The 123,661-nt window shown below is 43.5% G+C and overlaps 1 protein-coding gene across 1 annotated transcript; it reads left to right on the forward strand.

The window, feature by feature from the left end:
- The first annotated feature begins 25,107 nt into the window (after nt 1–25,107).
- LOC147418864 (Transducin/WD40 repeat-like superfamily protein) lies at nt 25,108–101,088 on the forward strand. Its single transcript, XM_086506361.1, has 3 exons — nt 25,108–25,653; nt 63,188–63,751; nt 97,848–101,088. Exons 1-3 carry the CDS (start codon nt 25,225–25,227, stop codon nt 101,022–101,024), a joined length of 4,170 nt encoding a protein of 1,389 aa, XP_086362487.1. The 5' UTR covers nt 25,108–25,224; the 3' UTR covers nt 101,025–101,088.
- The last annotated feature ends 22,573 nt before the right edge of the window (nt 101,089–123,661 follow it).

Genomic DNA, 123,661 nt, shown 5'->3' on the forward strand with positions numbered 1-123,661 from the left:
ATCTTGAAAAAGGTCCTCTTTCCAGAGGTTAATGGAAAAAGTTGATTTTGCTCTTTTATTTTTCTTGGACTTCTTTACCCATGTGCTCTATGTTTGATCTTTTCTATATTTGATGGTTCCTTCCCTCTCTTAAAAAACTTGTCAGGGTCCACAATGTCAATCTATGTAAAGAAATAAAAATTAGTTAAACAAACGTTCATTGGACTAAACATTGTGCTTGCAAAATATTTGTCTTACCTTAGGGTTTTCATCATCTTCAAAACATTCCTCTTTCTAGAGGTTAATGGAAAAGGTTTATTTTTTTTCTCTTTTCTTTCTCTTGAACTTCTTTGCCCATGTGCTCTATTCTTTATCTTTTCTATGTTTGATGGAACTCTTCCTCTATGGGAAGCCCTTTCTCTTCATAGCTTTGGACAACATCTAGTACATGATTTATAACAATAGATTGATCAATGAACTTATGAAATCTTATATCAAGTATTGACAATGGACATGGTGTACTGTAGTCCAAGAAGCCTTTATCATTCTCTATCCACTTTGCTAGAATAACAAGGTAGAAGTCCTCTCTTAGATCAAAGAGAGTTTGTATATCATGGAGCAACACGTACTCCTTAATTTTGATCTTGTAGGTGAGCAAGTTTTCTGTGCATAACAAGGCATCAAGCTCTTTCTTTGGGATATGAATGAACTCCTCTACCTTTGTGACATTCCTTGCCTTGAAATCTGCCACATCCAAAATCTCTTTGCTTTGAATCTTCATTGGAATCCTCACCTATCTTCAATATCTATGTCATTTACATTTGCTATTGTTTGCAAGGGCTTGTACCCTTCCTCCTTTACTAGAATAAGACTTGAAATAGCAAGGTTACAATGTCTTCAAGCACAAGTCTATAACCTATCTTTCCATGTCACTCACAAGGGTTATGAACCTTCTTCCGGAGTAATGCCAATTTGTTGGCCCTTGTGCTCTTTGAGAAGGTCCTTGCTTTAAATATATCATAAAAGTGTACATGGTTGACAACCTTATGCTCCACTATAAGGTCAACGATCACCTTGTAAAGGTCTAAGGTCTCATTTTTGAACCCTTCAAGGAAGCTCTCCAGTTAGAAGAGAACATTGGAGATTTCCCTAACATAGGCAAACTTTGAAAACTACTTGAATTGGTAAAATATGTTCATCAATCTTTCATCAGTTATCTCTTCAACCTCCTTAATTTTTGTGCCTTACAAAATCCTCCTACTAAAAGTCTTTCCTGGAAAAGAGAAAACATAAAAAAATTCACCAATACATCCACCCCCAACCAACATAGACATCACACCACCTTCTATAACTTACACCTTTATGTAGTTCTAGTATAAGTGGTAGTTAGTGTAAGTGAAGGACTATCCGATATAGTTAAAATTGCATAGGAGGACGATCTTGAAGTTGGAGGTGTTCAATTCAAAGCGTCACAAATTTATGCTTGCATATAGCAAGTGTGTCCTCCTTACGCAAAAATAGCTTGCATGGAGGGACATTCCTTTACATTACTTTCATGTAAGGAGAACACACTTTATATTAAGGAAAATTCAATCAAATTCTCATACTTGAGGAAAAGTGTCGTCTGTATGCAAGTTTATTATTCTTGGATGGGCCTTTGGAAACACTAAAATTGCATATGGAAAAAGCATTTGAAATGAGAGAGGATGCAACATGTATTTTATGAAATTGAGTAGGAGTGTCTTCCATATGCAAATTTAGTGTGCTCAAATGGGTGTCCATGATTTTTAGATTCCCTTAAGGAAAACACCAACTAAAAAATTAGAATAGAAAACGCAACTTTATGTCCTCTGAGCAATACTTATAGATGGTAAAGCTCCAAATTTTGGAGAAAATTAGATGGATTAGGTAAAATGATGCTTAAAAGAATTTTGGACTATATGTAGCCTCTCAATCATGAGTCTCAAATTTCATGATAAGCGGTCGAATCCATCCAAAATAGTTATTTTCAGCCTCAAAATTTGTGCATAATCAAATCATGCTTAGTGTTGACCCACAGTCAACAACACGACATAACTCAACAAAGACCTTTTTTTGTAAAGTTATGAAATGCTATGGATTATGGTTAAAACATCATTTGTAATGAGTAGCTAGTCTAGTTGGAGAGCCGAGGTGCAATGGCACTTCCAGATTGTACATACAAAGCCATTTTACCCCTTGAACTCTATTTTAGGTTTAACCTATGGTAGACTTAGTATATAAGGTACTTAGGTCATTTTGTAAGAAGAACTTTTATCATAATTAAGTTTTAAGCTGCCGCCGCGACTGTGTGTGAAAGAGAAAGAGAGAGAGCATGAGCTTCATCCTGGTGCTACTCCCCGCTAGTTCATCACATTGGAGAATCGACAATGCCATTGTGCTAGGCTCGGTGAGAGCTATGCGACAATGCCAAGCATTCCATGCGAGACGAAGGACATGCATTGACACATCTACAAGCCATTTGTGGTCGTAAGTGTATCAAACGATGTCTATTTTCTGCTTGCAAGTAGTCATTAGAATCGTGGCGACATAAGCTACGCATTGGTACTCATAGATTTCAATTTTGGGCACTTTAGAAATTCGGCTATGTCTTCATACGCGTTTTCTACAGATGGGTCTAGAGTGAGGGTTTTGAGTGTAGAGGCTTTGGGACACGCGTATCCTAGTGAGAGGATAGTGTTCCTTAAGTTACGTATGATTCTGGCATGGTTTAGTGAGTTTCCTTCCATTTGTGTGTATGTGGGTTGGGTGGTGTAGTTGAGAGTAGTGAGATTCTAGATTGTGGTTTAATTGACCTTCCAGAGTAATGTATGCGTGGGATGATCTCAGTCTGACAAGCTAAAGAGATTGCCTCCGTGCACCTATCATGTCATCTGTGTCCTCGATTGAGTTGATCTAGGTTGTGTTGCATGCACTTTATAGGTGGTGTGATTCGTTCCCGCAACACTTAGGTATTTATGCACACCTATATAAAGGGGAGGGCACCCTTAAACAATTATTTTCATTCATTTTGCTTAATTTTTACTTGGGCAAGCACTTCTTTCTCTCCCACTCATGTCTCCTATGTTTTTGAACGCTTGTCATCCTCCTCACTAATCCAATCTCCATTATAGGTTGATATGGAACTAGGTTTTTAATAGTTGTGTCTATAATCTCTTTATTATCATATCAAGAGCATTCATTAGTACTATTGTCACTATATTGTTCCGTAAACATGTTTTTTTTCTATGTGTGTCTCCCACGTGAAAAATAAAGTGCTTGGATAAGCCTCCACATACACTATTTTTTAGTAGGGAGGACACTATTATCATTTGAGAGTTTTTTCAAGTGTGCTCCCCCTATGCAAATTTAGTGTAGTTGGATAGACCTTTGTATATGCTAATTTTGCATAAGGAGCACACTCATTACCATTTGGAAGTTTTTTCCATGTGTCTCCCATATGCAAATTTAGTGTAATCAAACAAGCACCTCCGCATAAACTATTTTTGCGTAAGGATGACACTCATTACTATTTGGGTGTAATTTTTCAAATGTGTCTCCCTACGTGAATTTAGTGTAATTGAACAAGCCTTTGCAAACTCTACTTTCACATAAGGAGGACACTTATTACCATTTGAGAGTTTTTATGAAATGAAACAAATTTAGTGTAATTGGATAAGCCTTTGTATACTCTGATTTTGTGTAAGGAGGGCACTCATTAAGACTTAGTGCTTTTTCCTTATATTTTGATTGATAATGCAAGATTGACATTTAGTGATGGTGAGACCAAAACAAAACTGCAAGGAATCTCCCTAGAGAAGATGTCAAGAAGGGAGGACCGCTTGATGAGCAAGAAGAGGGCTCAAATCAAGGAGAGAGATCAAAGGAAGAGAACACTAAAAAATAGTCACCCACAAATGGAGTTGATATCAAGTCCCCCACTTGCAGCAAAGAAGAGGAGATTTTCTCAAATACTGAAATATTTGAGGGAGATTAGGAGAGCATAGAAGGCTCTTACAATTGCAATTCCTAGGCTACCACCCTTCCAAAAGCTTTACAGATACATAGCAAAGTAGTTTAAGAAAGATAAGAGGTGGACAAGAAGTACCTTGGACTAGGTGCAAGAGGCTATTGAAGACTTTATAATTGGGCTATTCCAAGATGCATACATTTGTGCAGCCTACTCCCACAAGGTTATACTAATGGACAAGATATGATTATCTTGAGAAGGTTAAGTGGTAGATTCAATAGAATTCTTGAACCAATACCCCAACATGATGAGAAAAAATTAGACATCCTTAACATTCCTCCATTAAAAAAAACTTAACGTGAAGTGGTAATTGAGGAGACCATGGAGGAGGAGGAGGAGGAGGAGGAGGATGTGACAGAAGGGGAGAGACAGATATTGATAGACAGGAGCTAGAAATAAAGAAAGTTGGGGATATTGAAGTTGAAATCCCATCATTGTTGAGAAGTTTCAACCCCAAATACTTTAGGGTGGTTGTCTTTTTAAATGATGACCTTTTACAAGGGAAAGACTATGTAGTCCTATATGCTAAGAGTGTTGACATTCTTAAAGACTCACAAAAAGACATCAATGATTTTGTTGTCCTAGAATCTTAGAGGTTTTCACTTTCACCCAAATGCTTGCATTGATGAAGCTTCTTTATAGTTAAGAACTAGTCTTTGTATCTAGATGCATGATTATAAGTTATATGTCCATCAAAAAGTAGAGGTGGTTGATCTAACCATTTGCCACTATTTAAAAAGTGACACATGAGTTAGTGAGATAAAGAATTGGATATTCAATATAGATTTTGAGACTTGTGATCTTCTCTTCCTGCTCCTATCAAGAGATGTATGTTTTTTTTGTAAAGCCTAATTAAATTTGAGGGTTTAATCTGTGAGGCTTTTCACAAAGTCCTTTGCTCTTTTCCTATCTCACACTGGAGCCTTATAGAAATTGACATCACTAATAAAACATGCTTAATATTGAACTCTCTTGAGGGACACCATGGAATGACTAGGCTATAAGTGTATCTTTATCCTATAGTTGATCCAATGTTACATATGTTTTGGATCTTCGTAAATAGGGCTACCTCAAGTCTTCTAGGTACAATTGATTAATGGTCTCCCATCACAAACATCATAATCTTCCAAGTTCCTTTCCTGCAAACCAAATTCCTACCTTAAGTAAATATATGTAGAAATCCTTAAATGATTGCAAAATCAATTGAGTGCACTTATAATTCTACACTCCTCAACATGAATGCACTCTAATAGAAGCTTTGCATTTGTAAGAACTCTCCATCCACAAGAATTCTTGTCGTCTTGTTTGGGCACCTTGCAACTAAGAATCAACATGTCTTCCCAATTATTGTCTTGGGTCATTGCTTTTCAAGCAGTTGAATAGACCTGCAGGACGTAGAAGATGGTGATGACATGTTGCATATGATTTGCAGAATCGATCATTAGAAAACTATCTTTGGATATTCGCATGAAACTTGTGCGTAGAGTTTGCAAGGTAGCAATGCTTGTGCTTGATGTTCAACCCAACAAGGCTCCAATGTGAACTATTTGCAAATAATTAGGCATTGTGTTGCTATTCATAGTAGACAAAATATTGAAACAATGATAAAATAGACAAAACTTACTCTTCATTGTAAGCCAGAAATATAGACCATAATTGTGCCCATGTTGATTGATTGAAATCAATCAACAACATCGATTAAGGAAGCATCCTCCAAGGTCAACACCACTGAAAGTTGTGCATCTAACACATCTATCTCGGATTGGTTTCCACGGACATTAGAGAGAAGCATGCTACAAATTGATAAAAATTAATGAGTACCCCAAACATGTTAGAATCACAAAAGAAGCTCTGTATAATAAAATTCACGTATGCCATTTTGAGGACTAAAAATGATGTTTCAAATTTTCCAACCCTTTGATTTTCTAATAAATTGAAATATTAGAACATTGTCCCATATCAATATGTTTGTTTCAATCCTAGAGGTTTGTCTCTCCACAATGCGATAATGTTTTTAACAATCCGGATGCAATGGTTGTAAGGTCTCTGCCACCCTTGGAGAGGGGATTCCCATGTAAAGGAATACATATCAGACCATTCTATTCATAGGAGAGACAAACCTCTAAGGCTCAGATTTGGGGTGATCTTAAGGCCTATGTTGATGTTTTTTGACGTTCCGGATGCAAGGGTGGGGTCATTTTCCTCGTTTGAGCCCTTCTACTATGAGTTTGGAGACTTGTAAAGGTGAAAACCCAAAATTTACAAGTCTCCAAACTCATAGTAGAAAGCCTCAAATGAGGAAAATGATACACCATTGTGAGGTCCCCTCCCCTTTACCATATCCATTTGGAAATAGGAGGGTACGTGACAGGTCTCTAGGCCCTAATTAATTGAGAAAACCATAGTCAAGATAGGCAATATTTCTAATGGATAGACTCTCGTCACGAAGTAATTGGAGTCCGAGCCATTGAAAAGGTTTCCTAGCCCTGTCTCGCAGGGAAAGCATGAACTAACACAATAATCTAACGTTCCTAATTCTCACCTTCCAAAAGAAAGAAAACTCAAATGCCTCTTTTCCCAGAGGCACATACAATTGGGACTTCTCGACTCTTGACACAATGAGTCTCTAGTTTTGTTTCATCTATCAATGAGGAGCAAGAGCTCACCCATCCTTGACTGGAAGCCTGAGCCAGTCCCCACTTTCCACCCCCACACTCACACTTTGTTTTGCTTGTTTTCTAATTACTACAACATGATTGTTCATACACAAAGTTCCTTTTTATGGTTTCCATCACAAGTTCGTTAAGACAGCCAAATCGGCACCAAGACGATCTTTCCTAGAAGAAAAACAACATACGACTCTTCTGCATTGAAATATCCAAACCCCAAGAATTCACTCCTCTTGGTGAGAGTTTATTGCTCTCGGTGTCTTTAGTTGCCCATACAACTAAATTGTCCTACAACCTGGGTACAAACCCACAATGACTTGTAACCTGGGTACAAACCCGCAGTGACTTGCACCCTGGGCACCAATCCGCAAGTATTATCTCGCATTTTGGGCATATCCCCCGCAAGATGTATGCAACCATATGCACTGCTTTAGCCTTCACTCCGCTAAGCTCTCCTCCTTGGATATCAAAGGGAGTTTTGACTATATCAGTATAGGATTTTTGAATGAAGAAGATTCAAGAGTTCTTCTACTAGGCAAAAATTTATTTCCTATGAAAAAAATGACTACTTTCAAGACAATCTTTCCCTATTATTACAACTTAAGAAAATCAACAAGTTCAATTGATGTGGTTTTGAATTGGGTATGATCCAATGTTTAGGTAATTTTCCCCTTCCATTATGAAAGGAACAAAAAAGAAATTTCCTACATGTTCTTGAGCAATAACACCACTTTGTGTGATACGTGGCATATCCTCATTCATCGAGGCCTTTCCTGTTCCTTTACATCATTGGTTCTGGATTTGTGATCGTGTGATCCATCATAGCGAGTTCTCTTGGGTGTCATTCCCACTACTAGATACTTAACTTAACTTGAGAAGTTGTAAGCTAAAGTATAAGAATCCAATGGAAGTAGGGTAAATGATTATAGTTGTTTTAATTCCAAAACATATATGGTTATTCCACACATCAAACCAAAAATATATGCTTGCTTAATCATGTCTAATCTTATGATAAACATGCATTATAACCCATACACTAATCACATGAGTAATCACTTATATCTCTTTGCAAGAACAATTGATCATTTTAGTCGGACAAAATTCTTGAATATGATTAGCTAATTCATCCAACCATCTAGGTTACATTGATGAAGAATTGTGCATGCAGTCAACACAATTGATTATGTAATCGAACATTGAGACCTTCACTACTTTGTAATGTATAGAAATTACCATAAAATAGGTATAATGATTGTTGATTTCCAATTGAGGATAGGTAAATAAGAGTATATCATTCGATAATAGAGTAGAAATGGAAAGGATTCCAATTGAATAATAATATGGTAGTAATTGGAAAGGATTCCAATTAAATTACAATATGGCAGCAATTGGAAAGGATTCCAATTGAGAGAAGAGATTGATAATAACTTGAATAAATAATAGATTGAAATTACCCAAATGTGCTTTGGAGTTATTGATCTCTCAAAGCTTTGATGCGGTAGTCACCAAGTTGTTTTCCACAACAGCAGAGCTCCCTTCTCCCAAGTGTGTTCAAGTGTGTGTAAAACTGAGTGGGAATGCCCTTTATATAGAGTTTGGAGGTTCCTTGTTGCCCAAATCAGCCCCATACCTCCCCTACTCCCCCCCTCTTGCTAAAAGCATGTGTAGAGGTGTCACAAGCTCCCACTTAGTCATTAGAAGGATCCCTCTTTACCCTTTTGGGTGATACACCTCATGTAGTGTCCCCATGCTCATAGTCAAGAATTCTATAAGAGATTGTTCCATGGCTATGGGTCATATATGGGCATCCATGGACATACATACACATGCACATACATGCCCATGCATACACATACATATCTTAGGCTTAAAAATCAATTTATTAACACTAAGATGAAAATTAATTGTATAGAGTGAGTTTGGCCTGTCAGAATTTAATTTTGAAAGTTGATATTAAAAGACAAGCTTGAGGATGACAAGTTAAGGTGTCAGATGCACACACCTGCTATACTTAGCAATTTTTGGAGCAGGCATCTATTTTTATGGAATTTCAGGACGGGGGTAGATTTTGACGAGACGGCCGCATCTAGGTGGGTGTAAGCACCTCAAAACTTTCTAGCTTTGGACGAAAATGACAAAAAAAGTAAAAATTTCTTTTTAAAAAAAAATCTTACAACAATATATTTATCATTAGCTTATCAGAGGTGAAAAAATTGTCAAAAATAGTAACTTGAGCACTCCACCTCGTCCCCTTCCCCCCTTTTTTGCGTTGCGACGTGACAACCACTTTACGACACTTTTTGCCGTCATAACTTGAGCTCTAGGTTTTGGTTTGGGGTGATGTAAAGCCCTATGTTAATGTTTTTTGACGTTTCGGACACAACAGTGGGGTCATTTTCCTCATTTGAGCACTTATACTATGACTTTTAAGACTTGTAAATTTGGAGGTCCAAGCACTTTCTAGTGTTCCAACTAATCATGTCTTTTTTCTCAAACACATAAAAGTGGCACCACATGATCTTCAATTTCACTAAGAACCCATCCTTCGAAAAAGTTTCACTTGCATACATACTTATATGAAACTTGATTGGTAGCTTTACTAGCTTATTCACACCAATATATTTATATGTATAGATAAAGATCCTTTGTGTCCTAGTTGTCATGTTGTCATCAGCTTAAGTGCAAGTTGGTTAAATCATTTCATGGGCCAAAGTAGGTCCGAAGGGCATGGTATCAAAGGATTGTTAAAAAATTTGAAACACAAAGTATTGGAAATATTCATATGCTAATTATTTTAATCTTAAAAAGGATGGAAAGTGTGTAGTGATTCTCGTATATATAGCACATTTAGTCATTGTTTGCTGGTGATTCATGAGGCTATCAAGAAAAGAAAATCCAAGCTCTAGAAATGGTTGGAACTATGATAACTTTCTTATTGTGAGAAATCTTGCAAATCCATAATAAACAAAGTTTCAAGTGAGCAATGAGGTGAGGTACGTAAAATTGGGCATCTTGCTACATGTGGTTCCATTAAAATTCCATTTTATGTAATATATAAAAGACAGTATAATTTAAGGAAATAAAAAAGAAATATCTTTGAGAACAAAACTCAGCATTATCTCAAAAGTAGCATAATCCCCTTTTCTATCACTTTGATCGATGAAACAACACACAATGAGGCAAAGAAAGATTTTCTAAAGCCCACTTTCCTAAAGCTATCCCCTCTTTCCCCTCGCCTTGGCATATCTTCCTCAAAGACAACATAAATTTTGGCAATTATATGACCAACCATAATAGCTCTATAATTTTTGAGATGGAGCACAACTCTGAGTTTTTTTATAAGCACAATAGGATGCATTCTTTTTAAATCCCTTTTTCTATTGGCTTATTTTCAAAGTGTGCAAGAGCAAGAAACAGAGTATCTTTGTGTAAATAAGAAAGTTGTGCAATCTACTTGAGCATGAGTTGCAACACAAATCTTTAGATTGGGGTGTTGTCTTTACCAACACAAAGGTAGAAAAAAGATGCTACAACCCTTTAGTCTATATTGCATTGTCAAGATTTTTGTTTCACTCACAATCTAGCTTCCATTTGTTTACTCCCAATTTTCATTGAGAAATACCCCCTCTCAGCTTGGCATGTTGGAGGTTCCCCTTGAAGTGGAGTCATTATGGCTCCCTATGGTCTGACCCTCAGTGATTGCTAATTTGGGAGCACTCGATTTCTTGACTGGCATGATTGTTGTCATAGGGGCCTTTGCTTTCATGGCTCCACATTGTTCTATTATACATAGGCTCTCAATTTCCCTTTCCCTAGCTGCTTGCATATATTGTTCGACCTCTTGTACTTTAGCAAGGTTCCTTCCATTGGGTAGTCGAACTTCAAACGGTGATGGCTTTGTATGGTCTCTAGTAAATGCAGGGGGTAGGATATTGCGACAGGACACTCTTGGGGAGTATAGGTGTCTACATGAGAAGTAAAAGGTGAATCTACCTCCCTGGGCGTGTAGGCATAAGAGGGAAAGTCTAAAGGAAGCTAGTGGAGGGAAAAGGGGAAGCCTAGATCCCACATGCTTCCTTTTCCCCTTGAGAGGTGGGGTATATATATAACATGAGACACACTATTCCTTCACTTGAAAGGAAGTTATGGAGGACCTTACTTCCTATATATAAAAATCAAGATCGAGGCCGAGGCCATTTCTTTTTCTTGCCTCGTTTTTTTTGTCAATTCAAAAATCACAACCACTTAGAGGGCGTTTTTGTTTTTTGTTTTTCTTTTTTCTTTCTCTTTTTTGTTGGCCTTTTTCGGCTTTGACCTCAACAAAACTTACATTTACAAAAAAACAAAAATTACCGTACCTTAACACTGCTAGATTTGCAGAAAGAATAACCTATCATTGACATGCAAAAAAAAGTGAATAGAGATGAAGCACATCCTATACTGACAATAAACGAGTAGATTTCCTAACATCTCTGCATCCAAATTTTCATACACAGACAGCACACACACATACTTCCTGACCTTTCCAACATGCAAAAAAAACTCAGCACAGAATGCAGGCTGCGGTGGGAGCTTGGCGAAGAGTGGTTCCCCGGCAACGACACCAAAAGTGTAAACTGCAAAGAACTTTCTCAACACTGTGTACGAGCCACAAGGGCTGCAAGCACACAATCAGTGCACTTACCTCCTACGTTGTTGTTGATGAGGGAATCCTTGTGCTCATCAAGAGGAAGAAGTTGCCGCTGCTGACCATCCTCCTCATTTTTTTCGTGCTCATCACTGCTCAATCACCTATGCTCGCTCTCTCTCTCTCTCTCTCTCTCTCTCTCTCTCTCTCTCTCTCTCTCTCTCTCTCTCTCTCTCTCTCTCTCTCTCTCTCTCTCCCCCCCCCCCCCCCCCCCCCCCCCACTCACAGACAGACATTTAAGAGGATAAGGCAAGAGAAAGCTTCGTACGTTTAAAATGAGCAAAAGACTAGCTTTACAATCCTTATCTATGGGTATGTCCCTTTCACATATGGGAACCCACATTCGGCCAATTAGCACTACACAAGTTTGGTGCATAGTCTAGTGCACCTCTCATTGGCGATCACCAGCCCTAGACCATAAACCTACGGGATCAACAAGCTCGGCTAGCTTTACAATCCTTATCTATGGGTCCATCCCTTTCACATACTGGTGCCCATATTTGGCCAATCAGCACTACACAAGTTTGGTGCGTAGTCTAGTGCGCCTCTCATCGGCGATCACCAGCCCTAGACCATAAACCTACGGGACTGAAAGGCCCGGCCCATAACCCAAAACAAAAAATAATAAGGATGATGCTCAAAGGTAACAACCTAGTAATAACATTTGGGTTATTTACTACTCCAACAACCTTTTAGAGATGTATGATGTGGATCTTCAGTGAGCTCTAAGTTTTTGGCTATTTTTATGGATGACTTCACAATCTTCTCAACTAAAGATATGCATCAGTTGTTTTTGGAAATGGTTTTTGAAAGGTGCAAAGAGAAGAGAATCTGTTTGAACCCATTTAAGTCAATGTTCATGGTATGGAAAGGCCAGCTTCTAGGACACGTTGTCTCTAGAAATGGTATTGAGATGGCATATGATAAGATTGAATGTGTTCAAAGGCGAGAGCACCAATGATTGTATTATAACTGAGCTCATTTTTGGGGCATGTCAATTTCTATCGATAATTCATTCACATGTTTGCAACAAAGGCAATTCCTCTATATGAATTGACTCAGAAGGGGAAGAAATTCATTTGGACCCTAGAATGTGAAGCAAGTTTCCTCTATCTGAACTGAGCTCATTTTTGGGGCATGTCAATTTCTATCGACAATTCAGTCACATGTTTGCAACAAAGCATTTCTCTATATGAATTGACTAAGAAGGGCAAGAAGTTCATTTGGACCCTAGAATGCGAAGAAGGAGGTGATCAATAGGAAGCCGATCCTTCTTCAACAAGACTAGGACATTACTTTCCATGTGCATGTGGATGTATCTGGAATGGCAATGGGAACGATATTGGCCCAGTCTCATGGAAAGACAGACTACACAATCTACTTCACCAATCATCGGTTCAGTATAGTTGAACAAGGATATTCCACAATCGATAAGGAGGCACTGGGAATGGATTTTAGTGCAACAAAGTTCAGACATTATCTATTGAAAAAAATATTTCACTTTATGTAGATCATCATGCTCTTCTGTTTCTGATCAACAAATGATTATTCAAGGGAGATTGATAAGATGGATGATGTTCCTAATGGAGTTTTAGTTTAGAATCTTCTATAAGGTAGGTAAAACTCATTGTGGTGCCGACTTTTTATCAAGGAATACAAAATAATTCTTAGAGATATCAATGTGAGATGAACAAGTAGACGCCGAATTGTTTCAGAATTCAATATAGTGGATGGACCATATCCAAAATGGCAAGATGTGTATGATTTCCTTCAGTATGGAGGATACTGGTCCTAGAAAAATAAGAAGGCATTGATTTCGAAGAGTCTAAAGACATCGGAGGAGCTTTGTACAGATTTAGAATTGATGGGGTTCTTTGACGGTGTGTGCCTATGCAAGGGAGAATGCAAGTGATTACAAAAGCTCATAGTGGAAACTTTGGATAAATTTTTCCACTAATATCACTTATAAGAAGATTATAAGGCAAGACTATGGTGGCAGACTATGATGGATGATGTTAAGGCGTTGTGATATTTGTCCAAGAAAGGGAAGACCAACAATAGTGGAAGACCAACAATAGTAGACATGACTCTTTTGACACCCATGTAGCCATTAGAAGTTGAGACCAATGGTAAAAAATTGGCGATTGTGCAGTGCCACACCAACGAGATGAAGTAGGATGCTTTCCCTGCCCCTGATCATCGAGACGGTTAGCGATCGCCATGAAACTTTGCAAGGGTAGGGAGTAGGGTACTTTCTTCACTCTTGCAAAGATTTTTTAGCAATCCTTTGTCGTCTTGTCGGTGTGGCATTACACAATCACCATTTTTTTACTATTGGGCTTGCCAAGGACCTAATGGCAAAAAATTGGCGTTCCAGCCGCCTCTGACTATCCAGACGATCAACGATAGCCATGAAACTTTCCAGGGATATCAAGTAGGGGGCTTTCCCTACTCTTGCAATTTTTCATGGCCATACCTTGCTATCTCATTGGTCTAGCATTGCACAATCGCCATTTTGTAAAAGTTATGTGCCTATGTCCAACAAGAAACTTGTAAATTGTAACCTCTCCCGTAGGCAAAAGACAGAGACTGAGTGTCTCAATGAATTTCACAAGTGTCATACATATGCAAAATGGTGGCAATCTATGGATGACGAGATTGTTGATCTCAATGCAAAAGGAGCATGGGAGTTGGTGCCACTAACAGAGGGAAGAAGGCAATTGGATGCAAATGGGTCTACAATATGAAGCATGGTAGTGTGAGCAGGAACAAAGCAAGTCTTGTGGCCAAGGTTTATGCACAATCTTATGGGATTGAGTATGAGGAAACATTCACCCTTGTAGTAGCTAAGATGACTACCATTCATGTGTTTATAGTAGTGGCTACAACTTTAGGATGGGTGTTGAAACAAATGAATTTAAAGAATGCTTTCTTGAATGGTGACTTGGATGAGATTTTTTTAATGGAGCATCCATAGGGTGGTGCCATTGCTAGTATGGATATGGGACTCCAAAGACAAAGGTTGCATGTGCGCACTAATCTACATGAAATGATCGTTAGAATAGCCTCTATAGGAGCACATATTTGAAACAACATGAGATGTTGAGTGTGCTTTGGAATGAGGAAGTTGTGCTTAATGATTTTGGTATATAGCCTCCTGCTCCAGTTTCTCCCTTCTTTTAGTAAGCATCTTCACCTCATAAGGTGTGAGTGCATGCCAAGTCTTCGTGTTGGGGTCGTATAAAGTCTTCTTGCCTTTGGTTAGCCTTGCCCTTGCTACCTTATGTTGAGACAGATGGATGTTGTGTGGATCCATCCAACTAGATCTGGTTGATTGGCATTAGTTCTAGTTTTGAAAAGGATTTTAGCCATTTTCTTGAATTGGGGTTCATAGCTGGCTTTCTTAGCAAGTTCCTTTTCCAAAATCTTTGATGCCTCTACACGCAATTATAGAAGCTCGTTTGTATATTTGATCAAAAGGTTGATTTGTGATTTCCATTGAGTCATCATGCCTCTGAAATTGATCATATAATCCTTGAGTTCTATAACTGTACTTTTCTGTTCAGTGTCGCTAAGGACGGATTTCCAAGCCACCCATAGGGCCTTGCTCTATTCGTACCAGTCCCTTATCTGATCCACTATCTGGATATACCTCATTTGATCAACATGTTTGTTGTAAATTGGGTATATGGCTGGATAGAACTTTGGAAGCTCATCAACATTGGAAACCTTGGTGCTTTTAAGTTGGCCGACATATGCATTTTCAACGCTTGTATTTTTGTTGCCACTATAAGATCTCAAGGTATGGTATAAATTTATTGATGACGATTGGAGTGCTTATACTGCAAATTACGGCTTTTAGGATTCGAGCATGTTTTGAATACGTGCTAAAAAACTCAAACGCATTCAATTCAAAATCTTGACCATATTAACAGTTATGTTGAATTGTTTACTATGATTATATGAATGGCCCAATTTGCATGCCCACTTTCACCATGCAAATTTTGCAAAGTGAAGATTATGTAACTTAAAAGATTCTGTTGTAGATAGGGAGCCCAGCTTGTTAGTCCCTCCAAACATGGCTCTCTTTTTATAGGCACATGCACTCTACATGCTATCAATAATAGCACGAACTAGCACAACTTATATTTGTGTGTATCCTTAATATGCATTTGTATAATATGTCAAACACATCAGTAAATAATTGTACATGTCTAAGCTCATTAAGGTTCGCATTGTGAGGATGTCTCCATATAGATGGTTGTTACCATATACATGTGGTAGTGATGTGTGTGAACACACTAGGACCGCCGGGGCATTTTTTCCCTCTTTAGGAGGTTTTTCCCCCCGTGCATTGTATATACGCCCATCACTCTAGGGCTATCTATATTTCCATTGCACACTAAGTAATATACTCTCAGTTGTGTGCCTTGAGATTCCTTTGTCTTCTCCAAGCCGTGTGCATTTCTCTGCAACCCTAATTCCAACAAGTGGTATCAGAGCAGGTTGCGTCCTCCTGGGCTTAGTCGCCAGCTGCTCCAGCACACACCTGCTCACTTTCTCCGATTTCTTTGAGCTTTGGCAAGCATTTGCAGGTCGAGTAAAATTTTGGGTAAGCTTGTAGAGCTTAGCATGCTTGGATTTTTTATTCGGGCTCATTTCAGCCTTCGTTTCCAGTATAGAAAGTATTGCACATGCTATTTTGTCATTTTGTGCAGAATTTCTATCAGTGTCGTTTTTTGCATAACAGGTGCCTTACAGTCTTCTATGTTTTGTGCTATATAGCACATGTTGTTCCCGCTTTGTTCCTCCTCTTTTCGGGTAGCAGCATTTACCATGGCTGACAACAACACAGATGTGTTCAAGATGTTTGCTGCTGCTGAGGACAAATTGGATGGGGACGATTACCCTATGTGGGCTTACATGATGCAACATGTTCTTGTGTCAAAGGGCGTCTAGAATATTGTGCAGGTCATTGATGTACGTCCTGGTTCTGAGGATGCAGGCGATGTTGAGGATGCGGCAGGTCTTGCTGCAACCATTGCTGCTATTAGAGTTGTTTTGCCTATGGCAAAACAATCTCGCTGGGATGTAAAGGATGTGTAGGCTCATGCATTGATTGCGTTGTTTGTGAAGTGCACCATTGTTCCTCACATTCGTTCAGCAAAATCTGCAAAACAGGCTTGGGATATATTGGATGGTCTTTATGCAAGTCGCAATGAGGCTAAAATTGCTTTGCTATGTAAAGAGCTGGAGTCGAAGATTATGCATGAGGAAGATGATATGGACACTTTCCTTGCTGGTGTCAAGGATATCAATGAGCAACTTATTTCTGCAAGTGAAGTCATTTTAGATAGTCCCCTTGTGCAGACTGTTCTTGATGCCTTACAAGATTCTTACCAGACTTTTGCTAGTACTTGGAGACTTATGACCCAAGAATATCCTAAAATTGTCAAGTTTGATGCATTATGCATATTGCTATTGCAAGAGTCACTTTCCATAAAAAACAGGACTAGGCAGCGTGCAGTTGAACAGGCTTTTATTGCTTCTCAAAGAAAAGGTGGTAACCGCAATGCAACCACTTCTTATGGTTCTGCTGCGAGCGGAAATTTTTTTGTTCCTAATGCTACTGCTAGCAGCAATTCATCTGGAAATTCTTGTGATAAGGGAAAAAAGAAGATGCGTTGCCATTATTGTAAAGCTAATGATCAGTTGATCAAGCAATGTCCTAAGTTGAAGGCCAAAGAGGCGAAGAAGAAAGAGGGTGGTTCCACTGCAAATGTTGTGGTTCCACTACAAATGCAGCCATTGTTGAGTCTTCTGTGAAAGGAGATTGTGATGTTGATGTTGATGCAGAATGGGCTTTTAGTGTAGAGTGCACTTACAATCCTGTTGTCCATGATGCATGCATGTCAGTTGTTGCAGATTCACATGTGTGGTATTTCGACAGTGGTGCTACAAAGCACATTACCTCACATCGTGAATTGTTCACCTCTCTCGAGTCTGTCCCTCATGGACATTCAGTCACTTGTGCCAACAATGCCTCTTATCCAGTTCAGGGAGTTGGAAAGATTGTGCTTACTGCTGCAAATGGTAGTTCTTTCACACTTGTTGATGTGCTTTATGTATCTGGGACCAAGAAGAATCTTTTGTCTGTATATATTTGCACTTGCTAGACTTGGACTTGTAGTCAAATTTGTGGATGACAAATGTACAGTTCATGATCTCAATTTTGGTGATGAAATTGTTGCATCTGGTCTTTTGTGCCGTGGGCTGTATAAGCTCACTTTGTATAACAAGTGCGGACAAAATTTTGCAAATGCAATTGCGGATTCAAGGGCTATTTCAGATGCAAAACTTTGGCATGCACGTTTTGTCATCAAATATCTAATATCTAACCAACCCAAATGATTTTCTCATATCAAACTGATCATTTAATATGGGATAATAAACGGGAACAAGGGTTAGAATATAGACATGTGCTTACGGATCTATCTCAACACGGGGCCAATGGTAAAGGGGCCCAAATGAGAGATGGTCTGCCAAAGAGCAAGGTTAACTAATGAAGCTTAAAAAACCTTAGGGTTAGCTTCATTAAAGACCTCCAATGGTTAGTGTTAAAAGTCCTTTTGACCTTAAGCAAGCTAGGGTTGTGCTTGAGGTGAGAACCTTAGGCAAGCTAGGGTTGTTCTTGAGGTGGGAACCCGATCTAAACTTAGGCAAGCTAGGGCTGTGCTTGAGGTGGGAACCCGACCTAAACTTAGGCAAGCTAGGGCTGTGCTTGAGGTGGGAACTCCATGTAAGGTGCTTGTCATGCTTGATGACTAAGGTACTTGAGGTACTTGTCACATTTAATGAGGAAGTTGCTTGAGAAGCTTCCTATGCATGGGGGGTAAGAAGCTTGAGTCAAAAAGAGAACCTACTCACTTAATGAGGAAGTTGCTTGAGAAACTTGCTATGCATAAAAATCTCAAAGTTAGGGGAATTCTAAAAGAGCACATGGGACACATGTCAGACTCTCACTATTGGTTGGCTAAAGAGGGGTCCAATGAGCTTTCACTTCCACCTAACAAATATCTAGATATTTTCAAGCTCTCTCTCTCTAAGGGGTAAGGAGGACACTTGTCAAAAGACTACCCATATGCTTGACTGCATGCTGGATGTGATTGGCTAAGGGGAGAGGGGTCCAATGAGCTTGTAGCAAGTAGAATTTTCGCCCAAAGCAAGAAAGGGGGGTGCTAGGGGGATATACACCATCACACACACTCATTGGAGACACCATTCTCACTTGGTGAAAGTTGAGGAACACCACCTCCTTCTCCAAGCTTGTGAGAGTGAAAGCCTACACCAACACTCTTGGCTATGGAATGCAAATCCAACCAAGAGTCATGCTTCAATGCTTAAGCTTTCCATCTTCTCCATCTCCATTACTATGCTATTATGTATGCTAGCAAGAAGAGTAATGATAAGTGAGGAACTACTTCTTCTCCTATGGAATGTTTCTTCTTCCTCTTCCCTATCCTCATTCCCCGCTAGCTCTCTCCACCTTCAAAGGTGTTTGAGGCCTTGGGACTGAGGCTTGGGATAGTTAATGCTTTCTTCAAGTTTATGTTATGTTATGTTTGTGATGCATGAATCTTTCCATCTTCATTGCATCACCAAGGTCACAAGGAACACAAAGATTGTATTGTACCAAGTCTCTCTTGATGGGACAAACTATAATACAAATGCCTATTGGAGGGGGGACCGGCTTCATATGAATCCGGTCCTCAACTATTGTCATATTCTCTAAACTCTCTCTCTTGCAAAAGTATTGTTCATGCCAAGTTAACTAAGTACCATGTTTATGTTGCTACTATCAATTAAGTTCACCCGCTATGCTCACAAAGTAATCTCTTAAAAGTGCTTCACCTAATTTCCTAATTCCGCTACTCTCAAAGTTCATAGGCCATTTCCATTACACGTTTTGGTCATCTGAATTTTGTCAGTTTGCTGCGTTTACAGAAATCTGATATGGTTGCTTCTTTGCCGCCTCTTGAAGCACCTGTCAAACATGTTTGTGAAGGATGTATTTTGGGTAAGATGCAGCATTCAAAGTTTCCAAAGGATGGTTCAGTTAGGGCAACCTGCAGCTTGTGCATAGTGATGTTTGTGGGCCCATGCAAACTCCGTCCTTGGGCAATTACCTTTACTTTGTGACTTTCATTGATGATTACTCCAGGCATGCATGGGTATTTCCGCTTAAAGCGAAGTCCCAAGTTTTTATGTGCTTCAAACAATTTTTGGCTATGGCTGAAAATGTATCGAAATGTACTATGGGCACCCTCTATTCCGATCAAGGGGGGGAGTATATGTCTCATGACTTTAATGCATTTCTGGCTAGTCGTGGGATAAAACACCAATGTACAGTGCCTTATACGCCTCAGCAAAATGGTGTTACGGAGAGGAAAAACAGGTCACTTATGGAAATGGCACGATGTATGGTCAAAAGTCAAGCTTTGCCGCATTCTTTTTGGCTTGAGGCCATCATGTGTGCCACTTATGTACTAAACATGCGTCCCACGAAAGCTTTGCAGTCTATTACTCCATATGAAGCATGGCATGATAGAAAGCCTTCTATTGAGCACATGCGTGTTTTTGGATGTTTGGCATATGCCACAAACACATCACAGAAAATTGGATGATAAGGCTGTCAAATGTATTTTTGTTGGTTATAGTGCTGAAAGCAAAGTTTACAGGTTGTATCATCCGTAAACAAAACGTATTCTGGTTTCACGGGATGTAGTGTTTGTGGAAGATTCTGTTCATCCTTTGCTGTCATGTACTAGAGACAGTAATGTAAGCTCACAGGACATTTATGACACTTTGTTGCCTCTTTTCAGTGGTGGAAATACGAATGTAAGTTCCAATGAGGCAAATGTACAGCCTATGGGGCTTTCTGAAAATGTTACAGATCAGTCTATTACTGATGCAGATGTACATGATGTAATTGATGAGGAAAGGGCTGAAAATGAGCAGGCTAGAGGTATGCCAAAATGGTTGGTGCACACTTTGCGTGACAGTAAATTGGATGCACCTTTGTCTAGTCGTACTCGTTCAAGCTCTCGCCATGCATCTTATGCATCAGATTGTTATGCTTTGCCTGCGTCTAGCTTACATGGTGTTGAGGAGCCTCTGTCTTTTGATGAAGCACAAAATTCAGAAAATTGAATGGCTGCCATGCAATAAGAATATAATGCACTTATAGAAAATGACACATGGACTTTATGTGATTTTCCTCCTCGCAAAAAGGCCATTGGTATGAAGTGGGTTTACAAGTTGAAACGCAAGCCGGATGGTGAGATCGATCGCCATAAGGCTCGACTTGTTGCAAAGGGTTATGCACAGCAAAAAGGCTTAGATTATGAAGAGACTTTTGCTCCCACTTGTCGTATGACTACTATGCATTTTCTATGTGCATTGGCAGCTCATTTTGGTTGGGATGTACATTAATCAGACATTGCTATTGCTTTCTTGAATGGTGACATCCTCGCGGTTTTGTCAAGAAAGGACAAGAGGACAAAGTGTGCAGATGTAAGAAGGCTTTGTATGGGTTGAAGCAATCTCCTCGTGCTTGGTATGAGAAAGCTGACACTCATTTGGTCAAACAAGTCTTTCGTAAGTCCAACAGAAAGCACATTGTATGTAAAGCGTGAGGGTGATGTACTTCTCATTGTGGTTCTTTATGTCGATGATTTGCTAATCACTGGACCAAATGAGAGACATATTGCTGAATTTAAGGCTGATTTGAATGCTACTTTCAAGATGAAAGATTTGGGACTGTTGCATCATTACTTGGGTATACAATTTAAGCAGTGTGATGGTGGTATTGCCTTGTGTTAGAAAAGTTACATAGAGACATTGCTATGTAAGTTTGGACTTGAGGATTGCAAACCTATTGCCACTCCCATGGAATCACGTTTGAAGTTGAGTCTACATGATGCTGGCGATCCTGCTGATGTCACTCTTTACAAAACTGATGTTGGCTGCCTCATTTATGTATGCAACATGAGGCCGGATATTCAGTTTGCAGTCTCACACGTCAGCAGATTTATGTATAGCCCAGGGTCTAAGCATTGGCAGGCTGTCAAGAGGATTTTTCGCTACCTTAGTGGCACTTTACATCTTGGCTTGTTTTATCCCAAGGGGGGATCATTGCCGCCAGACTTACATGCTTTTTCGGACTCAGATTGGGCTGGTTGTTTTGACACGCGAGTGTCCACAAGTGGTTTTTGTTTCATGCTTGGTAGTTCATGTATATCATGGTTGAGCAAGAAGCAACCTACTGTGGACACTTCGAGTTCTGAGGCTAAGTACAGGGCAGTCTTCACAGCTACGGTTGAGTGTGTATGGCTCAGACGCCTTATGGTTGATTTGGGTGTTGGACAGGACACTGCCAACACTATCTACACTGGCAGTCATAGCGCATTGGCAGTTGCAAGGAACCCAGCTTTTCATGCTCGCACAAAGCACATTGAGGTGCATTACCACTATGTCAAGGAGAGGCTCTCAGCAGGAGAGATCAGCTTGGCTTATGTGCGAACACATGACAACGTTGCAGATTTTTTCACAAAGGCATTGTCTCGTGAGAAGCTCGAACCTTTCCGCAAAGCTTTGGGCTTACTCCCCTTTGTGGACTGATCATGTCCTTAGGGCATGGCACTTCCCTTTACTCATGTGCCAGCTCTCGTTCACCACATCACTCCGGGGGGATTTGTTACCATATACATGTGGTAGTGATGTGTGTGAACACACTAGGACCGCAAGGGCATTTTTCCCCCTCTTTAGGAGGTTTTTCCCCCCGTGCATTGTATATACGCCCATCACTCTAGGGCTATCTATCTTTCCATTGCACACTAAGTAATACACTCTCAATTGTGTGCCTTGAGCTTCCTTCGTCTTCTCCAAGCTGTGTGTGTTTCTCTGCAACCCTAATGCCAACAATGGTATTATTACAGGTTATGGTTATTTGATTTGATTTAAACAACAAATTGACCTTAGCCTAAGGTTATATGTATTTAGACTATTATTTCAGGTTGATGATATTTGGTTTTTTCTAGAATAATCTTGCTGATGAGATGGGCTCCTATCCAGCAGATTAAGGGGTCGACAAGTATGGAGAATGTCATTCCATGATTGCAAAGGGAGTGCATTTCAATGCAAAAAGAAGCAAGTTGGAAACTACTATTCCACAAAGGTGAGGACCCATCCATATGCATGCAATAAAGTTCTTCAGAGCAGCAACTCTAAGGAGGTTCTCGAGACACGTCATTTTTTAGCTTATGGGAATGTCTTCGACAAAGCTACAAAGATAAGTAGACCTTGATGCCCTCGTTCCTCCCACAAACCATGTCACTAATATGTTTACCATCAATTCATCCATGCCATCATTCTTTACAAAGAAGGAGATTGATGCATTGATATTCGCTAGGAAAGGCCCCGAGCCATAATAGGTGAGATGTTGTTCTACTTAAATCAGACATGATTACACGTATGCAACTAACTCTTTCTGGTATCTGAATATTTGCCAATTTTTTTGGTGCATTGATTGTAACTGCTTCGGTAAACATAGTAGCTAAATAATGCCATCCCGTCACATAGGGAAGACATTTTGAATTACTTTCATTGCCAAAACAAGTAAAATTTTGGTGAAAAAAACGTTACCGATTAATTATCTCACATTCCTACGTTTTTGTTTTTGATACATCACATAAATAAATTGTAGGTATTGCACCTTACATTCATCAGGAATATCTTCCTATTCCCAGTAGCCCAACGAGGTGGTCGGGCTTTGGGAGATATCCTATCGACTCTCTCTACTGATTCACTTGCTACTTTACATTTTAGCATTTGTTAACTTAGTCTTTTGCATTTTTTGCACTCAATATTGAATCATATGATAGTTGTCAGTAATGCAATTTTCTAGTGTCATATGTCTTTTAGGCTTTTTGTAGACGTACAAAAAACTTTCAGCTCTCTCTCGCTGTCTCATCAACAACTACGATTATAGCATATTTCCTTAGATACTTTTACTGACAAATTGCTAGTGTCTACTTTGTCTATCTGTCTATTAATTATGGTTCATTCTACGCTACTTCTTCAACTGTAATGGAATCTCATTACATAGACTTTTGAATTGATGTATGCTCATATATATGACATATTTGATGTGTCCATGCCTATGTGCATAAGAACATTTATTGTTACCTACACCCTCTTTTGGGGGATAATAGTTTTTGTGCTTGATGGAGCTATTGGTTATGTCATGTTGTGGGTGATTGCTACAACTTTGTAACTATGAGAATTTGAGATTTTCCAGGATTCTTGATCTAGGTGTTTGTCAGTCATTAGTGTGTGTTATGTAGTGGTATTTGAACATATTTCAACCTTTGGGTGTCTCTACAAATCGCAAGAAAGTTAAGGTAATTTTCATAGAAGTAGAGAGCATCAACATTGGTAAGGGCTCTCATACACTTGGGATTACGATTCTTCACTTTGAAGCACTTCTTTCTATCTCTTAATCGTACTGTTTCAACTTTCTCATCGGACATGTTGTTTTAACTTTGTTTGTAGTTATCTCTCATTGTCGCTAGAGAATATAACTTACTATCCTCCAAAATGGACTTCCCAGCAAGTTTCCAAAACTTTTTGCCGATCAAATACTTCTTTTGGTTGAGAATGAGTTTTTTTCAAGGGGACAATGCTATGTTTTTGTGATGATTGTAGAGTTCATTGAACAAGTTCCATAGGCATCATGCATTGCAAGAGAAGAGCTTGGAAAGTGGACTCAACACATATGATCATAATGTGATTTGTAGATTTCAAAGCTAGTTTGTGAGAATTACAGAGTGTTGATTGTCACGAGACTATGATACCTACTGCTGCCTTGGTGATGACTTGATGGGTATTTGTGCCAGGTTCGAGACGCCATATAACATATGGTATGGAGAATGTCATTCCATGATTGCAAAGGGAGTGCGTAGAAGCAAGTTGGAAACTACTACTCCACAAAGGTGAGGTTTAAAATGCCTAATCTTACACTTTCGTTTACAGCATGTCAAATGTGGTACCTTCTGACCAAAAATGGCACTTGATTCAACAAATATGAAGTTTCTCGATGAGAGCAGCCTACCATATGGAGGACATTGTCATTCAAACTGATCCTCAGAATTGTGAATATGTTATCATTAGTAGGGCACAAAAGAAAAATGAAAAGTACTTTGCAACATGGTCATTGAGCTCTGGCTTGGCAATTTCTTGACCTCTAAAAAGTACTTTGTGACACGGTCGTTGAGCTTTGGCTCTGCAGACACAAATGCAAAGCTCTAGTTGTGTGTTACAGGCGTGGCATTTTTCTACATGCATTTCCATATTTACTCAGTGTTTTGGCAATTAAGCCAATGCTAGTAAAGTATTTTGCTTTCGCGGTGTAATTTTGCAACCATTGATGATACAATTGAGATATGAACAAGCTAATGGAGGCTGACACACTTCCAAGTCATTTGGATAAAGTCTCCATCATTTTTCATGAGTCAGATGCACGTGTAAACAACTAGGTTTTATTTATCTACTAACATAATATGGCGGAAGGGGAAGCCCTTTACACGTGTCGCAATCTGCGACCTGAAGGCTAAAGTTCAAAACAAAAACAAGCACCTTTGCACGCGATAAAGAGGGAGAGAGAGGCCGCCGAAAACGGCCCGCCGTACGCCTTGTTTTTTAACCTCCCTCACAAACGCAGGTCTGTCAAACGCGTTGAGTTCAAACCCTGTGGGCTGCAGTTGTGCTTGCTATGCGGGAGCATGGAGGAGCTGATAACCAGCGAAGCAGAGGTAAGGAAAGGGCGAACAGAAGGGGTTGAGAAACACCAGAAAGGCGTTCTCTATGGAACGGCGCACTCAGAGAATGCTTCTAAGGCGAGCGTGACTGCGCAAGCAGGATACGCGGACGCATCCTTACAGCAGAATTTGAGGGCAACTCTATTTTCTGAAACAGAGTCCTTGAGTAGGAGTTGTGTTTCTTTAGCAAATTCAAATTCAGAATGCATCAGCCCCCCTCAGAGTCTACTCCAAACAAATCTGCTTCATCAGCACGCACAATTGCCGGCTCCTGATTTGAATTTCTTTGCAGTTTGCGGCCCATTGCCTCCTCCATCATCTGCAGGCAGCTCTTTGCTCAAATTCTCTAGCATATTCCCTGTGGCATTCGAGGATCGAAGCAAGCCTTCCCAGGTACAGTTCAGCATTAAACCTTTTTTTTTATTGGGCTATTTGAGATTTGCTTATAGATTTCAATGGAAACAGCACGATGTTGTTTTAAAAATGTTTCCCCTTTAAGTAACAGTCCGACTAGTCACACCAACAATTTCCATGTTGACCTACATCATCAAGGGTTTCGATTCTTTGGACCAAGACTTTGTTAGCTATTGCAATGCACCTCTGATTAATAGACCAAAAAGAGTAGGGGTTGGTTTGCTTAAATGTTAGCTGCCAAAATTTGTTTCTACCCAATGGATCTCGCTAAATTAAAAGTTCTAAAGTCAGACGTAAGTCCACTGAATATTGGGGAACTCATGTGATAAACATCAACATATAGGGATCAATTGGATCAAAGACAAGGCCACAAAAGAAAGGAAGCTAAGAAGGGGAAGGCACAAGCATAATAAGTGCGAGTGAACACTTGATGTCAAGGATTTTCAGAACTCAGTCATAAAAAGGCAAGTTTTTAAAGGATTGAGTCTCTTAATGGGGGTTGCAAGAATTTCTAAAGGTACATATCAGAAATGGGTAAAGAACATATATTGCAATAGGAGAAGATAAAAAGGTGATTCAGGTAGCGAGCTACTTGGTCGTGACAGGTTTAGAGAGGGATCTTCTAGATTGCTGGATGTGTACTAAGCGGTGAGCCTCTTTGTAGTTTGGAATGGAGGGGGATGACATGGAACATTATCCGGTGAAAAAGATTTTGTCTTTGACACGTTAGATTAGAGGAGCTTCGCTTAGTAGAGCTCAACCTAGGTATTTGATCGTTGAGTTTGGTGTGGCATAAGGAGAATTAATCCACTCTCTATAACTTACCAATAGGAATGTGAATGGAAGTCTTATAGTTGTCTTTCTAGCATAGTCATAGGGGTGTGAGATTGACCGTATTTTGCCTAAGGACTAATACGAGAAGAAAGGCTGCAACATTCAAGAGGGAACTCACTAGGGTGGTGGTGATGATTCTAATTCATCTATGACATCCGTCAGAGGTGAGTATGGCCTGGATGTGATGACTAGATAGATCCAATGTGGGTCTAATGTAGCAACTAAAGCCCAACGCGGATGAAGATGAGAATGTAAATATGAAATCCATGTGTCATTGAGTGTGGATTAAGATGTGAATGTAGTGTCAGTGTTTGATGAGTGTCATACAAAATTCAATGTGGATTAGGATATGTGCTAGTGCATGCTTTGTGAATGTTAGGCGCAACGGATGATAAACGTGACAAAGACCAGGATTCACACTAATCTAAAACACCCCTTCCTTTCCTGGTTGAGCTACAACTTAGTTCTTTGGCTCTTTGCTTAAGAGAGTTCCTTGAGAGAGAGAGAGAGAGAGAGAGAGAGAGAGAGAGAGAGAGAGAGAGAGAGAGAGAGAGAGAGAGAGAGAGAGAGAGAGAGAGAGAGGGGTGGTATTTCACATGAGGTCCCGAAATTTCTTGTAAAAATAGCTTCTCTAGAGTTGCTTGCATGTTTTGGTTGCCAAACATGTAGAGACCTATGGGTTCTATCTTTGACATACCATTCATGTGTTCAATATAGATCTAGTCATCTGTGCCATCTATAAAGGTGGCTACTCACCTTCCACTTTCTTTTTAGATATCATCACTTTTGAGTGGAAAGGGATGTTACACTCGCAGAGGATTGTAGTTACGAGCAGACCGAACCAATGCCTTAGATGTCATGAGATGGGGTATCTAGTGAGGGATTGCCCTAGTGGATGACAACAGAGACCGACTGGTCGGAGGAGTCAACCCTCACAATCACAACAATGTCAAAGGTGCAGCGGAAAAGGGTGAATCAGGTGATGATCTTGTTTGCAACCACGAGCAAACCTCCTCTCATGTCACATGACACATCCCAACCCTATGTGTCCGTGGACAAGCTACACCATAGCAGGGTTTCCGTCAAGTCCAGTCAAGTTAGATTAGAAGTGATATGGCACTTTTGTGTGTCACGATTGTGACTAGTTACACTCTTCTTGATTCATTACAGATGCAGATGCGAAGTGTGACTAACCCAGGAGGGAGGACTCCTGTTCTCGAATGGTCACACCCCTTCGCCCAAAAGACATACCTCTTCGCCAAAAGCCACACTCCTTCGACGACTGGTCACACCCCTTCACCTTACGGATGCGACTCTTCACCCAATGGTTACAGCTCTTCGCCGAAAGGATGTGTCTTTTCGCCTAAAGTCATGTCTCTTCACAAAGAGACATACCTCTTCACTGATGACTATTCAATTCCTATAAAAGGAACCCTTGTATCACACTTTCAATCAATCAAACACAGAGTCTTCTAAGTCTTGTTCTGAGTTCAGTTTCAGTTTCTTAAGTCTTAATCATGAGTTTAAGTACTTAATTAAGGATTAGCGACTAGAATCCTTACAGTGGTATCAGAGCAAATTTTTCCCAGGACCCGAAGGTTGTGAGCCGCCTCTCACCCTCACCGCTACTCTCCCCCTTCCCGGAGTTGTATGGAAGCAGAAGAAAGATGGTCAGGACCCATGTCAGCATGAGGTAACTTTCTCAAACACATACACAAAGCTAAGCAGAAGATGGCAGAAAGTGTGAGTGTTGCGGCATACCAGTTGCACTTCTGGAGTAAGAATCTCCAACAGTAGGTGACGCTTCGCGTGGTTCTCCCTTGCGCATCAGCCACGAGCCCAAGCCTCCAGGCCGACCCTTCACCCGGCAACTTGCTCACGGCATCCTACACAAGGAAGCGCTGGCTGTTTACGAACAGGCATCAGCTTACGTTTTTTAAAACCTGCAGCGCAGCGTTTCATTAAAAAAAAACCAGCGCTGAAGTTTATTAACCAAGGCCACAAGTTCACTTTATAAAATTTAGGCCGGCCGCCCAACTTAATTGTAAGTGGGCACCCTTGGGCACCCCTTTGTGGAAAAAAAACGTTTTAAAAAAATGCCAAGAGGCCAGCGGCAGCCAGCGCAAATGGCAAGACATCGCCATGGGGAGAAAAATTCAGCGCACTCTCTTCTGCTAACTTCCTGCGCCACCAATTCTGGCCATCAACAGACGTGTACGCGGGCTTGTTCAGAGTCATGGATGACGAAGCCTTCGATGTTCCCGTCAATTTTCTCTCGTACATAGACGAGGTACCCGAAGAAATATTGCCAGAAAATCCTCCTCCGGCTCCCGAAGTGATAATTATACCAGATACCCCCGAAGCAAAACCCGTACCCGAACCGGAAGTCATTCTCATTTCGGATTCCCCGTCTCCAGTTCCAGTTCCAGAGGAAAGACAGGTTCCCGACTTCATTCCGGCACCCGAGCCTGCTCCTGTACCTGCATTACAGCCAACAGTGTTGCCCCAAAATTACCTGGTTTATGTCACTCATCGGCATGCCTCGCGCTCACAGGGCTGGGTGGTGTGGCTTATCATCGTTACATGCGAGCCTCTTCATTTACCACACTACGAGCACATACTGAGCCGGTACCCCCACTTGGCTTATTCTCTGACGGAGTGTCGCGTGGATTTAGTAAATGACATCATTTCCCAGTAGCCTTTAGTTCGGGTTCACAGCGAGTTACAGCTTCTGGACTACACGCCTTTGACGCCAGACGACACACCTCCTATCGACGAGGTGGAAGATATCGAGGATTCGGATCTTGGACCAGATTTCTTAGAGGAGTGGGACACAGCATAAGCAGCAGCTTCACCTTTTTACGGCAACCACACCTCTCCAGCTTCTCCGAGATATTCCCTCTGAGCCGTCAGTATGTCAGAGACAGGCAGTGCTGCACCAGACGATCCGATAGCCATACTCAGAGAACAAATGTCCGTCCTCCAGGAGGCCCTCTCCACCGGTCTTGCATCGATGACCGCACGTTTGGATGTCCTGCAGGCCTTTTCTTCTTCGAGGACGCAGCCAGCTACCCATTCAGTTTCTTCGGTAGCAGAGTCAATTCCTGAACAAGTCGACGCTCCGGAACCAGAGGTAGACAATCCTGAATTGAAATATCTTTTTAAGATAATAAACATAGCACAAAAAAAGAAGATAGATGCAAAGTTGCCCGAGCCATACAACGGTTGCCGCGATAAGCGCGTGCTAGACCATTGGCTTTTCAAAAAGGAGGTTTACTTTTCAAATACTGATCTCATTGAAAGGAAGAAAGTTGCTTTGGCTAGTTCTCTACTGAAGGATATTGCATTCCTTTGGTGGCGTCGCCGCATCAAAGATGGAAAAATCACCGCTACTTGGGACAAATTCCGGCGCGTTCTTTGCAAGGCTTTTGAGCCTGCAAATATCGATTTCCACGCCCGGTCTTCTCTCCGCCGCCTGAGCCAAACTGGCTCCTTGGCCGCGTACATCTCAGAGTTTCAGAAATTAACTCTTGAGATAGAGACACTCAGTCCTTCCGACAAACTCCACAGTTTTGTTGACGGACTTGAGCCTTCCCTACGAGATGATATCCATAAATTTAACCCTGTCACACTGGATGCTGCAATCGCTTATGTTGAGCGTCTTGGTGACAATCGGCGCCCACTTAGAAGTTTCCTTCCTGGTGATCGAGTTTCCAAATCTGCAAGCTCTTCACAACGTAATTCCCAGGGACAAGGTGGTCAGAATCAGCGTTCTTTCTCAGGAGCTCACTCTTCGAGACAATACTCTGCTGGACAAACTCAGAACCCGTACCCGAACCGGAACCCGCATTTGAACCGGAAGTCATACTCAGAGTCTCAAGAGATACAGCGGCAGCTAGAAGATTTGTTGGATAAAGGTCATATTCGCCCAAGCAAAAGTCCCTTTGGAGCTCCTGTTCTGTTGGTCAAAAAGAAGGATGGATCTATGCGTCTTTGCATCGACTATCGTGCTTTGAATAAGTTGACAATTAAAAACAAGTTTCCCTTGCCTCGCATTGACGAGTTATTTGATCAGTTATTGGGAGCAAAAATCTACTCTAAAATTGATCTAAAATCAGGGTATCACCAAATTCGCATTCGCATTCGCATTGGTGATGAGTACAAAACAGCTTTTCGCACAAAGTATGGTCACTATGAATTTCTGGTATTACCATTCGGGTTAACCAATGCCCCGGCCTCTTTCATGACGCTGATGAACGAAATATTCGGACCATACTTGGACAAGTTCGTGATCGTGTATTTGGATGACATTTTAGTTTTCAGTCGAACGATGGTTGATCACAAGGAACATTTGAAGCTTGTCTTCCAAGTTTTGCGAACCAATGTGCTATACATCAATAAGAAGAAAAGTGATTTCTTCAAGAATCAGGTGGAATACCTTGGTCACATTATTTCTGCTAGTGGCATTGCAGTCGATCCCAAGAAAATACAGGTCATAGTGGATTGGCCTTTACCGCTCACCATCTTAGATGTGCGCTCCTTTTTGGGACTTGGCAAACTTTTATCATACCAAGGTCCACAAATTCTCCGACATTGCAGCTCCTTTGACTGAGCTTACCAAGCAGGATAAACTTCAATGGATTGAAGAAGCAGAACAGTCATTCAAAGCCCTTAAACATGCCTTGACGACAACTCCAGTTTTGGCTATTGCAGATCCTACTCAACCTTTTCAGGTCATGACCGATGCGTCAGATCGTGCTTCTGGAGGTGTTCTTATGCAGAATGAGCGTGTCATTGCTTTTGACAGCCGCAAATTTTCAGCCATACAAATGAGATACCCAGTTTATGACAAGGAATTTTTAGCCATTGTTCATGCTTACCGCACTTGGAAACATTATCTTCTTGGCGCAGATTCCGTGGTGCAGACAGATCATCAATCATTGACATACATTTTTACTCAACCGGTGATGAATCCTCGTCAAGGACGATGGGTTGAGTTCTTGGCAAATTTTCATATGATTATTCAATAGGTGCCAGGCCTCGCAAATGCAGTTGCAGATGCCTTAAGCCGTCTTCCTCGAGCCATCAACTTTGCCATTTCCGGTGTGCAGATGGAAATACCTGCTTGTTTCAAGCATGAGTATTTGACAGATCGAGATTTTGGGGATGCATTTCAAGCCCTTAAATCCTCTACTCCGACTCCTGCAGAGATGAATATGTTCGCAGCTTACACCATTGTCAATGACTTGCTGTATTACATTGATCGCATTTGTGTTCCACACAATACACCATTGCGGAAAATTTTGATCCAAGAACATCATGAAGTCCCTTTTGCTGCTCATCCAGGCATCAACAAGACATACAGATTGTTATCTGCAACATATTTTTGGCCACAAATGTAGCAAGATGTTATTAAGTTTGTCAAAGCTTGTCATTCCTGTCAAACAATGAAGGCCTCTTGACAACTTCCTCAAGGGTTACTTCATCCTTTGCCCGTACCTCAAGAAAGATGGGAAAGTGTAAGCATGGATTTTATCACTACATTGCCTCGTTCTCAAAAAGGCAATGCACAGATTCTCGTAGTGGTGGATCGGTTTTCAAAGATGGCACACTTTATTCCTTGCAAGAAAGCTGCCTCGGCACCAGACGTTGCGCAATTATTTGTGCAACACATTTTCAGATTACATGGATTACCAAAGTCTATTGTTTCAGATAGAGATCCAAAATTCACAGGACATTTTTGGACATCCCTTTTCAAATCCCTTGGTACAAATTTGTTATTCAGCTCAGCATACCATCCTCAAACTGATGGGTAGACAGAAAGAGTAAATCAAATTTTGGAAGAAATGCTTCGACATTACATACAAATTCGATTGGGATCATGGGAAGAGTATTTGCCACTTGTAGAGTTCGCATACAATAACTCTATCCATTCAGTAACTGGCATGACTCCATTCCAAGCAGCTTATGGGCATACTCCTCTTATACCGACAAACTTTGTTCTTCAACACAAAGTAGCTCTAGCAGATCAGTTGGTTCAAGAAATGCAAGATGTACTTATTCAAGTACGTGACAAGTTGGTTCATGTCCAACAAAAGTACCAGAAACAAGCCAATAAGCATCGACGACATGCAGATTTCCAAGAGGGAGATATGGTTATATGTAGCACCTCATCGCTACAAAACGGTGAAATCGGTCTTTCCAAAGTTGCGCACTCGCTTCTATGGACCTTTCAAAATAATCAAGAAGTACTCAGTTGTCAGTTACAAGTTGGAACTTCCACTCTCATGGGGAAAACTTCATCCAACTTTCCACATTTCTTGGCTCAAACAATACATACAAGGAGATTCGCCAATTCCAAACTTATCTTCTTATGTGCCAGAAATTGAAGATGAACACATAATTCTTGTTCCAGAAAAGATTCTTGATGGAAGACAAAAAGAAACAAGACGAAAGATCACAACAGAATTTCTTGTCAAGTGGATGGATCTTGATGAGTCAGACTCAACTTGGCAGACGGATGAAGATATACAGCAGTACCCAAACCTCCTTCAAGAATTCTTTGAAAAGCGGAAGACTTTCATCTGAATACGGGGTTTTAATGTAAATGGGAGGGAATGTCACGATTGTGACTAGTTACACTCTTCTTGATTCATTATAGATGCAGATGCGAAGTGTGACTAACCCAGGAGGGAGGACTCCTGTTCTCGAATGGTCACACCCCTTCGCCCAAAAGACATACCTCTTCGCCAAAAGCCACACTCCTTCGACGACTGGTCACACCCCTTCACCTTACGGATGCGACTCTTCACCCAATGGTTACAGCTCTTCGCCGAAAGGATGTGTCTTTTCGCCTAAAGTCATGTCTCTTCACAAAGAGACATACCTCTTCACTGATGACTATTCAATTCCTATAAAAGGAACCCTTGTATCACACTTTCAATCAATCAAACACAGAGTCTTCTAAGTCTTGTTCTGAGTTCAGTTTCAGTTTCTTAAGTCTTAATCACGAGTTTAAGTACTTAATTAAGGATTAGCGACTAGAATCCTTACAGTGTGAGTCTATTCGTAGACCGTGTATGCCCAGTCACTCAGTGTAGATGCATATCCTCTGGTTGCACCTTGCATAAGCATAAGCATTTCCATCAGATTCCATCAGAGTCAGTTTGGGGATTTTTGAGATGACTTTATCCCATTTTTACCTATTTTTGACATTTTTCACTTATTTATCAAGTGACTTTTGTTGGGTACTCAATAGGGCAAATTGGGTAAGTTAATTTATAAGCAAACCCAAGTTAGCACTAATTGGCAGATGAGCAGAGAGCACAACAGGCTTCCCAAAGCAGCAGGTGTTTCCTCCCTCGCTCAGCAAGAACCTCTCCTACCTTGGTGAGGCCCATTCCCTCGTATACTCAGTCCACTGGTGTCGCCCCCATCTTCTGGCATTGCCTAGCGTTTCCCTCCCTGATGCTATCGCCAAGCAACTAGAAGTATTCAGCGTTTTCTTCATCAAGCCACTAACGCCAGGGCATCCTCAGCATAACCAGCGTTTTTGCAATTCCTTGACAGCAGTAACCAGCCATTACTAACGCTAGGGATCAGTGGCAGATCTGCAGCAAATCAGCACTACGAGCGCAGGGAAAACTCTCAGCAGCAGCATCGTTTTTCACCATCAGTTTCAGCAGAAGCTCCACAGGTGGTAAGGGTGATTAGACACTTGCAAAACAGAACCCTCTGTAGCAATGTTTTCTCAGCCAAGTTTATCCCCCAAAAACAACATTCATTCCGCTGCACCTTACATTGGTATCAGAGCTTTGGAAGTGTTATGCATTACTCAAGGGAAGAACCACAAGAACCACAAGAATTTTTTTTGTTTGTTGCGGTCGCACGAACCCAAGTTTACTTGGGTGTGGCGATTCCTAATCGTGTTTTGTTGAAGAGTGATAGGAATCCCAAGAAAGAAGGGCTTGTCCAACCTCCCCTTGTGTCTCTTTTCACTCATTGAGAGCGGACCATGCACTTAGCGGCCGGCCAATCGACGTGAGGTGGGAAAAAGCAACCTTGGTGTGAGCGCAAGGCCGCCAAGGGGTGCGCCCTCAGAAAGGAGTAAAACTCGGGTGAAGAGAAGATCCTTCTCCAATGCGACCCCAAGATCATAGTGCATGGTCGTCACCCGAAGCGGCATGGATACTTTGCATTCAGGTGATGAGCATGAGAGAGGCGACGAAGGATTCTCCCCACTAGGAGGTTTTTCCAACCCTCCCCCTTCACCATCTACGCCAGACCCTATGGAGGCAATGATGAAGCAAACAATGGCCATGATGGATCGACAGGAAGACAAGCGCCTTGCTTTAGAACGCGAGCGCGGCGAAAGAAAAGAAAGAAAAGAACTAAGGAAGGAAGAAGCGGCAGCAAGAAACGCAGCATTGGAGGCCGATCGTGCTGCGCATAGATTGGCTATGGAGGCCGAGCGTGAAGCTCAAAGGGAGCTTCGCAATCAAGAATTTATTGCCCAAGTCCTAGCCTCGAAGACCAATCCACCCAAAGATCGGGGAAGTTCGTCAAGTGGCGTAAGCCACGATGCGGATTCCAACCATCCAGTTATTACAAAAAAGTTGACTTTCAGTAAGTATGACGGTAAGATGAATGCTACAGTTATTCATTCTTGGTTGCATCAATTTAATGCTTATTTTGCGACAACTAAGAAAACAGGAAATAGCAAAGTTTTGACGGTAGCTATGTACCTTGCCGGTGATGCCATAAATTGGCACCATGCATGGCAAGAGGCACAGCTAGCGGCGCACCTAGAGGCAGCCGACGATTTCACGCCCCTCTCTATTAGTTAGGCCGACTTCCAAAACAAGCTCAAGGCGCGGTTTATGCCACCTTAGTATCTTGCACGCTTGAAAGAGGATTGGCGTAATCTCAAGCAACATGGTATGCCAGTCATGTCTTTTTCTAACCGTGTTTTGCAGCTAGGCACTCAACTACGCAAGTCGGATGATGAGCGCAGAGAGGCTTTTCTCTTTGGGTTAGACGAATACATCAAGTTTGATGTTGAAGTCTTTGACCCTTCGGATCTCAACAAGGCGGTAGCAATCGCTCTCGCCCAAGAGATGAAGCATAACAAGGGAAAGCCTAAGGAGAACAAGTCTTCTTAAGGGACATCTCAGAATTCTCAGAACACATAGAATGTTAAGAATGGTAATTCTTCTAGCCCTTCTTCCTCTAACTCCTCGGAAAAGAACTCTCACAATGAATCTAAGGGTAAAGCTAAAGCACCTGCAAAACCTAAGCTAACCCCTGATGAAAAAGCTTCTCAAGGAATTATAGGAGGATACATCACGGCGGAAGAACAAGTGATTTATGCTAAAGAAGGTAGATGTTTTCAATGTCACATTAAGGGTCACATTAAGAAAAACTGTCCTAAGACAGTCCCACCTAAAGAACCAAAGGCACCCACAACTACCACAAACTCTGTCACAACACAACCAGCATCTTCTCCTGACTCTGACACACACATTGATGAATCTCTCTTGAAGTGTTATGGTCATGTAAAAGGACAACGTTTCATCATATTGTTTGATCCCGGTAGTATGCATGATGTGATTAGTCCCCCTCTTGTTGAGAGAGCTTGCCTAGAGGTTAGTCAGAAATCTCCTCTCGAGGTTTCTGGCTTCGCTCCTGGTATGGACTCTCTCATCACGAAGGAGTGCCTTGATGTGATGTTTACCATTCAGCAAGCTTCTTTTCGTAGGAAATTTCTCGTGTCTCCTCTCTCGGGATGTGATATGATTTTGGGCATAAAATGGTTTCGTGAACTCAACGCTCTCATTGATTTTGAAGCTAACACTCTCATTTTACATGCCAAATCTGATTTCCCCTTCACTATTCGTGCCGAGGAGGGCATGCATTCTTTGTCTCTCATCTTGCATGTTCAGGTAAAGTGTGAATTACGACGAGGAGCACAAGCGGCATTCATTTATGCTGCCCCAATTTCCCAGAGCATTCAGGCTCCAGGTAAGTATTCGGAGTTGTTTACGAAATTTAAGCATCTCTTTTTGCAGGATGATCTTCCACCTCATCTTCCACCGGAGCGGCCGGAGGACCATCGCATCGAGCTTATGGAGGGAGCGCAGCCCGTCAGTAAGGCTCCCTACCGTTTGAACAAGTCACAGGAGAAAGAGTTAGAGCGACAACTCACGGAGTTGGTGGCTAGAGGATTCATATGTCCTAGTGTAAGTCCTTTTGCTGCCATTATTTTGTTCGTTCGCAAGAAGGATGGTTCGTCTCGTTTGTGTGTTGATTACAGGGCATTAAACAAGATGACCGTTAAGAACAAGTTTCCGATGCCCCGCATTGAGTATATCCTGGATAGGCTCAATGGGGCAAAGGTTTTCAGCAAGGTCGATCTCAAAAGTGGATACCATCAGGTACGGGTATTCAAAGGCGACATTTTCAAGACTGCCTTTCGCACCAAGCGAGGGCAATGGGAGTATATTGTTATGCCTTTTGGATTGACAGGAGCCGTGGGTACATTCAACCGTCTCATGGTAGGTCGTTTCGGCGACACGGTAGGTGTATGTGTGTTCATCTTTTTAGATGATATTCTCATTTTTTCTGCATCGTGGGAACAACATGAACGAGATGTTGAAAGGGTACTAACTCATTTGGATGAGTGTCAGTTGTACATTGCAGCTAAGAAGTCTGAATTTTTTCTTACTGAAGTCACTTATCTGGGTTATATCATTTCTGCAGAAGGCGTCAAGCTAGACCCCGCGAAGGTGGAATAGGTTTGTAATTGGGATTTGCCCAAAACTGCATATGATGTGCGTTCTTTTCTTGGTTTATGTCAAGCATATAGTTCGCACATAGAGAATTTTGCACGCATTGCTGCACATATGACTGATGTTTTGAAAGGGGTAAAGACTCGCCGTCAACGCGTAGACTTGCCCGAGGCAGCCATTGAGGCTTTCGTAGCTCTCAAGGTTGCGGTGACAGAAGCACTGTGTCTTATCCTTGCCTCTTGGGATGATCCCTTTGAGGTATGGACGGATGCGAGCAATGTCGCCATAGGCGCTGTGCTCCAGTAGCATGGTCGCCCAGTAGCTTTCCTTAGCCGGAAGCTCAATAGTGCGGAAAAGAATTATTCAGTTTATGATAAAGAACTTTTGTCTTTCATTCACTCTCTTAAGCATTGGAAGCATTTTTTGTATGGTAGAGAGTTTACAGTGCGCACAGATCATCAAGCCCTCAAGTGGCTCCAGTCTATGCCTAGTGCACATTGGAGTGATCGCCAAGCGCGGTGGTCACAATTTTTTGAGCAATTTGGAGGTTTGATTGAGTATGTGCCTGGAAAAGCTAACCTTGTTATTGCAGATGCGTTGAGTCGCAAAGGACAGATTTTGGCTCTTGAGTCAAGAAACACATTTTCTATACAGGGTGAGTCTTTTGATAGCATGAAGAATGAGTATGCAGATTCGGAGTTTGGTAAGTATTGGTTGCAAGCTCTTGCTTCCCAAGGGCCCAACAAATATCTCATTCGTGATGGATTGTTATTTTTTCGTCAGCGTCTATGTGTGTTGCCCTCTCTCAAGCCAGCCATATTGCATGATGCACATGACTCTCTCACGGGTGGGCACAGGGGTATGAACACCACATTGGAAAAGATTGAACGATTTTTCTATTGGCCTAAAATGCGAAAAGATGTGTTTAGTTACGTCACACATTGCACTATTTGTCAAAAAGTGAAACCTCCTCGGGGTAAGCAGCAAGGCCTCTTGCTTCCGCTGCCTATTCCCGAGGGATCTTTCCAGGATATCTCAATGGATTTTGTGACTAACTTACCACCAAGTCAGCATTCAAGGAACACTCAATGTTTAACTATTGTTGATCGTTTCAGCAAATTCTGCATGTTGATTCCTTGCAAGGCCACAATTACTGCACAGGATGTTGCACGATTGTTCATAAAGCATTGGTACCCCCTCTGTGGTTTGCCAAAGTCCATTGTTTCAGATAGGGATGTTAAGTTTACGTCCAACTTTTGGCGTTCACTCTTTGAAAATTTTGACACAAAGTTGAATTTTCCATCCTCTTTTCATCCACAGTCAGATGGACAAATGGAAATTTATAATCAGCTAGCTTTTGATGTGTTGAAGTCTTATGTTCATGATCAACAGTCTCAATGGGAGCTCTATCTCCCATTGGTACAGGCTATTCTCAATGATTCCTTCTCTTCTGCTATTGGTCGAACTCCGTATGAGACAGCTTTTGGCCGCCGATTCCAGTCATTGTTGACTCGATCGGTCAGTCAAATGCCTGATGCCAATGCTGAGAGTCAGTCATTGGATGAGATTTCTGAGAGTGTGAAGCTTCGGCTAAGCAAGGCTCAAGAATCTTATTCTCGACAGGCTAACAAGCATCGTCAGGAGGTCTCGATCAAGGAAGAAGATTGGGTGTATCTACGGATTATGAAACAGCGTCTTAAGCAAGTTGGAAAGAAATGTCCTAAATTATCTTTTCGTATGTATGGTCCATTTCCAGTCATCAAAAAGATTAATGAGGTTTCAATGAAATTAAAGTTGCCTAACTCATGGTCAATGCACAACGTTTTCCATGTTTCTTGGTTAAAAGTGTTTCAGAGAACACCTCCAAAGGACGTTTCGGAAGAAGAAGAGCCGGAGATCATCGATGAAGCAGAGGTCATGGAGCCGGAGCAAGTCTTGTTGCATCGGTTTCACCATGGTTCGAAGAAACAAGTACGATTGTAACCGGCCTCTTAACTTCAAAAAGGGCGGTAGACTTTACTTCAAACCTTGATTTAGCTTTCACCCATTATTAGTCGTCTATTCTACCTGTACTTTCAAGACACAACAAAGGGGAGAGGGATACAGGCTGCTAGATTTTACCTGTATGAGTAGACCGACACCAGATTGGCCCCTAACTTAGGCGCCCCTTTCGGTATTTCTTTATTGTTTAAAAGAGGGAAATAAACGCTGTGGTTCCCTACAAGCTGCCCTGCACAAACTTGGCTGAATTTCAACTGTTCCGGCCCGATTTCGGCAGCGTAACTGTACTAGGACCCTTCACAGTCGGTATTCCCACGCATTGAATGACTTTCCCGACGCATACGAGCACTTTGCAAAACCTGGCGAGAATCTGCAGCACGCTGAATTCTCTGTTTTCAGCCCCGAAAATGCGCCAGATCACCTGTACAGCGGTCCCCTCGCGTCCCCGAACCTCCTGGGGGTATTAGGGACCGTTTAGGGCCAAAACCCTAATCTTGCAAAAATACACAGCAGGCTGTAATTTACTGTTTCGGGCTCCGTTTTGCGTGTTGGTCGCATCCGTAGCAAGTCCTTGAGCTCCCGCACCTGTAGGGCTACTTGCCCTTTGAATCGGACGAGATTTCTGGCGTGAAACCTCTCCGAATTCACCTGTACCTGCGGGGGATTAGCCGCTAGCTAATCCAGTACCTGTGCAAGAGGCTCTTGCCTCGGTAATCGCGCATGAACCCACACAACTGTACATTGGTCAATTAAAAAGCCCACTAGAGGGGCATAACATACTGCCATAGGGGAGAGAGAGGGCAGTGCGTAGCGTGCAGGGCATCACTCCTGGCACCGCACTGTACATAAGAGGGAAAGCAAGCACTCCATAGCTCTTAACCTGTGACAAAATCTGAAAATGAGCCTCTCCCAGCTTCAAATTCAGCGCCACTTTTTGTTGCATGAGGAAAGTGCACCAGAAGGTGCCACTTGGCACATTTACAAGCATTTTCCCGTTTCGGGGTTGCCGCCTAAAAATCTCCCAACCGGTTGTCCAGTTGACTTCACGGCAGAGTAAGAAAATGTTCTCTTTGTCATTCCGGAGGTAATGACGCAAACACATTTTCAGGTTCCAAAATAGCAGTTCCCTAAATTTTAGGAGATGCTACCATTGTATCTTTCTAGGTCATCTGACCCCCTTTGTACACTGCAGCCACACCCAAAACTGAAATGTAGCCTCTGTAGCAAAGGATTCCACTTTGGCTAGTCAATGACCCCACTTTGGCTAACCATAATCTTTGTCCAACCTTAGTGCTCTCTTGCCCTCAGGCCTAGACTCCCTCTGGACAGTTCCACACTAGCTATGCAATGCATGGCAGTTAGATTTCCCGAGGGGTGTTTCCAAAAAGTGAAAGTAAATAGATAATAAGAAAGAAATCAACAAAAAGGATAGATAGTAGTCACACGTTGGTGACATACCCTCCTCTTGAAATCTCAAACGTCCTCGTTTGCATCTATGTCGTACATGTTCACAGTCAACACTGATGTATTCAACACCTGTCGACACATGTGCGACACATACATGCTCATTGTCAACCCTTGTGTATTCAACACCTCGTCGACACATGTATTGCCTGCGTGTGAACCCTGTCCCAATGACATAGTGGTAGCTTCGCACTCTGCCATTGCTTTGAGTCACTAACTTTCCAATGACAAAATGATAGCCACACATTTTGCCACTGTCTTATAGTACACGTTGGGCCCAGTAACACTTTCGAGCATACCCAAACCGACAGTTTAAGAATGCAGTTACACATGTACCCTTTGATAGAAACAATTACTGTATCCTTGACAAATTGACAAGAAATACTCACTTCTATAGCACTAACCATACTTTTGGACATTCCATAAGAGCAATTGCCAAACTGACAATCTGTACAGCTCTAACATTCATGTAACAGGTATTTCATTTGAGCTCACTTTAAAATACCATGTACATCATTTCTTTCAGAAGCCATTGTCACACTGACAATCCATGTAGCTTTGAAACTCAAGGGGTCAAGGTAGGTTGCAAAGCGAAGGCTTCAAGGTAAAGTGATAACACAGTTGGTGACTCCGCAAGTTCACCTTCTTCCATCCACTTAGCATCCATTGGTGGATAGTTTCTGAACTTTACCAAGTAACGCCTAGCAACCTTGCCTTTCACTTTCCTTTCTTTGTGAGCCAAAATCTGTTCCGGGACCAAGATCTCGTCAAGTTCCTCGACTTCCGGCTGATCTTCAGCTGACATATCCTCTGGCACATCACCCACATAGGGTCCGAGAAGACTCACGTGAAACGCATTGTGAATCTTCCAACTCTCAGGCAATTTCAGCCTATATGCAACATCACTGATTATGTCGCACACTTGAAAAGACCCATAGTAACGCATGCTGAGCTTTGGAAACAGTCTTTCCTTGCCCTTCATCTTCTTTAACCTTGCCTTTTCAAAGCGCAGAAGCACCCAATCACCAAGTGAAAATACCACTTCACGACGGTGACGATCAGCTGCTTTCTTTTGCTTTGCCTTTTGCTTTTCTAAGGCCACTTTGACCTTCTTGTACATTTCATCCATGTCCTGAACATACTTATCTGCTTCAAATATCTTGTCCTTTGTATGCAGTATGGGAGGAACTTTCTTGCCACCTTCAACTATCTCAAAAGGTGCCTTGCCAGTTGATGAATGCGCTGTATTATTGTATGCATACTCCACCAATGGCAAATAATTCTCCCACTTTCCTTTATGCTCTGACACATAACACTTCAGCAGATCTAGGACAATAGAATTTGCCTCTTCTGACTGCCCATCTGTTTGAGGATGAAATGACGAAGAGAATTTGAGCGTTGTGCCCATATTCTCAAAAAAGCCTCTACAGAACAAACTTGTCATGCGTGGATCACGGTTGCTAACAATCGACTGTGGCATGCCATGATACTTGAAAATATTGCTCATAAACAAGCGTGCCATCTAATCTGGCTTTATCTTCTTCCTGACACGAATAAAATGAGGCTGTTTGCTGAATCTGCAAATGATGGTCCAAATACCACCGTTTCGTGTCTGCGTTCTCGGAAGATCAAAGATAAAATCCATAGCAATACTTTCCCATGGTTTATCTGGAATAGTTAGTGGTTGCAATAACCTTGGTGCCTTTTGCCTATCAAACTTGACTTTTGGCAAATTAGGCATTCTCGCACAAAGGCATCCACATCCCTTCTCAATGTAGGCCAATAGAAGAACGTCTCAACCGCTTTAAATGTAGCATCGATACCACGATGCCCTGCATACGGTGGGACATGACTCTCTTCTATAACGTTGCGTCGCAATGGCTTTGTGACACACAATCTGCCATGCATCATCATGAACCCATCTTTGAGAAGATAGTGTTCATGACGTTGTCCATCCATTAGCTGCTCGAAGACCCTTGCAAAATCTTTATCATTTGCATACTGTTCTCTCATATCATCAAGTTCATGATGATAAGGAATTGACAGCTGAAATTTGTGGCTTCCTTGACAAGGCATCAGCCACAACGTTCTTCTTGCCTTCCACATGCACAATCTGAAAATGGAACATGGACAAGATATTTGCCCATCGCATATGCTTCTCAGATAACTTTGTATGTGTCAAGAAGTATCTCAAGGTCTGATGGTCCGTTTGGACAACAAAGGCTGCACCTAGCAGGTAGTGTTTCCAACTTAAGAGCGCATGAATCACAGCCAATAACTCTTTCTCATAGACCTGCATGGTCATCTCTGGCCCTTGCAAGATTCTACTCTCATAGGCTACTACCCTGCCATCTTGCATTAGCACTGCACCAATGCTACTACCACAGGCGTCACACTGGACCACAAATGACTTCCTAAGATCTGGCAACACAATGACTGGATCTGAAGTCATCTTTTCCTTGAAGAGATTAAAAAGCTGAAATCTCTTTCTGTGTCTATCTAAAGGTGACTGCCTTCTCTTGAAGAGCATGTAAAGGTGAAGCAATCTCAGGGAAATTTCGGATAAACCGTCTGTAATAGGAGCATAGTCCCAAGAAACTTTGGACATCATGCACCATCTTCAAATCTGGCCATGACTTGATCGCTTCAACTTTTGCAGGATCCATTCTGACACCATCCTTTGAGACAATGTGTCCCAGAAAGTGGATCTCTTCCAGAAAAAATTCACTTTTCTTTGCATTGATGAGCAACCTATGGCTGCGTAGCTCTTCGAACACAATGGCCAAGTGATGGCTATGCTCCTCTTCATTCTTTGAGTAGACTATCATGTCATCAAAGAATGTACCAACAAACTGCTGGTGTGGACGGAAAATTCTGTCCATCATCCTATTGAACGTAGCAGGAGCATTTGTGAGACCAAAGGGCATCACTAAAAATTCTTAAAGACCAAACGTTGTTCTAAAAGCAGTCTTGTGCACATCCTCTGATCTAATGCGGATTTGATGGTACCCACTCTTTAGATCTATCCTGCTAAACATAGCAGTTGCTCCTAATTTGTCCAGAATATCATCAATTCTAGGTATAGGGAACCTATTCTTGATGGTATTCTTGTTCAGTGCACGTTAGTCGATGCACATACGCCATGAGCCATCCTTTTTCTGCACCAACAACACTGGAGAACAGAATGGAGATGAACTGGGCTGAATCAGCCCCTTTTCTAACAGCTCCTGTACTTGGCCCATTATCTCTTTCTGTTGAGCCGCACTAACCTTGTACGGAGGCTTATTTGGTGGGCAACTGCCTGGCACCAAATCTATCGCATGGTCCTCGGGTCTCTCTGGCGGTAATTGAGACGGTAATGAATCGGAAAAACAGTCACTATAGTGTTGTAAAAACATTGACCTTTCTTTATCTAGCACAGATAAATTTGATTCATCACAATCTGACACTTCACGTGCAAAAACCAAGTACGCAGAAAGATGCTTTTTCATTACAGAAGTAATAGCAGAAGCTGATACAGTGGGAATAGACTCCCCTCTAAGCTTTACATCCAGAATGTGAGTCTTTCCCCTGCTCTGTACAGTGATCTTTTTGTTGTAGGCATCCATGATTCCCTGTACACGAAACAACCAATGAATACCTAACAGCACATCACATCCGTCCAGTGGCATGATGTAAAATTCTTCAGCATCTACATAGGATTGGATATGTAGGCGCAACTTTCCAATGATGGGTGTCGCAGCCTCTGTATGGCCAAGACATGCCAAACCTGCCTCTGCTGTATACCCCATCTCTTCAGGTCTGATTCCCAACTTTGAAGCCAATTCTGGGGAAATGAAGTTGGCTTTGGCACCTGGATCAAAGAAGATAAGCACTGTTTGATCCCTGACCTTTCCCCATGCTCTGCAAAGCTCACTTGCATCTGAATTTGGCTTGTCGCCCACCATATCTGGCACTAGACTAGCCATGGGCTTCTTTCCTTTCTTGTCCTCCTTGTCTTCAAAATCAACTGGCCTTTTCTCTGTACGGAGTTGGCCTCTCCAGCGGCGTTAAGTTGTCATATGGAAGTGACTGAAACATGGGAACACTGTTAGGGTTCATTTGTGTTCCCTGACCGCAATTACGTTGACCTGGAAATGCCATATTTGGTTGCTGATTTGTAATTCCAGCCATACCAAAATTTACCTGTGGCATCCCAAATTGGCTCTGAGTGCTTTGAAACCCTGGTAGCATGCCCGTGACACCATACATGGGGTTAGGCATCATCGTTTGAGCACCCCCGAACACTGTTCCTGGCGTGTAAAACTGATTTCCAGGTGCATGACCAGCCATGCTCTGGAATACCGATCCACCTCCAAAATAGCCAGGGTGTACTGAAGGTGGTGGGAAGACTTGTTGCATAGCCTATAGGTTGCTTCCCTGCCCATTAGAACCAGCTATAGGCTGTTGAAAGGTGGCGGGCTGAACTGGTACAGCTTGAAAGACTGGCATCTCAGCCACCTGTTCTTACACCTTAGGCACAGGTTGTGGAGACTGCATGTTCTCCGTCAAGTGTACAGGTGTTTCCATTGACTGTGCAGTATGAATCACCTGTGCTTGAGCCTTAACAGGCTCTAAATACGATCTAGTGACCCAACTTGCTGAGACGGAAGAGGAGGTTGCAGAAAGGCTAAAAACCTCGGGTTCTGCATTACTTGTGTGAACATAGCCACAGCAGTAGCCAACTGGGTCCTGAATATATCATCATCCGTCTGTGGTGGTCTTGAAGACTCACCCACTTCATGTGTCTGTTGACCCTGCGAAGAGGAAACCTCTTCAGTCACATCACCTAGTCTGTCAACCATAATTGCAATTCCCTGTGTCTGGTCTATGATCCCCTGTGTCTTCAAGCCCAACCTGACAAAGGCTCACTTCTATGGGAAAAAGTGATTTAATCCCGGGGATGGAACCATGTAACCGGCCTGTTAACTTCAAAAAGGGCGGTAGACTTTAATTCAAACCTTGATTTAGCTTTCACCCATTATTAGTCGTCTATTCTACCTGTACTTTCAAGACACAACAAAGGGGAGAGGGATACGGGCTGCTAGATTGCACCTGTATGAGTAGACCGACACCAGATTGGCCCCTAACTTAGGCGCCCCTTTCGGTATTTCTTTATTGTTTAAAAGAGGGAAACAAACGTTGTGGTTCCCTAGAAGCCGCCCCGCACAAACTTGGCTGAATTTCAATTGTTCCGGCCCGATTTCGGCAGCATAACTGTACTAGGACCCTTCACAGTCAGTATTCCCACGCATTGAATGACTTTCCCGGCGCATACGGGCACTTTGCAAAACCTGGCGAGAATCTGCAGCACGCTGAATTCTCTGTTTTCAGCCCCGAAAATGTGCCAGATCACTTGTAAAGCAGTCCCCTCGCGTCCCCGAACCTCCTGGGGGTATTAGGGACCGTTTAGGGCCAAAACCCTAAACCTGCAAAAATACACAGCAGGCTGTAATTTACTGTTTCGGGCTCCGTTTCGCGTGCCGGTCGCATCCGTAGCAAGTCCTCGAGCTCCCGCACCTGTAGGGCTACTTGCCCTTTGAATCGGACGAGATTTCTGGCGTGAAACCTCTCCGAATTCACCTGTACCTGCGGGGGATTAGCCGCTAGCTAATCCAGTACCTGTGCAAGAGGCTCTTGCCTCGGCAATCGCGCATGAACCCACACAACTGTACATTGGTCAATCGAAAAGCCCACTAGAGGGGCATAACATACTGCCATAGGGGAGAGAGGGCAATGCGTAGCGTGCAGGGCATCACTCCTGGGACCGCACTGTACATAAGAGGGAAAGCAAGCACTCCATAGCTCTTAACCCGTGACAAAATTTGAAAATGAGCCTCTCCCAGCTTCAAATTCAGCGCCACTTTTTGTTGCACGAGGAAAGTGCACCAGAAGGTGCCACTTAGCACATTTACAAGCATTTTCTCGTTTCGGGGTTGCCACCTAAAAATCTCCCAACCGGTTGCTCAATTGACTTCACGGCAGAGTAAGAAAATGTTCTCCTTGTCATTCCGGAGGTAATGACGCAAACACATTTTCAGGTCCCAAAATAGCAGTTCCCTAAATTTTAGGAGTTGGTGCCATTGTATCTATCTAGGTCATCTGACCCCCTTTGTACGCTGCAGCCACACCCAAAACTGAAATGTAGCCTCTATAGCAAAGGATTCCACTTTGGCTAGTCAATGACCCCACTTTGGCTAACCATAATCTTTGTCCAACCTTAGTGCTCTCTTGTCCTCAGGCCTGGACTCCCTCTGGGCAGTTCCACACTAGCTATGCAATGCAGGGCAGTTAGATTTCCCGAGGAGTGTTTCCAAAAAGTGAAAGTAAATAGATAATAAGAAAGAAATCAACAAAAAGGATAGATAGTAGTCACACACTGGTGACAACGGCAGTATTTTTTGAAGTTCAAAGATCGAGGAACCCATGAAGCGGTGTGGGTAGACGAAGAGTTCTTCAAGGATTATCCGGAGTTCTTGGCAGACTACAAGGAAGCCATGCAGCTCGGTACCAGTATCTCACTTTAAAAAGGAGGGGATGTCACGTGACACATCCCAACCCTGTGTGTCCGTGGACAAGCTACACCATAGCAGGATTTCTGTCAAGTCCAGTCAAGTTAGATTAGAAGTGATCTGGCACTTTTGTGAGTCTATTCGTAGACCGTGCATGCCCAGTCACTTAGTGTCGATCTAAGTGACTATGCATATCCTCTGGTTACACCTTGCATAAGCATAAGCATTTCCATCAGATTCCATCAGAGTCAGTTTGGGGATTTTTGAGATGACTTTATCCCATTTTTCCCTATTTTTGACATTTTTCACTTATTTATTAAGTGACTTTTGTTGGGTACTCAGTAGGGCAAATTGGGTAAGTTAATTTATAAACAAACCCAAGTTAGCACTAATTGGTATATGAGCAGAGAGCACAACAGGCTTCCCCAAGCAGCAGGTGTTCCCTCCCTCTCTCAGCAAGAACCTCTCCTACCTTGGTGAGGCCCATTCCCCCGCATACTCAGTCCATTGGTGTCGCCCCCATCTTCTGGCATTGCCTAGCGTTTCCCTCCCTGATGCTATCTCCAAGCAACTAGAAGGATTCAACGTTTTCTTCATCAAGCCACTAACGCCAGGGCATCCATAGCATAACCAGCGTTTTTGCAATTCCTTGACAGCAGTAACCAGCCATTACTAACGCTAGGGATCAGTGGCAGATCTGCAGCAAATCAGCACTACAAACGCAGGGAAAACTCTCAGCAGCAGCATCGTTTTTCACCATCAGTTTCAGCAGAAGCTCCACAGCCGGTAAGGGTGATTAGACACTTGCAAAACAGTCAATTTTCAGCGACAAGAACCCTGCTGTAGCAGCGTTTTCTCAGCCAAGTTTATCCCCCAAAAACAACATTCATTCCGTTGCACCTTACATCTCGGGACCAAGTAGCCAACGGATCTTGGATCTATCGTGATAGATCGCGTCATGGGATGGGTGACAAAGAGCATGGCGAAGGAGATTGTAACGTAAGTTCGGTAGGAAAGGACTAGAGAGGGTATATCTGATGCGTCACATCGGAAAGGGAATATTCCATAGTCGGGAGGAAATTTTGAACTGTGTTAGATTTGTGCACAAGGATGAGCAAGCACTTGAATGAAGATGGGTTTAGAGGAAAATTTGAGGAAAAACGGATGCTTTCTGAGAAAGCGGGTTGCTTTTCGGGAAACCATCTGGGAAAGCAGATGCTTTCCCGCGAGGAAGTCTATGTCTGCATTGCATCCATGCATGTGGTTGCATCCAGGGATACCTGGGAAGTGCTGTGTATGCATTGTTTTCAGGTTATAAGGTTTTATTGAGCTTTGGGGCAAGTTCAGACATTTAAAAAAAAAAAGGCCAGCTGGGCAGCCCTCAATTAAAATAGGCCAAAAACAGAATGCAGCATTTTTTCCTTGGTAGCGCACGATCCTTCTCTCTCTCTCTCTCTCTCTCTCTCTCTCTCTCTTTTTTGGCTGAGCACGTGCGATCCCTCTCTCCCTCTCTGTGGCGCCCTTCTCCCTCCTCTATTCCTACCAGCAAGGTTGCCTCTATTCCCGTCGGCTGCCAAGAGCAATAAAAGCCAACCCCTCTCACATTCAGACATACAAATCAGCCAGCCCTAGCAAGAAGTCTCTGTTGCTCCGGAGGTTGCAGGAAAAAGCCAGTGCTAGCAAGAAAGACATGCTGCTGCGAATTTCAGCCATGAAGATGTCGCCACCGGTGATGCCTTTGGCTGCCCCGAGTGTACCAGATGTCGCCAAGGCCTAGTGCGCAAGTTCCATTGCGAAGAAGTGCCTGTCACGAGGACGTGGCAACTGCTAACCTTAGTTGTTGGTTTCTTTCCAATGATTTTTGTTTAATTTTTGAGACCCTCTTTTTGAAGTTGCAAATGATCGGACATTGTATGGCCAATGTGAACGGGGAAGTTGGTCGGCACTGGAACTCGTAAAGTAAAAGGATGTCTAGGCTCAGTGCACGATCATGGAGGTCCCCCCGTCGCACTTAGCAAGTTGGTGGATACTAGGAAGTAAACTCAATAAAGGCATAAAGTCAAGGTGGGATCACCAACAAAAAGTATTCGACAGTTGGGCCACATTGCACTTTTGGATGCGGTCCCAATGAGGATAGATGGTCAGATGACCAATGGGAGCACAACGGAAGCATCTCCTAAAAATTAGGGAACTGCTATTTTGGGCCATGAAATGTGTTCGCGTCATTATCTTTGGAATGACAAGGGAAACATTTTATTACTCTGCTGCAAAGTCAACTGATGTACCAGTTGAGAGATTTTTAAGCAGGAAGCCCAAAGCGGGGAAATTGTATGTATGAGCGCCAAGCGGCACTTTTTGGCCAATTTACCAAGTCTGGGAGAAGAGAACTCGTAACTGACTTTTTGGAGCAGTTTTGGAGGCTGATAGCTCTGATTTTCAGCCATTTCTCTCCATTTTTGAGCTTCCCATGACTTTACCTAGGTCCAAGGAGCTTATTTTCAGCATTGGAAGGCATCAGATGCGTGTTTACAGGGCTGTTTTGCTACGTTCTCAGCAATACGCAGGTTTTGGCAGCCATGGAAATCTTCCCCTTTTTACATCTATTTGTTCACAGATGCATTACAGGTCAAGGGCAGCAGAGGGGGTGCTCGATTTATACTGGGGGGATGCTTCATTGAGAACCTGTCCAGGTTAAGAGCTATGGAGTGCTTTCTTTCCCTCCCATGTACAGTGTGGTGCTAGGAGTGATGCCGTGCACGCTACACACTGCTCTCTCTCCCCCCTACGTGCAATTATGTGATGCCCCACAAGAGGGCTCTTCATTTTACTGATGTACAACTGTGTGGTTTCATGCTTTTGTGCTGAGGCAAGAGCCTCCTGGAGCTGGAACAGGGTCGCTAACCACTACTCCAAAGCATGCACCGGTGAGGGTCATAACATCACCGTACAGGTGCAAATTCAGCGCTATGTATGCGCAGAAAATTGACTGTTTTTCAGCCATACGGACGCCAGAATTCTTGGGAATCGTGCCGAAATTTGGCCAAATCAGGTAGTATCTAGTGTGATACAGGTAAAGGATTCCGAGGACCTTACTTTGTAATTTACCCTCTTAAAGAATAAAGAAATACCGAAAGGGGCGCCAATTTTGAGGCCTACAGGTTGTCGGCGTCTGCTCGGGGCATTCTAGCTTTCGAGCCATGTGTGTATTCAAGTGATAATTCCCGTCGCAGGTTCTCTTTGCAAAGTGCTCTGTGTTTGTGTCTAAAGTAAAGAATTTCGGGTGAAAGCCAACGTTTACCGCCCCACGGGCCGGTTTCAAGGTTCCATTGCCGGGATAGAATCACAGCCTCGGTTGTTTTGGGTAAAGACACAGAGTACAGGAATGTGGGATTATACTATGGCCGACAAAGGGAAGGGCATTATATTATGTCCTCTTCACAGGACAGACAGGAAATTCCGCATATTCGCCTTGCCAAAAAGTGGCAAATTAGGACTGATTTTCTGTTGCGTTTTTAGGGTTTGCAAGTATGAACCAAGATGAGATAGGGAGAGGTCTCACGAAGGTAGATTGGCCACTAGATCTCCTGCGGGAGTGATGTGGGTCTGCCAAGTGGCACGCTGCTCGCCGATTCTTTGAGGCGATTGCTTGGATTCTTTGACGCATTGGTAAATCATCTTGAAATTTATGCATACTTGGTCGTGGGTAGTATGCTACAGTGTTGTGGAATTATGCTCGTTTGCAGAGGCAAGAGCCTCTTGCACAGGCAAAAAGTTAAGGGACAGGTTGCAAAGATGCTACTTGGTGAAGTTCAAGAACTCTCCACCTATGGATGCAAAGTGGATGGAAAAGCATGAACTGTCAGAGTCACCAAATGTATTGCCTACTTATGCCCCAACCCAACGTGTGCAAAGGAGGGATAATGATAGAGCTAGCACATCAAATGTACATATGAATTCAGTGTAATAGATGGAAATGACAAAAGTGTGAAGGTCTCATTAAGTCATTTGTATCTATGTGTTACGACCTTTCTTGGGGACACTTGCGATGATAAAAGAGTGCCGACAACACAAGATCATCACTGGCATGTATTTATGGTATGCAATCGAGGACGTTCGCAATTTCAAGAGGGGGGTATGTCACGAGGACGTGGCAACTGCTAACGTTAGTCGTTGGTTTCTTTCCAATGATTTTTGTTTAATTTTTGAGACCTTCTTTTTGAAGTTGCAAATGATCGGACATTGTATGGCCAATGTGAACGGGGAAGTTGGTCGGCACTAGAACTCGTAAAGTAAAAGGATGTCTATGCTTTCTCATGACTTTACCTAGGTCCAAGGAGCTCATTTTCAGCATTGGAAGGCATCAGATGCGTGTTTACAGGGGCTGTTTTGTTGCGTTTTCAGCGATATGCAGGTTTTGGCAGCCATGGAAATCTTCCCCTTTTTGCATCTATTTGTTCACAGATGCATTACAGGTCAAGGGCAACAGAGGGGGTGCTCGATTTATGCTTGGGGGGATGCTTCATTGAGAACCCGTCACAGGTTAAGAGCTATGGAGTGCTTTCTTTCCCTCCCATGTACAGTGTGGTGCTAGGAGTGATGCCCTGCACGCTACACACTGCTCTGCAAAAGAAGAACCATAGGAGATCATTTTCACCAAGTTCAAGCGTTTTTTAATGCTTCAAGTTCATTTTAGCCATACAAGGAGGCCATACAGATCGGTATCCGTATCTCACCTTAAGCAGGAGGGGATGTCACGTGCACATGGCTCGTGTGCCATGTGGATGTGCTTCATTGACTTCCAGAGCTAGTTTTCCCCTTCTTCCTAGATAGGAGTGTCTAGAATCCTAGGATGATCAGTACCGGCAATTTTATGAGCCTGTTTGCAAGACCTGCATGTTTGAACAAGTCCATTAGATTAGGTTTTTCAATTTTGGAACCTTTGCATAAATGGTTTGTATACGCGTTTTGACAGATGTTGTTACGCTACGGTGGGTATACAGGAAGACGAGCATGCAGTTCTAGGTTAGAGGAATTCAACGAGCCATTCCCTGTGTTGATCGGATTCGCGGGTCGGCAAATGTGTGACAGTTTCACCCAAATTGCATCCCTAGTGGTGCAGGTTCCCAGTAGGTCAGCCAGCGTTTTCAGGTTTTCAACCCGTTCTATCGCCGGAACACGGCTTGGAATTGCATTCGCGTGCTTCCCGTTGCGGTCCGGTACTTCGGCAGCCCATTGAGCCTCCCCTCGGCCATTCCCTCGCCGGTATCGAGTGCTTCATTGCTGTCCATTATTGACCTTGTCGAGTTTGCATTTTCAGCGCTTCATTCCTCTCACATCGGGAGTGCAAATCAGCCCCAGATCTAGCCCTTGGTGGCCATCCGCAATCCCACATCGAGAAGGATCCAAAGGTGCATCAGATCAGCCCTGGAGGTGCCTCGTCTTGAGGAGTTACCGCGGCGACAGTCATCATTCGAGTTAGCAGAGTCTGCACTTGAGGTATTGTATGTGTGTACATTCCATTTGAATTTTATGCAATCTAACGCAGATACCACATCGTCAACGGTGCGGGGGCCGTTGAGAGGGTTGGTTGGGACCCCATCGGGTATCATTCTCCTCTTTTCTCTCTCTCTCTCTCTCTCTCTCTCTCTCTCTCTACACATCTCTACCCCTCTCTTTTTCCCTCTCTTAAGGGAAAAGTAAAAGGGACCATCTGTCACCAGCCAGTGGCAATTCCATTTTTGTTTATTTTCTCTTTCTCTGGGGAATTTCGTTTGTTTTACCTTTTGGAAACACCCCTCTGGAAATCTAACTGCCCTGCATTGCATAGCCAGTGTGGAACTGTTCAGAGAGAGTCCAGGCCTGAGGGCTAAAGAGCACTAAGGTTGGACAAGGACTATGGTTAGCCAAAGTGGGGTCATTGGCCAGCCAAAGCGGAATCCTTTGCTACATAGGCTACATTTCAGTTCTGGGTGTGGTTGCAGTGTACAAAGAGGGTCAGATGACCTAGAAGAATGTAATGGCAGAAACTCCTAAATTTTAGGGACTGCTATTTTTGGATGGCAAAATGTCTTCGCGTCATTACGTGCAGTTTGACATGGGGATCATTTTGTTACTCTGTGGCCAAGTCAACAGAAGCTGCAGGTGAGATATTTTTAGACCCGAGGGTCTAAAGCAGGAAAATGCACAAATGAGTGACACTTGGCACTCTGAGGCCAGTTTACTACTTAAAGAGAAGGCAAAAACGTGATTTTCAGTTGTGAGCTCGTGCTGTCACAGGTGGGAGAGCTTCAATGGAGTGTTGGCTTACCCTCTAGGTGCAGGATGTCATGACCTGCACACCTCTCACTGCTCTCTCTCTCTCCCCTATTCTTTATGGTTATGCCCCTCTAGTGGGCTCATCAGATTGACCAATGTACAGTTGTGTGGGTTCATGCGCGATTGCCGAGGCAAGAACCTCTTGCACAGGTATTGGATTAGCTAGCGGCTAATCCCCCGCAGTTACAGGTGATTTGGAGAGGTTTCACGTGCGAAATCTCGTCCGATTCAAAGGGCAAGTAGCCCTACAGGTGCAGGAGCTCGAGGACTTGCTACGGATGCGACCGACACGCGAAACGGAGCCCGAAACAGTGAATTACAGCCTGCTGTGTATTTTTGCAGGTTTAGGGTTTTGGCCCTAAACGGACCCTAATACCCTCAGGAGGTTCGGGGACGCGAGGGGACCGTTGTATAAGTGATCTGGCACATTTTCGGGGCAGAAAACAGAGAATTCAGCGTGCTGCAGATTCTCGCCAGGTTTTGCAAAGTGTCCGTATGCGTCGGGAAAGTCATCTAATGTGTGGGAATATTGACTGTGAAGGGTCCTAGTACAGTTATGTTGCCGAAATCGGGCCAGAACAGTTGAAATTCAGCCAAGGTTGTGCGGGGCAGCTTGTAGGGAACCACAGCTTTTATTCCCTCTGTTGAAGAATAAAGAAATATCGAAAGGGGCGCCTATTTAGGGGCCAATCTAGTGTCTGATTCGCATACAGATGGATTCTAGCATCTGTATCCCATTCCCCTCTCTTGTGTCATTATAACACAGGTAGAATAGACGACTAATAATGGGTGAAAGCTAAATCAAGGTTTGAAGTAAAGTCTACCGCCCTTTTTGCAGTTAACAGGCCGGTTACACCATCATTCAAGCTAAAAGGAATCACTAACGCAAGGAAAGAAAGGAAAGGATTTTTAGAAGTGTAAAACTAGATCTTCACCATTTCAATTCGGTTGCACCTGACTTAAGGTTAGGAATGCTTCCTTTTTCTTGAAGAGGAATGCTTAGCAGTGGTGGTCAACACTTCTATTGCAAGGCCAAGTTCTCAAAATTGCCATTTTCAGCCAAGGCAACCACACATAAAAATGAGCAACTAGCCACTTGCCCAAAACAGCCCATTAGAGGCTCGGCTAGAAGAAGAAAGTGCAGACACTTGGCACTTGGGCTATGTTCTCACACACACACACACACACACACACACACACATACCTCTATTTAAAGGGCTGGTTTAGCCAATTGTAGAAGTTGCTAGCACACTCTTTCGGTCTGCTCTCACAGAAGCAGGGTGTCATCTCTCTCTCAAAAGCATTGTACTGTAAACTTTATCTAACTAAAAGAAATACCGAAAGGGGTGCCTATTCAGGGGCTAGTATCGTTTAGGGAAGGAACTCCGCCTCTCCATTTCTCCCTATCCCATCTCTCTCTCTCTCTCTCTCTCTCTCTCTAGCGCGAGCAGGAAAATAGCGGGCTGCTGAGCGCGCAGCTCCCTTTGTCTTAGCGCGAGTAGGCCTGTGGAGGGGACGACTTGCTGCTGCTGTTGAGGATGAGTTGCGCCTTGTGGAGGTGAGGACGTGCAATGGAGAGCAGCGCGCGGGGCCTGTGGGGCAGCAAGGTGTAGGTTTTCGCATAGCAGCCAGCAGGGTTGCGCCCTTTGCTTTACAGGGTGTTCGCGTGGGCAAGTCGCGGGCCAGTCCCACAGAGGGGGCTTATCGGGGCCACGTGTATTTGTTTCCATTCAGGTGCAGGATCAGGAGCAGATCCCGCTGGGGTTGCGTCTCTTGTCTCTGGTAGGAGTATATGCGTTGCGCCCTGCGGGGTTGACTGTTTAGCTGTGAGCTTTCCCAATCCAGGGGGCTGCGGACTGTATGCTTGGAAGGCTTGACAGGTTCAGTGCAGGACAGCGGGCGCAATGCCGTTCATCTTATTTTGCTTTTTGCTCTATTTTTTAATGCCCGTAGTGGGTTGAGGTTGTGAATATACCCGCATCGGGTTGTGGATGCTCACCAGCTGCCTGGTTATTGCTGAGCGAGAGCGTTTTTTGCGGCGACCAAGCATGAGGAAACAGAACGATAAGCTCGACCCTCTAGAGGATGCAGTTAAAAGTGCAAAGAAAAAATGACAGAAACAATTAACAAGATCAACTGCAACTTATTGGGCACAAGAAAGTTCTCCTAGTCCAAAAAGACTCTATGAGGCAAGTAAATCTCTCTTCCAATATTAATTCTAAATCTATTAAGGGGGGTTCATGAGCCAATGCACTCAAGAACTTAGAGAGTGGGCAACAAGAAAAATGGGAGCAAGGGGGAAACCTCGAAAGAAAGGGCACTCATCCTTCGTTTTCTCTCCATGGAAGCGAAGAAGGATTTTTTGAAGAAGAGACCAACTCTTAAGAAAACGGGCATCTTCCTCGGGGATGACCTTACCCTCTCAGAGATAGCTCATATGCAGGAGGTAATGCCAGAGATTAGAGCGGCAAGGGCAAAAGGTAAGATTGCTTTTTACCGAGATGGAAGAGTGGTTATATTGGAGCCACACTCTACATGACGGTGAGAGACCTATGGGACTACACTCAAAGTTGCTACCTGGAATTGTAATGGATCTATGCGTCTAGATGTGGGTGCTTTTGAGGAAAGTTTTAGTGGGAGAGATATCATCTTCTACTTTGAGACACATCAGGCCCCTGGGCAGTCTATGCCTCACATTAGTGGATACAGATGGGAGACCGCATGTAGACAGGAGACACGATCATAGCATAGAGGGCGGGGCTCAGGCGGAGTGGCAATGTTATTCAGGGAGGAGTTGCAGCCATTGATACATATAGCTCGCAGGGATCAGCAAGCTAGGTATATGTGGGTGAGATTGAGAGCAGAGACAGGCAGATATCTTTAGATTGCTATTTGCTACTTTCCCCCGAGTACGTCAATGTATGCACCACCCAAAGGACAGTCCCCCTTTTCTATTTTGGATGATGACATTTGGGAGTTCTCTAGAGATGGTGATATCATCATTCTAGGGGATTTCAATGCTAGGACTGCCCATCATCAGACAGTTTTTTATGATACTTCAGAGGAGATGCTGAGAGAGTTGGATGTTGCAGAGACGGGCCTATCGAGACTATCACAGGATGGGGAGCATACTGAGTATGGACGACACTTGATAGACATGGGGACTGTACATGGATTGGTCATCTTGAATGGCCTACAGAGATTTCCCGATGCGGGGGGTTTTACATGCTTTCCACACAGACATGGAGCTAGCACAATGGATTATGTCATGGCACAACCGAGTTTCATCTCTACTATCCAGGACCTCATGGTTGGACCCAGACCTGTTGGTGTGGCAGTGGACCATGCTCTTGTGTCGTTGACCATCTCTTTCGAGTTTAGTGTAGCACACAGGCCACAGGCAGCAGCTCTTACTCGCTACACCTTCACGCGGGAGACGAACTCTGTATACATAGATGGGATCCACAGACGCTTGTGTACAGAAGAGCCAGGGCGACCTTTGGAGGAGCTTACTACTATACTAACATAGACGTTACATGGCATACCCACACACACAGCCTGAGTAGAGATGCCGTTCTGGGAGCATGCCCCAGAACAGCTGGTATGATGAGGAATGCCGCGAGACCAGAGCTAGACTTCAGAGGGAGGTGCTTTTGGGGGCCATCACTCACAGACAGTCACAGATTGACTTTCGTTGCCTAGTGCGGCGGAAGAAGAGGGCATTTTTGGCTCGCCTAGAGCAAGATCTATACCAGCTATTCTTGAGTCAGGACCCACGTGAGGCATGGCGGCTCTTTCATGAGCCCTCCCCCCCCCCCTGCCATTACCTCTACATAGGCCTGGGGCCAGTACACGTCATCCCTGTACACAGTTCCTGGACAGCCGCCCCTTCCCGACCCCCTTGATCCATGCTCCCACACATGTGCTTTTTTCACCGCTGAGATGGTGAGGAAGGCCTTTGACAGGATGAGGACTGGGAGAGCATATGATCATGATGGTTTAGTGGCTGAGCACTTCATGCATGCCAGAGATCTACTAGCCGAGCTCCTAGCAGTTATGTTTAATCGTGCCATGTGTGAGGGCTTGCCTGATACTTGGAGCCTATCTACTATTGTACCTATCTTCAAGTCAGGAGACCCTATGGAGCCTGGGAATTATCGCACTATCATGATCGGACACACATTGGCACGGTTGTACGCATCCATTCTTGAGCAGCAGCTGAGTAGATGGGCAGAGAGGGAGGGGATACGCGCAGCCGGGCAGTCAGGATTCAAGAGAGGTTTTTCTACTCTTGACCATATCTTGACACTGAGAGCCATCATTGAGGAGGACAGATCACATGGGAGATGGATCTATTGCAGCTTTGTGGACTTCCGCAAAGCATTTGACACAGTACCCAGAGCTAGATGGATGCGCAGATTACAGGAGATGGGGGTACCCTCAAAGCTCATTTGGGGGGTCATGGCACTATACAGGTCAGTAGTGGGGCATGTACGCACCTCAGAGGGCCTATCTACAACGGTTAATTCCACTATTGGGGTGAAGCAGGGTTGACCGCTCTCTCCTACTCTGTTTGGTATGTATGTGGATGAGGTTTCTGACTACATTGAGAGACATGGTGATAGAGGTGCACAACTGGCAGGAACATGCATTCCACTATTGTTATATGCTGATGATATTGTGTTGATCTCCGACTCTCCGGAGGGGATGCAATTTCACTTGGATGCTTTGCATAGGTTTGCCCATGAAAGTGGTTTGTCTGTCAACGTTGGTAAAACCAAGGTCATGGTATTTAATACCACCCCACAGTGGATCAGGAGGTCAGCGCCCGCATTCACATACGGCCAGGAGACAATGGAGTATACAGATGCTTACACCTACCTTGGAGTGGTGTTTAGTGGACCAACATTTTCATTGAGAAGAGCAGCAGAGACTAGATTGACCAGAGCCCATTCAGCATTGGGTAGATTGGAGAGGATGTGTTCACATGTTCAGTTTCGAGAGCCTTGGACGAAGCTCTGGCTCTTTGACACACTGGTGGCTTCTGCATTGCTCTATGTAGCTGAGATTTGGGGACCTTCATTGGACCATCATGGGAGGACAGGTTGCACTGATGGATGGGGGGACATGGAGGAGCCACTAGTCTCTATGATCTCACAGCTCATTAGAGCCAAGGCCTCAGTACCACGTGCCATTATCCGAGCAGAGCTAGCTGCCCCCCCACTAGTGGTTGAGGCGCTCACCAGATCAGTCTCCTTCATGCACGGCATGTGGGAACTTCCGAGAAACAGATATGCCCGCCTTGCACTTGAGTCCTCTCGACAGTTAGCCATGCAAGGAGATACAACATGCTGGTATGGGGGGATGACATCATGGTTTCAGGCGCATGGGTTCAGCATAGACAGACTGCCCCCCTTCCAGTACTCACTGGATGCACCCTCTCTGACTCTCACACAGTCCGAGATCACCAAGCTCATGTGCCAAGACCTGACTCAGCTAGACACCAGGAGGACATGGATACAACCAACGCAGGAGCTAGGCACGAAGATGGCTTTCTACAGAGAGCATCTTCTCCAGCTTACGGAGGACGGTTTTGTGATGAGACCCAGATACATGGACACCCACTTGTCTCTTGGGATACGATGTGCTATTGGCCAGATGCGCACATCTTCACACCAGCTGCGGATCGAGACTGGGAGATACAGCAGAGTACCAGCAAAGGCCAGGACATGCCTTCTGTGTGACCTGGAGCCTGAGACAGAGTTGCACTACACATGCCACTGCCCCGCCTACTACGAAATACGTGGCCGCTTCCACTGCTTGTTCAAAGAGAGCTTCGGACCACTCTCCAGAGTCATGCGGTACGAGGATCAGAGATGCTTGGGTCTGTTTTTGCGTGAGTTGCGCAGACACAGAGAGAACCTGATGAGGGGAGAGGCAAGCCAGTCTCAGAGATGGATCACAAACTTCTTTAGAGCAGTCACTTGACACCTGGAGGAGCTACTACCATAGGAGAGCTTGCCGCCTCACACCAGAGGCACACTGATCGATAGAGTGACCGAGCTGAGGAGATCCAGACGCCCACGACTGCGGAGGACTACATAGGATCAACGGAGGCTGCATCAGAGGATTCGGATCACTCTAGCCCGACATGCACGACTCCGGGTCAGGCTATTGACCATGGAGGAGATTGATGAGATCCGCCAGCGACCGATGCTGGATCTTTTGTGACCTGTGATTTAGCTATCCCACCTAGTTACTCAGATCACGCCTAGCTGTTTCGTTTTCGGATTCCATAGCATTTTATTCTGTCATTTTTGTTACTCTGACTTTATATCAGATCCACCATGTTGTAACTTTCTGGTCTCATAGGTCATTCTGGCCTTTTGAAGACGTTAATATAACATTTCATTTCTCTCTCTCTCTCTCTCTCTCTCTCTCTCTCTCTCTCCCCAAAAAAAATGAGTGTCATATCTCCATTATCTAAGTGTCGAATTTTTGGTTTTCAAATCTGAAAAATTATTGTTTATGGTATTCAACACTGCATTGGCAATAGGCCAACCACGTCATAATAACCCTTCAATCCTGGGTAAGAAAAGACTGCAAATCATCCTGCATCCCCTCGGAATGTACACTTTCATCAGCATTGTCTTCAACAATTAAAGAAACATCTTCCCCATCAAATACATATGGCTATGACATAGAGTTGGAATCCTCTTCTCGCTTCAAGTCATCACATGTATACCCTTTCATATTTGGTAGATAGATGCTCACAAACCTGCTTGCAATTACCTTGTGACAGAAAACCAAAATCCCATTTATGCCTTGGATATTGTTCGCATACCCGCAGACAACCCAAGTTCTTAGAGCCCTGTACAAGCATCCTTATTTGCATCTTCACATAAACTAGAAATATCACCCATATTACAGACCAAGTGTGAATAGGTTTCTTGATCTTTTATTACATCTTCTGATGTCATTTCAACTTGTATAACACCCATAAATACTTTTTTATCTTCTCTTTGAGAATCTTGAAGCTTCATAGCTTCATCCCCAAAAACTCAAACCTCTTGTAAAGAATGTGGATTTGCCATTCTTGCAAACACAGTTTCGACTATGTCTTCATCACTGCCCAACAATAGTTTGTCATCGTGCAGAAGACACACATCTAAAACAGCTTCAAACTTTGCTTCATTGAGTTTCTAAAAACTTGGCATCTACATCAGCTCTTGAATTTTTTCGACTTGTATGGAATCTGGACACACATCTAAAACAGCTTCAAACTTTGCTTCATTGAGTTTCTAAAAACTTGGCATCTACATCAGCTCTTGAATTTTTCCCACTTGTATGGAATCTCCAGCTCTAGAACGTACTATTTTATCTCTAGATCCACATTATCTGAACCTTCTTTTATGATCGCTTTCACAAAGTCATCCCAATTGATTGACCACCCTTTACAAAAATTGGCAAAAGCCCTCATGAATTCCTCACTGAGTATCCCTCTTTGAATGTCTTCATTTGGCCTGGAAGCCCCCTTTATATAGCTCCCCATCTCCTAGCTTATAATCCAAATTTCTGCTTTTGCTTTTTACATCACTGCATGGGAAACCAGCCTAATGACGTGGCAGGCTGTCCTTTGACCTGCACCAAATTGTCGCTTCTTGCTCTAAAAAACTTCGCCCTAGCATGATAGTACTTTCGCATTTCTGCATCGTGGCCATCCCATCACCGAGCAAGTTGGTGCATGCACAAAAAGCTCCCAGGGCCAACCTCTTCGCTGTCAGCACTGCTTTTAATTCCTCCTTTTTACTTTATTCTCAAGTTGGTGGCCATTTAGTGCCAAGCCAAGTTCTCAAAAAAATCATAAGAGATGTTCTCACTACAAAACCCTCTTTTTTCTTCATATTTGGCGCCCTTTTTGTAGTGCCCGAAGCTAAGTATCCAATGTAGTACCCGAGGTCCAAGTACCTAATGTAGTGAAGTCCAAGTATCCAATGTAGTGCCCTAAACTTTTGTAATGCCCATGTAATGTTGAACACACTCCAAGTCCTTGAAAGTCATTGCCTTCCAATCCATGTATTTTCTCCACGGCCTAAAGTAGTGCTCTGGAAAAACCTTGATCCCAAGCATACACAAATCCCTTTAAGCTAATCCTCAAGGGGAGATATTGCAAATTTTGGCTATATATACACTATCTTCGTGCAAAATCTGTGTAAGCATGTACTGATTTTCTCTGAATAGGAAACTCTTTGGATGCTCATGGCAGCTATATTGCAGTCAATCATTAACAATTTAATGCTATGGCTGAGTCTGCCCTTGATCTCTAGAGTAGTGACATAAACTCAGTATGCCGAACTTTGTGTCGATGTATGCTCATGTGTGTTTGCGTGTGTCATGTGTTGTGTTGGGAGCATATGGTAGTACCTAGTTCTCTTGGGCACTGACAACGGTGGAGATGTCAAGGTATTTAGTCAATACTATGCATGATGGAGCTGATGGTTATATTGTCTTGTGGGTGGTTACCATGAGTATATACCTTGCACTTTCCTTTAAGGGTTAATCAGGGCTTATCCTGGAGTCATCTAGGTAAATCTCTCTTCATATGAATCTTGCTTTGCCCGAGTAAAAAACTAATGGGAATGGGAAACTGGGTCATCTTTGCTATTTGTATGTTTTGGCGAACACGGTTGAGGATGGGTTTCGGTTGGCTCTTTACATGACCATGCAATGATGTATAATGCTGTTTTAATTGGTTTCTTTCACCTTACAAGTTGCTACATTTGAAGGAATCCTTTCTTGAAGACTAAGACCTACGAGCTGCATATTTCAGCTTTATCTGATGAAATTTTGGAAGAATTGTTTTTTCGGTGTGGTAGCTACTGTGCAAGTTTTGCAGGAATATGACGTTAGTCTTTGGCCTTGGTATGTGGTGCAAAAGGGAGATGACACTAGGATATCAAGGATGAAAGCAAATATGATCCAAATTACGCGGTAGAGTGGGACACTAAAATGTAAAAGCTGATGACCACAGCTATTGTCATCTCCAGGTTTTGAGTATTAGGAGCGGTATAAGATAGCGTGGTGTTCTGCTCTGAAAGCTGCTTTGTTATTCATCTCCATGTTTTGAGTTTTGGGTGAGTTATAAGGTGTCCCGCTGTTCTTGTTGTTAAAGAACAGCGGGATCATGTCCATATTTTCAGCTTTGGGGGTATAAGGTATCCCGCTGTTCTTGTTGTTAAAGATTGCAGGAAGAAATGGTTGTGTTAGTCATATAGAGCAACGGATGTTTTAAGTATTGGGCATATTTTTGAATGTTTGGTGACGTGCAATGCTAAAGTCCAATTTCTGTCACCTTGTTCATATTCAAGCCTAACAGTTCACTGCAGACGCTCTTATCAATATCTTTCAAATAAGCTACTCATTTGCAAAGCTTTAACTCCAGTGCTGCCTTTTTATTGAATTTATTATTGAGTTATTTTTTCAGAAAATAACTCTTCTGAAAACTTAATTTTGGAAAGAATTCGTTGGTACTGGCTCTTATGAAGTTCTTGTATTTTGCAGGAAATAGGTGGTGAGCTGTCTTCATTGGGGGAGACTCCATCAAAAGGTAGAGGAGGTCGAGGGCGAGGGAGAGGGAGGGGGAGCCGAGGGAGAGGAAAAAGTGGGCAGAATCAAGATGACAGTATTGCTGACTCGACCAGCACACTCCATAATTTTTCCATTCCAGGACACTCAAACAAGAGAGGATCTTCTGTGAGAGCTAACACTGGAGGTCGAGGCAGACAAAAAGCTTCTTCAAGGGAAAAAGTTTCTCTGGAGCATGAAATCAATGCTCCTGTGCACCCTGCAGCTCCATTAGCTACTGCTGTAGGTGGCCTGAATAACATTGTTGGAGGTTTGTCTTTCCCTGAGCATGGCAGGTCTTCTGACCTCTTCAAATCAACGCAAGCTATTGAACATGTACTGGGTCTCAGGAGTGTAGATTTGTCTACAGTTTGTGGAGCATTGCCTCCAACACAGTGTATGCCAGGCTTGAATACAGGAGTTTGTGGGTCTTCTCCCCTTTATGTTGAGGGCCAAAGCCAGCAAGGTGCTGTGAGTCATCACTCCATCGGGACTGCAGAGGTTTGTGAAGTTCTTTCCAACTATTTTAGGGGGTTGAGTGTACTGTGTACTTAAGAAGCTGTTTCGTTGCTTAAGAAGAGGCCCTGTTGTTGTAATGATAATATCTATGAGTAAGTCACCTATTTTTTGTGATTTGATGAATGATGTGGTCTAATTTGGGATTTTTTGAAAGAGTGCTGACACATAATAAGCCCCGAGCTAGTGTAGTACTCAAACCATAATTGGTTACTGAATTGCACTTATCGTGGGCTGGTTATGGCTGTCCTGAGGCTAGTCCGCTAATTTATCTGTATTCTACAAACTGTCCTTCTAATCAGTTGCTAAAAGCAAAATGTGAGAGTGCGTAGACCTGATAACATATTTGTCAAATCCATTTCAATAAAGCAGAAGACCATGAGGTAACACCACTAAGAACGTTCTTATTTTCTTTCAATGACACAGTACAGAGCAGCCTTCAAGAGGCCATAACAGCTCTCTCTCTTGGGGGGTTTGTATTATGTTATTGGGATGTTTAGAACTCAAAGGGATGGTGAGAAGAAGAATAGTTCCAGGATGAGTATGTTTTGGTCTCTTTATAAGTCTGAGTTTTTGATAAGAGCTCTGAAATTATGATGTTATGCAAACAATGGGAACCTACTGCTGCCTGACAGTTGCTCCACATGGTGCCTGCCCTTTCACCGTTCTTTTGTTCATGCTGATCTTGCAGTTCTATGGAAGTTGATTTAGTTGGCGGATCAAAGTTTTACTTGCTTCTTATGGATGACTTGGATATAGTTGGATAAGTCAAGTTGAAAACCAATCGAACTCGAAGGTCTCTATCTTGAGAACTGACAACGCAAGTGAATTTATACCCAAGATTTCTTTTTTCCCCAAGAAAACGATCCTTCCATTAGTTAAGGGAAACTGCCCAATGGGCTACAATCTGCCCCTGCTAGAGAGGGCTACATCAACATGTGGGAAGACTCTCCCAATGAAAAGACAAGATATGTACAATGATGGCTAAATTAAGAAATGGGAGGAGGAAACCACCACACTGGTGGATAGTACTGCCATCTAGGCTCACCATGGACCATGGTGAAGAAGGGCCTTGGGTACCAAAGTTGCAGGAAAGCTTGCGGCGCTCCCGCATGCGGTCAGAGCTGCCCTGGAGTCTCTCATATTGGCCCCTCGGTGTGTGGATCAGCTCGAGCCAAATGTCGTGGATAGTCTCTACAGGTTAGATGGGTCGAGCCTTGAAGGTGGGGAAACAACGGGCTCACCAAATGAACAACAATGTCAGGCGGCAGATGAGCTCCCAACACCAATCTCTATCTCTCGAGGGACTATCTCAGTGGCTGGCTGGAGTGTGGCCGGCCCTCCTGTATCACAATCATCCTGCTGACTCGAAACGCACTGCTAGGCCCATGAGTGTGGACCAAGCTGCAGCACCCAAGTGTACTGGCTAGTTGTAGAGAGTGCACGCATCGGCCATCTGAAGCCAAACCTGCTGCGCCATGGGGCAGTCTCACGGGCAAGGCCGCTGTGTCTCAAGCGGGTGGTCACATGCGGCACATACTGGCGAGAGGCCCCTGTGCACCAACCAACTCCTGACTGCAGTAGCTTGATGTACAACTAGCCACTGCAACTCGCCTCGGCTGCCTGCTGTCCCACAAGCGCGCTCCCAAAATCTTGCCAAGAACTCAGACGTGAGACCCTCCTCCTGCCAGTGAAGCTCAGCAGTAGGACGAGCCTCTCTCCTTGCTGTCAGTATGTGGCGACCTAGGTGAGCTGTGTACTGGAAGAAAGGGATCCCCAAGTAAAGGGATCCTGCCAAAATCACTCCCCCGGATCCCACTGCACTCACACCAAGGGACAGCTTTCCCAAGCCCAGAGCCGCTAGTGTCTTGACGGGTCGGGGTCGATGACACATGTCCTCCCATTGATGCACACATCTGAAAGCAGCACTCGGCCACCTCTAGTGCCTCGACAGTGACTCTGTGAAGGTGGCCCTCCCTCTGTACCTCGAAGAAACTGTAGGAACCTGTGATTGAGAAAGCCCTGACTAAAACGAGGACCTTCAGTCGCGTGAAGGCCTCCAAAGGGGTGTGCCACACTGGAGGTATAGCCTCTATAATACTTGACACATGCTTTGTGCCCCTGAATGTCCGAATCTCCTCCAAGAGTACTATAAACTGCATCCTTTCTCCAAAAGTGCGGGCTGGACCCTTTGCCATGTGGCCCCAAGAGACATGAGGTCTGCTACCAACCATGTGGCCTCGTGTGCTGACCATAGGGTTCCAAAACAGTGGTTGCCTCAACCGCTCCTCAGTGCATGTGGGCTAGTGCTGATCAAGGCCACCCCGCAGCTGCTCCCAAAACCGAAGTAGGCTCGCAGCAAAGCGATCCTTCCATCTCTTGCTTAGGCCTACTTTGCGTATCTCTAAGAAGATCCTTCTTCATGTCCACGGCTTCTCCCTTGGAAGAAGTCCTCTGACCACAAGCTTCCCAAGGAGGGCTCTACTTTGCCGTGCTGGGTGGTTGATCCCCAATCCTCCCTGAGAGCAAGCTAAAGTAATGACCTGCCAGGAAACCTTGGCCCGAGCCGACTGAGTGTCTCGAACCGACCACAAGGAGTTCCAGAGCGGACCCTCTAGCCGCCTGATGCAAGAACTCGAGGAAATCCAGCAAGACGTGATGTACCACATAGTAGCCAACAACCTTGGTTGGCCACCACAACCCTGCCAGCAAGAGAAAGTCGTGCTGTGCTCCAATGGAGCAGTTTCGTCCTGATGGAAAGGAGGAGAGGAGCAATCTGTTGCTTTGGTGAGAGGTCCAAACGAACGTGATAGCCCAAGTAACATACTGGTGTCCTTGGAGGGATCCACCTAAAGCCCTTTCTAGGCGACCAATCGGGCAAGGGAGCACTACCAACCCAAAAAGCCACTGTCTTTGGCCAATTGATCAATGCTCCCGATGCACAACAAAACACCTCAAGAGGCTGCTCACATGTGTGCAAGTTGGCCTCTCGGCCCTCCAAAAACAAGCCTGAGTCATCAACAAACACAGCATCCAGGAGCTCCTCTCCCCGAATAGGCAGCTGCAGTCCACGCAAACCAACCTCATATGAGGTCAAAAACCTGCTCATCGCCTCAGCATAGAGGAGGAACAGGAAGGGGGCAAGAGTGCAGCCCTGTCGAACCGAGCGTATGAACATGAAGGGTTCTCCTCTTCCCCCTACCAACAACACCTGACTTTGCGCACGCTTGTAGAGAGCTGACATTCCCCTAATCCCCCATCCGACGCATAGTGCCTCCAAGGAAGCCCTAGCCAGATTTGTCTTACCCCTCCTCAAAATCGAGGAGTATCACAAGATCCTCTCCTCGGAGATGTGCAAGAGCAGTTGCCTCCCAAAAGGTGAAAATGTTGTCAAGGATGCTGTGCTCCTCAACACCGAGCCTTTGCTAAGATTTTGTAGGTTGAGTTGAGAATGGTGATGGGTTGTCACTATCGAATCTAATCCAAGGAGCCTCCCTCCTTGGGGATATGGTAGATCAAACCCTCACTCATGCTATCAGGCATCTCCCCAGTATGCAGAATGTGCTAGTAAGTAAGTTTGTGTTAGGTGCAGCAAAGGTGTTGATGGTGATAGCACACGATGAGGTGCTCAATACGTACACAAGGCTCCTTTTTCTCAATGAGAGATGTGTACGAGAGAGAAATGAAATGTTATATTAAACGTCTTTAAAAGGCCAAAATGACCTATAAGACCAAATTGATACAATCTTGGTGGATCTAATCCAATGTCTGGGTACAAAAAAATAAATTGAAGTAAAGTGAAAGACTAAAATCGTCATTATATCATCAGTGGCCGAGGATGCCTGGCATCGGGCGTTGTCCGAGAAAGTACTATATGGGTCATTGAAGAGCTCCGTCAATGTTCACCTTTGTAAATAGTCGTACTGGGCGTCTCCCAAGAATAGTCCTGATCCTCTGATGGAGCCTCCATCGATGTCGTGGTCGCCCTCGTAGACGTGGGCGTCTAGCTCTCCCGAGCTCAATGGCTTTGTCAACTAATATACCTCTGGAATAAGTGGGCTCTGAAGTCTACTGTGGAGCATGCTCATCTGGCTGCTAAGTCCTTGCTCTTAATAAGTTAGTAATCTCCCTCTGTGAATGTCTCCCATTGCCTGATCTCCTCAAGCGACTCTCCCTGTGTCTATGCAGCTCTATCAAAAACAACCCGAGGCATCTCTGATCCTGATATCTTATGACTCTAGCCAATGGTCCAAAGCCCTCTATGAATAGACAATGAAAGCAGCCTCGTATCTCAAGTATATTGGACAATGACAAATGTGATGTAACTCTGTCTTTGGCTCTATATGACGCAACTGGCATATCCTGGTCTCTGCTAGTACTCTCCTAAATCTGCCAGTCTCAATCTCTAGCTGATGCGATGATGTGCTTATCTAACCAATAGCACATAGTATCCCATAGGATAAATGAGTGTCCATATAGGCCGGTCTGATCACATATCCATCTTCTGTTAGTTGGAGAAGATGCTCTCTATAGAAAGCCATCTTCGTGCCCAACTCCTATGTTGATTGTATCCATGGGCTCTTGGTATCTAGCTAAATCAAATCTTGATGTATGAGTCTAATGATCTCTGTCAGTGTGAGAGATAGGGAGGGAGTATCCAAGGAGTATTGGAATGGAGGCAGTCTATCCATGTTGAAGCCATGTGATTGAAACCATGATGTCATCTACCCATACCAACATGCTGTGTCCCCCTGTAGCGCTAGCTATCAAGATGACTTAAGGGCTAGCCGAGCGTATCTATCTCGGGAAGGTCCCATAAATTATGCATGAAGGATACTGATCTAGTAAAAGCCTCAACCATGAGAGGGGGGGTAGCTAGCTTGGCTCGAATAATCTCATGTGGCACTGAGGCCTTAGCCCGAAGCATACGAGAGATCATAGAGACTAGAGGCCTCTCCATTCAGTGCCACCAGATCTGCCATACATCTCCATCCATCAGTGCCACCAGATCAGTCATGGTGGTCCATCGAGGGTCCCCAAATCTGAACCCCATAAAGCATAGCTGAACCACTAGAGTGTCGAAAAGCCACAACTTTGTCGAGGTTCTTGAAATTGAACCTGCGAACACATCTTCTCCAATCCTCTGAAGGCTGCATAAGCTCTCGTCAATCTAGTTTCTGTTGCTCTCCTGTAACAATGTCAGACTTTGTAGATAATTAATTTATTTGCGAGAAAACAATTATCTAATTAGTTGTGTGCACATCAGAATAGAACTAGCAGTTCTAGGCCAGCACCTCAAGGAGATCCTAGCAGAAAATACCCTGAAGCCCTAGTGATTGGGAAATCGGGTCTTCAATGAAGGGGTAAATAGTAGCCTCAAATTTCAGGCTCAAAAAATGACGCGCGTCAGTGCGAGCACAGGAATGATATGGGGTTCTTAGAACAACAGTAACCCTAAGGCCTGAATTATTTTTACAGCCTTAGGATAAGTCAATTAAATTATTTTAAATGGTTTGTGCTGGACAAAATGGCCGGACAAGTGCGAACAGGTAATGCCAGAGCAGTGTCGGTACGGCATTGTGCTGGGATCAGCTAACATTTCACTAGTAGCATCTGTGTGTGTAGTTGTGAGTCAATTTGCACATTTTATTAATAGCTTAGGGACTTTTAAAATGTGAAAGTTGAACGGTTTTTAAGTTTTTAAGTAAGTGTGCCACTTGGCACACTTACCAATGCAAAGTGACTCTTCACTCACTCTCACCCTCTCTCTTCTCCTAGCGCCCCCTCTTCCTGCTGGCTATTTAGGAACACCTCCTTCCCCTCTTCTCAGGTTGGTAGTGCTCCTACCTCCGCTATTGTGAGTATGCTCTACGCATTGGAACCCTCCATGGAATTGAGCAGCCCCTTGTGACATATGTGGTGGCCTCGTGCTCTTATTGTCTAGAACAAGGGTTCTCATAGCCATAGCCAGCTTTTGGTGAAATTTCATCGCGAGAAGATACAGCAGGCACTCTCTTAGTAGAGTGTGGTGGCTGTAAATTTGCTGTTTTCAGCCCCTAATCATCTCTTTTAGGGTAAATTTCAGCAAAGTACACATAGAATCTAGTTCTTCTCTACCTACACTATGCATACACAAAGTTTGGTGCGATTCCATCGCGAAAAAGGTCTCTATTTTGGCATTGGAACGTGCTCAGGTAGTATTTTCAGGTTATGTGCAGAAAATTACAGCAAGCATGTGTGCATGCATTTTGCGTGTTTCTCCCTTGTTTTTATTGCAGGAATGATTATGCATAAAGGGATACAATTAGCGGAAGGTAGACTCTCATTTTCGAGAGCTTCCGTTGAGTTTTGTGGAAGATACTCTCGTTTTCGAGAGCTTCCCAAAACCTCATAGCAGAGGGAAAATCCTCTCAGTATTCAAAGAGTAGCTTTCGCACTCTCTCAGTCAGAAACAGAAAAGGAAGAATAGAGGACGGGCTATTGCCCCGTTCCTGTGCTTGTAAAGATTCTCCCTTAGTACTAAAGATAATCTCTTTATGGGGGGAGACCAACCCATCTTCTGGTGCCCAATGAAGTGTCAAGCTTTCTCTCTTCCTCTCTAATTCTCTTGAGTATTTGAAGTACAATTAAAAGTCAGTTTACGCTTCCGTATTTTTGTGACAGTGGTATCAGAGCAAGGTCATCTCTCTCTTTCTTAAGGGATTGACGACTCTTGGCAGACTGCAGAAATGGAAGGACGTGAGATGGAGTTCTCTATCCTTCAACGGCAGGTGGCAAAGTTGCAAAAAGCTCTCTCCCATCCAGAAGTCCAGAAGATTCTCCATACCCTTGAGAAAGGGAAGGAGAAAGTGCAGATGGGGTCGGGAGAAATCCCGCATAACCCAAAGACGCAAGAACCAAAGAAAGATTCTTTAATTGGAACCTCCCGCATGCACGAGAGCGTCATGTGTGGTTTAATCCAAAGGTTCAAGAGCAAGATTCTCCTGATTCTCCTCAGTTTTCTTTCATGAAGGATCTGGATGACATAGTCGCTCCAGAAGACATGTTTCTTGACGATCCTTCGCAACAGGAAGTGCATTCAAGGGAAAGGACTCCTGTCCACAAGGAGTCTAAGCATAGAAAGAAGGAGCACCATAAGAGGAAGCACCACAAGCAGAAAACATTCAAGTCAGGTGACAAAGATGTAAAATTCGACACCTACAATGTGTTGGGTTAAAGGCCCAAATGGCCCCCTTTGTGTATAGTTTTAAAGGTTATTAACCTTTGGCCAAGTTCACATTGAACTTGGCCACTAACTTTAAATTGGTCCTATACATTTTAATAAAGGGAATGTGAGTTCATTTTAACTCACTCGCTTATTCCCCTATCTATTGAGTAGCGCTCTCTCTCTCTCTCTCTCTCTCTCTCTCTCTCTCTCTCTCTCTCTCTCTCTCTTCGTTCTGCTAGCGCACTCTTGTGTGTTTGCACTCGCCCCTCTCTAAGGTGCACACCCTGCACTTCTTCGCGTGCTCTTTCACTTGCACACACCACTTCACGCTCATCAATTGGTATCAGAGCTAAATTAGGGTTTTCTCCCAAACCTGCAAACGCTGATTTTCAGCCAAGAGGTCAACTTTCACGCGAGATTTTGCAATTTCATCGCCAAAGGACTTGTCCCTGGACACTAGAGAGCTCCCGGCAAGTCAAATTGACCTAAAACAGGCTGAAATTATGTCAAAATCAGCAAATTACAGGTTATGACAACAAAATACAGGTTTTGCAAATGATGTATTAAGGTGTGGGAACATCTTTCCTAAGTCCCCGTTACCCGAAAACACTGAAACTGCCGAAAAACAGGTCCCAAAACACGTGTTTTCATCAAATTTCAGATTTACGCAGGTTTTTGCAAGTGTTTTTATGATGCGACTACATTGGGGAAAGTGCAAATAGATGCAATCTACGCACGTTTGACAAATTTTGGCTATGTATGACCATTTGTGGCTCAATTTCATGCAATTTGATGCTACAAATTGGGGCTTTTGCTCTTACATGCTTCTAAAGGCTGGGCATTAGCCTTATGTATGTTCTGTGAGGCTAAAAACAACTTAATTTGTTGTTTTTGAGCACAAATTCGCTCGCTGAAATTTCCTGTACATAAATTTCAGAAATTATTTTTTGTGTCCAAATCGACCTATTTTGTCCCAAATTGCTCCTGTGACCATTTGGAGCTGTAGTGCACACCTCTGTGAGGCTATACTCCGGTTCTTATGCATTTTGCCCAAAAATCCAGCGTATTAGTCCTCTTATTCGTGCAACAGGTTTCGATCTTTGGAAAGACAGGATCCAGGGAATCCTATTTCTTAAGGATTGTGAAGGGGCACTTGAACAGGTAAAGCCACAGGATATGACGAATGAAGCATGGGTTAGCCTGAACAGGAAGGTTGTTACATACATTAAAATGGCCATGACCGATGAGACAGTCATTGATGTGAAAGGTCTCACAAGTGCTTTTGATGTGTGGGAGAAGTTAAAGAGAATGTATGTGAATACAACGCCTGTCAACCAAGTGCATTTGATGCGAAAACTTGTTGGTATGCAACTAGATGAGTCCAAGAGCGCTGTAGAGCACTTGTCGTTGTTCGCAGGTACTTTGTCGCAGTTACTAAATTCAGGCTTGCCCCCTTTTGATGATAAGCTGAAAGCTATCTTCTTGCTTATGACCTTACCTGAGTCATGGGAAACGTTGGTGGTTTCATTGTCCAATAACCCCAATTTGACCTTTGATGGTGTTAGGGGTTCTATCTTGAATGAGGAAATCAGGAGGAAAGCAAGTGGAGAGGGAGGCAGCTCTGTCAACATGGTTAGAGGCAGGACAGAAAAGAAGAATGCCTATGCACAAAGGAGTAAGGAAAGGGGAAATGCCAACAAAGGCAAGGGTGATGTGACTTGCTGTCAGTGTGGCAGGAAAGGTCACAAGAAGCCCGATTGCAGGTACTACAAAGCCGAGTTAGAAGGGAAAAAGAATGGCGGAGACAAAAAGAAAGAGAAGAAGGAAGTCAAGACAGATGCACAGGATAGCTTAAAGGACAAAGAGAAGGCCAATGTGGCTTTTAGTGTTGTGATTGAGGAGCTGTCAGATGTAGAGGACATCTTGTGTGCCACTTTGTTAGATGATGATGCTTATGACATTGATGCCTCTCTTAATGTTCATTCACAGGACATGGAGATCACTAAGAGTGATCTTATTGATGCTTTGTTGACTGTCAATGATGCATTATCCCAGACTTGGATTGTTGATTGTGGTGCTTCATTTCATGTGACTCCTATCAAGGAGTGTTTCTCTACTTTTGATGCAGGCAAGCGTGGCCATGTATACCTTGGAAACAATCATGCATGTTCCATTGAGGGTATTGGCAGTGTGCATCTCTCCATAGATGGCACAAATGAGCTTGTCTTGCATGATGTTAGATATGTGCCGGGAATCAAGAAGAGTCCGCTTTCTGTTGGTCAGATAGATATGCATGGTTACAACATCTTGTTTGAGAGAGGATCATGGAAAATGACTAAAGGCTCAAGGCTGATTGTAAAGGGCACAAAGAAAGGGACACTTTACTGCATGCATGGAAAGGCCGTGTTGGGCAAGTTTATTGCATTGGCTGAAATTAACTCTCACATGGAGTTGTGGCATAAGAGGCTTGGCCATATGAGCCAAAAGGGCCTCTCTAAGCTTTGTACTTTGAACAAGCTTGATGCTAAAGGCACAAAGCTTGACTTTTGTAATGAATGTCAATATGGCAAGCAAGTAAAGCGTTCTTATTACTCCGGTGTCCCTCGTAAATCTTGTGTGCTTGATCTTGTACATTCTGATGTATGTAGCATGTCTACTTAGTCTATGGGAGGTGCATGTTATTTTGTCTCTTTTGTTGATGATCATTCTAGGAAAATTTGGGTTTATTTGCTTAAATTTAAGGATGAAACCTTTGCTGCGTTTAAGAGATTTCATGCATTTGTGACCACCCAAACAGGTAGAAAGCTAAAATGCTTGCGTACGGACAATGGGGGGGAGTTCACAAGTGCTGAATTTAACAAATTTTGTGAAAATTTGGGCATTAAGAGTGAGCTTACTGTGCCATACAGCCCCTCTTCTAATGGAGTGGTTGAAAGATTCAATAGGACACTTTGTGAGAGGGTGAGATGCATGCTGTCCACAGTTAATCTCACTCTTGGATTTTGGGGAGAAGCTTTGAAAACTGCAGTGTATATATGCAATCGATCCCCTCACATGTCTTTGAAAGGTGACATCCGTGAAGAGGTTTGGTGTGGCAAGCCTGCTTCATATGATCACTTACGCATTTTTGGTTGCGAGGCTTTTGTGCATGTTTGACTTGAGTTGAGGAGTAAACTAGATGCCAAGTCCATTAAAGGCCTTTTCATGGGATATGGTGAAGAAGGCGAAATGTGTTACAGGATTTGGTTACCTCAGCTCAAAAGGGTTGTACGTAGCTGGGATGTTGTTTTTAATGAGGCAAGGTTGCTTCAAAACACTTGTGCCTCAAAGCATGACCATAAAAGGGTGAAATTTCAACATGACCAGCCACCTATTAGGCCTATTTTTGACCCTCAGGATGCACCACATATGGCTGAAAATGTAGATGATCCAGTGGTGTTTGAGCCAAATGATGTTGGACAGCAAATTGAGGCTCCTGAAGGGTATTTGCAGCCACGAAACAATGCTGAAAGTGGTGCTGAAAATGATGTACAACAGCCCATTGTTGATGATTTTATCATGCCACCTGATGTAAACCCATTGCCGGATAATGTGGATCATTGGGTGAGGCGGTCTACTCGTCAAAGACGGCCTGTGAGCAAATATGATCCCTCTTTGCATTACATTATGTTGACAGATTAGGGAGAGCCTCTTACGTGTAAAGAGGCAAAGACATGTGAGCACAACGACAAGTGGGAGCTTGCTATGCAGGAAGAGATTAAAGCTTTGCATGCTAATCATACTTGGGATTTGATGGAATTGCCCAAAGGAAGGAAGGCTATTCCTAACAAATGGGTGTATAAAATCAAGACAGTTGATGCAAAACCCAAGTATAAGGCAAGGCTAGTTGCAAAGGGATATGTTCAAACCAAGGGCATAGACTTTCAGGAAGTGTTCTCTCCTGTTGTGAAGATGACCACTTTGCGTATATTGTTTGCCATAGTGGCTGCTCTTGATTTGGAAATGGACCAAATGGATGCACATATCGCTTTCTTGCATGGTGATGTGGAAGAAGAGCTTTACATGAAGCAACTCGAGGGTTTTGTTATTCATGGCAAGGAACATTTGGTATGTATGCTCAATAGAAGCTTGTATGGGGTGAAACAATCATGTAGACAATGGTACAAGAAGTTCGATCGCTTCATGCTTAAACATGGTTACAAAAGAAGCCATGCAGACCATTGTTTGTATACCAAACGTGATGAGGATGGCAGCCCTATCATACTTGTGCTCTATGTTGATGATATGTTGATAGCTGCAAAGAAAAGAAGCACTGTTGATGCTCTTAAAGGGCAGCTGAAATCTGCATTTTCAATGAAAGACCTTGGGGCAGCTAAACATATACTTGGAGTGCGTGTTACAAGGCAAAGAGACAAGCGCCTATTGTATTTGTCGCAAGAAAAGTACATTGAAAAGGTGTTGGACAGATTTAACATGGCTGAAGCAAAGCCTCTTGGTGTGCCATTACAGCCATATGTCAAAATCTCCAAGGATGATTGTCCCAAGTCAAAGGAAGAAGCCAATGACATGCAAAGTGTGCCTTATGCTTCAGCTTGTGGTTCACTTATGTATACTATGGTTGCTACTAGGTCTGACATAGCCCATGCAGTGGGAGTTGTGAGCCAGTTTATGGCTAATCCAGGCAGGTTGCATTGGGATGCAGTGAAGTCCATTATGAGGTACTTGAAAGGGACTAAAAACAAATGCCTCTGTTATGGTAAAGGACCATCGGAGTTGAAGGGATTTTGTGACTCTGACATGGCTGGTGATGTGGATACACGGAAATCCACAAGTGGCTATGTGTTTACTCTTGCGGGAGGTGCTGTTTCATGGTGTTCTAGATTGCAAAAGATCGTTGCATTGTCTACTACAGAGGCTGAATATATTTCAGCCACTGAGGCTTCTAAAGAAGCTATTTGGTTAGCACGCCTATGTAGTGAGTTTGGTTTGCCTGCCAAGGCACCTATGCTTGGTTGTGATAGCCAGAGTGCCATATGTCTGGCAAAGAATGCCATGTTTCATGCACGCACAAAGCATATTGATGTGCGGTATCACTTCATACGAGAAGTCACTTATGTATGCTATGGTTGCTACTAGGCCTGACATAGCCCATGCAGTGGGAGTTGTGAGCCAGTTTATGGCTAATCAAGGCAGGTTGCATTGGGATGTAACACACCTATGCAATGAGTTTGGTTTGCCTGCCAAGGCACCTATGCTTGGTTGTGATAGCTAGAGTGTCATATGTCTGGCAAAGAATGCCATGTTTCATGCACGCACAAAGCATATTGATGTGCGGTATCACTTCATACGAGAAGTGCTTGAGGATGGCCTTATTACATTGGTTAAGGTCCATACATCACAAAATCTAGGAGATGCTCTCACTAAGTGCCTATCCAAAGCACAACATCATCTATGCATAGAGATGGTGGGAGTCACGTAGCTTAAAGGCGCCATTTATGCCTTTAAGTGGGAGGTTGTTGGGTTAAAGGCCCAAATGGCCCCTTTGTGTATAGTTTCAAAGGTTATTAACCTTTGGTCAAATTCACATTGAATTTGGCCACTAACTTTAAATTGGTCCTATACATTTTAATAAAGGGAATGTGAGTTCATTTTAACTCACTCACTTATTCCCCCATCTATTGAGTAGCTCTCTCTCTCTCTCTCTCTCTCTCTCTCTCTCTCTCTCTCTCTCTTTGTTCTGCTAGCGCCCTCTTCTGTGTTTGCACTCGCCCCTCTCCAAAGTGCACACCCTGCACTTCTTCGCGTGCTCTTTCACTTGCAGACACGCTTCACGCTCATCACAATGGACGGCGTGATAATGACAAAGCTTTGGCTTTCATCCGCCAATTTGAAGTTGCATTTCCAAAAGGGAACTTTAAAGAAAAATCCAAGCTTCGCCACGCCAGTATGTACTTGAAAGGCACTGCCAGCAGTTGGTGGTTAACCCTAATCCTAGAAAAACGCAAACCCCAAGATTGGACTGCTTTCAAGAAGGAGTTCTATGCACAATTTCTTCCTCCAGACTATGAGAAAGAAGTAAAGAAAGAATGGGATCGACTCTCACAGTCAGAGAACGAAACTGTTCCACGCTATGTGGATAGGGTGATTGCCCTACCAAAACCCGCAACCACCCTCTTCCAATGCAGTCCCAAATGTACAAGGAAATACAACCAAGGATGGAAAAGAAAGAGCTCTTCTCAAAGCATGGGGTAGCATCAACAACCAACGGGCTCTTATTCTGTTTGATGCCTTGGCTCTAAGTAGCAGCGTAATTTCCGAAAATCCGTACAGTATGTCAACGCTTTTTACGGAAATTCTATCAATTTCAGCAATCAGCGGAAATTGCAGACGTCCGTACACTTGGCCACGTCAGCCTGTCGGCGAGTTTTCCGAGAGTATGCAAGCATGGCGTGTGTCCGGGGGTCTGCCACGTCACCAGTTTGTGACATACCCCCCTCTTGAAAGAATTGTAATCGCCCTCGATTATGCCTGCAAAACAGACAGAGGCCATAAACTGTCTTAGTGGACACTGACTGTTAGTACCGACGCACTAGACACGACACATCTAGCATTTGTACAAGACGATAGTCACATCACCGGACATCGCTTGACATCACAAGACAAATCACATACAAATTCATCCCAAATCTCAGACCATGACCAATCGGCAACGTATTTAGTAATCGCATCTAGATTCATTCCGGACCTCATGGATGCCCGATTAACTAATCCTTATTGCGATCATGTCTATAGGGATTTATGAGACCGAAATGTTGCAGATTTTTCGTCTTTTAGTTCTCACATTCAAACAAGTCAAGTATAAATCAATCATTTTCATTTTCGGGAATTCCAGTTATAAAGTTATATAGCAGAATACTACTCAGCCCTTTAGTGTCCCTGTAACCCAAAGGGGACATCAGTGACTCTATTCAAAATTGGGGTAATCCGTTGACAAAGGAGTGGAGTGACTCCCCTCTTGTGCAAACCCGCTGCACTAGATTCACCCTTGCTGAAGTCGGGGTTCTATGAGAGTAGACTATGCTAAACCGAATGCTTCAAGGTAAAGTTCCAAAATCTTAGGAGTATCTGCTAGGTCCTCCTCCTTCATTTGAAACCGGCCTGTGGGGCGGTAGGCTTTGGCTTTCACCCGAAATTCTTTACTTTACTTTAACTTTACGACACAAAGGAACTTCACGAATAAGCCTGTGACTGGAATTCAACACTTCAAGACAAAACACGGCCTGGCAACTAGAGCGCTACCAAGCAGACAACGACACCCTGTTGGCCCCAAAGACTGGCGCCCTTTCGGTATTTTTTTATTTCTTTATTATACTTGAGAAAAACCTGTAAACTTCTACAAGCTGTCCCACTTTTATCAAGCTGAAATTCCTCTTCTCCAACCCGATTTCGGCAACATAACCATAGTAGAAGTCTCCACGGACAAATTCCCAAGCAAACTTTGACTTTCCACGCACTTAAGAGCGCTTTGCAAAACCTGGTGAGAAATTGCAGCTCGCTGAATTCTCTGTTTTGCGCTCCGATCCGCGTGCCGATCACTTTTCTGGGTAGCCCTTGAGCTCTCGCACCTGTAGGGTCACTTGCCCCTTGAATTAGACGAGATTCCTCGCAGGAAATGTCTCTAAACTGCCCTGTACAAGCACCCAATGCTTTTCCCGAGGCTCCCCTGGCAAATAAATGATCCATATTCTTGCACCTAGCCCTCACCAAGCTGTTCAAACCTATCCATGGTTGTACTTGTAGGTTTTTGACCCAATTTTGCCAGCATAACGGCGCAAATATCCCTGTAGGTCAAAAGCACACGTCAAGGACACTTTCCGTTGCGGTATGGAAGCTTTCCAGTGAGCTGTAGGTCAATTTCAGCGTGCTGTAATTTTCTGTTTTGCCACTGTTTGGTGCCTACTGCCCTGTACACGCATCACAAGGCCTTTCCGAGGCTCCCTTGACAATTCCCTGCAGTTTAGGTGCAAAACCCTAAACCTGCAGAAAAACACAGCAGGCTGTAATTCTCTGTTTTGGACCGTTTCGGGCGGAGCGAGCACGCCTACGCGTGTCTCAGGTGCTCCCGCACGCAATGGGACAGTTCCCTTTCAAATCGGACGAGTTTTCACGTGAGAAAACTCTCTGTTTTCGCATTCCTTCGCGATGGAACTGTGCGTACCTGAAGGGGATTAGCAATTAGCTAATCCGGTTCCTGTACAGAAGGCTCTTGCCTTGGCAAATGCGCATAAAACCCCCAAAACTGTACATGGTCATCTGGGAGGCCCAATTAGTGGTTCATTACCATATGTGCAAAGGGCAGAGAGAGATGCGTGAGAGCAAATCGTTGTGCTACATAGAGTAAGGGAGAAGGCAAGCTTTCCATTAAAGCTGTGAGCACCTGCACCCACTACTCACACACACTGTAGCAACCCCCAATGAACAGAAATCAGCCTCCACTCTCAAATTGGGCGCCCCCTCTTCATGTAAACCTGGCAGATCAGCCTGGAGCCGCCATGTGTCCAGTTTGCCTCTTTTGAGTCAATTTCCTAGTACCCACCAACTTATAAGTGTCGTGAGGGGCCTAAATGACTTTGAATTGAGCCTAGATACCCTTTTACTCCTCGGATTCCAGTGCCGATTAGCCCAACCAACTCGTGGTGACCTGCCCTTCCCGACTGCGGGTGAAACTCTCGGTCATCGACCGCTTCACACTGACCACGCAATGTCCGGTCATTTGTAACTTCAGAAAGAGGGTCCCAAAAATTAAACAAAAATCATCGGAAAGAAACCAACAACTCAAGTTAGCAATTGCCACGTCCTCGTGACACCATCCTACTGGCATCCAATGCAGTTTACCTTTATCTTTTTGTCCTTGTGTGCCAAAATCTGTTCTGGAACGAGTATCTCCTCGCTTTCCTCCACTTCGGATTGCTCATTAGGCTCCCCGTCTTCGGGCACATTGCCTTTCAAAGGCTTCAATAGACTCACATGAAAAGCATTGTGAATCTTCCAAGTATCGGGAAGCTTCAGCCTAAAGGAGACATCATTTATCTTTTCTGTTATCTTTTCAGTCTAGAAAGACATCATTTATCTTTTCCCAAAACGTAAGAGCACCCAATCGTCTTCCTTTAATTTCAAATCGCGACGGTGTCGATCTGCTGCCTTCTTGTGTCGTTCTTGAGATTTCGATAAAGCCTCCCGAACCTTGGCATAAGCAGTGTCCAAGTCCCTCGTGTACTGGTCGGCTTCAAAAATCTTATCTTTTGTGCTATGGAAGGGTGGAACCTTCGGAGCACCTTCAATGATCTCAGTGGCGCCTTCCCCGTCAAAGAGTGGATCGTGTTATTATAGGCAAATTCCACCAAGGGCAAAAAAATTCCCATTGAGTCTTCTGATCAGAAATGTAAGACTTCAATAAATCCAGGACAATTGTATTTGCAATCTCAGATTGCCCATTTGTCTGCGGGTGGAAAGATGATGAGAACTGAATCGTGTGCCAATGTTCTCCCAAATAGCCCTCAAAAACAAACTCGTGAATCGGGATTCCTGTTGGAGACTATTGTCTCAGGCATGCCATGTAATCGAAATATCTGGGCAAACAGTCTCGCAAAATGATCCGGCTTGACTGTTTTCTTCACTGGAATGAAATGAGCTTGCTTGCTAAATCTATTTATAATAGTCTAGATACCATCGTGCCCCCTCTATGTCTTCGAGAGATCAAAAATGAAATCCATAGCAATACTTTCCGAGGGGCGGGTGGGAATGGGTAAAGGCTGTAACAATCCTTGTGCTTTATGCTTGTCAAACTTGACCTTTTGGCATACTAAGCAACTGCGTACAAAGTCGTCCACATTCTTCTTGAGTCTCGACCAAAAGAAGTAACGCTCCATACCTTTCAAGGTGGTGTCGATGCTGCGGTGACCCGTAAAAAGAGGACAATGGCACTCAGTCAGAACCCTTTCCCTCAACGGCTGTGTAACGCACAACATCGTTTTCTTCATCAAGTAGCCATCCCGTACGGAATATCCCGCTACTACCTCCCCATTCTGTATTTGAGTGAATGCATCGGAAAAATCCGGATTTGTGGCGTACTGATCAACCATGTCCTCAAAGCTTCTATGATGGATCGCGGAAATAGCCAAGACTAGCGGTTTCCGAGACAAAGCATCTGCCACCAATTTCTTTTGTCCCTGTACATGAACAATCTGGAAGTGAAACTGTGACAAGATGTTAGCCCACCGCTTTTGCTTTTCCGAAAGCTGCTTCTGTGACAAGTAGCGTAAACTCTGATGATCAATGAAGACTATGAAGTCGGCTTCAAGTAGGTAATGTCGCCACTGAGTAAGAGCATGGATCACTGCCAAAAGCTCTTCTCATAAATCTGTGCTGTCAATTCTGGCCTTGAAAACAATCGTCTTTCATAGGCAATCATATGGCCTTATTGCATTAAGACCGCTCCTAGACTACGACCACTTCAAATGACTTTTGCAAATCCAGCAAAGTCAATACGGGTCCAGTAGTCAATTTCTCTTTCAGTGTCTGAAAGGCAGTCACCTCTGTGGGTCCCCACGAGAAAGGGACTCCTTTTGTGTGTCAGAATGTGCATAGGGGAAGCTACCTCTGCAAACTTTTGAATGAACCGTCGATAGTAAGAACACAAACCCAAGAAGCTTCTAACTTCATGAACATTCTTCAAATCTGGCCAATCACGTATAGTCTCAATCTTGGCCGGGTCCATCTGTACTCCTGTTGCTGAGACGATGTGTCCCAAAAAGTATCTCCGGCAAGAAAAATTCACTCTTCTTGGCATTGATAACTAACTTGTGATCTCGCAATGCCTGAAAGACCTGTAGCAAATGGTGTCTATGTTCTGCTTCATCCTTGGAGAAGACTATTATATCATCAAAGAAAGTGCCGACAAATGATCTATTCTTTCTGAAAATCCTATCCATCCTTTCTTTTGAAAGTCGCTGGAGCATTGGTAAGGCCAAAAGGCATCACCAAAAATTCATACAAAAGGCATCATCGATGCTTGGGATCGGAAATCTGTTCTTGATGGTGATTTTATTGAGAGCTCTGTAATCAATGCACATTCTTCAAGATCCGTCTTTCTTTAAAACAAACAACACTGGAGAACAGTAGGGTGAAGTATTCGGTTGGATAAGACCCTTTTCCAAAAGGTCTTTCACTTGGTTCATGATCTCTTCATTATGGGCTCGGCTAACACGGTAAGGTGGCCAGTTCGGTGTTGTGCTTCCAGGATTCAAATCAATAGTGTGAATCCTCAGGAGGAGATGCGGGCAACTCGCTTGGCAGGCCCTCAGAGAAGCAATCGGCATGAGTGGAGAAAATCTTGGCGTTCTCTATCAAGTTCAGACATGTTCGTTCTGTGTTCATCATGTAACTCTTTGAAGTAGAGCGAGTAAACAACGAGACTGGATTTCATTAATTTGGAAATGGCCGAAGTTGATACAATAGGGACGGACTCACCCTTCAGTTTTACATCAACTACAATTTTTCTGCCCTTTTCATTCATCAACATTGCTTTCTTTGCCGGATAATCGACCGCGGCGTTCTTCTTATGGTACCAAGGGACTCCTAGGAGGACGTCACAACCTTCCAAGGGCATTATGTAAAAGTCCTCGTGCCCTAAATACCCCTGACAATGCAACCAAAGTTTGCCAATGACAAGCGTAATGGCTATGTCCCGTCCGGGTGCCGCTAGAACTGCCTCTGGTTGTGGTCCCATCCTGTCGGGTGTAATCTCGAGCCGCGTCGCCAATTCAAGAGAAATGAAGTTGGCCTTGGCTTCTCCATCGAAGAAAATCGGGGCTTCTTGATCTCACTTTGCCCCAAGCTCGGCAAAGTTATGTACTTTCATCAATCAGGCTTGGGTCAGTACCCATGCAATCTGGTACCAGTCCTGCTTTCATCTTGCCTTTTCTGCCACGTTCCTCTGCTACTCTCAAACTCTCTAGCATGTCTTTAGTTTGTTCTTGCTGTGCCTATTTGGGACACTTTGCTCAGATGTGTCCATGTTCGCCGCAACCAAAACACTGTCCCTCTCTAATATAATTGGCCCTCTTTCGAAGAGTGAGCCGGGGTCGTGTATCCTTATCCTTCTTTTCTTGGGAACTCTTTTTCTTTCTACTTTCATTGTTGTAGGTATGTCAGGTTCTTTGAGTCATAATCTCATCAGTGGGGTAAGTCAAATTTCCCGAATGTATCGAGAAACCCCGTTTCGCATGACCCATCAATTCTTGAATAGAATTTTACTTTTGTTCAAGGCAGTAGTCTCAGATCTCTGTACGGAGTTCGCAACAAAACCGCTCAATCTGTTCTTTAAAAGAGGCCTTCTTAAACGAAGAGGTTGGTAGAAAATAGTCCCAAAATCTCTCGCAATAAGCGTCCAAAGAATCTCCCTTGGTCATCCGAAGATGGTTCCAAACGGTTCGTATATCTCATTCGTACTCCTGAGTCAGCCAAGAAGATATAAAGAGCCTTTTGAATTTCAACCACTTGACTGGAGCTTTCTTCCTTAGAAGAAGAGTGGACCACCATATTTGAGCATTGCCTTTAAGAAACAATGCAGCCCTTCTAATCTTGGAGTGCTCTGAGTAGTGCCCTCCAGAGAAGGCTATGTCAAACTGCTGAATGAAGGCCAAAGCCCTCGGAGCATCTCGGAACCCAGAAAAGGATTCAAATTTAATTGATTGTCCACCTTCTTTGAATTCTTTTGCTTTCTTGCTTTTGTCTTCGAGGAAGTCATATTGGTTGGCTCTGTAAAAATGCTTCTTTGCATAAAACATATGGTCATTGGAGTCCGAACTGTCAGAGGATGACTCCTCTGTAGAACTGTAAGAAAAGTGGGCGAAATCTGGGTTTCTTTGCCTTTTTCTTGCCCTTTCCGAAGCTTTGCTTTATGCTTCGCTTTTTGCCTCTTCTGTCCTCATCTTTCGAGTCAGAAGAGCTAGAAGAACTGTCAGAAGAAGAGGAAGAAGAAGAACTGGGTAGTCCTTAAAAGCATACTCGCTTCTTCTGCTTTCTTGCAGATGCAAAAAAAGATTGACGGCCCAAATAACCAGGGTAGCCAGTCCCCTTCTTGCACTTTTCCACTTGCTTTTTGGATTGATCGCTCGCGTCCAGAAGCTGATTGATCTGGGTCTAAACCACCTCCTGTAGTACTTGTTCTGTAAACATCCTTGGAGAAGGAGTTTTCTTGATTGTTGGTTTGATGGGTGGTTCGGTGGCTTTCTGCCACTGGGTGTGCACTTCTGCGATGGATTGCTGAGACAAAAATTTTGCAAACTGAGGATACTTCACAAATTTAATCATCTGCTTCGTGCACTCATCAACCTGTTGTCGACGTTCCATCTCTTGGAGTTCGTACTGAGTAGGTCGAGGTGGCCCGTACTCTTCCTTTGTTAATTTGGTTGAATCTTCTTCGTGATCTCCTCCCTCATCAGCAAATGCAGAAGAAGTCAACCGATTCTTCTTGGAATCCATAAGTGTCGCGAGAAAAGGATCAGATTTCCCAGTAGAAGAGAAATCGGCCGCGCTCTGATACCACTGTAACAAACTTTGACACCCCAAGTCAAGATTCTACGGCGACACAGTAGAGATTCACTTCAAACAATTCACAAAAGACGACACAGCCCGGCGTAGTTCCGTGCCAAGAGGTATTGGCCCCAAAGACTGGCACCCCTTTTGGTATTTCTTTTTATATTAATCTGTGTGCAAAGTACAAGAGCCCGCGGGTGCTCACTCTCAGTCTCTGCATCCAGATGCCCAAACAAGTGAGCCCCTGAGGCTTATTTATTCTTACACGGGATGCCCAAAAGTAGAGCCCCAAAAGCTAACTCAAAAGCTTTCAATAATTAAAGCAAACTGTCCCAAAAGCTTGCCAGCCCTAATTCAGCCAGCCAAAAAGCAGCAGCATAATTTTCGGAAATCCATACAGCATGCCAGCGCTTTTTACGAAAATTTTGCCACGTCAGCAGTCAACGGAAATTGCGGACTCCGTACACTTGGCCACGTGAACCCGTCGGCACGTTTTCAGGGAGTCTGCCAGCAGGGTGTGTCCGGGGGCTTGCCACGTCACCAGTTTGTGACAGATGGAATCTTGGATGACCACTTTCGCCTTGAGCGAAGCGATCCTCCTACGCATACCATCTCTTTCTTCACTTCATCTTTGAAGAATAGTGGTTCTCTCCTTCCTCCACTCTTCCACTTCGTTTCTCCACTCTTATTTCCTTCTCTATTTTAGACATCCTCTTCCCTATCTACATGAAGGAGGCTTTGTGGGCGGTTGGTTTGGTATGTGTCTTCTTACAAGTGGGGGAAACCATTGGCAATTCTCCGATGCTTCCCATGAGAGAGGGAGAGAGAGAGAGGTGGTGTTGTGTGTGTTATGAGGCGGGGCTATGGGGCGATAGGTCTGGGGATGGTTGCAGAGCATACCCAGACTAAATGAGACCTCTTGCTTGAGAAAAAGGCACCCCCCTTGCTTGCTTATGCTTGCCTATTGTAAGCAGGCCCTGTGCTTAGGGTAAAATTAAAGGTCAATGGCTTAGAATTGTACGGATTGAAGGTGTACGCATAGGTGAAACATAAGAAATCATTGTTCGTAGGCTGTCGCGTGCGCAGGTATCCACACACACACACACACAGAAATGAAATGAAATGAAATGTTATATTAACGTCTTCAAAAGGCCAAAGTGACCTATAAGACCAGAAAGTTACAAGGTGGTGGATCTGATACAAAGTCAGAGTAACAAAATAACAACAGTACAAAACAAAGTTATATACTATGGGATCCTAGATTGGTCGATGTGAACTAAGCAAAAATGGGCGGCTTGCTGAGATAGCTGAATCACAAGAGATCTAGCATCGGTCGTTGGGGAATCTCATCAATCTCCTCCATGGTTAGTAGTCTGACCGGGCGTCGTGCATGCCTGGCCAGAGTGCTCCGAATCTTCTGACGTAGCCTCCGTCGATACTGTGTAGTCCTCTGCAGTCGTGGGCGCCTGGATTTCCCCAGTTCAGTCGCTCAGTCGATCAGTGTGCCTCTGGTGTGAGACAAGGGGGAGCTCTGTTGTGGGAGTGGCTCTTGAGGCTGTCCCGTGTCTGCTCTGAAGAAGTCTGTGATCCGTCTTTGAGACTGGCTAACCTCGCCACTCATCAGGCTATCTCTGTGTCTGCGCAGCTCGAGCAAGAACAAACCCAGGCATCTCTGATCCTCGTATCCCATGACTCTTGAGAGTGGTCCAAAACCCTCTTTGAACAAGCAATGGAAGCGGCCTCGTATCTCGTAGTAGACGGGGCAGCGGCATGTGTAGTGCAACTCTGTCTCAGGCTCCATGTCACACAAGGGGCATGTCTTGGCCTGTGCTGGTACTCCGTTGTATCTCCCAGTCTCAATCCGCAGCTGGTGAGAAGATGTGCGTAATTGGCCAATAGCACATCGTATCCCATGAGACAAGTGGGTGTCCATGTATCTGGGTCTCGTCACAAAACCATCCTCCGTAAGCTGGGGAAGATGGTCTCTGTAGAAAGCCATCTTCGTGCCCAATTCCTGTGCTGGTTGTATCCATGTCCTCTTGGTGTCTAGCTGGGTCAGGTCTTGGCAGATGAGCTTGGTGATCTCTGACTGTGTAAGAGTGAGAGATGGTGCATCCAATGAGTACTGGAATGGTGGCAGCTTGTCTATGTTGAACCCATGCGCCTGAAACCATGATGCCATCTCCCCATACCAGCATGTTGTATCTCCTTGCATGGCTAACTGTCGAGAGGACTCAAGTGCAATGCGAGCATATCTGTCTCTAGGAAGTTCCCATGTGTGGTTTATGAAGGAGACTGATCTGGTGAGCGCCTCAACCACTAGTGGGGAGGCCGCTAGCTCTGCTCGGATAATAGCCCGTGGTACTGATGCCTTGGCTCTAATGAGCCGCGAGATCATAGAGACGAGAGGTTTCTCCATGTTCCCCCATCCATTTGTGCGACCCGGCCTCCCGTGATGATCCAATGAAGGTCCCCATATCTCAGCTCCATAGAGCAATGCTGAAGCCACCAAAGTGTCAGAGAGCCAGAGCTTCGTCAGGCACTCTTGAAACTGAACCTGTGAACACATCTTCTCCAATCTACCCAATGCTGCGTGGGCTCTAGTCAGTCTGGTCTCTGCTGCTCTTTTGAGTGAGAATTCAGGTCCGCTAAAAACCACTCCAAGGTAAGTGTAAGCATCTGTGTACTCCACAATCTCCTGGCCATATGTGAATGTAGGTGCTGACCTCCTGATCCAGTGTGGGGTGGTATTAAACACCATAACCTTGGTTTTACCAAGGTTGACAGACAAACCACTTTCGTGGGCAAACCTATGCAAAGCATCCAATTGACGTTGCATTCCCTCTGGAGATTCGGAGATCACCACAATATCATCAGCATATAACAAAAGTGGAATCCATGTCCCTGCCAACTGTGCACCTCTATCACCGTCGCTCTCAATGTAGTCAGAAACCTCATCCACATACATTCCGAAAAGAGTAGGAGAGAGCGGGCAGCCCTGCTTCACCCCAATAGTGGAGTGAACCGGTGTAGAAAGTCCCTCAGGGGTGCGTACATGCCCTACTACTGATCTGTACAATGCTATGATCCCCCAAATGAGCTCTGTGGGTACTCCTATTTCCTGTAATCTGCGCATCAATCTAGCTCTAGGTACTGTGTCAAAAGCTTTGCGGAAGTCCACAAAGCTACAGTAGATCCGTCTCCCATGAGATCTGCCCTCTTCGATGATGGCCCTGAGTGTCAAGATATGGTCAAGAGTAGAGAAGCCTTTCCTGAACCTTGCCTGCCTAGCTGCACGCATTCCTTCCCTCTCTGCCCATCTACTCAGTTGTTGCTCAAGAATGGATGCATACAACCGTGCCAATGTGTGTCCAATCATGATAGTGCAATAATTCCCAGGCTCCATGGGGTGTCTTGACTTGAAGATAGGTACAATCGTAGATAGGCTCCAAGTGTCCGGTAGGCCCTCACACATGGCACGGTTAAACATAACTGCTAGAAGCTCTGCTAGTAGGTCTTTGGCATGCATGAAATGCTCAGCGACTAAGCCATCATGATCATATGCTCTCCCAGTCCTCATCCTGTCAATGGCTTTCTTCACCATCTGAGAGAGAGAGAGAGAGAGAGAGAGAGAGAGAGAGAGAGAGAGAGAGAGAGAGAGAGAGAGAGAGAGAGAGAGAGTGTCGCCCTGCTCTGCTGCGAACCCTAGCAGCGCCGCCCTGCCCTGACGCGAAACCTAGCAGCGCTGCCTTGCCCTGCCGCGAAACCTGCCGCGAATCCTAACATCGCCGCCCTACCCTGCGTGCGACCCTGCAACTGCCGTGACCCTGCCCTGCGTGTGACTTGCACCTGCCGTGCCCTGCCCTGTGCGTGCGAGCCTGCAGCCTGCCTGTCACCGCGAATCCTCTCTGCCCGAAACCCTAATCGCCCAAACCCTTACTGTGCGAAATCTCACTGTGCGAAACCCTAGCTTCCTCTGCGTGCATCGATCTGCTGCCTGCTCGAGAGAGAGAGAGAGCGCGCGAGAGAGAGAGAGAGAGAGAGAGAGAGAGAGAGAGAGAGAGAGAGAGAGAGAGAGAGAGAGAGAGAGAGAGAGAGAGAGAGAGAGAGAGAGAGAGAGAGAGAGAGTCCCACCTTCACTTAGAGTCTCGCCCATTCTTCATGGCTGCTTTGCCGGTCTGGAGTGCTACACACGGCGCTCCATCACCACTTGCCTGTCGTGTGGACTGCACTGGCGACCTGTTGACACGCATTGACTCTAAAGTACACCACTTGGCTCAGCATGCCTTGGTTGGCCGGATGATTGGACAGTCTCTTCGTCGATCTTCTATACGAGATTGGTGTCAGACTGCATTGGGCACTACACAGGGGCGGATCTCGGAGCTTACATTCCTTGGCAAGGGCATCTTCATGGTACGTCTTTCAGATCCCGCCACTGCCTCAACTCTTCTGGCTCGCTCCCCGATACTCTCTGATCGCAGGACGATTTACTTGACGAGGTGGTATCCTAAGTTTTCCACTGTGGAGTTTGACAGTCGACACCTTATTCCCAGATTCCCTCTGACGCTCTCTTTCCCGGATATGCCTCTCCATTTTATTGATGAACATCTCCTTCAGATGATTGCTGCTCATTTTGGCACGGTAGTTCCAGTATCCTACATTTTCTCATCTGGCCCACCTCGCATTCAGGTTTTGGTGTTTGGGGATTCTTCATTACCAGATACAGTTACTGTGGCTGTGTGCGACCGCGACTACTCTCTCCGAATGGTAGTCATTGGCCGCCTAGGACAGTGCTTACGCTGTCACGAGATGGGACACTTGGCGCGAGATTGCCCCACCCTTCCACGGCATCGATGGCAACAACAGCCGGCTCATGGCAGTCATGCTCAGCCACATGGTCAGCGTCAACAGCCGGTTCCTCCTTCTACTAGTAAAGCACCTCAGCAGCCTACAGGCGTTCCTCGACCTCTGACCCTCCCTGTTCATCACGCTGCTTCAGCTCCCACTGAGGCAGCATGGCAGACAGTGGGTCGTAATCATTCCTTCCGTCCTCGTCAGCAACCAACTGCACAGCCAGACCCCAGTGTTACCTCTACTGCTCCCTCTCAAGTTTCCACCACCCCCTTGCCTCCTGCATCTCCTCGCCATTCTTCTTCTTCGCCACAAGATCACTTACCTCTGCTTCGTGCTCCTCCTTCACCTGCAGTTCCCCCACTCGCTCCTTCCCCTCTTCCTGAGGTCCCTATTCCCATGCAGATGGATCATTCACCGCTACTACCTCTCTCTCCTCCTCCTCCTCCTCTTCCTCCTGTCCTTACTATCCCCCCTCCACCTTCTGGTCCCCCCCTTCCCTCAGCAGCTCATACTCACGTCCCACGCAGTTTTCTCAGCTCTTGCCCTCTTTCTTGGGGCACTCATTGGGCTGAGATGTGCGGTGACTCAGACGGACCATTACGGGTACAGCTCTACCTTATGCATCACAAGACAGGTTGTGTTCCTTCTTTGATTGGCAGTCGCTCTCAGCCTACGCATTCCTTTTTCCTTCCATTCCACGTTGCTCAAGAATGGTCCGAGGATCAGGTTCTCCATTTTGTGCACGCCCAGACTATGGCTCAGCTACATTTATGGTTGTCTACTTCTGCCCCCGATGTTTTGTCTCCTCACGATCCTTCATGTATTGGTGCTATGGAGTGGAGTGATGTTTATGCTTGCTATTCATTGCCTATGGTCATTCATGTATCCTCAGATGTGGTGCTTCCTATGTCTATGCGCATTTGGGGTGTCAAGGCTGCAGCATCGGTAATGCAATGTAAACAAGTTGAGGTTCGCAGTTGGTGCAATGAGACACCATATTTTAGAGAAGGCTTGCGGGTTGCTTTCCTCCCGCCTGAAGCTCACCCCTTGGATGGTCCAGCTGCCTCCAAGAAGATGCGCAGTTAGTCAGATACTATACATGCTCTTTCATGCAGTCTATGGATTTACATGTACTTTCTTGGAATGCTAATGGTTTACAGACTTCTCGGGTAAAAGGTTCCCGTAAGCTTTTACTTCGCAGAGATTTACACACTCATGTAGTGGGCACTGTGGATATACTAATAGTACAGGAGCATAAGATTGCCACTCCTTTTGGCAATCTCATGCCATCGGGCGCCCGCACTTTTTGGGAGCCTGCTTTGGGCCTGCATGGTCAGAGTTGCGGTGTATGCATCTCAATGGGGCCACGTTATTTGGCCTCAGTTCAGCAGCATGGCACACTTGTCGCTGGCAGAGCAGTTTATGTTTCTATTCGGATTCAGGAATCTATCATTGGTTTTATGTCAGTCTACGCACCCACTACCCCTTGGGAGAGGGCTACTTTTTGGTCCTCCTTGGCTGCTGTTCTACCTGATGTAGACTCTTGGCTTGTTGGAGGTGACTTCAACAACATTGAGAGCAACTCTGATTGGCGAGCCACCACACCTCCCGTTCTATCATCCATTTCTCCCGATGAGCAGCCAGCTTGGGATCAATTTCTTCTAGCTATTCAAGGTGTTGACGCCTAGCACATACCCTCTTTTGGTCATCACCCTGCTACTCTTCATTACTCTTGGGGGTTTCAGTGACAGCAGGGAGGATTATTAGAGAGACTTGACCGTTTTTACATTGGCCCTTGGGTAGCAGCTCTAGGCGGATTTACTACTATATGGAGAGGGACCAGCCTCTCAGATCATTTTCCCACATCATTGTTTATCTCCTTCACTGGATCCTCTGCTCAGAGAAGAGGCTGCCGCATCCCTGACAGTGTTCTCACCACTCAAGTATTACAGCAGCAGATTCGTGACTTATGATCCACGGATGCTTCTTATTGTGGACCCCCTGGAGAGTTTCTTGCTCATTGCATTTCTCAGTCTAGTATTTACTGCCGTGATCAGACTGCTATCATTCATCGTCAGTTGAGAGTACGTGAGTCTGATCTTCACATCCCTCTTGGTTCCACTCAGCGCTTGCTTGAGGAGTGGCCTCAGGATGCTTATCTCGCTGCTAGACAGACAGAGCTCACAAAAGAGATTCGTTGCGTACAGGAGGCTAGGTCTGAGTTCAAACATCATGCTTCAGTGTCTCATTGGATAGCTAAAGCTGATCGAATGAATAAAGACTTCTTCGCGGCGCATAAAGAACGCCCTCCTGGCACCACTCTGCGGACTTTGTGCGATGCTCAGGGGACACTACATATGCATTGTGATGTTATTCTTGATATGTCTGCAGATTATTTTGAGACAGTGTTCACTGCTGATGTATGCACACCTGAGGTTTTACTTGCCCGTGAGCAGATCTGGCAGCACACTCGACATCGTTGTACAGACACTATGGCAGAGATCTTGTTGGCACCCTTCACACTTACAGAGCTCCATGCTGCTATAGAGAGTCTTGATCCATCCTCCTGTCCAGGCGAGGATGGTCTCACTAGAGCCTTCTTTTTGACATATTGGTATGTATTGCATATACCACTGCTTCGCGTTTGTCAGGACATCTTTGCATCAGGATATATGCATCCGGCTCTTTGTTCAGGTCTCATATCTCTTATTCCGAAGGGGGGTGACACCACTCAGCTCCGACAGTGGAGACCTATTACCCTACTCCCTTCGGTCTATAAGATATTAGCGTTACTGATCAGCCATTGCTTGCGGCCGTTCTTACCAGATATTATTCATACTTCTCAGACAGGCTTCGTCATGGATCGATGCATCTTGGATAATATCTTCACTTTTTATGAGGCAGTAGAGTGGGCAAGATCATCTTCTGAACCTCTCGCTTTTTTCATCCTTGACTTCAAGAAAGCATACGATCGTGTTGACTGGGACTTTCTCAAAGGATCTTTAGCCAGGATGGGTTTCCCTTTGAGATGGATTTCAGGTATTTCCGCTCTCTTCAGAACTGCCAACAACGCTATTACTATTGGTGGTCGTGTCAGTCGCAGTTTTGAGCTTTCTCGATCTGTCCGTCAGGGATGTCCTTTAGCAGCATATCTGTATCTGTTTGTGGGAGAGACTATGTCTGACTTTCTTCGTGCTCAGAGTCATGCATTTCGTGGCTTGACCATGCCAGTACCTACAGCTCCAGACCTTATCGATCAAGAGTTTGCTGGTGACACTATGCTCATATTGCGCTCTTTGCTACCCGCTCTTGATGCAATGCGGGAGGCCCTACAGGTTTTTTGCATTGCCAGTGGTGCACGCATTAACTGGCATAAATCCTATGGGTTATTGGTTGGCAGTGATGACATACCTACTTGGGGGGTAGCTAATGGTTTCACATAGCTGCAGCCGGGTCAGACATGTAGATATCTGGGCTTCCAGGTTGGAGTTGATGTTTCCCCACAGCAGCAGTACTACAGTCTATTCGCAGGAAGCTATGCCATTGGTCTTCACGTCATCTGTCGTTGGCTGGCTGTGCATTTGTCGCCAACCAAGTCATTCTGGCTACAGTATGGTATACGGCCTCTTGTTGGATGTTACATTCCGGTGTGATAACTCAGCTTCGCCGACTAGTGAGGAACTTTTTATGGCGTGGCACAGATGGGACTATTGATACTCGTGCTCGAGTTCGCTGGTCCACGATCATTCGTCCTAGGTCAGACGGAGGCCTCGGCATTATTGATCCAGAGTTACAGAGCTGCGCACTTCTTACCAAGCTTATTGTTCGGGGTCTTTTTCCCGGCCAAGAACCTTGGAAGATGCTTCTTCAGGCTGCTCTTTGCACAGTGACTCCACGACTCGACACTAGAGATGGTCATACTTGGCATTCAGGGTATCGTTTTCTCTTTACGGATGCCCCCTTGTCCACTTCCACCCTCTCACCCTTTCTCCAATCGCTTCTTCAGATTTGGGTTTCCATGAGACGGGCTATCGTACGCTCACCTCCCTCATGTCGTGAGGAGATTGAGCGCCAGCCTCTCATTTGGAATGCTGCAGTTCTTGATTCTTCGGTTAATCCACCTCGTCAGCTTGGAGAGAGGACTCACATTGATTGGGCTACTTGGGACTCTGGCCCTGCTGCCTCTATGCAGTTGTTTCATGAGACACGTATGCTGTATGCAGATTTTGTGGCAGAACATTATGACATTGGTCACGGGGTGCCAGACAGACTGCTTGAGATTGATTCTGCCGTTCCTTCACAGTGGGATGCAGTCATGCGAGGCACGGTTCAGATGCCCGGGCCAAAGTGATCCGAATCCTCTAATGCAACCTCCGTTGATGTTGTGTAGTCCTCCGCAGTCGTGGGCGTATGGATCTCCCTAGCTCGGTCGCTCGATCGATCAGTGTGCCTCCAGTGTGAGGCAGGGAGCTCTCATGTGGTAGTAGCTCCTCCAGGTGTCCAGTGTCTGCTCTAAAGAAGTCTGTGATCCGTCTCTGAGATTGGCTGACCTCGCCTCTCATCAGGCTCTCTCTGTGGCTGCGCAGCTCGAGCAAAAACAGACCCAAGCATCTCTGATCCTCGTACCGCATGACTCTGGAGAGTGGTCCGAAGCCCTCTCTGAACAAGCAGTGGAAGCGGCCGCGTATCTCGTAGTAGACGGGGCAGTGGCATGTGTAGTGCAACTCTGTCTCAAGCTCCAGGTCACATAGGAGACATGTCTTGGCCTCTGCTGGTACTCTGCTGTATCTCCCAGTCTCGATCCGCAGCTGGTGTGAAGATGTGCGTATCTGGCCAATAGCACATCGTATCCCATGAGACAAGTGGGTGTCCATGTATCTAGGTCTCGTCACAAAACCGTCCTCCGTAAGCTGGAGAAGATGCTCTCTGTAGAAAGCCATCTTCATGCCCAGCTCCTGTGCTGGCGGTATCCATGTCCTCCTGGTGTCTAGCTGAGTCAGGTCCTGGCGGATGAGTTCGGTAATCTCGGACTGTGTGAGGGTCAGAGAGGGTGCATCCAGTGAGTACTGGAAGGGTGGCAGTCTGTCTATGCTAAACCCATGTGCTTGAAACCATGATGTCATCTCCCCATACCAGCATGTTGTATCTCCTTGCATGGCTGACTGTCGAGAGGACTCAAGTGCAAGGCGGGCATATCTGTTTCTAGGAAGTTCCCATATGCGGTGTATGAAGGAGACGGATCTGGTGAGCGCCTTAACCACTAGTGGAGGGGCAGCTAGCTCTGCTCGTATAATGGCACGTGGTACTGAAGCCTTGGCTCTAATGAGTCGTGAGATCATAGAAACTAGTGGCTTCTCCATGTCCACCCATCCATCAGTGCGACTTGTCCTCCCATGATGGTCCAATGAAGGTCCCCAAATCTCAGCTTCATAGAACAATGCAGAAGCCACCAGGGTGTCAAAGAGCCAGAGCTTCGTCCGAGGCTCCTGAAACTGAACATGTGAACACATCCTCTCCAATCTACCCAATGTTGCATGGGCTCTGGTCAATCTAGTCTCTGCTGCTCTTCTCAACGAAAAAGCTGGTCCACTAAAAATCACTCCAAGGTAGGTGTAACATAGTAACAGGGAATGGCCGTTTTCAGGTCTTCGTTCCCCGTTCCGTGTTTCAAACGCGAGTACCCGTAACAGGGAATGGCATTTTGTTCCGCGTTCCCATTCCGCGTTCCTGTTCCGTTTTCCCGTTCCTGGTAACTATGAGGTGTAAGCATCTGTATACTCCACCGTCTCCTGGCCGTATATGAATGCGGGCGCTGACCTCCTGATCCACTGTGGGGTCGTATTAAATACCATGACCTTGGTTTTACCAAGGTTGACAGACAAACCACTTCCATGGGCAAAGCTATGCAAAGCATCCAAATGACGTTGCATCCCCTCTGGAGAGTCGGAGATCAACACAATATCATCAGCATATAACAATAGTGGGATCCATGTTCCTGCCAGTTGTGCACCTCTATCACCATCCCTCTCAATGTAGTCAGAAACCTCATCCACATACATACCAAATAGAGTAGAAGAGAGCGGGCAACCCTGCTTCACCCCAATAGCGGAGTGAACCGCTGTACATAGGCCCTCTGAGGTGCGTACATGCCCCACTACTGACCTGTACAGTGCCATGACCCCCCAAATGAGCTCTGTGGGTACTCCCATCTCCTGTAATCTGCGCATCAATCTAGCTCTGGGTACGGTGTCAAATGCGTTGCGGAAGTCCACAAAGCTGCAATAGATCCATCTCCCATGTGATCTGCCCTCCTCAATGATGGCTCTGAGTGTCAAGATATGGTAAAGAGTAGAAAAACCTCTCCTGAATCCTGCCTGCCTGGCTGCGCGTATCCCTTCCCTCTCTGCCCATCTACTCAGCTGCTGCTCAAGAATGGATGCGTATAACCGTGCCAATGTGTGTCCGATCATGATAGTGCGATAATTCCCAGGCTCCATAGGGTCTCCTGACTTGAAGATAGGTACAATAGTAGATAGGCTCCAAGTATCAGGCAAGCCCTCACACATGGCACGATTAAACATAACTGCTAGGAGCTCTGCTAGTAGATCTCTGGCATGCATGAAGTGCTCAGCCACTAAACCATCATGATCATATGCTCTCCCAGTCCTCATTCTGTCAATGGCCTTCCTCACCATCTCAGCGGCGGTGAAAAAAGCACATGTATGGGGGCATGGATCGGGAGGGTCGGGAAGGGGCGGCTGTCCAGGAACAGTGTACAGAGATGACGCGTATTGGCCCCAAGCCTCTATGGAGGTAATGGCAGGGGGAGGGGAGTGCTCATGAAAGAGCTGCCATGCCTCACGTGAGTGCTGACTCAAGAATAGCTAGTATAGATCCTGCTCTAGGCGAGCCAAGAATGCCCTCTTCTTTTGCCACACTAGTCGTCGGAAGTCAATCTGTGACTGTCTGTGAGTGATGTCCCCCAAAGGCACCTCCCTCTGAAGTCTACCTCTGGTCTCTCGGCATGCACCAGTTGTTCTGGGGCATGCTCCCAGAACGACGTCTCTGCTCAGGCTGTGTGTGTGGGTATGCCTCTGCTGCTGCATCATGTAACGTTTGCGTCAGTATAGTAGTAAGCTCCTCCAAAGGTCGCCCTGGCTCTTTTGTACACAAGCGTCTGTAGATCCCATCTATGTATACAGAGTCCGTCTCCCGCGTGAAGGTGTAGCGAGTAGGAGCTGCCACCTGTGGCCTGTGTGCTACACTAAACTCGAAAGATATGGTCAGCGACACAAGAGCATGGTCCACTGCCACACCAATAGGTCTGGGTCCAACTGTGAGGTCTTGGATACTAGAGATGAGACTCGGCTGTGCCATGACATAATCCACTGTGCTAGCTCCATGTCTGTGTGGAAAGCATGTAAAACCCCCCGCAGCGGGAAATCTCTGTAGGCCATTCAAGATGACCAATCCATGTGCAGTCCCCATGTCTATCAAGTGTCGTCCATACTCAGTATGCTCCCCATCATGTGATAGTCTGGATAGGCCTGTCTATGCAACATCCAGCTCTCTCAACATCTCTTCTGAAGTATCATAAAAAACTGTTTGATGATGGGCAGTCCTAGCATTGAAATCCCCTAGAATGATGATGTCACCATCTCTAGAGAACTCCCAGATGTCATCATCCAAAATAGAAAAGGGGGAATGTCGTCTGGTGGTGCATAAACTGACGTACTCGGGGGGAAGTAGCAAATAGCAATGTAAAGATATCTGCCTGTCTCTGCTCTCAATCTCATCCACATGTACCTAGCTTGCTCATCCCTGGGAGCTATGTGTATCAATGGCTGCAACTCCTCCTTGAATAACACTGCCACTCCACCTGAGCCCCGCCCTCTGTGCTCTGATCGTGTCTCCTATCTACATTCGGTCTCCCATCTGTACCCACTAACGTGAGGCATAGACTGCCCAGGGGCCTGATGTGTCTCAGAGTAAAAGATGATATCTCTCCCACTAAAACTTTCCTCAAAAGCACCCACATCTAGACGCATAGATCCATTACAATTCCAGGTAGCAAGTTTGAGAGAGAGAGAGAGAGAGAGAGAGAGAGAGAGAGAGAGAGAGAGACATGAAATGAAATGTTATATTAACGTCTTCAAAAGGCCAAAGTGACCTGTGAGACCAGAAAGTTACAATGTGGTGGGTCTGATACAAAGTCAGAGTAACAAAAAATGACAGAAAAAAATACTATGGAATCCTAGACTGCTAGATGTGAGCTAAGCAGCTAGGTGGGATAGGTAAATCACAAAAGATCCAGCATCGGTCGCTGGCAGATCTCATCAATCTCCTTCATGGTCAATAGCCTGAGAGAGAGATCTAGTGTACCACATGCTTTGTTTCATTTTCATTTTTCCTTTTAAACAGGATGCTATCAAAACTGCTTCAATAGGAATGAGCACATCAAGAGGACGAGGAGGACGAGGGCGTGGAGGGCGGGGACGAGGAAGAAGTGGGGCAGGGGATGACCATATAAATGTAGTTCTACCATCAGATGAGACAAGCAAGGCTTTGAAGGGTAAAGGTGCAGCACAGCAAGGCAAAGGAAAGAAGTTTTCACATAGAGGGGGGATCCCAAATTCTGAAAGTAGTGATCCTACATGTACCACAGAAGCTTCAGTAGAAGGGAAGGATTTTTCCTTTGCTAAGCTCAGCAGTCCCCCAGGGCTTATCAACATAGAAACACACCATGAAGATGCACATTCATTAGATGTAAGGGTCTCTGACATTCTTGCGGATGGTGGCTCATTGCACTCTCCACAACATACAGCAGGCTTGGTTCCAAATGATCTGCCTGTGGAGGAGCAAAGCAGGTTGGGTGATCATGAGGCTCCATCCCCTAGCCTCTCTCCTTCACTGCAAGGAGGCAATTTACAGGAGGAATTAGCAGAGTTTCTCATGCCAGCTGGGGCTGATTCAGGCAGAGAGGTACAAGCTTGCAAAAGTGCTCGTAAAAGAACCAAGTCGCGCAAGGTTCTAGAGAATGAAAATTTGTGGCGTGAGTTAACGACAGCTTCAAAAGTTGTAGATTCTACAGTTGATCCCATGGTTAAAAATCTTAGCAGTGTGGATCATTCTCAAGCACAATCAGCTCGAAATGCAGAAGAGCTCAACAGTGAATTAGACAAGCAAGAGTTCTTTTTGCCGAAGGAGTTTGCGACATCAAATGACGGAGATAACCTCCCTGCATCTGTTGCTGAATGCAGAGTTAAAGAAAGTACCCAAGGCACTGCAAAGAGAAGAAAAGGGCAGGGGCTTAAGGAACGTGCCCGGTTCCGACGGCCATCACCTCAAGACCAGCATGATATCTCTAGGTGCTTGCACCAAGCATCAGATATAGACATGCTGGCAGCCGAGCACAGCAGCTACTCTAAATGTGCTACAGACAGAGCTTCAACCCACTGTGAAGATGGGTTTAGCAATTATGACAGCATTGAGGTTGTTGAAGACTGGCAGTCTTACTGCCCGTATGCTCCATCCTCTCATAACTTAGTTCATGTATATGAAGATGGAGGGCCTGCAATAACCTCCTTACCAATTTTCAGATCATCTCGAGTATCGCCCTGTACAGATAAGATCTGGCCAGACTATTATGATCTTGTATTAAATGCAGGAGGATCTATATGGGCTTTGGATTGGTGCCCTCATATGATACAGAAAAGTGATTCTAGAAGGCAGTTTCTTGCTGTGGGAGCCCATCCACATGATTCACCAATTCACAGACTTGGTGAACAGGTTCAAGGAAAGGGCCTTATTCAGTTATGGGCTTTTGATCTGCCATTTCTGTCACAAGCTCAAGCTAGTTGGCATTATCACCAATTAAACAGACAAGGCGTTGGGAAGCAGAAGGCACGAGCAGCTGGCAGAGCACGTGGTAGGCCCAAGAAGCTGACAAGTGAAGATGATGAATCAAGAGAACTTTTGGTTGGAGATGTTGCTGAGGGTTCTTGTGGTTTTGACAAATCCCCTACTCTTTTTCTTGAAGAGAAAAGGCTTGACGTAGGAGCAGGCATGGATGTTGAAGGTGGAAAGGTGGAGACTTCTGTACCTGCTTTGACTTCCTCACTTGCCACAGAAGAGTCTGGTCTGCCTCAAATGGTTTTGGGCTTTGCGCATGATGCAGGACTTGTTTGGGATGCAAAGTGGCAGCCTGTAAATGCGATCTGTGGTGGTGGTTCGGGTCGCTTGGGTTATCTGGCTGCTGTATTTGGTGATAGTTCTATGCAAGTGTTTGATGTTCCCTCCCCAAGCCTGTTAGGGAAATCGAAGTCTTCCGGTGGCGACACTAGTGCACCTGTGGTCGTGAAAATGAAGCCTGTGTTCAGATGCTCTGGGCTTTCATCAGGTGGTCAGAAAAGCTTGCCGCTAACAATTGAGTGGTCACCGTCTCCACCTCACGACCTACTGTTGGTTGGGTGCCATGATGGAACAGTTGCTTTGTGGAAGTTCAATCCTACTGGTTTCAGTGATCATGATACACGACCTCTGACATGCTTTGTGGCAGATACTGCACCTATCAGGGCACTTGCCTTTGCACCCGATGGCACTGATGTGGAGAGCAGAAATGTCATAGTTACAGGTGGCCATAGTGGGCGCTTGTTGTTTTGGGATTTGCGTGATCCATTTTATCCTCTGTGGGACCTATCTCTAAGCAAGGGAGGTTGTATACTATCTATAGATTGGCTCTTATTTCCCAGAGGTATTGTTCTTTCCATGGATGATGGGACCATCAAAACTCTCAGCCTAGATGTGTCATTATGTGATTTACCATTCACGGGAACTCCACCTCCAAAATCGCTTTCACAGGGTATGCATACTACCTTTGCTTCTGACTATGCAGTTTGGAGCGTCCATGTATCAAGAGCTTCTGGCATGGCTGTTTATGGAGGGGAAGATGGATCAGTTGTACATTGTCAGCTCACAGAGAAGTATTTTGTCAATGACAGAGCTCGAGCCCGAGAGCCGCATTTTCTTTGCTGCAAAGTAATTGAAGAGAGTGGCTCTGGTGTGCTTTCGTTGGAATCAATAAATTCTGATGCACCCCTCCAAGTGAAGAATCAGAGAGCTGATAGTAAGCAAGTTCCCTTGACCAAGGCATTCTCAAGAAGGGCTTCTGGTAATATGTTTGAGGAAGAGGATCACCCCAAGAAGAAATCGGGGAGACAGTCGGCAAAGAAGAGACAGTTCAGCTTATTGGAAGGGAAGGATACAGATGACGAGGATTTCTTTCCCGATGAAGTGGACCCGCTGGCATTGGTTCCTTATGATCCAAACATGAGTTCTAAACCTAAGACTAAATCCAGATCCTTGTCTACCACAGTAGGTAAGGACAACACCAAAAATCGCAAGGTGATGACACCGTGTTCAAATTCTGGTAGAGATTCAAGCGCATTGCCCGATGCTGGAGGATTGGCAGCACCTTCAAAAGCAGTTGCCGTGCATAGAGTTAGATGGAACCAGAACAGAGGCTGTGAGAGCTTGGTGTGTTTTGGTGGCGCAGCTGGGATTGTCAGGTGTCAGCTCATCATGCCAAGAGGCTTGTAAGTGAAAAACATTACTGTGTATAAAGCATTCTAGAAAGAAAGGAAAATTTTATGTTGGAGCGCAAGCTCTCGTCTCCTTTTCTTGTAATCCATTTTCTTCTTATGTCAGACTCATCAAGAATGAATGAATAGAGGCTAAAGTTTAGTATCCATAACCGGCATGCCTGGTATTGTCTGGCAGCAAAGGTAGTTTTCATGTTCATGTTGCAGCCTGTGTCCATCTTCATCCATGCGACCCTATCACCCCATGCCTCCCTTCTTTTTGAGTTACACAAACAATGGGCACTTAAAGCACATAGCCAAATGTTGGAGGCACACATTGACTTTGCGTTTACACCTCCTGCCTGGGTATGATCAATGTACCAAAGGTAGCTTTTCGGGTTGTAGAATCTGCCGCGCCTTGTTCCCGCTCCTCTTTAATAGCTGTTAACCAGCTGTGACTCCAGACGTGCATTCCCATTACAACTCCTACAGACACATGCCTTTTGGTTAGATCTACGAGGTCTCTTGGGAATTTTCCTATGACGTTAAAATCTCTCTCTCTCTCTCTCTCTCTCTCTCTCACACACACACACACACACACACTTATCGATTATAGAAGGCCAATATCCAATAGTGCACTTGCTTGCTTACAAAACATACTTATTGAAAAAAGTAGGAACTAGATTTGGTTGGAAACTTTATGCTTCAAGATGAAGGGCATGTGTAGAGGCACTCGCTATATTTGTCACATACACACAGAGAAATAACGTGCAATTTGCTTTGCACTCTCCATGCTAAGTTGTACCAACAGAAGCTTTCCAGGGCATATATATGTATTCAAGCTAAAAAGCCTCCCTTGTATTCAGTCTATGTCTGATAATACTAGTCCATAACATGACAAAGGAAACTTCCGAACTAGGCTATAGCTTCTATTGAGAAGGTGGAAAAGGCTGGCTCAGCAAAAGCGCAGTTTTACTCTCTATCAAGGAATGACCATCAGTCCAATCTTTCTCTACCTTGTTGATATTTAAGTGTGGATAACTTAAGGGCATATGTAGTGAGAGAGAGACATTATAGAACATTTAAAGGAGTACATGAGCTAATTGGGACATCAAATTTCAATATATACAATAACTAGAAAAGACGTCTCTAGAAGGCCAAATGTGGAAACCATATTGGTATGTAGTTTATTGGTACTTTCAAGGTCATAGAAAGCTTGTGCTTACCTACTACAATAGCCCATGTTGAAAAACTATCAAATTAGAAATCCATGGAATAAATTAATGGAGGGTATGATAAAGCTTCATACCAATTCATCCTTGCTCCAACCTTTAAGCATGCATTACACAATAGCGTACTGTAATTTGTACCTAATTTTAAGATCCCTTCTATATGAAATTGCTTGAGAATATATCCTTTTCAATTCAAATGTGTAAATTTGTCTCACATCACAAAAGCAATTAGTGTGTGTTATTAGTGCCGTGAAATATTGAAGCTAGTACCTTTAACAGCAAGAGCATGGTGTTGAATCGATAATTTTCACAGTCTAACGTGTAGAAAAATGGAGCTCTTGCCACAAATGGATCAATTTAAGGGTCGGAACACATTTTGTACAATACTTAATTTTGGAAAGTTCTTGTAAGGGGTGATCATAGAATGACCAATTTTGCATGGTGTGCACCTAATGAAGAGTTTAATATTGTAAACCTCAACAAAACACTTAGTATGAGTGATGCTAGTTGGATTTCTCATCGCATTCCCAACACGTCTTGGGTTTGCTTTTTGAGTCGTGTCTATACATAGGTAGCCAAAGGCTCTTAATATTTTTCTATGATTATCATGAGTTTGCCGAGAATTGATAAAATTCTAGGCATGAATCAGAAAGTGGAAACACATATCTTAATTTCCATTGTCAAGAAGAAGCTTCATTGTGAGCATGGGGAAGGAGATACCCTCATCTTTGTACCCTATACATGTTGCATCCATACAATCAAGTTCTCTCTCAAACCTCTCTTTTTGCTAACATCTCTTGTGTGATTTTGGTGTGTTTAGTTCTATTCCATTGATACATGAAATTTACTTTTCTTGAGTATGTTTTGGAGTGGAAGATCTACTACATTAAATACTACATGCGATGAATAAAGCTATAATTGAGTGCTAAGTTTTTCCATGTGAGATAAACAACCATGTCGCACTTTTGAGTTAGATGGTGTGTGTAGTCACAAGGAGCACAAGGGCTCATGGAATTAAGAGAGGCATGGCAGATCTTGTCAGTTTTTGCCTAGAGGGACTTGATATAGCAATTATAGACAAAGTTATGTTGCAATTAATCGTCATCAATAATTACATTCTTTTGGATAGTCTTCTACATTTTGTAAATTCCTATTTAGAAACCTTTTGGAAGAGAGCAAGGATGGAGTTGTAGCCCTAAGTTTGTACCTCATTAATGCTTAAATCATTATAAAAGTTTATTTTTATTGTAAGATATCTGGCCAAACGTTAACCCTAAAGGATTAGGGTCCTTTCTAGAGGAGCTCCATGCCCATTTCAGTCTTTTCCAAAAGCAAATTTTCTAATCTTCTACAAGCTTTCCATGCTTGTAAGAAAGTAATAATGCCAATGGAGCTCATTGCTCTCCTACTCATGCTATGAACACATGCCACACGTTGTAACCCACATACTACTAGTTGTAGACCACGGTCTACTTGCCCTCTTCTATATGTGGTGCATATCCCTCCCATTTAAGTCCACCATTCACACTATGCAAAGCTTGTATCTCTCTCTCTCGATTCTCTAATCAAATTGAGCAAATTCCATTCCATTGTATTAAGCACACTCTATCTTATTTAGCTATTCTCTATTGCTATGGTACCTACACAATGATGAATGCCACAATGATTTATGCACCATAGCTCTTACATCTGGTATCAAAGCTAGCACATAATTAGTATCTCCTAATTTCATTGGTAAGATCCCTATGCTAGACCTAGTGCTCTCTCTCTCTCTCTCTCTCTCTCTCTCTCTCTCTCTCTCTCTCTCTCTTCTCTCTCTCTCTCTCTCTCTCTCTCTCTCTCTCTCTCTCTCTCTCTCAGTATTAAGTTGGTTCATAAACCTTTATGTTAACTGCTAATCAATTCTAATTATTTCAAGCATTGATCTTTGGGCACGTCTATACGGCCAATGCCCTCCTTGCGAATGATTAGTGGTAATTAGATTGAGTATTAGGTTGTGTGTGTTTTCTTCTCAGTGAACTTGCTTGATTACAATTGATGCTTGCACAATATTCTCCTTGCAATATTTGTATGCATGCACAGCCCCTATCAAGATATTTTGGACGAGTGTACCCATACTCTATTTAGCCCAAGCATCAAACATGGCGCCTTGCTTAAATCTTCTTGCTTTTTGTGCTGAATTTCTTCTCATTACGTCTTGATTGAGTGTGTGTGTGTGTGTGTGAGAGAGAGAAAAATGTTTTTGGAGGATTTCATTCTTTTTAAGAAATTTTTTGAGCTTTATGGAGACATTTCTTTTTTGTTTTGTGGTTTTGGGTATACTTTGGTGATGCTATGGAATTCAAAGGTAGCTCTTGAGGGCGTCTTTAATGTCTTTGAAAGTATGTTGTCTAATTATCACCAAATGAAGTCTTTGAAACATGGACACTTCATATATTAACAATTTTTGGATCGACTGTTTACACCCAAATGAAATTTGTCGATCCATTACCTTTTGGCTAGAATCTGACTTGTCAATGCCTCGTTTGCAATTTTGTTGCAATCCATGAATCGACAAGTTGACTGAGACTACCTTTGGATTTTTCAAGAGGAATCTTAGTATTTTAAATACCTTTGTTATTGCTTTACATCTACCTTGCCATGGATATATATTTTTCCAAGCTATACAAACACTCGGTTTGTGATAAAGCGAGTTGATTTTCACATCAAGATTGCTAGAAATGCCATGAAACGTTCATGCTTGGCAAGCCAAGCAATGGTTGTACAAAATCTCTACTACACGTCACAAAAGCAATGCCAAATCACTTAATCAAATTTGATTGAGCATGTAAGAGCTATGGTGGATAAACCATTGTGGCTTTAGGGATTGTTCGTATTCTTGGCTTCAGGGATTGGTCATATTAGATTTTAAGAAAAATTATTATCCCAACAACCACCCCCATAAGCTGAAGCTTACACGAAAGGCATGGATTCTCATGGAGTCAAATATGGGTTACATTGGGTGACTACTAATGCAAGAGGGAGGTCTTACCACCATACTTTGGGTTTGGGGCAATGTCTAAATCCATTATAAAATATCTTCATAATAGATAGTACTGACGCTACCTTCTTCTCTTCTTCTTCTTCTTCTTCTTCTACATGTACCTTGTCTTTGAAATCTATATGATTCTATTGATTCTTAGCTTTATCTTTATAGAAATGCATGTCAAGTACATGTCCCTTCTTGTTGAAATGAGGGCACACCTTAATGTAGAAGCAATCTTGTGATTTATGGATGCTTTTGCCACAATGTGAGTAGCCTTTACCTTTGAGAATCTTTGTGCTATTTTGAGACCTTGTGTAAGTGCCGAGTCTTTTCTCGTCCTCTAGAAGTGACTTTACTATATCTTCAAGTGTAGGGATGGTATTATTATCCTTTAGCACAATTACAATGTTATCAAAGCTACTTGGTAGGCCTTTAAGGAGGATGGCTATTTTATCCTCTTCTAGAACTTGTTCCTTGGCATAAATGAGGGGTTGATTGTTGACAAGGCTAGTAACATCATATTGATCTTGGGTAGTGAGACCATAAAGTTGGATTTTAAGGCTCATTTTGGAGTGCTTACCTCGAGCACCAAATAGATGCTCTAGGGTTTGCCAAGAATGAAGAGTGGATGTAGCATTAACAATGCGGTGGATAAAGTCATCTTCTAGGGCCATGATGATTATTTCAAGTGCTTGCTTATCTTTGGCTTGTTGTTGAGAATTCAAGGTTTGTATTGAGGCTTCCCTTGAATTGGATGGGAATTTTACGATGCTCCAAAGGTTCTCCTTCATGAGCACCCCATTCATTTTGCCAGGTGTGAAATCCGACGCCATTGAAATTTTCTATCTTTTTGGTGGACATTGTACTTCTAGGGCAGTCTTACCAAGTAAACTTGATAGTATCTTGACCCTTTACAACCTTAGAGTGCAATGTGGTAGAGCCACTCATTCAAATATGGCATACAAAGCGATTTTTTCAACCAAAGAATAGGTATGTCATCCTCACCATAAAGAAGAAAAATTGGAGCCATTTGAGAAGAAAGATTTTGATCTTTTGAATCTCACTTTGAATGCTCTAAAAAATATGGTGGATGCTCAATGTCTTTGGAAGCTCCTTGCTGCTTGTGCTATGGAACCAGGGCATTAATGCTGCCTAGAGATAGCACCAATAAAGAAGAGGTTTTAAGCCAAGGGGTTTATGAGCATCATGGGGAAGTGTCCTTCAATGGGGTGGATAGGCCTAGGCAGTGTGGGTAGCCCCTTGGCCCTTAGTGAGACAGGGGTCCCACGGCTAGCTGACTTTCTGTAGTAAACATTGAAGTGGCTTTTTGGCTTCAAAGCCGCACAAATTCATGGAGGACACACACACACACACACACACACACACACACACACACACACACACACACACACACACACACACACACACACATATTATTGCATAGACACAAGCAGTGTACATGACCAAACCAATGTATACTCATTTGATGCATGTACAAGAGGCTAGGAATTATCCTCCTAAAATCATCCACCAACCCATATGTATGACTATATGTGGGTGGAATATGCAAAGTAAATCACTCCACATGTAGCTATCAAGTTGCTACAAACTCTAGAATTTGGTGCAAGATACATAGAGCTTGGGGCAATGACGGTTACTATAGACCAAAACCTCCAAGGGACTCAAATGTTGACCAAAGTGGGAGAGCAACTAGAAGCAAGAAGAATGACTCCTCCATCAAGGGGAACAAAAGAGAGAGACCCAAAACTTGTATGGGGTACAGAACCACCCTTGCCATGTGCTACAACTTTGAGATTAGTGAACGTACAATAGGAGTAGTGGAGCAAGGAGTTAGTGCTTATTACTCCTATAACAAGAGTGAATATGAGACACCTGTGCTACATTACCAAGGCTAGGACTACCCATTAAGTAGCTTGAGTAGTTAGACTACCATGGATGCGTAAACATTGTGTGTCCATAAGAGTAATAGTTCCTATTGAAAATGGAGATTCAAGTGTGGATACCTTAGAAAAATACTACAGAGATAGTTCTTATGATATAGGAAGCGATTTCTCTCCTAATTAAGAGATGCTTAAGATCCAAAAGACCTTAACTTGGAATGAAACTACAAGCATTTAGGAAACAAGAAAAGTTTGAAGTGCCACTGCACCATTGTACTGATAAGAAAGAGAAAGCTCAAAATACTCAAGCAAGCACAATCAAAAGGGGTTAGATATCCACCTCCCCTTGCCAAAAGACAAACATAATATCTCCACCTACACGCATTGATTACATCAAAAATAAAGTGCATGGAAATAGATCATGGAAACTACATGTGAGGTGGCCATGAAGAAAATTGAACTCCAATAAACAAAAGGCAGATGATAATACTAAGGAGCCTAAAACATGTATAGAAAGGCAAACAAAAACCTTTTAAAAAGAAAACAAACTAGAAGGAGCAAGATAAAGCAAACAAGAGGGAACAAATAAGAAATCCAATGATGAGACCAAAGAGCACAAAGGAAAACGGGAAAACCAAGGAAGACATGCCTAAGATGTCCAAGCTAGAGGCTAAAGAGTACTACAAGTAGTGCAAGGTTACACTAGGAAAATCTTGGGAGGACTTTACAAATTTGAGTGAGATTGAATCCCGTCTAGAGGAGGTGCCAAATCACCACATAAGATTCACCACTTGCGACAAAAGAAACCTACTAGAAAAGCCTAAGAAATGCCTTCGGAGACTAGGAAGGAACCTAAGAAAGTGTGGATAGCCATTGATTTGACAAAAGATGATGGGATGCTTCTTGTCAAAAAGGGATACATAATTTTTTTGCATGGTCCTACACAAAATTTTAGGAGTAAACATTCAAATCTAGCAACATACAATACCCTGAAAGAAGACACAAAACCTAGAAAGCAAACACCATACACCTATGTATGACACCTTTGCAAAAAATAAAATAAAATAAAACAAACTCCTAGAGGAAAAATTCAAATACAAAATCAAAGCATATGGAGTGGGTCTCTCTAAGAGTGGTTGTTCCTATGAAGAATCGAAAGTTGTGGTTTTTTTGAAATAAGCAGGATATGGAAGCCACTATTTTGAAGAAAATTATACTCTTCCTATTACTGACATGTGCTAGAAAGAATGGCGAGTAAGAAAGCCTAAAAATTTTGGATGGCTTTTCCAGATACAATCAAGTATCCATTGCTATGTAAGACTAGCACAAGATAACTTTAACAAAGATGTAGGAAATTTACCTATAAGGTCATGACATTTGACCTAGCAAATGCTCTAGCCACATTCCAAAGGCTTATGTGCCACGTGATGAATCCATACTTGAAAAACTTCTTGGAGATTGTCATGGATGACCTCTCAGTTCACTCAAGACATGACAAGGCTACAAAATGACAATTTTGCTCATTTTTCAGAAGCATTTTTTCAATACGGCATCTAGAGAATAAAACTTTATGGTTAAGCAAGGCAAAATTTTGGGACATAGTGTGTCCAAGCATGGCAAAAGTATGAATCCAAATAGGATTCAAGTAATCTTGAATCTACCCATTCCTTAGGGAGCTTGTGGTGTTCAAGTATTCATGGGACAAGTAAATACCATAGGAGGGTCTTGTATGTATGTTTAAAATGCCACACCATTGTATACATTGCTTGAAAAAGTGGATGGATGTTTGTATGGAAGCATCTAAGAAGCTTCCTATCCTTAGAGCTCCAAATTGGGACAAGGTCTCCCATGTGTATATCAGCCTAAGGGGATTTGTGGAAGGACAAAGAAGCCGATTTAAAACAGTCTTGAGAGCTAGCTTTAAGGGATATTTGTTTACTCATTGTAAAGCCTTGAAAAGACGGTGACATTATGATAAAAGAGCTAGTCTTGACAAAGCGAGATCTTTTGGCACTTGTTAGATCCATAGCTTGTTCTAAGGAGAAAAGAGTTTTTGAGATTAAATATGGTGCCCCCCCCCCCCCCCCCCCCCCCCCCCTTCCCCGCCTTTCCGCACCCGTGCGCCCTCTAAGAGCATAAGCTCAAAAAGCTAATGAAGATGCACTTTACCAATTTGGTGTATAGAGAAATACAAAGAAATATTATAGGTACAATACTATTTTTGCGTAGTCCACTAGTCCAAATTCATGCCATAATTCAATTTCTTAGCCCAGCATTAAGAATTTCAATAGATCTACAATAGTAGATGCACAAATTATCACGCACACTATTATACGTACAACAGTTGGATAAAGCTTGTATGTTAGCTATAGTAAAACAAATGCTCCAAAGAGGACGAAAACAACTCCATGATGGTTAACTTATCTCAATGAGATTTCAAGGAGGAGATTCTACTTTAATATATTACTCGAAACACCATCCAGTCAAGTTTAGGAAGAAAGGTTAGGATTTTCTTAGTTTCTAGCATTTCTGTTGGATGTGGATATTGATTAAAAAATGGATAAAAGATTTCATTGGATAAATTAATAGTATTTGAAATAAATCATTTATTCATCTAGCTAGGAGGATGCACGCAACTAAGAAGCACAAAGAAGAGTAAGAATGAATTTTCAATAAGCTCCAAAAGCTTTAGCTTTAATAAGAATTTGGTTCACAATCTTACCCTTTTGTGGAAAAATTGATTGACAATCATCATGATAGAAAGGGAATAGAAACTTCTTCAATCGTCATGGGTGAACTAGACTCTAGTTTTAAAATGATTAACTGAAGTCCATACCCTTGTTTGAGGATCACAAACAATTATCCGCTTCCTTTTTGCGATCTCAAATAAAATTTCCCATAGTGGATGTACCATGTGACTTGCAAGGAATAGTTCTTGCATAATTTTAGGGAGATTATGGCAAAGAAAAATAAAAAATCTTACCTAGATATGGAAATAAATGCCTAGAGTTTTAGGAAACTAGGTAGAGGATTTGGCGTTTGGTCTCCAGAAACTAGAGTTTATGTTTCTATCTTGTTAGATTGGTGGTCGAAGCCATCTACAAGCATATCACTCATTGTTGTGACTCTATTGTACAATGGAAGCATGTAATTTTTTGTTTTATAAAAATCCTAAGAGGAGTGGAGCCAAATTTGTAAAAATGTTTCATGCCCCCTTGCGGAAAACCGAAAAAGATTATGTGCCCAATACCGTACTAAAGTATTCACACACCAACCTTTGGATATTCATATCTTGAACCACTTGATCAAGTACATATAGTCCTTCAACACTAGCAAAGCATTAACAGCTAGAGCCAACACAAGACATTGCCTGTCGTAATAATCAATATCTAATTCTCCTAAATGATTTTCTCATGTTAAACTGATCATTTATATGGGGAAGTGCCAGGGGAGAAAAAGCTAGAATATTGGTTAAGCTAGCAGACCGGCCACGGTAGGGATCCAAAGGGGGGGCCATCTGCAAAAGAGCCATGTGCAACAATGGGCTAAAAAGACCCTAAGGTTCAGCCCATTAAGACTTCCATAATGCTAAGGTTCCAAAATTCAAAGGTTGTGTCCAAAGGTCAACCATAGGGGAATTGGATGCTTTGTGTGTGTACAAAAAAGTCTTTACAATCCCTACTTAGGAGGGGGCGAGACTTGCATGTAGGGGATGAGAGAGAAAGCCACACACACACACACAAGCTCCCTTTACACAAAGGGAATGAGGGACACATGTCAGTTCCCTAGGCCAGATGCCCACAAGGTATACCCAATTCCTATTGGATGGCCTTGGAGGTGGACCAATGAGAATTAGGCTAGAGTAAATCTAGTTTGATTAATTTAAAAACACTTAATAAAAGAACCGATGAGAATTAAGTCCTCTAGAAGACTATTGGATAGTCTCCCAAGGGGTCCAATGAGCATTCAGCAGCCCAATGGCTTGCCTGATTCCTATTGGCCAGGAGGCAAAGGGGTCCAATGAGAGTTTAGTTGAATTATTAAATTACCTAAAGCTCTCACAAAAGGGGAAAGGGAGACACATGTCAGAAGGCTATCACTTATGCTGCTTAATTGTCATTGGCTAGCCCTAGGGAGGTCCAATGAGAGAATAGCAAGAGCAAATAGCAAGAGGGGTCGCCCAAGAGAGAGAGGGGGCTGATTTTTGGAAGGCATTATCACACACACACTCACACAATCTCATGTGTGAAGTAAAGAAGACTCTCTCTCCTTCTCAAGCTTTAATGGAAAGCTTACCACCTACTCAAAGCTTGTGAGAAGGGAGGCCTACACCAACAACTCTTGGCTTTGTGATGCAAATCCAACCAAGAGCCAAGCTTCAATGCATGCTCATCTCCTCTACCATGCTAATTACTAAGCTAAGCTATGCTAATATGAGTGATTATGTGAGGAGATGTACATCTTTCTCGTAAGATACTCCTTCTTCCTCTCAATCTACTCTCATACCCTGCTAGCTCTCACCATCTTTGAAGGTGTGTGAGGTCTTGGGTCTGAGACCAGGGATAATTGATGTTGTGTTTGCTAAGTGTTTTTCTTAGTGCATGAAGCTTTCATCTTCATTGCACTAGCTAGTCTTGAAGGAACACAAAGAAGTGTATTGTGCAATGTCTCTCTTGATGGGAGAAACCATAATACAAAGCCTTTTGGAGGGGGGACCGACTCCATGCAAATCCAGTCCTCAATTGTTGTCAATAGCTTAATTTCTCTCTGTTTTGAAAGTATTGTTTATGCTATCTAACTAGATGTTATGCTTTTTGTTGCTCTCTCCACCCAAGCACTCTTGTAATTCTCATTAGGAATCTATTCTAATGAAATGCCCACTATGTTCATGCTAATTTCCGCTACACACAAGTTTTTAGGCCATTAAATGTTACATTGGTATCAGAGCACAAGCTTTCTCTTTTCTTGCTCAAGAAGGGAGGTCCTCAAACTAGCTATAAATGGTTGGTATTATTAATTGCCTGTGAGTAAGTAGAATAGGGATTTTTCAGCCTTGCAGTGCGCCTGCCTTCGTGCAGTTAATGGGGCATCACCGTCGAGAGCTATGGTCTTAATAGTGGAGTCCTACGGGGCTTGCCTACGGCTTAACCACTATTTAGCTATTAGAAGCTTGACAAGAGCCGGTGTTGTTTTGGTGTTGAAAGACCCTCTCTTCTATTCCTTGCAATTAATGGTATTCGAGCCACGGGTACAGTAGCTTGAGTGCTTTTTCTAATGGGGTAAAGAGGAGTAGCAACTAGGGCTTGAAGTGCCAAAGTACACCTAAAAAGTTGACACGTAAAAGTTGTTAGAATGGCTGACAATAGTAAAGAGAGTGAAATTAATGTTGATAACTTTGATTTTGCTAATGAGCAAGCGACTAATGATGCTCCGATGCTTGTTAACTATCTTGTTTCTAGGCTTCAACAAGCCATGGGCAATCCATCTCTCCAAAGTGAAGTACAACGGCAGCTCCGTGCTCATGGGATTCTCCAAGCTCATCACCATGACGAGAGAACACCTAGGAAGCCTCCTTGTGAGACTTCCAAAAGAGGTCTCTCTCCGATTCGGGGAGAAGAAGAGAATCCATACGAAGGGCTCAAGAATTTACTTCTTGACGTTGCATCTCCTTTCCAAAGGAGAACTCAAGAGCCTCCACCGAAGGAACGAGAAAGAAGTGAGTCTCCCGCCACCTCGACGGAGATGGATCCACGAAGACAGCGGGCTAAACGCTCTCCATCACCACCAAAGTGGAGAAGACCATCGCACCCTTCTTCACACCATAATTCAAAGAGGGATGATAAAAAGCAAGAGAAGAAAAAGGCAAGAAAGAGGACACCCTCTTCTCCATCTTCTTCATCCTCTTCCTCTTATGAAAGTGATGGTGAAGATGACGAAGATCAAGACAAGAAAAAGGCGAGAAAGAGGTCACCCTCTTCTCCACCTTCCTCAAATTCTTCACCTTCTGAAGAAAGTGATGGTGCAACCTTTGAACCATCAAAAAGAAGAGGCCATAGGAAATCCTATGCCGCGTGGAAGAGGTCCTCCAAGCTCAAGAAGTTCAAAGAGGGAGAAAAGAGCATCTCTCCTTACCTATGATGTCACCTTTGGTGCTACGGACAAAGTCTTGGCCTTTATCCAACAGTTTGATGCGGCGTTTGGAGATGAGGGCTTCACGGAGTCCTCTAAGCTACGCCATGTAGCTATGCACTTTCAAAAGTCCGCCAGGCAATGGTGGTCTAGCCTACGAGCCAACGGTGAAACTCCACGAACATGGAAAGCTTTAAGAGCTTCCATTATGAAGCAGTTTTTAGCCACCGATGCCAAAGACAAAGTACTCACCAAATGGCGAAGCTTAAAGCTCTCTCCCTATGAATCCATCCACAAATATGTAGACAAGTTTTGGGACCTACAACTCAAAGCCACTGTCTTCAAAAAGTTGGATTTTGGAGAGCAAAAGCAACAGTTTTGTGCGGGCTCAACCGAAGAAATGGCAGAGTATGTCAACTCCCAAAGGCCACGTACCATATCGACGATAATACACCATACTATGGTGGCCTCTCGAATCAATTTCCAAACGGGGGCTAAAAGAAATAATAAGCCCACGGAAAACAAGGGTTCCAACGAGCCTAAGGGGAAGGACAATGTCCAAAAGTCTCCTAAGGGCAACTCTAACAAAGCTAAAGAGAAGGGAGTTTACAAAGGTAAAAACAAACTCTCTCCTGAAGAGCCTGAGCATTATCGCAAGGATAACCGGTGTTTCAAGTGCGGCGAACAAGGGCATACGTATCGCGCTTGTCCCCAAAAGAACAACCGCCAAGATCCTCCTAGAGCTACCTTGGTTGAAATCCAAGAGGAGGAGACTCACCAAACTCACCACAAAGGATCTCCTCTATGCCATGCTTGGGGAAAGGTAAGAGAACATGATGTTTTGATTCTCTTTGACCCTGGTTCTACTCACAATTTTATATCTATAGAGTTGGCCATCAAGCTAGGCATACAAGCCTATGAGATGGGAGATGTTCTACCCGTAGACAGTGCTTTCAAGGGGCAACAAGCTTCAGTCACTCCCTTAATCGGGAAATTGAGGCTTCATGTCCAAAGCTATGTGGACAAAGAGGACTTCTTTATCTCTCCTCTCAAGCATGAGGATGTAATCCTAGGGGCACCATGGTTTGACCGCCTGGCTGCCAATGTTAAATTCCCTGAAAGGAGAATCTCCTTTAAGTTCAGGGAAAAAGACATGTATATAGATGCTAAAGGAAATGGGTAACACTATCCCCATTGTACATACACCAGCTTTCAACAAGTCAATAAAGAGCTCTATTTTCGTGTACATGATTTTTGTTAAAGATTCTCAAAATGAACCTAATGCTTTAGCAAAAGAAAATAAAAGCAACCAAAAGGAATTAGAGTTATCCAATTTTCTCAAGGGGTTTCAAGATGTTTTTATTGACGACATCCCTTGTGAGCTACCTCCTAAACGAGGTAATGATGACCATGCAATTGAACTTCTTCCAGGAAGTTCACCGCCTAACAAACCTCCTTATAGAGTTTCTCAAGCTCAACAAGAGGAGATTATGCGGCAAGTACATGAGTTAGTTAAGAAGGGCATGGTTAGGCCTAGCTCATCTCCATTTTGCTCACCTGTGCTATTAGTGCAAAAGAAAGACGGCACATATCGTATGTGTGTCAACTATAGAGCACTAAATAGGATCACTATCAAGAATTGGTTTCCCGTTCCACGGGTAGAAGACCTATTTGATAAGCTACAAGGATCGACCTACTTCAGTGGGATTGACCTAAAAAGTGGCTATCATCAAATAAGGATAGTTGATCAAGACATTGTAAAGACCGCATTTCGCACTACGTTTGGTCTTTACGAATACATTGTCATGCCTTTTGGCTTGACCAATGCACCAGCCACATTCAACCGCTTGATGGAGAAGATGTTCAGGCCTCATCAAACCTTCACTGGAGTGTTCTTTGATGATATTATCATCTACTCTAATTCATTAGACGAACACAAGCAACACCTCCAGGTAATATTTCAAGTTTTAAGAGAGAATAAACTTTATGTTAATCGAAAGAAAAGTGAATTTTTCTTGCAAGAGATTCAGTATTTAGGTCACATTATCTCTCAAGATGGCATCCAAATGGATCCATCAAAGTTAGAGGTAATAAAAGGATGGCCTAAACCAAAGAATCTTCATGAACTAAGAAGCTTTATAGGTATGTGTGCATACTATAGACGCTTCATAGAAAAGTTCTCACAAATTGCGAGACCATTACATGACCTAAGAAAGAAAAGCGTTAGGTATACATGGTCTGCTAAGGAGAACAATGCTTTCGAAAAGCTTAAAGAAAAGCTTATCTCTCAACCTATTCTTACACTACCAAATCTCTCAAAACCATTTGAGGTCCAATGTAATGCTTGTGGTGATTGCCTTGGAGCTGTTTTGCTTCAAAAAGGGCACGCCATAGGCTATGAAAGTTGAAGGCTCGACCCTGTTGAGCAAGCTCTAGGCATACATGAAAAGGAACTCCTCGCAGTTCTACATGCCTTAGACTCATGGAAGCACTATTTATTGGGGACTCCTTTCATTCTGCGAACGGATCACCAAAGTCTTAAGTACTTCATGACACAGACCAAGCTCTCCGACAAAAAAATGAGGTGGGCAAATTTCCTTTCGCAATTTCATTTTCATATTGCTCACATTGCTGGCAAGCATAATCAAGTAGCTGATGCACTCTCAAGACGGCCGAGAGTGAATGCAGTTTCCATAGCAACTCACAATGATCTATCTTCAATGATAGATGAGTACGCTATTGATCCCGATTTTAGAGATGTGATTTCAGCCCTTGCATTACGGAAGAAAGAAGAACCATTTACTTTACAAGATGGTTATCTTCTCTATGGCAATAGACTATGTGTTACTAACTCACTACGTGAGAAAGTAATGTATGAATCTCATGCTCCACCTTATGCGGGGCATAGAGGGATTCAATCTATCTTAAAAGGGAATTGAAACATATTTCTATTGGCCTACCATGAAAGTGAACATACAAGAGTATGTTTCTAAATGTGTGGTATGCCAAAAGAAAAAATTTGATAGAGGGAAGCAACTTGGATTGCTTCAACCCTTGCCAATCCCTAATTCACCATGGGAGAGCATATCCATGGATTTTATCTTTGGATTGCCTAAATCTATCCATGGGAATACGGGAATATGGACGATAGTAGACAGGTTCAATAAACAAGCTCATTTTATACCTGTCAAAAAGACTATCAAAGCCCATCAAATGGCAACCCTCTTCATTTCACAAATTTTCAAGTACCATGGCTTGCCAATGTCCATAGTGTCGGATAGAGATCCTAGAATGACCAGTAATTTCTGGAAGTGTCTCTTTGAGAATTTAGGGACAAGGCTAAATTTCTCTTTGGCCTATCATCCACAAACGGATGGCCAAAGTGAAATAGCTAACCTAACCATTCTCGATCTACTAAAAGCCTATGTAACGGAAGTAGATCAAAGATCCCAATGGGAGAAGTACTTACCCTTAGTGGAGTATGCTTACAATAACACTATACATACTTCCACGGGAAAAGCACCTTCGAGGTAATTGAGGGAAGATCAAAAATTCCCTTGCTACTTAAGGTACATGGGAAGATCTTCGTTGTAGATGAGTATAGCCGGGACCTACAAGAATCTTTTCAAAAGATTAAGGATGCTATCTCTATCTCACAGCAAAGGAAAAAGGCTGTTGCTGACAAGCACAGAAGAGCCCAAACCGTTAAAGAAAATGATTGGGTCTTAATTAAGTTTCCCAAGGCTCGATTAAGGCACACGACGGGCAAGAATCCTACGGGACACCAAAAGTACCATGCTAAACTAGCAAAAAGGTACTATGGTCCCTTCCAGATTCTTAGGCCAATCAATGAGATGGCCTATCAACTCAAGTTGCCCAATCATTGGCTCATACACAATGCTTTCCATGTGAGCCTATTAAAGCCTTACAAAGGAGAGCCACCTCAAGAACCAACTATTGAAGACCCACCGGAGATCGAGGACCAAGAGGAGGTGCTGCAGCCCGAGTCCATTCTCCGACATGAAGAGAAGGTACTAAGAGGCGGTAAGACTATCCGACGATATCTTATTAAGTTTAAGAATTATCCTTTTGAAGATGCTAGATGGATGCAAGGCATACAATTAAAGGATAACCTAAACCTTGTCAATGCTTACAATGCTTCCCAAGAGTAAGCAAATGTACAAAATGTTAAAAATAAACAAAGTTTTTGTCTTATAAGACTCTCTTTTTCTTTACTGTGCACAAAAATGAAGTAGTATGCATGCTTAGATCAAGTTTGCGGAGACGACGTCTCCCAAACACCAAGTAGAGCTTGTCACTCTACTATGGAAAATTGAAAGGACTAATGTGCAGGCATGCTTGCGGCAGCCTCAGGCTCTCAAGCACCAAATGGACTAGTCATCCATTGTGGAATGATGTCGTAGGGTAACATAGGGATCCTCTACACGCTAAGAAAAGGACTCATGAATATGCTTTATCTTCTCTACACCATAGTCGAGGACGATTATGATTTCAAGAGAGAAGTAATGTCATAATAATCAATATCTAATTCTCCTAAATGATTTTCTCATGTTAAACTGATCATTTATATGGGGAAGTGCCAGGGGAGAAAAAGCTAGAATATTGGTTAAGCTAGCAGACAGGCCAAGGTAGGGATCCAAAGGAGGGAAAATAGGGATCCAAAGGGGGGGCCATCTGCAAAAGAGCCATTTGCAACAATGGGCTAAAAAGACCCTAAGGTTCAACCCATTAAGACTTCCATAATGCTAAGGTTCCAAAATTCAAAGGTTGTGTCCAAAGGTCAACCATAGGGGAATTGAATGCTTTCTGTGTGTACAAAAAAGTCTTTACAATCCCTACTTAGGAGGGGGCGAGCCTTGCATGTAGGGGATGAGAGAGAAAGCCACACACACACACACAATCTCCCTTTACACAAAGGGAATGAGGGACACATGTCAGTTCCCTAGGCCAGATGCCCACAAGGTGTACCCAATTCCTATTGGATGGCCTTGGAGGTGGACCAATGAGAATTAGGCTAGAGTAAATCTAGTTTAATTAATTTAAAAACACTTAATAAAAGAACCGATGAGAATTAAGTCCTCTAGAAGACTATTGGACAGTCTCCCAAGGGGTCCAATGAGCATTCAACAGCCCAATGGCTTGCCTGATTTCTATTGGCCAGGAGGCAAAGGGGTCCAATGAGAGTTTAGTTGAATTATTAAATTACCTAAAGCTCTCACAAAAGGGGAAAGGGAGACACATGTCAGAAGGCTATCACTTATGCTGCTTAATTGTCATTGGCTAGCCCTAGGGAGGTCCAATGAGAGAATAGCAAGAGCAAATAGCAAGAGGGGTCGCCCAAGAGAGAGAGGGGGCTGATTTTTGGAAGGCATTATCACACACACACACTCACACAATCTCATGTGTGAAGTAAAGAAGACTCTCTCTCCTTCTCAAGCTTTAATGGAAAGCTTACCACCTACTCCAAGCTTGTGAGAAGGGAGGCCTACACCAACAACTCTTGGCTTTGTGATGCAAGTCCAACCAAGAGCCAAGCTTCAATGCATGCTCATCTCCTCTACCATGCTAATTACTAAGCTAAGCTATGCTAATATGAGTGATTATGTGAGGAGATGTACATCTTTCTCGTAAGATACTCCTTCTTCCTCTCAATCTACTCTCATACCCTGCTAGCTCTCACCATCTTTGAAGGTGTGTGAGGTCTTGGGTCTGAGATCGGGAATAATTGATGTTGTGTTTGCTAAGTGTTTTGCTTAGTGCATGAAGGTTTCATCTTCATTGCACTAGCTAGTCCTGAAGGAACACAAAGAATTGTATTGTACAATGTCTCTCTTGATGGGAGAAACCATAATACAAAGCCTTTTGGAGGGGGGACCGGCTCCATGCAAATCCGGTCCTCAACTGTTGTCAATAGCTTAATTTCTCTCTCTTTTGAAAGTATTGTTCATGCTATCTAACTAGATGTTATGCTTTTTGTTGCTCTCTCCACCCAAGCACTCTTGTAATTCTCATTAGGAATCTATTCTAATGAAATACCCACTATGTTCATGCTAATTTCCGCTACACACAAGTTTTTAGGCCATTAAATGTTACATTGCTCAATATAGTTACCGACACAATTAAGACACCATGACATGGAATCCCAAAGGCCTATGTTGCTATTCTTTGAATCCAAGTATAGAGATTCTAATTCAAAAGAGCATGACATTTAGAGGTTCATTTGACTAAAGACAAATTTTTTGGTAGAGCATAAGCTTATCCCCATTTGTAAGGCTTATTGGGAAGGATTGTTCATATCACTCAAAGCTATCAACCGTCGTTGCATCAATTCACAAGAGGCACGACTCCAAGCTTTGAACAAGGAAAAAACTCTTCAATAACAAATTGTTATACTTGGTGAACATTCCTTGCTTAGAAACCTAAAGCCTTCACTTTGGACTTTTTTAACGAATGACAGGAACCCATTACAAGGCCTTGCACAAGTAGTGACTTTCTTGGCACTGCCTGCTTGCTTAGAGGTAGTGGTAGGCATGGAGCCTGCACAATCTTGGTGCTCTTTTTCAAGGCTAATTTTAGTTGCCTCTCTCTCTCTCTCTCTCTCTCTCTCTCTCTCTCTCTCTCTCTATGTTTGTGCGTGCAGACAATGCCACCGTTGGCTCGATAGTGACGGCCATTTGTTATCCATCCACTACATCTTGTTAGACGTGCTTATTCCCTTAAAAGACTTGGGCAAACGTTTTAAGCCAATGCAGAGTATAATAAACTTGGAATAAAGTATCTTATTTTTTTGGTTCATTTATATAAATTTTTACATGTTTCGAGTTTTTTAATGCCCAACTGTGACAAAATACAATAGACAATTATGCTAACTTACGAGGCACTGAATGTTTGTACATCAATTAAATTTATGACAAAAACTTCTAGATTAAGCCTTTTTCTAAGTAAAGCAATAAAACCTTGGTAGGTTTGATTAACAAGTGCTTAAGTCTTAGGTTTATTACTCATTAAGATATCTAAGCGTTTTAAGGTAAGCTCTATTAATGCCTAACCGAATGAAGTCAAAGGTGCAAAATGCAATACAAATCCCATATCAAGGGACAAAGAATGGCATATGTAAGTTTGGTTGATTTTGAAGCACCTCAGCTCTTCTAAAATAGTGTAAGTGCCTTGAAGGAAAGTACATGAGAACCAATTTGATATTGGGGATGAGTATATGGACCCCCTAGTGCCTTGTGCATTCATGTGCAAATACATCTTATTGCATTCATGTAAGATGTATTTTCACATGAATGCACAAGGCTCTAAGGATCCAATTAATGTGGCATTTTGCTAGGCATTCTGGCCATTTTGGGGTATTTTTATTGTGTTTTATGGATGAGCATGCGCTACCCATCAAAAAATAACTCCAATGCCAAAAATTTGATAGAGTCTTGGGATTTTGAAGGGAAGGGGTCTAATATGCATGCAAAGTTTAGGAAGCCTCATGCTTCTCATTTACACTTGTTTGATATCTAGAAAAAGCGAGTAAAAGCAAAAAATTTGTGTCCTCCATCCAACATGACAAGTTTTCTTTTTCCACATAAAAAGAGTGGTAAACTCGAACAACTTCTATGGCAAGGTCTTAATAAATACATTGCATAACACAAAAATGCATTAAACAAATAAAAAATTGTGAGAAACAATATTCACAGACTACTTGACTGAGCATTGTAGAGAGCACCATTTCTTGACAAAGCGCATGAAAAATAGTCACCATCTCCACAAGCCCAAACCTAATAAAATCAAGATCTCATTCAATCAAACCAAAATGATACATAGACCTCACAATCATGAGGCCGTCAAATTCTAAATGTCATGCTACACCTTGAATCTGAGGGTCGAGGGATCTCCTTTCTCCGAAAGATGCAATGAATAATACAACTAATCATCTTGCATTTCTCCTCATCTAATCTAGTAAGAATTGCATCACAATGTGAAAATATAATCAACATGCCATATAAATCATTCTTAGAGCCAAGCAAGTTAAGGTCATTCTTTTTTCTATTGCTTGCTTTTGTAATGTTTTACCAAGGCCTTCAACGTTAAAAAGAGCCAAATCTAATGCTTGATTCGTCACTCATGTGGTGAAGCCAATAGGCATAGAAAATATAATCTTTTTCTCCAAAAGGTGTATCAAGTGGCCTTAGATTCTTCCAAATAAGTATACAAGACCTAGAGAGTAGGTTGGATATGGCTATTTATTGAAATCAATCTAGTAAATGAAATTGTAATTTTGTTTATTTGAAGCAAGATAGTTCCAAATCAAGAACTAAGTTTGCGAGATAACACCATCATATGTTCCGAAAGACTCTCTAATTCACATGAGCTAAAACAAAGCCCACAAAGTATACATCAGTAGTGCCTTCAATGTGTCTACAAGTTTCACTCTTGCTCAAAGTGTTCTTACATTGAAAATCAACAAAATTATGAATTTTGTATTGACATTTTACAATATAATGTTATTTGAGGACTTTACATCCACTTTGTTTTCTAATGTACAATGCTAGCCATAGATTCCCAAAATTTGCTTCATACAGGCAAAATTCTATGAGATGTAATTTTTCAAAAAACTAGTCAAAACTCTCTCAAATTGGATCAAAATGTTGCAAAGTTTACTTGGCACATAGGGGTAATAGGTTGTATGGTCATTTCGTTCACCTTTAGGAGACTAATGAAATTAAAATCTAATTAGTTTGGTTGCAAAGTTGAGCCATGTGGCATATCCCACCATATCCCTAGCTTCCATTATTGCACAAGCAACACCTTCTAAGAAATTCCAAAAAAAAAAAACCGCTTTTGTTTTGGGGATTCTAATGGCTAGTCACAACCATTTTATGCGATTATCTTTTCTTATTATCCCTGCTTAGGACTTAGATCTTTGCAACTTTGTAGTGGTTTGCTATAACGTTGCTTTGAGAGATGTCTATATCAACTTTTGTTCTTCCATCATCTGCTCCAATTTCTCTTTGCAAATAGGCACTTGCTTTTTTGCTATTGTGATGTTGCTTGCCTTTTTTTTCGTTAGTTCTAGTGTAGCCATATTTTTCAACTCATCAATAATTGTGAACTACTATTGTATGTTGGGTACCTATCATATGTGGTAGAACATTCTCATTAGTGTGTGCCTGTCTTCTTCAATTTTGACCTCCTTTTTCTCTTCCTTCTCTTCAATTTTTGAAGGGATTTTAAAACAGCTAGATTACTCGACATCTTTTGCAACTTTCAATGGCTCTTTCTCATTGCTCTAGAGTCTCTTCCATCTTGAAATCTTCAACCATTTTTTGCCGTGGCTCTTGCTCTTAGTCTTTGAGAGCATTTTTTTCAGGTCATCGTCTCCTCGTTTTGGTCCTTTTCCTTATTTTGGGATTGGGTATCTTTATTCACATCTTATTCCACTTATTGCTCTCTATGCTCAACACTTGGGACTTTAATTTAGAGGGATAGTAAGAATAGTAATTCATTTTACATGCTAGGATGTATGAGACAACTTTTCAAAACGAATAATTGGTCAATAAACACTACTTGCAAGTTTTCTTAACCAAAAAAACAGTTTTTATATCATTTGGCAAAAAAAAAAAATCCAAGGTTGCAAAAAAAACAAACAAATGGTTGAAATTTTAGACGACAAAGATAACATGCAAACTTGGTTGTTTGCATATCATGACTAAGGTTCCCAAAAAAAAAAACTCAAGAGTTGTGGCATTTGTGAGTTTGGCATAATGAATGATTTCATCCCATGAGTACGCAATATAATCACCATTTTTCTTTTTAAATTCCAAAAGAAAACATTAACCTGAAAGATGTTACCAAGAAAATTTGAAAGCAACTTTTGAGAAACTTCAGGAAAATTTTCTAAACATGAGGCATATTGGAAAGTTTTAGGCATTTCAGTAAATTTCCCTTGTAATAATTGGTTAGAACGGGTAAAAAAAGAGCCATGCAACTATGGCTGTGATGAAAAAGGGCTAAAAGCCTGCATCGAGGCATGCATGTAGTATAAACTCACAGATTGTGGTGTTAGTGAGATTTTGAATAATGAACTTATTTCACCCCATGAGTCCAAGTTTTAGGCAAACTTTTAATGACTTTTAAATGGCCTACATAAGAGGATGAGAAACTTAGTGTTGTGGCCCACTATCGAATGCCCCTCTTTATAAAAATAAGATAAGAAAACAAATGTCAACTAAAAGAGCGGCCTACATATACAAAAGATAATGCGTAGTTAATACCTCTTTTATAAGAAATATTAAGAAAAAAAGTTTGCCATCATTAACTTACCATATGGCACTAACTAAAAAGCTTTATCCAA

The sequence above is a fragment of the Adiantum capillus-veneris genome, chromosome 29 (assembly GCF_014529385.1).
Source record: "Adiantum capillus-veneris isolate H3 chromosome 29, ASM1452938v2, whole genome shotgun sequence".
Lineage (NCBI taxonomy): Eukaryota > Viridiplantae > Streptophyta > Polypodiopsida > Polypodiales > Pteridaceae > Adiantum > Adiantum capillus-veneris.

Coding starts and splice junctions, on each gene's coding strand:
- LOC147418864 (XM_086506361.1), top strand. CDS start 25,225: ATGGAGGAGCTGATAACCAGCGAAGCAGAGGTAAGGAAAGGGCGAACA. Junction 25,654..63,187: donor ATCGAAGCAAGCCTTCCCAG/GTACAGTTCAGC, acceptor TGTATTTTGCAG/GAAATAGGTGGTGAGCTGTC. Junction 63,752..97,847: donor ACTCCATCGGGACTGCAGAG/GTTTGTGAAGTT, acceptor CCTTTTAAACAG/GATGCTATCAAAACTGCTTC.